Here is a 140,487-nt window from a genome sequence, read left to right as displayed (position 1 = left end):
CTCCGCTCTGCCTCCTCTGAGGTAATAATCTGAAGAAGGGGGTAAGATTTGGTCATGAAGGTTCAGGAAAGCTAGCCCCAACTAGACCTTGACCTGGTCCCTGGGAAGAGAACAGTGAGCAGGAGTGATGTAGAGGTTCCCTTTCTCCATCACCCACCCTTTCTCCAGCCACGATGGCAGGAGCTGCCTTGTTTGCAATGGTGGGGGAGAGGCGGCTGCAAGGTACAGTTTGTGAAAGGAAGTAAGGACCTCCACTTTCTGTTCTCAGTGAGATGTCCCAGAGCCTCATGTATACTTGGGGCAGAGTAAGATGGGACAGAGACACAGACATACCCAGAACAGGCAAGAAAGTGAGAGCCAGGGTGCAAGGAAGAGACAAGGAGAAACTGACTGACCCAGGGCAGGACAGCAAGAGACACAGCACAAGGCAACAACAAGGGAGTGAGACTAGTGCAGGCCATGCAGATGGCAAGGACATAGAAGACATAGGAAAGAAAGAGGCCCTGGACAATGAGGACAAGGGCTTGACTGAATGGAAAGGAGACTCAGACAAGAGAGCTAGAGGCAGAATCAAAACAGAGAATCTTAGTTTGAAAGATCCAGGTTAGAGAAGACCAAGGCCCACAGAGAAAATCCTGGGCCAAGATCCTCAAATCCTGAGAACCAGAAAGAGGCTGAGAATAAAACCTAACAATAAAATGATAGATAAACGGTAGAGTAAGAGTAGAGAACATGAGAGGAGAGCAAACTAGAGCTGAGAGAAGGCTCTAACACAGTGGTGCTAACATCTGAGGCTGGAAATAGAAGGCACTTCCCACATTTCCTCCCCACTGCCCCCATCCTAGTAAACATGAAGCTGCTTCACCATCTCGGGTCTGCTGTTCATGCTTCCCAAATGCTGTTGATGTGGTTTTTTTTCTTAACTTTACCCTCACTTGACAGTCCTCTCCTTGGGCCCCATATACTGTACTGCCATCTCCTCAGCCCAGAAACTCCTGGGTTTCTTCCATATGCCTGCTCTTTACAGACAAGTGCCCCAAACAGAGCACACCCCCAGCAGATACATGCTAACTACTATTTTTCCTTCTGTTCTATGGCCCCAAAAACCATCTGCCCAAGAGGCAGTCTAGGTAGTTCCAATATTCATACCTGTCATCTTCCTCAAAGACACTGGACATAGACCTTCCTAGCACCTTATGAGCTTGGTGACCATGTTCTTCTGTTTCAAATCTACCCTCCTCTAGGCATGCCTTCTCTGTTCTCTAGCAAGGAAAGCTATATTAGTGTCCTGTGTCTTCTGTTATCACATTCTTTCCAGACCACACTTAATACCACCCCCTACTCTAACTCATTTCTGAAGGACCTGGCCTCCCCATCTGCAATTTTTTCTCCATTCACTCAGGTCCTTTGGTTTGGTAGTATAGACAAACTCGGGACCTTGCACACATTCTACCCATGCAATATATGCCCTCAGCATACTGGGTTATTTTTCCACTGGAGACTAAGATCCTGCTTATAAAGGCCAGTCTGATAGTTCAGGAAGAAACCAGGCCTACCCCTGGCCCTCATGGACCACAGAGGCAACAAAGATAAAATCTGATACCCATATTATACTACATACCCATACACATAGCTCAGGAAAATGGTGTTCAGGGAAACGTCACTGGGGAAATTAAGAAATATGGCCTAGGGCTGCAGCAATGGTAAAAAGTGCTTAGTGCTTTATCAGGACCATATCATATCAGGCTGCTCGCAAATACCTATAACTTGTTCACACACAGACATGTTCACACACAACCTTTAACCTGAGTACTCAGGAGGCAGAGGCAAGAGGATCCTTGAGTCTGAGACCAGGCTGGTGCCTGGTCTACATAGTGAGTTCCATACGTAGTAACTGCCAGGGCAACACAAGGAGATTCTGTCTCCAAAACACAACCTAACCCAAATACCTATAACTCAAGCTCAAGGGATCCAATAACCCCTTCTTTTCTGGACTACAAGAGCACCTACACACATATGCACTTGAGAGCACATACACACAAGTAAGGTAAAATAAGTAAAAAAAAATTCATCCTGTAAAGCAGGCCCCAGGTCATAATAGGGGATCACCACCAGTCATGTAAAGCAATGTATGCTGAGGTAGGCCTCTTATCTCCCTGAGAACCATATGACCACTTAGAGCCCCTCAGAAGCCAGCCAGTCACTAGTTCCCCAGCAGACTGGCTCTTCACTGAGCCACCTTCAAACCAGAATGAATGTACACGTCCTCCCCCACTCTATCTTTTGGTCTGTTCTGTCCCTACTTGCTCCTCCAGTCTCACAAGGATGAGTCACAGCCTCCAGGCTTAACCTGCTCTCCGTGTCTCTCACCTGTGATGTCCCATCCCTATTTCTATTCTACTCTCTTGTAGCTCTGCAGACTGTCAAGGAAACGAGACAGTCTAGGAGTTGGGCAGTTTAAAAGGGCTGTTGAGGGGACTGGAGAAGTGGCTCAGCGGTTAAGAGCCCTGGTTGGTCTTTCAGAGATCCCGAGTTCGATTCCCACCAACCACATGTTGGCTCACAACCATCTGTAATGGAATCTAATGGCTTCCTCTGGTGTGCACAAAGACAGGGCACTCATGTATATTAAATCATTTTTTTTTTCTTTTTTAAAGGCTGTTGAGGCTGGAGAGATGGTTCATTGGCTAAGAGCACTTGCTGTTCTTCCAGAGGACCTAGTTTTGGTTCCCAGCACACACATGGGAGATGCAGAACTGTTAACTCCAGTCCAAAGATCTGTGGCCTCTCCTAGTGCATACACATATATGCAGATAAAATACTCATACACTTAAAAAGTCTGTTGATGTGAATGAGACTAGGAAACTGAGTTGGCTACTCAGCCCCTCCTGTACCTGCTTTTATGGGGGTCGGGGGTGGGGAGAAGCCAGCAGGCCTGCCACAGCACTGGGTTTAAAATAACAGGCATTTCACTTTACTAGCTTTGTAACTTGGACCACTTCTTACATGACACCTCTCTGGGCCTCAAGACAAAAGAGGATATGTGTGAAATGTTTTGGGTTGGCTTTGCAATAAGTACCATTATCTTGTTGAAATCTGAGGCTCACCCCTTTTTTCTGTGTGCCCCCCCCCCAAAAAAAAACTGGTAATGAAATGCTGTCACTTATCAGTTAAAACTCACCTCCATTCCAGAGAGGATAAAAATATATACGGAATGCATGTTTCAGTATTCTCTAGTGTTTTCTGCCTGGCAAAGCTAGAAATAATGTGGAAACAAACCAAAAAAAAGTCCAGAAGAACAGAACTATTGATATAAACTGTCAGTGGCCCCAAAGACTGGCAACCAAGACTGGGAATGATACTCTGAATTACACAGCACCTTGCCTGTTAAGATGTGGCTCAGCGGAGGAGTACTGCCTAGCATAAAGGAGGCCCTGTGTTCTATCCTCACGTGGGGAGAGGGGTAAATTCATAACAAAGCACCTTAGGAGCATCTAGACAGTGCCACATAATTAAGTATAAACACTAACCCCAAGTACAAAGACAATGTATCAGGTCAGGTTATCCAAAACAAAAAATAGTTCAGCAGTGGTGGTACACATCTTTATTCCCAGCACTGGAGAGGCAAAAGTAGGTGGATCTCTGAATTCAAGGCCAACCTGGTCTACACAGAGAAACCTTGTCTCAGAAAACAAAAAACCTTTCACTTTTTTAGCATTTTGGATTGTCTAAGTTTTAGACTAAAATACTAACACAAATATCATTGACGGGCTGCTTCCAAGTTCTTCACAGGAACAACCATGAGAGACAAAATGATTGCTGCTGAGTGGTAGGGATGGGATGCAACCTTGGTACTGTACTTACTGCCTTTCAGAGGCCACATGGAAAGATGAGGTTAGCTCTGGAAGAGTTTGGGGACACACACCATCAGAAGGATCCATAGGTCTTAGGGGTACTAGATAAGGCCTAAGAAGGTCACGGCAAGACAGAAGTCAAGAAATAACACGGAGAGAATGGATGGGAATGGGAAAGAAGAGGTGAGTAGACTCCTGGAAACTCTGGTATGTCCAGAGTGGAGGAGCAAGGACACAAAACCCAGGGGCTTTTCCTTTACCTTGGTCAATACAATTATTCTGACTTGCTTCTTGCTTGGGATGACCTTTGTGAATATGAGATCCTAGAGGGTCTGGATACCTCCCCTTTCAGACTGTCAGGGGTCTCAGACATTTTCTTCTAGAAAGATGTCTACATAACAGACTGTCCATTCTGGGGTGAAGATACCTCTGAAAGTATGGAGAGCTCATGCTTCTTCCAGCTCACTGGGCCACTATGGGATGTAGACATCTCTTACTGTAGGTGCTCAGGATCCCTCTACTTCCTGCTAGAAACCCTTTGAATAGCAACACCTACCTAACGAACTACCTGGCTTTCCGGCATGTGGATTTTCTTTAGCAGACAATCTGGGGGTATGGCCAGACTGTTCTACCTTGAGACCATCTCTTTCCTGCTAGGATCTGACCCTTTATTCTAGTTTTGTAAGAGTAGAAGCCTCTCTTAGTCATCAGTCACTGATATAGATGGACATCCTCAGATGTATCCTCGGGTCAGTACTTAACACCCAGGAGGGACCTATGGAAATACACGAACAATGTCATTATGACAAAACACACATTTAGGCAGTAAAGGTCCAGGGATGCTAAGACTCTATATATAAAAGAACTATATATAAAAGTCTCTATATATAAAAGAACTGCCCAATCCTAAATGCCCACAGTGTCTTACCTTACAATGTGGTACTTTCTGCTGCATATACCTGCTAGTTGCTCATCCAGACCCCTCCCCTCTTTATACCTAGTCACAAACTTAAAGCACATGCGTACGTATACATATACACATACACACATACACACATACACACACACACACCTCCCTGGCACTGAAGTGACTCACTTCCAGCTAGTAAATAGTAGCCACAAGTTGCCTGACTCATTAGCACCCTCCTTCAGTCCCCTACTACAAAATGCTGGCTGAGGTTGTGATGGTGACCAGAAGGCCGTAAGGTAGACAAAAGGCACAAGGGGAGGCGGTGTAAAAATAGGGGCCTGAGTCACTATGTTAACAGGATATCCATTGAAACACCCACATAAGAGCGTTCACAAACCAAGTAAACCAACTCCTAGACCAGGTATGGTGGCACATGCTTGTAATTCCAGCACTCAGGAGGGGCGAGAGCAGGAGGCCTGTGAGCTCAAAGCCAACCTGGGCTGCCTTAGAGCAATGCAGGCTAACTCTTAACATGTTAAGCCATAAAGATCTGGGGATTATTGATTACAAAAGCTAGCCTGCATCAATGTATCACTTTCGGCCTTTCTTGGAGTAACCTGAAAGTCAGTTCTTAGCTTTCCTAATGCTGTGACCCTTTAACACAGTTCATATTGTAATGACCCCTCCCCCCAAACCAAATAATTATTTTCTTTGCTACTGTTACAAATCAGAATGTGAATATCTATTTTCCAATGGTTTTAGGCAAACACTATGAAAGGGTTATTCTATCCCCAAGGGAGTTGTGACCCACAAGTTTAGCCTAGGGGATATTGCTCAACCTCTATCCAAGACAAGCCTACATGCTCCTTTAGATTCACAGTTTGTGATGCAATGACCCTTATCACAAACTTGCCTTTCTAGGTTCTGCAACCTTATGCCCAGACCACATACTTTGTAAAAATGCTCCCTGGAACTCAGTTCCCACTTTGCTATACACCCTTATGAGACCAGCTGAGATCAGAAGTATTTCAGTATTCTTTTTAACTATGCCCCTAAAACACTCAGACCAACACCCTAAGCTTTTCTTACAGGAAAGCAGTAGTTTTAGGGTATAGGGTTAGGGTCACACATACTACAAACAGGGAGTGGGAAAGCTGCACACACACCCAGACCCATCTCCTCACCTCTCCCACATACTCCATAACAAAGCTATTTTTGCGGATCTTTTCCAGCGTTCGGACGCCCCAGCCTCGGCCATCATCAGTGCGGAAGATGCAGAGGTCGTAGCGGATGCCTTTCTGGACTACGCGGTTTGGGCAGTCATAGCCACAGCAACAGCGGGAGTTGCACTCGTAGATGGGCTGCCCAGCTTTCAGTCGCACCTGGCCTTGGTCGTTGTAGGCAAACTTGTGCAGGGATGCTCCAGGGCAACAGCCTCCAGTGGGGGCCAACAGACAGTCCTGGCACTCACAGCCAACAGCTACCTGGTTGAGGGTGATGCCCTCACCAACTCGATACTCATTGATATAGACAAAGGACCTTGGAGGGCCATCCAGGTCTACCTCATTCTCCACGGTGATCCGCCCCAGGTGGCTGCGCTTGGCATTGAGCTCTTGTTCCCAACGCTGTAGTGCCCGCCTCTGCTTGGCCTTCTGCACCAGGTAATTGGCTAGGTTTGGGTCCAGATGCCTGGGTGGCTTTGACCGGCGGTGTCGCCGGACAAGCTCTCTTTCTAAGTCCTTGTGAAATTGCTTAAGAATGCGAACACATTTGAGATTCTGCCGTGGCTCCCAAGTGTTTTCTGAGTCGGGATACCCACGCCATTTAACCAGGTAATACTCCTGCTCCTGTTAGGCAGACAGGGACACGAGGGTACCATAAATACTGAGACCGTCTACAGCAAGGATTACTAAGTTCAATTTCTACCCTCCCCTTACTATTTGTTAAAATTTCTACTTTTCATTTCAATTCCCCGGTCTACTTCCTGCTCTATCTTCCAATTATCTGTTCCTTCTTTTTAGCTGCTCAGGCCCAAACTCCTGTAGTTATTCTTGGTTCCTCTTCTGCTCACACTACCCACTAAATGCCATTCATATCATAACACTGCCGACCAGCACAGGCCTCTGGTAGGTGCCTCTCCACTGGTCCCCTGCTTCCTCCCTCATTCATGCAGTATTTTGCATAGTGCCAGGGGGAGCTTTAATTGCTGGGAGTCAGTCTTAAGACATTTTAAAATGTCACTCTGTAGCTCCCTGGCTGTTGCTTTAGGAAAGCTATGAAACTATTCAAGTAAGACAAGTAAGGAGAAGGGAACATATCTATAATCCCATCACACAGTAAACTGAGGCAGGATTCTGAGTTTGGGGCAACTTTCCCAACATAGCAAAACCCTGCCTAAAACTAAAACTAAAGATGAAAAGAAAGGGAAAACAGCTAACATTTTTTTGTAGCATTCACTATGCAGCAGGTATTGTCCTAAGCAGCTGACACACCCTAGAACTAATTCTCACAACTCCAGAAAAAATGAAGGCTACATTTCAACTAAGCATGCTGCCTTCAGTGGGCTCCTCTATCCTCCTACTACTTCTGGTGGCCATACTACCTGTTACCATCTTTTATTTCCACTAGTTTAGAAATAGACATGCATTTGAGGATTCATTCTGCCTCCTGTTCTCTGAGAAAGTAACTTAATTTCCCTCCCTGTAAAAATGGAAATAAGAGGGTCAATTCATTCCATTTTCCCCCAGAAGAATCAGAGAAAAATCTTCTTTGCAAACAGAAGTGGGGGTTGGGTGGAGAAGAGGGTCCCCTGCCAATGTAGTATCTCTCTGTCCCTCTCATTCACTCACACACACACACACACACACACACACACACACACACCCCAGACTTACACGGATCTTCTTATAATCACACAGGTATTCAACTTCAAAGTCATACAGATTCTTCTTAGAAACACCAAGTGCAGGACAAGAAAGCTTGGCTAGTCGGCACAGATCCTGCAGCTGATTCCAGGAAGATTTACAGCACACACTGCAACCTGAAATGAGAAGGCCAAAGACTAACAAAAAATGTAATCCACAGGCCTTACCCCAAAGCTAAGATCCTCTGCAACAAGAAGTACCAATTCCTTGAACCCTAATGCTCAATTCTCAGTGCAACACATGGAAAGAAGCCTACACACCAGGAAGAGTCACCCAACCTGTCTTTCCCTGTGCATGGAAGAGTTCAGTTCTCCTATCAGAGGATTTATGCCCTCTTCTGGGGGAATCTTCTACTCCAAACCCCAGCCTCCTAACTCTGGAATAGCAAGGATAAAGTGGAGCTTGTAGTAATGGGCCAGTGCATCAAGGGACCCGCTCCTAGAACATCCAAGGCCTTAAGCTGCCTGAAAATTTACCTTAGGTCAGAGCCGTGTAATCAATGTTCTTTGCACTTTGCAAAAGAAAACACAACATCTTCCTAGCTCTGTGGGGTGCGCTGACTAAGGGAGGCAGGGTAGGAAGAAAATCTCTAGGGCACCAGAGGTGTTGCTGTGAAGTCTTCAATCACTTATCTGAAACTCCTAGGCCACTGGATTTTGGAATTCAAACATTTGGGAATTTTAGGTGAATTCCTGGCAGGGTCTAGGGCATTAAGCCATCTACAATCAAAACACATTTACAGCAAACACATCTAATGTTTTACACACATTACATATTCTCACTGAATAATCCCACTTTTAAAAATCTCTTGCCATGATTAGTAAAACATTTAAGAAAAAGACTATTTCAAGTTTTTTTTTTTTTTTAGATTTTGGAATTCTATTGTAGAAAGACATTACATTAAGCTGGGCATAGTGGCACATGCATTTAGAACCAGAAGAGGCAGGATCTCGGAGTTCCAAGACCAGCCTTGTCTACATACCGAGTTCCAGGACAACCAAAAAATCCTTGTCTAGGTGGTGGACAAGAAAGGGTACTACATTACTGGAAGCTTCTTTGACTTAGTCTAGACCACTTTATATACCCAAGGCCTATTTTTCCAGGCTGCTTTATCTATCACTTGCTGTCGCATCTCATGTTTCTGTGAAAAGTATAACTCAATCCAAAGGGATCTGCTCTCAATTCAGGAGCATGTAAATAATACATGTGGTAAGTCGCTGACACTGACTCTTGAGAGTCACCGAAATTGTTCAAGAGAAACGGATTTAAAGTATACATCTTTTTTGCTTCAGAGCACATCCCTTCAATGTAATTTTAGAAGCCATTTTTAAAAATCAAAATGTCACAGACCACTTGATGCTAGGTGCATGCTGTCAACAACCAATTCCATCTTTTGAGGATGTTTTTCTCTCCCATCATACGACATTATTTAAAAGAGTCATAAGATGTGCTACATGGTAACCTAAGACCATACAAACACTTCAAAAAAAAAACCATTGCGTAGGTATACATCCATCCTCTTACCCAAGGCCCAGTGGAGACTATTCCCTCTCCTCCAAGGCCTCTCCTTTCCCAAAGCCTCTAACCTGCGTTCGAAGCGCCTTTGAAGTGGCCGGAAAAGAACGTTTCCAGCATCTGGCTGCGCACTAACCGCAGCTGCACTCCTACGTATGGCTCCGGCTCACACTTGTGGAATCTATTCTCACAGCTTTACTCACGGCCGAGGAGCCCGCCCAACACGCACAGTCACCCCTCTTTTTCCCTACACATGGAGGAGCCCAGCCCTCCTCTCACCGAAGCCCCCAATCCCGCTTTCTGGGGAGAATCGTCCACCCCAAACCCTGCCCCCATCTCGCCGCGATCCCTTTCCCACCTAGAGTCGCCGGTTCCCCCATTTTGAGAAGGGGGTCCGTTCCACTTCTTCCTCCCCTTCCGGCGTCTCCCGTGGAAACCGAAAGGGTAACGGTCACTGAGAGCCGCTTTTCCCGCGCGTGGCCGCAACCTCCTCTTCAGGACTCTCTCACGCGCGTAGGCGCGCCGGCCAGCCGCGCGCGGCCGAGAAACCCCGCGCGCAGTCTGCGCAGCCCCGCGCCCCCCGCGGCCGAAGCACGCGCCCCCTCCCCTCAGCCCCGCCCTGCCCGCGCGCCGGGCCCGCGCTCTCGGGCCCCACGTTTTCCGCGCCGGCCTTCTAGCTCCAGGCTCCGTGGCTCCGTACGCCTGGCCTGGAGCCCTGAACACCTTCCCTCCATTCTACTCGGCCGGGCCAGTAGCTTGCGTCTCTACCACCACAGCTTCACCTTTTAAATTTTCCGCCATCTTTCTCCACAGCTAACGACATTCGGGCCTAACAGGCCTCGCGAGAAGAGAGCGCGCGCGGGCGTGGCCGGGGACGCGCAGTCTATTGGCCGTTCCTCACCGCCCGCAGCTCCCGCTCGGACCAACCGGGGAGCTGTGACTGGACTCCTCCCGTCACCAGGAGTGGCCCCGGGCGCCCGTGCTCGCTGCTTTTATTCAGAGTGCGCCTGCGCAGTAGCAGTGGTTGCCTTCGCTCCAGGCCCTGCCCCCTGTCAGTCATACTGCTAGCCAATCACGGCGTCGGCCAGTCATAAAGGGATTGTTTTGTCCGCCCCCCCGTTCTGCCCGTCATTATATTTTAACCTCGAGCAGGCATTCACTTCCAGGGTGGACCTCGAGTCATATATAGGTGTTCAGTCAGTCACCTGATTGAAATAAGTCAGTCGCCGCCATCAGATGTCCGTCAGTCAATAGTAGCATCCATCTGTGCCCTGCCGCCTTCTGAGTTCGCTGAAGCACAGCCCTTGTCCTGTCAGTCAGGCAGCCTGCTATTCCCTCAAACTGTCCCCATCACGTTGTTAGCCAGGCAGCCCTTTCCATCTACCTCTGAAGGAAACGTCTCATAAACTACACGGTCTATCCATGTCCTGAGGTGGACAAATCGTTGTCAGCTCCCAGTAGCTCTCCGGACAGTCACACTGCCACTTGGTTACTGTGGTTCACTTTAGTTACTCCCCATTCACACCATGATTTATCAGACGCAGCACCTAGCTAGGCCCTCACATTAGGGATGGGGGTGAGGAAACCTTGGGGTCAGCTTTCAATGGATCCTCGTTTTAAGGGGAAACTCCGCGTGTGAGAACTGGCTGCTAAAGGCAGAAAATGCAGAGAGACAAGAGAATTGGGCAAGGGGCTGTGGAGATGGCTCAGTAAAGTGTCCTGCTAGCATAAGGGCTTGAATTCAGATTCTCAGCACCCAGGTAAAAGCCACACCCAGCAACAAAGTGCTGGAGGGAGTGAGACAGGAGCCCCGAGCTTGCTCTTGTAGAAGGACAGAACCCATTCCCGTAAGCTGTTCTCTGTTCTCCACACCTTGGTAGGTGTGTACACACACATCCCAAATAAACATAACAAAAAAATTAAATACGATGAAATAAAAAAAAAGATGTTCTACATTGACCTCTGGCCTACATATGTGTATGTATATACACATACACACACCCAATAATAAAAATTAAAAATAAAATGGATCACAATCAAGGGAGATGCCTGTACATATGTGTATACATATGTACACAGCTCAGAGTAACATGTACATATACCAGAAGAGTAGAAAGATTCAGGATCTCACAAAGTGCAATTTATTACATATTTACAGACTTCATGTATCTCTAGTGTCAACAAGAGATACGATATGATACAATGTACACTGTATAGCAGCAGAAAGGGGTTTACGTGCTACACAAACTTCAATGTGGCCCACCAATTATTCTCTAAATCTATTTCATTAAATAACAGTTTAAACTAATTTGGGCATCCGTAGTTATCATGAAATGCTCCCTGACTCTTTTTTTTTTTTTAGATTTTCTTTAATTTTATTTTTTATTATTTTATTTAATTACATTTCAAATATCATCCCCTTTCCTGGTTTCCTCTCCTCAAATCCCCTCCCCTGCCCCCTCCTCCTGCTTCTATGAGAGTGCTCCCTCACCCACCCACTCCCACCTCACTGCCCTGGCACTCCCCTACACTGGGACATCAAGCCTTCACAGGACCAAGGGCCTCACCTCCCATTGATGCCCAACAAGGCCATTCTCTGCTACATATGCGGCAGGAGCCTGACTTACTTTAATGACTTTGTTTATCCTATTGGTTTGGAAAGTATGCTGAGACCCTGTGCCTTACCACCAATGAAGTTATGACAAAAATGGCTGTGTTCATGTCAAGCTGGTTTCCTCTAATGAGTCTTATCATTTCTCATTCCCACTATGGGTTAACCAGTCAATATCTACTGATGTGTTAGGTTCCTCGGAGAGACTTGGATTCTATCAGGATAGTCTGTAACCATATATGTATCTGAGGAGTCAGGGAGCTTCCCTGACAGAGCTGTTCATCAGCTGACCCTGGACTCATTCATTCTTTCTCTCACCTGTCAGATAACCAGGTAGTCAGTTTCAGTATCCCGCTGACCCTTCTACCTGTACGTGTTCAGTCAGAATGCTCAGTATCATATGATTCAGCGCAGGGAGACAACCAGCCACCAGAAATAGCTGCCTAGCTGGAAGCTCCATACTCTTTGAAGAGCCAGCCTGAAATCGCCAAGATTACGTCTGTTATTAGAGAACCCACACTCATTTACTCCTGACTAGAAAAAGCCAGGCTGGGAACAAAGAAAAAAAAAAGATCTATTTGGAAAGTCAGCAAACAAAAGATAGGATACTATCACAAACGGAGACCCATATTGTTTAGAGTCTGCAGGTATAAGGCAACTAAGGGATCTGAGGCAAGTTATCTTTCTAGTTTGAGGAGGGCTGGGATGGTCATAAATTCCACAGTGACCTGTTTTTCTGACATGTAAACTGTTATTGTCTAAGGGTTCTCTGGAGTCTGTAAATCGCAAGAAAAGTTACTGATTAGCAAGTTTTCTGACTCATTTCTTTATGTCAGGAAGTTACTTAACCTTGTGATTTAAGATTCCAAATAGGGCAGGCAACAGGGGGCACAAAGCACCTTTGCCAGACAACAATTTAAGAGATAGGGCAGCCCCACGCAGAGACGCTATCTACAGCAAAGCTGGTGGGAGACTAAATTGTTTGCCCTAGAGACCTCCAAAATTGGGAGGAAGCTAGGGAGTTTCTTTCAGTGTTTCCTTGGCTCTACTTTCACAGACCTACTGTCACATCCAGACATTCACTCAGGCCAGATGTGGTTCTTAGAAGCCAGAATGGTTCTTTAGCCATTCACAGCATCTGGTAGCCTGGTCAGCAGCGGTGCCATGGATCGTCAGTGAATCAGCCTGTAAAGCTATCAAGCCCGACCGGTGCTGCCATAGAAGAAAGCCTGCTTTCTCTCTCTTTATTGCCTGCTTGCTTCTGCTCTAGTGGCAAGTCCATTCCTTCATTGGTCTCAAAGGCTACTTCTTCAGGATTCTGCCACTGTTGAGCTATGAGTACCACAGCCTGTAAACCATTCCAATAAATCCCATATATAAAAATAAATACACGCACACACATATATAATTAAATGTGAATTCTGCTTATCAAGTGGTTCTAGAGAAATAGAAGTATAAGGATGATTTCTTTTTTCTTTCTTTGTTTGTTTTTTGTTTGGTTGGTTGGTTGGTTTAGTTTGGTTTTTCCAAACAGGATTTCTCTGTGTAGCTCTGGCTGTCCTGGAACTCTCTCTGTAAACCAGGCTGGCTTCAAACTCACAGAAATCTGCCTGCTTCCCAAATGTTGGGGTTAAAGGTATGTACCACCACTGTCCTGCAAGGATTAATTATTTAAATGTCTGAAATAGGCTTTCCAGTTTGCCAACACCTACAGTAACCAAGGCCCCTCCAGTTACTCTGTATGTGACACTTGACAATTCGTGGAAAGATAAGGAGAATGATGATGCCGGATGGTTGCTCCTATCATCTCTGGATAAACAGACAAAGGAAAGGAATATGCGGCTTCATGATAAAAATTAACCAACTAGCATTTTAGCATCTCTGGATTCGGTGAAGGACAACAATGAACTCAGTGATAAAAACCGACCTGGGCCAGATGCTCACAAACTGTCTAAGGTTTCTGAGTGTGTGCTGGAACAGGGTCTTCTCTCCAGCAGCCACAGAGCTCATGTTGTGGGAAGTCAAACTGAAGTCCTCAGTAGAAGGCTGACTGAATCACAGTGAAACTTCGAGTCCCAACCGTGGAGGGTGGCGGCAGTTGACGGAAGGGAGTTCATTGGTAGAGAATGGGAGCCTGTACCTTGGGACGGGAATGCGTGACGGGAGGACCCCAGTGAAGCTGAGAACCTTGAACTCCCAGATGCTCGGAAGTTCATCTCACCTGAGGAAGTAGTCTCTCCACGCTCAGCAGATGTACCCCAACCCACACCCACAAAGCCTTTTCAGCCTTGATTGAGGAAATTAACCCTTCGTTGTCCACTAAATCAGCAATGACTTCCTCCGAAGGAGACGCCAGGCAAGACAATACTGCTGTCCCACAGTGCCCGCCAATGGTTGCCTCTAGACCTATTATAACCAGGCTAAAGGTGAAGCAGGTTCCTGGAGGGGAAGTGAAAAGTGCAGTCCATGAGGAACTAGGCTATACTACTAAAGAGTTAATGGTTTACTCATTCATTCAAGCAGAAGTCTGGGAGATATGTATGGGAATAGATTTTAATGGTGTGGGATAAATGTGGAGGGAATATAAAATTAGATTAGGCTGAGTTTATTGAGGCCACTAAGTGAAGATTTTAGGTCTAATATGGAAGCTCCCACATTTTTTTTTAAAAAAGGTGTCAACAGACAGTGGTGGTGTATGCTTTTTATCCCAGCACCCCAGAGACTGAAGCAGGCAGATCTCTGTGAGTTCAAGGCTAGCCTGGTCTATAAAAGTGAGTGCCAGGACAGCTAAGACTACACAGAAAAACCTTCCTCAAATAAATAGATAGATAGATAGATAGATAGATAGATAGATAGATAGATAGATAAATGTCGCCAGGTATGGTGGCACTCAAGAGACAGAGGCAGACAGAACTCTGTGAGTTCAAGCCCAGTTGATCTATACAGCAAGTTCCAGGACAACTAGAACCACATAGACTGTCCCAACAATAACAAAATAAAACAAAACAAACAAAATAACCAAGAAAACATCTTACAAAATAAAGAGTAATTGAGGAATCTATCTGTCCTACATAGGATTTCTCTTGCTGCAATAAAATACATGATGAAAGAGCAAGTTGGGAAGGAAAGGGTTTATTCAGCTTACACTTCCACATCGCTGTTCATCCTTGAAGGAAGTCAGGACAGGAACTCAAACAGGGCAGAAATCTGGAGGCAGGAGCTGATGCAGAGGCCACGGAGGGATGCTGCTTAGGATTGCTCCTCATGGCTTACTCAACCTGCTTTCTTATAGAACCCAGGACCACCAACCCAGGGATGGCACCACCCACAATGGACTAGGCACTCCCCCACTGAGCATTCATTGAGAAAATTATCTTACAGCTAGATCTCACGGAGGCAGGTCTTCAACTGAGGCCCCTGCCCTTCTGATGACTCTAGCTTGTATCAAAATTGATGCAAAACTAGCCAGTACAATATTCAACACCACCTTTGGCCTATAAATATATCACACACACATGCGCCACACATACTTTCTCTATGTTACACACACACACACACACACACACACACACACACACACCAAAAAGAAAGAAACAAAATATAGGCTAAAGCCAGATGTGGTGGCACATGTCTGGAGCTCCAGCTCTTAGAAAGCTGAAGCAGGAGGGTTACATGAGACCAAGAGTTTGAGGAAAAACCTAGGAAACACGTCCTTAGCCCCTTTCCCCAAAATCATAACAAAATTTTAAAGCTTCTTTAAAAGGGGGTGGGGTTGTGGGAGGAGAGGAAAAGGAAATAACTACAGGCTAAGTGGCTGAAAGCTTAAAGGAATAAATGAACATACTCGTGAAAGGCCCAAGAAACAACAAATGGAGATCAAAGTCAAGAAGGGACTGTGAGGGAAAAAAGCCCCAAGCACTCATTTAGGACGTGAACAAACACACCCTCAGACACGAAGACTCATTTTTGTCCTGTTTAATCCCTGAGTGATGAGAAGTGAAAGTTGATGCCATGTTGAGTTTACAGCGTCTGAGGTTCCACCACAGATGAGTTTGGAAGCTGACAGCAGAGAGCAATCTAGATGGCCGAGTGAGCATGGAGAGGAACTGGTCTGCAGGAAGGAAGGTGAGTTTAGTCGTCCCATTCATCATCCTCTTCATCCTCACCGGTCTGATCCTCCCCTTCATCTGGAGGGGAAAAAGATTCAGAGTATTACTCAGGACAGGAAGGGAGGTTCAAAGGTCATGAGAAAGTTCCTATAGCCTAGGAGGTAAAGATTTGGCCCAGGGTGGGCACGGAGAGACTAAAGTTTTCTGCTAAAGGCACACCTTGGGCAAAATAGGGATTACATTGAAGCAGTGGGTGTTATAGCTGGAGTTCAAGTCCATGCAGTATTGAAACAAAAATGGTCAGGCCAGGTTTGGTGGCATATGCCTTTAATGCCAGCATTCTGGAGGTAGAGGCAAGTGGATCTAGCCTGGTCTACTCAAAGAGTTCCAGGACAGTCAGAGCTACGTAATAGTGAGACCCTGTCTTGGAACAACAACATGTTAGTGGATCTGCACACACTGGTATAACTTCAGCACTCAGAAAGTTGAGGCAAGAGGATCATGAGTTTGAGACCAGGCTAGCTTATGCATAATAAGTTCCAGGCCAGCCTGGGCTATATAGTCAAACACTGTCTTAAAAAGAAAGAAAGAGCCGGGCGGTGGTGGCGCACACCTTTAATCCCAGCACTTGGGAGGCAGAGGCAGGCAGATTTCTGAGTTCGAGGCCAGCCTGGTCTACAGAGTGAGTTCCAGGATAGCTGGGACTACACAGAGAAACCCTGTCTCGAAAAACCAAATAAAAAAAAAAGTACACATGGTTAGTATCTCAGCCCTGGGGAGATCAGAAGTTCAATATCATATAGTTTGTGCTGCAGGAGACCTTGCCTCAAGCAACAACCACATGTTCTTAGTCTGGATATTCATGCTAACCCCTTTGTTACTTAATATGGCAGGTTAAAACATTAGCAAAAGTGTGGTACTTTTTTTTTTATTATTGTTTCTTGGTGCATTAATGCTACCTGTTGCTGGTTCAGAATGAAGCTAATGAGAATATTGTCAAATGACATTTGTTAAAATATCACATAATGAATTCACATTAGTCTTCTGGACAAAAAGGTTAATATTAATATAATTGTGAAGTCCAAGTTAATGACATTATTTGGAACCTGCTCCCAATCTATTGGAACTAGGCCAAGATTAGTATCCCCCACATCCTGGGTTATTAACAATATAATTGGCACATTCAGTTCTTAATGTTGTAGAAAGGCTAGGCTAACGTCTGACAGCACACACAAAGCATATGTTATGATGCGGAGAGGATTAGCATGGCCCCTGTACAATGATGACGTGGAGATTCATGACACATCACTCCATATTTTTGCCCAAAATAGCTTGTTATATTAGCACACCATGATTTGATGTGATTCTGTGAATTATTGGATTTAATGGTAATATGATTGCCAAAGACGGAGGTTTCTCTTTTTTAACTTATGCCATTATTTATTTGTGTGGGGGCCCATATGCAAGTGCGGAAGTCAGAGAATAACTTGCAGGAACTGGTTCTCTACTACCACCATATCAATGCTGGATGTCACTCAAACTCAGGTCAGCAGGCTTGGCAGCTGGTGCCTTTTAGCCATCCCTTAAACCTCTTGTTTTTGTTTTGAGACAGGGTCTAGCCTAGAACTCTATGTAGATGAAGCTGGCCTTAAACTCAAGTGAGACGTCACCTGTTTCTGCCTCCCAAGTGCTGGGGCTAAAGGCATGTACCACCGCACTAGCTCAGCAAAGATGGACTTCTTATTTTTTTTTAAAGTTTATTATTTTATGCATGAGTGTTTGCCTGTATGTACATTTATGTCTCAAGTATGTGCCTAGTGGCTGCGGGGGCCAGAAGATACTGCCAGGTCCCTTGGGTTTACAGATAGTTTTGAGCTGCCATCTGGGCTGTGGGAATTGAACCCATGTCCTCTGAGAACAGCAGCCAGTGCTCTTAACCAAAGATGGAGTTTCACATGGTGAAACAGCATTTTCACATGGTGAGCTAATATTGTCTAACAGTTTCCTTTGAGATGAAGATTGAAGTATTCCATCTGTTTAAGCCCCAAGGTAAACAACTCAAGATAGCTTCAGCAAGTCCCTGAAACTGACCAGATTCACCAGGCCCCTTCCTCTCAGAATAAGCAATAAAGACTACCGTTGAGTCACTCTCAAGATATGCCAACCACAAAGAAGACTTAGAGCAGACCAGCTGCCTGGAAGAGGTTTAGACCAGAGTCACTTGGGAAAAGACACTTCCCAGCCTGTTATCAGCCTGCAGGCTCCAGGCTCCCAGCTTTTACGAGCTGACCCCCATGCTGTGGTGGGCTTTGGTGACACAGCTGTCTTGAATCCTTTCTGCTCCTGTAAGTAACCCCTCACCCATGTTCTTGTAAGTAACCCCAATAAAAGTCATTGATTCACCATGGTGGACTTCGGTGGTATCTACTTGAGTCTGTCCTGGGCTCCCTATCTAGGGTGAGAAAAGTACTGTCACACAGCTAATGTTAGTATCACTGAACATATGTGGTTAATGTTCATACTGTGGGCATACCCTGGCAAATGTTAATATTATTGCCAAAGATCCACTTAATTATATTACTGCTGCTTGACAACTTGAAGCTAACACACTGAGGATGGCAACAGCCCCACGCTGGCCTTCAAAAGGCAAATTCATGTTTATACTGTTATCCCGAGACGGTGACTGTCAGTTTTTGTGTTCATTGCTGGGGATGAACATGAGCGTGCTAGGCCTAAGGCCCTGAGCATGCTGGGTTCTACACTTAGTTATAACTTCAACCTCTGTCCACTGTTATCTTTTCTCATTCAGGCTGGCTTTGAATTCAAGATCCTCCTTAACTTTTCCAGCACTGGGATTAATATATACATATGCATATGTATATTATACATTATATATACCACATACATGGCCATCTAGTGTCACCAGTAAGAACGACACCTGGAGCTGTTTTCAAGCCAGTTCTAGCTAGCCCTGGGAGTCATGTCACAATTCTGACAAAGTGGGCTCACCTGAGGAATGGATGACTCTACTCCTCTTCTGCATGACATGCATCAGGGCACCCACTAGGCCTTCTGACTGCTGAGCGGGTGGCTGCTGTACTGAGTTCTCTATGACTCCAGGGGTCTGCAGAGAGAGATTGGAGCACAGAGGAGGACTCAGGACTATGAGAAGAGCATTTCTCCTGCCCTTTCTTCATTTCTTCTCTCACACACTCCAGACTCTTTCAAGGGGCCACACCAACTTCTATTTTATCACTGGCTCCCCCAAAGCCAGGCATCTCAACCATGGCCCACAATGTTCTGACTTACGTAGACCCCCACCCCCACCCCCACCCCCGTTATCTATCCTGCCCATCTTTTTACCTTGTTCAGCTGAATTCCCTGACGAATTTGATCCAAAAGTGCACCCCGGCCCCCACCAGGTGCTGGGCCCACCCCAGACACCGGAGTAGGAGGAAGCGGGGAAGAAGCAGGCCCACTCCCAGGGCAGGGTGGAGGTGGTGGTGGTGGTGGTGGTGGTGGCGGTGCTGGTGGTCCCCCAGCTGCAGGGAGTGGAGGAGGTGGTGGTCCAGATCTTCCAGTGGCTGGAGGGGGTGGTGGTGGAGGACCCCCTCGGCCCGGGGGTGGGGGCCCTCGGGGTGTTGGTGGGGGCGGAGCACCCCCCATAGGTACAGGGGGCAGTGGACCACAGCGACCCTTATTACTCCCCACAGCAGAGGGTCTCAGGGGCTGGCTTCCTCCTCCTCCCCCTCCTCCTCCTCCTCGGCATGGCGGTGGAGGCGGTGGGAGTGGCTCTGCAGTGGGGTATAATAACAGGTACGTGTGATAAGTTTTGAGCTTCATTTTTTTTCTTATATACTTCTGGGATAACAACCCTCAGGACCAGAGAAAAGGGAGCTTACCCTGGCGCTTCATCTCCTGCCGGACAGCTTCTAGACCACCCTGGTCCTCAATAAAGTCATAGATGAGCTTGGAAGTCTCTGCGTCAGTGAGTTGGGCCTCACTGATTCCTGCCCTGGAGAACAAGCTCCGCAGAGCCGGGTCGAGGTTGTTCACCTGCTCCAGCGGGGAAAAAAAGGGCCCAGCAGGGTTAAAAGCAGAAAGTGAGTTAGGAAGGGGCACAGATTATCACCATATCCATCACAACGAAGTATCCAAGAGGGCTGTGGGAAGGGCTGGGCCTGGGCGTGAGGTCTGAGCCTTGGTCAATGGGAGAGTATGTGGAACTTGGGTGGAGTCCAGGGGGGTCTTTGAAGCTACTCACATCAAATCCATTCTGGGGATCCCAGCCCACGTGGCTGACATGTCTAGGGAAGGGAAGGGGATATCAATCAAGCCCCAGGGTCTTCTTTACCTCTTGCCCTCTCCTTCCCAGAGGGGCTCCAAAGGGCCAGAACAAGGGAGCAAATACTTTGGTTAACATTCATTCCTCAGACCATTGGCTTGGCCATGCCTCTGTCCCTCCTCCCATTGCCCACACACATCTGTTTACAAGTTTGCCCACCAATCTCTCTTCTCATCTTTGTCTACTTGTCTACCCATCCACTCCTATATTTACCATTTCTTCCTTCCTCCCTGCTGCTCTTTCCTCCTCCTCTTCCTCCTTCTCTTGCCCTCCCCCACTTTCTTGTCTGTAGGTTTGTTGTTTTCCTTAATCTATTTTTTTAAAGATTTATTTAGTTTATGTATGAGTGCTCTATCCAAAAGTACACCTGCATGCCAGAAGAAGGCATCAGATCCCGTTATAGATGGTTGTAAGCCACCATGAACCCTTGGCCCTAATGCTTCTATCTCAAAAGTGTCAGGATTACAGGCATGCCCCACCACACTTGGCGATCCATTTGCACTTTTACATGGTCTCTCCGCATGTGTGTTCAGTCATCATATGCTATCTATTCATCCACTTGACTGTCTCGTTATCTGGCCCCATCCGATTTGTCTCTGAACCAATCAACTTGTGTTCACCCTCATCCACTCACCCATCCATCTACCTGCCTACTCCTACCAATCCCTTTCCCATTCATTCTTCCACCCATTAATTAATTTTACCCATTCACCCATCGGCTCAGCCTTCCCTCTGCCCAGCTATCCACCTGCTTCCCCACCCACCGGGATCCTACAGTAGGAAGAAGTTCTCTCACTTGAATCCACTTGGTGCACCAATATCAGCTTTTTTGATCTTCTTTTTCCCTGAGCGTTTCTTATCAGTTGGGCCAGGGCCAGGTGCAGGGAGCCCACGGTATCGGGAACTTGTGATATCAGGGTTCTGAATGTCGACTGTCACAAGTCCTAGAGATAGTGGACCACCTGATGGGCCTGTGGAAAAACAGAGATTGAACTCACTTACTAGCCAAAGCACAGGGGCAAGAAACAGAAAGACTATTGGAGAAGTCTGTGGATATGTTTAATGGTTGTGGAGGAAGTGGACGAGGGAGGTCTAAGCAAGGCCTATGGAGCAGTAGATAGATCCCTAAAACACTGAAAGAGTCACCGGATCATGTATCTTTTTTTTGTTAAAGATTTATTTATTTTTATTTATATGAGTACACTGTAGCTGTCTTCAGACACACCACTGAACCATCTCTCCAGCCCCAAATCATGTGTCTTTATCATTCAAGTACTGACTCATTCATTCTCTGGCTGGTTGGCTACAAGGCTTATTGAGTTATTCATTCATTCACTTAATCATTTCATCTTCCCTGGGCAGAAATGATCTCATCTCATTTTTGTGATTTAATTCTTTAAATATATTATTGTATGTGGGTATATTGTGTGTGTGTGTGTGTGTGCCCGTGCGCGTGTGTGTGCCCGTGCGTGTGTGCGCGTGTGTGCATACAAAACACATGTGTGGAGGTCAGAGGACAACTTTGTGGAAATGTCCCTGTCCTATCTTTATGTGGATTCTGCAGCTAGAACTCTGGCCTCTAGGCTTGGTGGCAATCGCTGCATCATCTCACCAGCCCTTTTCATTATTCATCTGTTTGCATGCCCATTCATGGATTCTCTGAACCACCTATTCATTACTTAAATACAAGTAAACATTCATCCATTTACCCAAATACTCACCTATTTATCTATAAGCCATCATCAGTTCATCTCCCAATTTAGTCATGTCTGCCGCCAGTCCATCACTGTGCTCGTCTAGCCACCCATCCACCTAGCCACCCATCCGCCTCTTTATGCATTTACAGACACATCCCAGTACTCATTCATCTACTAACCACCCCCCAGCATCTCTCCAGAGATGTGAGAATCGCCACTCACTGCCATGATCTCCACCTGGATGTGGAGGCACAGGTGGGAGCCCTCCTCTTCTCTCTGGGAAAATGGAATGACTTCAGATCTGTCCCAATCTTGCCCCAGGTTTCTGGGTTAGTTCTCCATAACCTCTACTTGAACTAGAGGACTCACCCTCATTGGTTGGTGCTGGTGGCAGTGGTAGCTGGCGTTTTTCTGTGGTTAAACAGGGTGGACTGAGAGCCAAAACCATGAGAGGGGCTTTTCCAATCTCACACCCGCGCACTCACCTCTGTCTAACCTAGCTCCCCCCTCTAATTCCCACCAAGGCCTCCTCCTTACCTCCACTTTGCTTAGGATTTCTTTTTTGTTTTTGTATCTTCTCCTGCACCAAGTCCCGGAAGGCCTGGGCTTCACTCTCATCGGAAAAGTTCAGTCCTATTTGACAATCCTATACATGCCTTGGGGTCAGCGAGCTTCTAGCACTCCTCACCACCCCCACCCCGGACTTTCTCATTTCCTCCCCATACCCCGACTGCAGTGCAAGGATGTACAGGCTGCTCACTTACATCTCCAGCAAAGGTGTGGAAGAACGGGGTGGGAGTGAGGTAAACCATCTGTGAGTACAGCTCCTGTTCCCAGAGTAGCCGGCCAGCCTGGAGAGGAGCAGGGTAGGAGACATGCTGGCATGTAGGCATTCTGGGTGGCAGACCTCTGTTTTCTTGGTTTTTTTTTTTTTTTTTTTTTTTTGGTTTTCGAGACAGGGTTTCTCTGTGTAGCCTTGGCTGTCCTGGAACTCACTCTGTAGACCAGGCTGGCCTCAAACTCAGAAATCCACCTGCCTCTGCCTCCCAAGTGCTGGGATTAAAGGCGTGCGCCACCACTGCCCGGCAGACCTCTGTTTTCTGACCAGGGAGCATGGTGTCCAGATTTGCAGTCCCAGGGTCTTATTTAGTACTCTTCAGCTCAATATCAGAGTTTGCGGTCTAGGTGTCTGCTATGGAGGATTGGGGTACAGTCTGAAAATCAGACACCGATGTGAGAGATTTAGGTTTGGGATTCAAGGCCTATATATGTAGGAATTGAGGACTCCAAATTGTGAACGTAAGAACCCAGCCCTAAGAGTATTCAACATGTTGGAGTTAGAACAGATCTGAGGCTGAGGCTCCGGTATTTGTGGAGCATCAGAGTCTTGATAGAAGACTCTTCTTAGACTCAGAATGAGAAAAACAAACTTGGGATCTGGTCTTTGGTTCTGGAGCTTGGAGGGTCACTAATATGAACAAGGGCTTGGAGCTGTGGACAGAAACTGGTTTTGCAAGTTGGGAACTAGCTTTCCTCTCCAGTGGGGCATGGGGGTCACCTGTAGGCCATAGAGGCGAATGAAGTAGGACTTCTGAGGGTTATCCTTCACGAAGCACACAGCCCCGCAGTGTTCCATGGTCCAGTGCTCAGCTCCAGGGGGCAGCGCCAGGTACAGCTGCGCAACTGCAGTAGCCAGTGTCTAGGAGGGGAGAACAGGGGTCAGTGGAGTCTGTTCCTGAGTAACCAGGCCTGGTCCTTGCTTGCCTGTGGCTGTCATGAGCTTGAGGAAAGAGCTATACCCAGGAGGAAGGTGAATAGGCATCAAGAAAATGGGGAGTGAATTCAGGGAGAGGAGATGGGGCGAAGGGGAAAAAGAAGGGTGATGGGAAGAAGAAGAAGCAGGGAAATACGGGTAAGAGGAGGAAGCAGAAGGGGGAAGAAGAGGTAGAGAGGAAAAGGAGGAAAGGGAGGGAGACTTGGGAGGACCAGAAGATTTCCCAACTCACCCAGCATTTTCGGCCGAGAAGCTCAAAGAGTCTCTGGTTCTCATGGTCCTGGAGGAGGTTGGAAGGGATGTTCTGCTGAACTGCTGGTCCCCCTCGGCCCCCAGGCCTGCCTCCTACAGGGCCACTACTCATGGTGCCTTCTGCCTTAGTCCTCTCCAGCTAAGCTCTGGGTGTAGGGTAAGAAGAGGAACTTCCGCAGTGAGCAAGGGAACAGGAAGTACAATAAACCACAAGGGAAATAAGTCCTCCAGGGCCCCCCGAGGGCCTGTCCTCCTCTTTAGGAGGGCTTGGGCCCTCCTCCATTTGCCTGGCTTGATCCATGTTTGTAACAAGCTCTGAGGTTCTTCCTTTCTTCTTTCTTCCCAACCTCCTCTCCCTTTCTGTGTGGGGCCATTTCCTTCTGACAGGCTTCAGATCACTGAGAGAGAGCTAAACCATCTGCAGCACTTCTGCTGCAGGGTAGCTACACAGAGAGAAGTCACAAGTCTGTGTTGCCTCCTTCCGTCTTCCAAAAGCACAGACAGAGTTGGCCTGGGGTTGAGTCTAACGCTCCAGGTGCTAAAGGATCATTGCATTACAGCTTTTCCTTTTAAAGGCATATTGAACCAACCTCTAGCTTTTGGATGTTGCCAATCTAGAAGGCCACGACTCACTTCCCCATCTTTTACTCCTGCCTCCTGTAGCTCTCTAATTACTTTCTGTTTTACAATTTATTTTTACTTTATGTGCCTTGGTGTTTTGCCTGCATGTTTGTCTGTGTGAGGGTGTCAGATCTTGGAGATCAGACAGTCATGAGCTGCCATGTGGGTGCTAAGATTTGAACCCAGGTCCTCTGGAAGAGCAATCAGTGCTCTAAACCACTGAGTAATCTCTCCAGCCCAAACTCAGACCCCCACCCTTTTTTGTTTGTTTGTTTTATTTAATTTGGTTTTTGTTTTGTTTTGCTTTGTGTTTTGAGACAGGGTTTCTCTGTGTAGAGCCCTGGCTGTCCTAGAACTCACTCTATAGACCAGGCTGGCCTTGAACTCACAGAGATCCACCTGCCTCTGCCTTCCAAGTGCTGGGATTAAATGCATGTGCCACCATGCCTGGCCTTAATTACTTACTTTTCAACCTCATTCTGGAAGGAAGGACTTCACAATATAACTAAATACTAAGACATCTTGATTGATTTTTTTATTCTGTTGGGACTTTTTGAAAGTATGTAACCTTTGAAGGTTTAGTTTTCTCCACTTTTAGTGATGATTGGCTACAGGGCCTTGACCATGTAAAGGACATGTTGTAACACCGAGCAGTACCCTTATGCCTTCTCATTCCATTGCCCAGGGATAGGGCCCGCCAGTTGGGGAAGGGGATCTCAGATGTAGGGACAGCATTTTGTCTTGCTGAAGCAGGTTTCAGATGTGGGTAAAAACCTTTGAATTGGATGTCCTCAGGGCTCCCTGGAACTTGACTCTCTATGCAGGCACAAGGTCTTAGATCCTGAATTCAGGCTCCAAAAGCCTCTTGAGATGATTCCTCCAACATCCTCTAGCCTCTCCCTAGTCTTCAAATAGTTTATGGAACCCACAGTACACAGAGCTACTGACATCTCCAGTTCTGAAACACCTCACAACCTGATTCTTATGTTCTTTCGTTTGGGGGGAGGGAGTGGAACCTATGGAGTATCACTTAGTCCAGGATGACCTTGAACTTGTGTAACTGTGGGTGATATTAAACTTCTGACCATCCTGGGAATTGAATTCAGGACCTCTGGAAAAGCAGTTAGTGCTCTTAACCATCTTTACCTCCTCCCATATGCTGGGATTACAGATGCCATCATCCCTGGCTTTTCCAAGTACATATTTGGCTTTTAAAAGCCATTGTAGGATGCTGGGTATGGTGGCACACACTTTTAACTCCAAAATTTGGGAGGCAGAGGCAGGTAAATCACTTTGAATTTGAGGCCAGCCTGGTCTACATATAGTGAATTTTAGAAGATCCAGAGCCACACAGTGAGACCCTTTCTCAAAAAGAAAGAAAGAAAGAAAGAAAGAAAGAAAGAAAGAAAGAAAGAAAGGAGAAGAAAAGAAAAGAAAAGAAAGGCACTTGAGAGGCAGAGGCAGGTGGATTTCTGAGTTTGAGGCCAGCCTGGTCTACAGAATGAGTTCCAGGATAGCCAGGGCTACACAGAGAAACCCTGTCTCGATAAACAAAACAACAACAACAAAAAAGAACGTAAGAAGGAAAGAAAGAAAGAAAGAAAGAAAGAAAGGAAGAAAGAAAGAAAGAAAGAAAGAAAGAAAGAAAGAGAGAGAGACATTCCAGGCAGTGCATGGCCCAGTGTGTTAGAGGCTGTGTGGTTTACATTTCCTGTAGTGTGTGTGTGTGTGTGTGTGTGTGTGTGTGTGTGTGTGTGCATTTCAACGTAAACATCTCAATTAATTAAACTATTTCTATAAGAAATGTTTTACAGACTGACTTCTGACTTTCCATGTAGCTGAAGGTGGCCTTGAGCTTCTGATCCTGAAGCCCCAACTTCCCAAGTACTGAGATTACAAGCATGAACCACCATGATTTATAGGAAGCTGAGACTCAAATTCAGGGCCTCCTGTGCCAAGCAACTGTTCGACTGGCCAAAGTTCTCTCATCTTAATAGTACACACTGAATGTTGTCTACTAAGGATTTCTAGGAACTAGCCCAAACTAAACACTCAAGAAGTATGTTTGTTGGGTATGGTGGCACATACATGCAATCCAAAAATTTGGAAAAGAGAGGTAAGAGGATTAGGCATTCATGGTCAATCACACTACATAGTGAATTAGAGTCTGGTCTGGGCTACTACATGAGACCCCGTCTCAAAAAAGAAAATGTGTTGGAAGCCGGGCAGTGGTGGCACATGCCTTTAATCCCAGCACTTGGGAGGCAGAGGAAGGAAGATTTCTGAGTTCCAGGCCAGCCAGGTCTTCAGAGTGAGTTCCAGGACAGCCGGGGCTACACAGAGAAACCCTGTCTCGAAAAAACAAACAAAAAAAGAAGAAAGAAAGAAAGAAAGAAAGAAAGAAAGAAAGAAAGAGTGTTGAAGGGATAAATGGGAGGATTAATAATCTTTAATTTGATGCTGTGTGTCCTCAAAGAAACTTGTCCCAGGTTTTTTTGTTTTTGTTTGTTTGGGTTTTTTTTTTTTTTTTTTTTTGTCTTGCTTTGTTTTTATGGAACCTTTTAAAGGGGTTGGAGAGATGGCTCAGCGGTTAAGAGCACTGACTTCTCTTCCAGAGGTCCTGAGTTCAATTCCCAGCTACCACATGGTGGCTCACAACCATCTGTAATGGAATCCACCAATGCTCTCTTCTGGTGTGTCTAAAGACAGCTACAGTGTGTTCATATACATAAAATAAAGAAAGAAATCTTTTTAAAACGTAAATAAAAATAAACAAGGAAAAAGTACCGCGTGTTAGCTCACTCAGTATTCACAGGTAACCCTGGGAAAGACACAATTGTTATGCACCCTCTTCTGGCCTCCATGGACACCAGGGACACACATAGTGCATAGGCATACATGCAGGCAGAACACTTACGTGGTTTTTGTGTGTGTGTTCTTCATCTTCTTACTGCTTCTATAATAGGAAGCCCAATAGCTGCCCCCTTTACTCTACAGCACATGACATTAAACCTCCATGCTTCTGCTAGTTGGTATTTTTTAAAATTAACATTTGATAGTTGTGATTTTTGCCCGTGTTTGTTGGCACAAGCCTTTAATTGGGAGGCAGAGGCAGAAAGATCTCTATGAGTTCAAGGCTGGGCTGGTCAACGTAGTAAATTTCAGACCAGTTTAAGGCTATTTGGTGAAACCCTGTCTCAAACAAAAACAACAACAAAAAAAAACAACAAAAACAAAACAACAAAAAAAAAAAAAACCCAGAAAATTAACTATGGCTGTGTTTCTGTTTTTATTTTTAATTTTTAAAAAGATTCTTTATTTTATGCATGTGAGTTCACTGTAGCTGTCTTCAGACACAGCAGAAGAGGGCATCAGATCCCATTACAGATGGTTGTGAGCCACCATGTGGTTGCTAGGAATTGAACTTGGGACCTCTGGAAGAGCAGTGCTCTTAAGAGCTGAGTCATCTCTCCAGCCCCTCTGGTTTTATTTATAAGTTGCAGACAGAATTTAAATGTATACTTTTCCAAAAAAAAAAAAAAAAAAAAAAAAAAAAAAAAAACCAAACCAAACCACCACCACCAACAACAACAAAAGAAAAAAACCTAAATCATATATTTGTTTAAGATTTGTTTATTTTATGTATGTGAGTAGACTGTCACTGTCTTCAAACACACCAGAAGAGGGCATTGGATCTCATTACGTGTGTGTGTGTGTGTGTGTGTGTGTGTGTGTGTGTGTGTGTGTGTTATCCTCAAGAACTAGATAAACAACCAGAGGCTCCATGATCACTCTTCCTCCCAGCCCCAGGGCCTTCAGGGGGAGAACTGCTTTCAGTTTTCATTTTGCATTTTGCTAGTTTGTTTCCCAATCCCACCTCCCTCGTGACAGGGTTTCTTTTGTGTAGCTCGGGCTATCCTGGAACTTTGTACACCTTGAATTCACAAACATCTGCCTGCCTCTACCCCTTAAGTGCTGGGATCAAAGGCATGCTCCGGGCAGCCTAGCAGGATTTTGTTGTTGTTGCTTTGTCTTTTGTTTTTTGTTTTGTAAAATATCTGAGCTATAGCTCCAGTAGGCCTCAAACTCAGGATTCTCAGCTTCCCACTCACTGGGATCACAGATGTGTGTTACCATGCCCAGTTTGTCTCCTGTTTATAATGATAGCTAGTACTTACTTTGCTTTATGATTGCCCTTCCATGTCTGTGACGCTAATCAATAAAAGATTTAAAATATGTGAAAGATAAATAAATAAATAAATGAAAAAACCCACCTTGCTTCTGTATTAAATATGGTCTGAATATTCGAGAATTCCTAGAAAGAAGCTGTGAATCCAGAGTCTGCTTAACTGGAGAAAACTGCACAGATGAGAAAAGATTGGATATTACCTTATCCTTGGGCTGGTTTTAGCTCCTGGGGCAGCCAGCCATTTCTTGCCCACCTTCGCGTCAGAACTAACATCTTGTTAGTAAAAGATAAAAACCTTTGGGAATCTATTGAAGTAGCAGACTGCTTGTTTCTACCATTACAGAAAAGCTACGAGTGCCATCAGATAGCACCTTGGGCCAATAGAAAAGCTTCTGCCATCTAGGGAGGTACCCACCAGTGTGTTTTAAACTTGTCTTGATTTATGACTGTATTTGTTCTGTAAAACTACAAAATTGGATGGAACGTGGCATTTGGGGCCAACTAAATCTGTGTTCTCAAGCATGGTCACTCAGAATGTCTCCAGAATAAACTATCTCCTATTCCCTTTAAGATGTGTGTGTGGTAATAATGGGCAGATATTTTACTGACATTGCTCCAAAAGAAAAACAAGACTAGGCGCTGGGGGGGATGACTCAGTGGTTGAGAGCGCTTCCTGCTCTCTTCCAGAGGTCCTGAGTTCAAGTCCCAGCACCCACATGGTGGTTCACAACTATCTATAAAAGGTCTGGTGCCTCCTTCTGGCATGCCGGTGTGCATGCAGCAGAGCACTCATACAAAAAGTAAATAAATTTTAAAAATTAAAAAAAGAAAAAGAAAAACAAGACTGTAGTAACTATTTACAAAGCATTACATTGTGGGATTTGAGGTATAGTGCTGAATATGGGAAGGGTATATGTAAGTGCTATACCATTTTATACAAAAGAGATAACTGGCCGGGTGGTGGTGGTGCATGCCTTTAATCCCAGCACTTGGGAGGCAGAGGCAGGCGGATCTCTGAGTTCAAGGCCAGCCTGGTCTACAGAGTGAGTTCCAGGACAGCCAGGGCTACACAGAGAAACCCTGTCTAGAAAAAAAAAAAAGAGAGAGAGATAACCATTGGGGGAATGGGATATCTGCAGGAGCGTGAAACTAAACCACTCATAACAAGGGGGAAGTCAAGTATACTGGCATGCCCATGTAACCTAGCATTCAGGATGCTAAGGCAGGAGATTTCCAAGAGTTTGAGGCCATCCTGGTCTATGTAGTGTGTTTTAGACTAGCCAAAGCTACATAGACTGTGTCAAAAGAAAAAAAAGTTGGGCCTGGAGAGATGGTTCAGGGGTTAAGAGTACTAACTGCTCTTCCAGAGGTCCTGAGTTCAATTCCCAACAACCACATGGTGGCTCCAACCATCTATAATGGGATTTGATGCCCCCTCTTCTGGTGTGTCTGAAGACAGCGACAATATATATATTCGTTCGTAAAAAAAGAAAAAAATCAAACAAAGAACGGTTATATTTTGTAAAGATGTTGCCTTAAAAGATCCGGATTGCATACTTGAAGTCCTGAGCAGGTAGTAATAAGATGTGGGCTATCTTCACACTGTGGCTCCCAGCACACCACTGAGTTCATATCGGAGACTTACTTACACATGGGGAGGGCCAACTACTGTTTTCTTAAGAACTAGCTGAGACTGAGATAGCACATTTTACTCCTGGGATGTTTCCTGAGGTCAGGAGCAAGCGGGTGGTTTAGGAGCCCCAAGTCCTGGTATGGTGAGAGAGGAACCGGGTGTGCAGAGAGAACATCTGTGGAGATAAAAATCACTTGTCCTGTGCTGTCTTGTGTTTCAGAGGCTTTAAAGTCCATCTTGAGCAACACTCTGTGTGTGTGTGTGCGCGCGTGCGCACACGTACAGACACGCACACTTTGGAGCTATCCAGCCTAGGCTCTGGCTCTTGTCCTCTTGTTATCCGTGTCTTTTCCTGTGATCTCTGAGTACCTCGGTTCCCTCTTCCACAGGAAAAAAAAAATAATAATAGTTAAGGTCACTGAGATGACTAAGACCATTGGAGTAATATGATGAAGATGCGGGCGAAATCTGGCAGGTTATAATTATTTTTTAAAATAATTATGTTATTATAATTATACATCATCATCATTATTATTTGAGGCAGTCTTATGTAGCCCAGACTGGCTATGTAGTTGAGGGTGGGTACCATCTCCTGAGTGCTGGGATCACAGTGTGTGTCAGTCAACAAGTCCGGGTGGGTTATTATTGTTATTTTTATAAAATATCAGAGTAATGTTCAGTACTCCCCCAAGTCCCTCCCCACCCTCCTCGGCCCCTCCTATAATCTCAGTGCTCGAGCTAGCAAGGCCCAAACCACTGCGTGTGGCCCGAGGGGCGCCCACGCCTCAGCCCTGCAGTCCGGCACATGCGCAGTCGCCCGGACTGAACCATAAGGGTGTCGGGCATAGGGGGGGGGGAATCAGGAGCGGAGCCGCCGCCGGGGCTCGCGCCACTGCGGAGGGCGGCCATCTTGGAACGTTCCACTTGTTGAAGGGGGAGGCGTGAGGAAGCAGAGCCTGGCCCCAAACGGCCACCAGTCCGCTCGCCCCAGGACCCCGTCCTGGCCTGCCTTCTGTCTTTTGACTCTGGTAGACGGCAGGATCGAGTCAGCGGAAGGCCTCTGTCCCACCCGACATGTTCACACGTTTTCCACTCACCCCCTAATCCTTCCGTTTGGAACCTGCTCCCAAGGCACTCGCGCAGGCCATTGGTTCGGGTGCTGCCAGGTGAGCTCTGATTGGTCGCTGATCGGATGGAGGCGGGTCTTTTCCTTTCTGAGGCTGCGGCTCTAGGAATAACTTGGCTCCGCCTCCTCCTTTGCACCAAGTTCCCGCTGACTGTTTTGGTGCATGCGCAGTGGTTGTAGCCAGTGACTCGGCATCCGGTCAAAGCCCGGGTTTCGCTTTAGGGATCTTGGGTTGAGAGTTCAAATACCACATCAGTCTGTAAAATTAATCGTGGGTAAAAGGCTAACGGAGGGTACTTGTTTACTGTGGAAGGTTAGTGAGATCGCACTACAGGGCTTAGAGCTGAATAGAGGTGAATACTTTAGAAGCCAGCCTGGGTCATATAAGTCAATTTTTAAAAAGTGTTGTTTGTTGTTTGGTTCTTTTGAGAACAAGGCTCCGTGTATATTTTGTTCTTTAAACTGTAATCTTTCAGTGATCCCTGATCATGTGTACCAGAAGCCGAGCTTTGGTGGCACAGGCAAGTGGATCTCTGAGTTTGAAGACATCTTGGTCTACAGAGCAAGTTCCAGGGTTTCAGGACAGTCAGGGCTACACAAAGAAACTGTCTCAAAAAAAAAAAAAAACAAACAAAAAACAAACAAACAAACAAAAAATACATGCCACAGGAGAGTGGAATATAATGGTAAGAGTAAAAGCTTCTTCCTTTTAGCACCAAAGAGCAATTCTGCTGCTCCTGCAAAGAAACTGGGCCAGAAGATACCAAAGAGAGACTCCAGGCTCTCCCAGCCTCAGTCATGATCTGTCTAGTTCCACAGACCCAGCTTGGTGTTCAGAACACCTGTATCAAAACAGTCAACACACATCTGCTCCTCAAGGATTGGGAGCCCAAGAAAGAAACATTTCCCCATACTAAAAATTCTGCTTAGTCAGGATGAATTTGCAAAGAATTGAAATACAGACTTCAGAAATGTCTTTTCTTTAGACTTTTTGACAACACAAAACATTTTTCAGTACTTTTACTTGTAGATTTTCTTTGATTTTTGACTGAAAAATATTGTTCTCTTTTTTTTTTCTTTGATTTCTCTAAGTACGCATAATGAAGCCAGAACCTTCTGCATGCCAGGAAAGTGCCTTACCACTAAGATACATCCTGGGTCCTATTTTTGCCTTTTTTTTTTTTTTTACTCGTTCAGACAGAGTTTCTCTATGTTGCCCTGGCTGAAACTTGTAGCCTAGGCTGGCCTTGAACTCAGAGATCTGCCTCTGCCTCTGGACTTCTGGGGATAAAGGCCACAGGGATGAGCTGTAAATTGTTTTTTAATTTTTTTTGAGACAGAGTTGCTCTGTGTCACCGTGGCTGTCCCCTGAGTGCTGGGATTAAAGGTGCAGGAGAAAAAAATAAAAATAAAAATAAATAAAGGTGCAGGAGATCATCACCTGATATGAAGGATGCGGGTATAGCTCAATAGTAGACTGAATTTACAATGCCCTGCTTTGGTCCCTAACCCCAGAAAAAAAAATAGTAAAAAGAAATACAAACTTTCACCTGTCACCAGAGGAGTATCTACAGGGCATACTAATAATGGACAAGATAGGTATAATTTGGTATTTAGTTTAAATACATAATTGTTGGTCTGAACAGCCAAATGGAAGGTGCTGCCTAATTTTAAAAGTACAAACAGCATCCTTCATAGTGAAAGGAAGAAAACAACTTTTAAAATTGCGTATGTGGAGCTGGTGAGAAGGCTTAGCACTTGCCATGTAAATGTGATGGCCTGGATTCAATTCCTGGATCCTGAGAGGGAAGGAGAGAACATCACACACAGTCGCTCACCTTCATACCTGTGTCATACTGCATGCATCTCTCTGCAATATACAGAATTAGTACAATTTACATTTATTGATTAAAATATTCCTAAAAATTGCCCATTCTAGGGGCTGTCAAGACGATATACTGACTGCTCTTGCAAAGGACCCGGGTTCAATTCCCCTCACCCACATGGCGCTTCACAACCACCTGTAACTGCAGTTCTAGGGTATCAGACACCCTCTAATGGAGACTGCAGGCAACAGATATGCACACAGACATACATGTAGATAAAATATAAAAGAAAATTTAAAACATTTTTATTGCCTATTTTAGTATATTTGTCCATTCTATTATAAAAGTCTTTCCACTTACAAAGAATGGTCAAGATTTTTAGTTGGTTTCACAACCAAACTGCTAATATTAAAATTAGGTCTAGCAGCCAGGTACCCATGGTGCACACCTTTAATCCCAGCACTCTGGGTAGAGGCAAGTGGAGCTCCTTGAGTTTGAGGCCAGCCTGGGAGCTCTGTAGAGCAGGTTTCCAACAGCCAAGGATACACAGAAAAACTCTGTCTTAAAAAAACAAGAAAGAAAGAAAAAGAAAGAGAGTGAGAGAGAGAGAGAGAGAGAGAGAGAGAGAGAGAGAGAGAGGAAGAAGGAAGGAAGGAAGGTAAGGAAGATGAGGTCCAGCAATATAGCTATGGCAGTGAAAATACTTTTTTGTCTAGCTTGATGACACAACTTAAATCTCTGAAACCCACATGATGGAAGGAACTGACTCCTTCAAGTTGTTCTTTCCCCTAGACACGTTCGTGTGCACACACATGCATGCATGCACGCATGCACACGCTCACACCTCAGCACCTTGTTGATACTCAGTAGCCAGGGCAGCTCTCCTTTTACAAAGCTTACCTTTCTTTTTGGTTTTTGTGGTTTTGTGAGATTGAACTCAAGTGGCCAGGCCTGGCAGCAGGCAAATTTTACCCCCTGACCCTGGCAGCTCAAGTTTTGTTAATTTTGAAGGAGTGAGGAATACGGCTTACTCTTACAGAGACATAGACACAGAAAATCCCACAACTATGGACTTTGTCCTCGACCCCACCCCCATAGCCCCAGAGCGCTAGATAACAGTGTTATCTTTGGGGTTGTCAGCAGTAACAGCTTGACTTGGTTTTAGGTACAGGTAAGCTTTGGTCCAATTGGACTTTTAGCACACGAAACACCAAATCTGTCCTCTTTGTACAGCTCAGACCTGGTAGCAGACGCAGGAACAGATAACTGAACAGCCCAAAGCACCCTCAGCCGTCCATTTCCCAGGCCTTGTGTAGAGAAGCCTACTTGAGTTCTTAAATGCACAATTCGAAACTTTCAGTGTCATTCGGGCCCACTCTGTAGGACTATATAGATGGTCATGAGGACATCATGTCCTCGTTACACTGGGTGACAAGACGATAAAGGTAGACATTTTGGTGGCAGGGCATAAGGACAACAGTTATGGCAAATATAACAAGTTTGTCTGGATTAAAGGTGTGTCTTCTCACTTTAGTGGCTGCTTACCTTGCATGTGTAAGGCCCTGGGAATTCTCTGCAATACCCCCTTCAAGAAAGACACACACACACACACACACACATACACACACACACACACACACACACAGAGCGAGCGAGACAGACAGACACAGAGACACACAGAGAAAGAAGCTTGAGAGCTATATTCCCAGGAAATTTATTTTTTAAAAAACCCAAAGGGAGGCTGGGTATGGTGGCACATACCATTCAACCAAGCACTCAGGAGGGAGATGTAGGCGGATCCCTGTGAGTTCTGTGGCAGCCAGGGCTACATAGTGAGACCCTGTCTCACTGATGGGCCCCATGAGGGTTTGTACTTATTTGAGTGCACCTGTGCCAGCATAGTGGCCTTCAGACTTCAGCAGCGTCACAGTCCCTTGCTAGGGAAGACAGTGTATCCATCTATATATTGTCTATTTAGAAGGTAGGAGCTATAGTCCAGGAAACTGTTAGTAAAACTTCCCCAATAATACAGACGTAGCCTTTGAAGACCAACGTTGAGGAGCCCTGGCTTATTGCCAGGTGTCATCAAATATTAAAAGTTAGAAGGCATGGAGGCCCTGGACCATGTGGCTCAATGGTCAGTGATAGCTTCTTGCAGGCCTTGAGGTTCCAGTATTTTCGGGCTTCTGCACTGAGGCAGCCTGCTTAGCCTAACCACCTGATCATGGAGATGGTGGGCGCTCTCACAAAGGGCAATGCAATTCTACAAAAGACATCCTCCTCGGAGGGTCTGCAGCTTGGATCTGTAATGATTTCCAATTTAAAGGAACAAAGCTGCTACTCACAGGGGCTGCCCCCTTAGTGGCAGGCAGCCTGTCTCCCATCCCCTCACCCCAGCCTGCTTGCTTCCCTAGCATTTTTTTCAGACCCAAAGGGTGGGAAGAGAGAACGTCAATTTGGGGAGTGGGTGAAGAATTACAAAGCTTTTCTGGTTTCTAGAGCAACACTGCCACCAAGAGTAAGCTGCAAGGCATCTCAAGCAATGAAGTCAAAGAAGAAGCAGCCAAACCAGCCTCGAAACGCTGTCAAGCCATTTCCAGAGAGGAGTAAGAAACAATGAACAGGGATGCAGAAGACACAGGTGTGTGTGTGTGTGTGTGTGTGTGTGTGTGTGTGTGTGTGTGTGAATCAAGCTGGAGCAGTGGCTGGTGCCTGTAATCTCAGCCATTTAAGAGACTGTTGTTACCGGAGACTTGACTGTGCCCAGGGGTCAGAAGGAATACATGGTGTGATCTTTTCTTTAAAAGGGGGGGAAATGAAGAGAAGAAAAGGAAGGAAGGGGAAGGAAGAAAAGAAGGGAAAGCCGCGCGGTGGTGGTGCAGGCCTTTAATCCCAGCACTTGGGAGGCAGAGGCAGGTGGATTTCTGAGTTCAAGGCCAGCCTGGTCTACAGAGTGAGTTCCAGGACAGCCAGGGCTACACAGAGAAACCCTGTCTCGGAAAAAAAAAAAGAAAGAAAGAAAGAAAAGAAAAGAAAAGAAAAGAAAAGAAGGGAAAAGGTAAGAAGACAGGCTCATAAGTCAATTTGAAGATTCAAAATGGGACAGAGGGACCAGCCGGATGGTTCAATGCTTGCCATCTTGCTTGAGTTCAAATACCCAGAACTCGCTTGGTGAAAAGAGAGAATAGATGCCTGAAAGTTGTCGTTTGACCTCCACATGTGTGTTGTGGCACACAGACACACAGACACACACACACACAGACACACACACACACGCAGAGTATATATGTATACATATACACACATGCACAAGCGCCCGTGCGCACGTGCACACATACATACAAACAAACATTTAAATTAAATGTTAATTTAAATTTAAATAGAGCCTTGTGTGTGCCTCATGTCTGTAATCTCAGCACCCATAAAGTTGATGCAGGAGGATTAAGTTCGAAGGCAACCTGGGCTACAAGGTAAGAACTGGTTTTAAAAACAAAACAAAACACCCCCCCCAAAAAAAACCCAAAACAACCCCCCCCAAAAAAAAACCAACCAACCAAACCAAAACCAAGAAAAACAAACAGGTACAATTTGATTGGTATGGACTCAAGTAGGTTCCAAGTTACAGTTCTGTCATTTATTCACTGTGTGACCTCAGGCAAATTCTTAAAGCTTTCTATATATGAGGGTTCTTCATCTATGAAAATAGAGATAACATTAGGTCACTTTCTGGGTGCTCTTGAAGATTAAAGAACATGTGGGAAATATCCAGAACATCTGCTTGCATCTTGCTGTAGAGACGCCCATTGGCCTTGAAATGACGTGAAGCTCGGAATGCAGAGATATTCTTGAAAGAGTTCATGAGAGGGCATAGTGCTCTCGTGCATTTCTTTGATAAAATTTTGCATAGATAGTTTAACTGAGCCAGAAAAAGAAGCCCTGAGCATACTTTCCTGTGTACTCTGAGTCAGGCTTTTGTGGTCTTTATCTACAAAGGGACATATTCTGAGTCACTGGTGGTCATTATCTCCTGGCAGCCCTGTGGACGATGTGTGCTTGGAGTGATGTGACTCTCAATATATTAAAAGTACAAGAGACCCACAGAGGCAGGATCTATATTTTTCCGATATAAACATTACAAGAAGGAACAGTACTGCTACATGCGTGTGGGAAGGTATATAAGGTTAGCTAGGAAATATAGCACTTGGGGACTGAGCATGGTGGCACATGGCTATAATTACAGATACTTGGGACTTAAGGCTATAGGATCACATGAGCAGAGAAGTTTGAAACCAGCCTGGTCAATGCAGTAACGCTCTGTTCCAAAACCAACCAACCCACAAATATATACAATGGACCTGTAATGCCAACACTGAGAATGTTGAGGTAAGAGGATCATAAATTTGAGGCCACCCATCTTTAGCTACATAGCAAATTTTTTTGTTTGTTTGCTTTTCTTTATCTTTTTCAAGACAGGTTTTCTCTGTGTAGCCCTGGATGTCCTGGAACTCACTCTGTAGACCAGGCTGGTCTCGAACTTAAACAGATCCTCCTGCTTCTGCCTCCTGAGTGCTGGAATTAGGGTGTGTACCACCCCACCTGGCTACTATATAACACTCTTGCTTTAGTAGAGGAAACTTGATGGCTAGAGAGATGGCTCAGTGGTTAAGAACACTGGCTCCTATTGAAGAGGTTCAATTCCCAGCACCCGCATGGCACTTCACACCTGGTTAGAACTCCAGTTCCAGGACTTCTGACAACCCTCACACAGACTTTAGTTCAGGAAAAACACCAATGAACATCGAATAAATGTTAAAACAAACAAACAAACAAACTTGTATTAATAAAAAAAATGGGTTGAATTGGGTTGGTGGGAAGGAGGGAGGGAAGGGATTAAATTATGTAATTATATTTTAATTAAAATATATTCGAATAATAATATGGCTGCCATTCCTAGCTGAGGATCAGTTGCTGTCAGTTAATGGCTTCTTTTTTTTTGTTTTGTTTTGTTTTGTTTTTGTTTTGTTTTGTTTTTCGAGACAGGGTTTCTCTGTGTAGTCCTGGCTGTCCTGGAACTCACTCTGTAGACCAGGCTGGCCTTGAACTCAGAAATCCGCCTGCCTCTGCTTCCCAAGTGCTGGGATTAAAGGCGTGCGCCACCACCGCCCGGCATGGCTTCTTAGGGAGGGAAAATCCATTTTCTTTTTTTTTCTTCTTTTATTGGATATTTTCTTTATTTACATTTCAGATGTTATCCCCTTTCCAGACTTCTTCTCCAGAACCCCTCATCCCATCTCCCCCTGCCTCTCCTCCACCCACCCACCCACTCCCACCTTCTGGCCCTGGCGTTCCCCTACACTGGGGCATAGAACACCCTCAGGACCAAGGGCCTCTCCTCCCATTGATGTTCAACAAGGCCATCCTCTGCTACATATGCAGCTGGAGCCATGAGTCCCTCCGTGTGTACTCTTTGGTTGGTGGTCCAGCTCTGGGGGAAAATCCATGTTCTTTAAGGATGTGCATCTGGTACCTTGACTATGCTACAGTGGGTAGCCCCATATCAATGAGTTTATGGGTAGCATGTGAACTTGGTAAACTATTTTTTAAAAAAAAAGGAAAGAGGGGGCTAAAGAAATGGCTCAGTTTAGAACCCTCCTCCAGAGGACCCAAGTTATTTTGCCAGGTAGCTCACGACTTCCTGGAATTCCAGTTCCAGGGGAATCCATTGCCCTCTTCTGGCCTCTGTGGGTAACTGCAGACACATACACCTGAAACCACAGACACATAGAAGACACATAGATACTTAAAAAAAATAATAATAATAATATAGCAATGATAATAGGATTTGGAGTTAGAATTGGATGTAGGGTTGGATCTGGAGGAGGTTAGGAACAAGAGTGGAGGGTCACAATAATCAAAATGCATTGGATGCACATCCAAAATTCTCAAATAATTAATATATTAAAATGAAAAAATAATAAATGATGATATGGAAATGATTTTTTCATTTGAGCAGGAAAGATAGAGTGTGAAGCCTACAGATTTTTCAGGCACAGTGAATGGACAGTAAGCAAATATGCAGGTATCTCGTCTCTACAGCTTGCTCTAAATTGTCCTTAGTAAATTACAGAATTTCATATTGACCCATGATCCTGTAGGGAGTTTTTTTGTTCAGCAGTTAAAAGTGCAAACTGCTCTTGGAGAAGTCTCAGGCTCAGTTTTCAGCACCCACATCAGGTGGGTCACAACTGCCTGTAGCACCACTAACAAGACATCAAATGTCTTATTGTGGCCTTTGTGGACAGACAGGCACACACACACACACACACACACACACACACACACACAAATAATAAAATGGTCCTTGATTGTGGTGGTTTGAAAAACAATGGCCCCTATAGGCTCATATATTTGAATGCTTAGTCATTAGGGAGTGGAAGTATTTGAAAGGATTAGAAGGATTGGGAGGTGTGGGCTTGTTGGAGGAAGTATGTCACTGGGGATGGGCTTTGAGGGTTCAAAACCTGATGCTATGTCCAGAGTCTGCCTGTCTCTGTCTCTCTTTCTGTTTCTCTTTGTCTCCCTTTCTCTCCCTCTCCTTCTCCCTCTTCCTCTCTCTTTCACTCTCCCTTTCCCTCTCCCCACCCCTCCATGGCTCAGCATGTAGAACTCCCAGCTCCTTCTCCAGCATCATGTGAGCTTGATGCCACCATGTCTCCTGCCATGAGGACAACAGACTAAATGGCTGAACCTGTAAGCCAGCCCCAATTAAATGTTTTCTCTTCTAACAGTTGCCTTGGTCATGGTGTCTCTTCACAGTAATATCATAGTGACTAAGACACTGGTGAACCCATCTCTTGGTATCTTTGATCTTGTTTAATCTCCTTCCCAAGTGTGGTCTGGATTTAGTGACTTACTTCTAACAAATAAAATACAGCAGACATGGTGACATATTGTGGGGATCCATCTTGCCTGATGGCAGCCATCTGTACATATGGCCACCGTGGCTGGCCCAGAATATTCCTGGGAGTTTCTCCCACGCAGTTTTCCAACATAATATAAGTAAGCAAAGCTGTTAGAGTCTTCTATGTATTTTTGTGACTGGGCTTTGGTAGCGTCAAGACTAGGACATGAACTCAAGATAAAGCAGATACCGTCCAGCTTGGATAAAGCTACTGTTGTTTGAATCAATGTACTTGTACCTGCTTCCTTCTCACATAGCAGAGATTTACTGGTTTTGGTCTTGCTGTTTCCCGGGATGACACTTCTGTCATTCTGTCCTTAAGGCCCCACTTAATTGTACCATGTGCAGTCCTAGATTTGCCCACCTCTTTCTTCAGTTACACAGCACTTTACAGCCAGCAAGAATTCTCCGAGGCTATGTTGTTCTAGAATAGATATCACCTGCGAGATTAGTTTATATGAAGACTGCAGAGTCTGGACATGGTGGTGCAAAACTATAACCCCAGTCCCTGGGAGACAGAGGCATGAAGGTTGTGAATTTGAGGTCACCCTGGTCTAGATGGTGAGACCTTGTGTTTTTTTAAAAAAAAGACAACTATGGCTTCCACTACAAGAGTGCTTTCTCTCCAGTTCTTTTTCCTCTGCTTCCTTATAGCTCTAGGTTAGGGTTTCTGTTGCTGTGATAAAATACTATGGCCATAATAAACTTAGGAAGGAAAGTTTTTATTTTGCCTCGCAGCTTTTGAGTCTATCACCCAAAGAAACCAAGACCGGAACCTAGAGGCCACTGAGGGATGCTACTTACTGTCTTACTCTTCATGGCTTGCACAGCCTTCGTTCTTATCGCAAATGGGATGGTACCACCTACATTGAGCTAGGTCTTCCCAAATCAATCATCAATCAAGAAAATGCTCCACAGATCAATCTAGTGGGGTCAATTTTTTTTCAATTGAGGTTCCTTCTTCCAAAATGACTCTAGTTTGTGTCCTGTTGATGTGCATGAAACCAAGCCATCATGTAAAGACGTTCATGGTTTGGGGTGAAACACCTGCTCCATATGCATCAAAAATCTCAATTGAACCCCCAGCTCCTATGTAAATGATGGGCAGGTATGGTGCCTGGCCTGTAATCTTAGCACTGCATGGGTGGGGTGGGAAAGGGGGAGGCAGAGGGGGGGGCATTCCTTTGGGCAAGTTAGCTAGCTCTTGGAATTGAACTCTGAGTTCAAGGAGAGATTGTGCCTCAATATATTAAGAGGAAAATGAAGGGACTCTAAGCCAGCCAGGGCAGCACAGCTCAGTCAGGTCTTCCCCCCTCCCCTATTCCTTCTGCCTTGCTAAAAACCATTAGATCACATTCCAGAAGCTAGCCCCCCAAGGTCTATTCCCTTATTTATCCAGTCCTCCTCCTGAGGCTGACTATCAAGGTCCAGCTACCAAAGTGTTGAAATCCAGCAATCAAAGGCTCATCTAATTAACATGCCAAATTAAAATGAGGCACTTCATCCAAACATGTGGTTTCCCATTTTACCTTTATAAACTGCCATTTGCCTATGGGCTTGTGGGTTTCTTCTCTATCCAGGGGCAGTCTTTTGTCCTCTGGAACAAATACTCCTCCTCCTTCCCCCTTGTTGCCTTGCCCCTTCCCCCTTTCCCCTGTCCTCTACCTCCTGTCTTTGTCTCTTAGTCCTTGTCCTTTGTCTCTCTGGGGCACATAAATCTCCTTTGTGCTAAGAACTTGGGGTGTTTTGTGCCTATACCAGCTCCTTTAAGATTTATTCATTTATTTTATGTATGAGTGCTCTATCTGTATGTATGTCTGTATGACCGAAGAGGACATCAGATCCCATCACAGGTGGTCGTGAGCCACCGTGTGGTTGCTGGGAATTGAACTCAGGACCTCTGGAAGAGTAGCCAGTGCTCTTAACTGCCGAGCCACCTCTCTAGCCCCTCTGGTTTTTTGTTTGTTTGTTTGCTTGCTTTGTTCTGTTCTTGTTTTTAGTTATTCTATCCCATTGGTCTATGTCATCTGCTTGGGTCAGTACCATACTAGTTTTTTGTTTTGTTTTGTTTTTACCATTTTTTTGTAGTATAGCTTGAAATCAGGTATTGATACCTTTGACATTAGTCTTTCTGCACAGGTTTGTGTCAGCTGTTTTGGAGCCTTTTGTACCTACATATGAACTTTTTACATTTATTGATTTACTTTTGTCTATGTATTTGGATGTACACGTGCCACAGTCTCTGTCTCTGTCTCTGTCTCTCTCTCTCTGTGTGTGTGTGTGTGTGTGTGTGTGTGTGTGTGATTCAAAGAACAACTTGCAGAAATTGGTTCTCTTCTTCCATGTGGGTCTCAAGAATCAAACTCAAGTAGTCAGGGTGGCAAGTGCCTTTACCCATTGAGCCATCTCATTGGCCCACATATAAATTTTAAGATTATTTTTGGGGGCTGGAGAGACAGCTCAGTGGTTAAGAGCACTGACTGCTCTTCCAGAGGTCCTGAGTTCAATTCCCAGCAACCACATGGTGGCTCACGACCGTCTGTAATGGGATCTGGTGCCCTCTTCTGGCATGCCGGTGTACATGCAGGCAGAACACTCATGAATAAAATAAATAAATAAAATGGACCCCAAAGAACTGCAGTTAGAGCACAAAGATTATGGGATATTGTGAGATGAAGTGGGGGTCCTCTCCTGAGCCAAGGAAGAAATTTTCTGGTGGCTCAAGATGCACATAACCCAAAAGCATTAGAGGTGTCCATGGTTGACAGTGGTGATCTTCTTGCTGGACTTGCGGTTCTTGGACCCAAATGTACCCCATGGCTTCCACAGTGCTCATGCCTTCTTCTTTAATCTCCCTAAAGAGCACGTGTTTGCCATCTAACCACTCACTCTTCACAGTGAAGAAGAAAATCTGGAAGTCATTTGTGCACACAAGAGTGCAGGTGTGCCCTCAGAGACCAGAAGAGGGTATCGAACTTCCTGGAATTACAAATGGCTGTGCGTCACCATGTGGGTACTAAGAATCAAACCTGGGTCTCCTTGGAAGACCACCCAATGCTCTTACCCACTGAGCTGGCTCTCCAGCCTCAGTCACTGATTGTATTTATCAGTAAACATTTGATTCTTCAGCTTCAACAGATACAGGACTTTTGGATCTGGCAAAAGAATTAGCTTTTGGAGGTGTCGGGCTGCCTTGAGTTTTCGTGTTTCCTGTGTTAGTACATGTATCCATTTTATTTGGGGAACCTCCTTAGAGACTCTTTTCTTTTTTGTTTGCTTTTTTGTTTGTTTTTTTTTTGAGAGCCTACTTTTAAAAATTCATCTTAAAATTTCTATTCTTTTTTTTTCTCTTAGAGACAGGGTGTCTTTAGATAGCCCTGGCTGTCCTGGGACTCCCTCTGTAGACCAGGCTGGCCTCAAGCTCCCAGAGATCTGTCTGCCTCTGCCTCCCAAGTGCTGGGATTAAAGGTGAGCACTACCATGCTCAGTCCCTTTTCTTTTAAAAATGTTTTTATAATTAGTGTGTGTGTGTGTGTACACGTACAGCGCAGCTGTGGAGACCAGAGGGCAATTTTCAAGAAATGTTCCTTTTTACTATGGATTCCAGACAGTGAACTCAAATAGCCGGGCTTGCATGACAAAGCGCTCTTACTCTTTGCAGTCTTTTCTTGAGGATTTAATCCAAAATATTACTCAGAAAGGAGAAAATTACTAGAATAGCAACAGCAAACCAGAGAAGATATGGAAATACAATCAAAACTGCATAAAGCTGAGTGCTAAACCACCAGCAACCACTGAACAGAAATGACATAATGCAGACTATGCTATGACATTAAAAAAAATTACTTGGGGTGGGATGGAGAGATGGCTCGGCAGCTAAGAGCGCTGGCTGCTCTTCCAGAGGTCCTGAGTTCAATTCCCAGCAACCACATGGTGGCTCACAACCATCTGTCATGGGATCCGCCAATGCCCTCTTCTGCTGTGTCTGAAGACGGCGACAGTGTCTGAAGACAGCGACAGTGATCTCACATATATAAAATGAATAAAAATAAATCTTTAAAATTACTTGGGGTAAAAGGGAAAGTAGTAAGTGAATGGAATAAAACAAGGAGGCAGCAAAAGTGGGGAGGACAAAGGGGAAGCAAGGTTAAATAAAAAAGAATAATATAATGAATACAGAGAGAAAAGAGGACGCCATTAAAGATTATGACAGCAGGCAGACCTGGCAGCACAGGCCCGAAACCCCAGCTCTTTCAGTCTTAGGTACTCTGAAGCAGGAAAGAGGCTGCTGAAATCAAGTGCTCTGCAGGAAGGTTACAAGTTCAAAGCCTTGACAGATAGTTGAGCCTGAGCAACCCCCTGTCTCAAAAGAAAAACTAAGAACTGTCTGGGGCCAGGTGGTTGTGCATGCCTTTAATCCCAGCACTCAGGAGGCAGAATCAGGTGGATTTCTGTGAGTTCGAGGCCAGCCTGGTCTACAGAGTCAGTTCCGGGGCAGCTAACTGTACACAGAGAAACCCTGTCTCAAAAAAGGGAGAGGGTAGAGCTGGTGGTTAAGAGCAAAGGTCTTAAATTCAATTCCCAGCAAGCACTTACGGCTCACGACCATCTAGAAGGGGATCTGATGCCCTCTTGTGGTATGTAGGTATACATGCAGATAGAGTACTCCTACATTAAAAAATACATAAATAAATACATTTTAAAAATTGGGGGCGGGGGTGCTGGGTATATAGCTTAGTAATGGAGTGCTGACCAGTGTGTGAGAATCTCTGGATTCAGTCTTCAGTGCTAAAAAGAGTTTGCATGGCAAGGGGAAATACATAAACAAATTAGGTGAATGGAAGAAGATGAATACAAATTAAAACATCAAAGACTAAGACATGAGGGGCTGGAGAGATGGCTCAGAGGTTAAGAGCACTGACTGCTCTTCCAGAGGTCCTGCATTCAATTTCCAGGAACCACATGGTGGCTCACAACCATCTGTAATGGGATCTGATGCCATCTTCTGGTGTGTCTGAAGACAGCTACAGTGTACTCATATATATAAAATAAATAAATCTTAAAAGACGTGAAATTAAAGTAATATGAAAATCACGAAAAAAGCAAAATATTGGGAGCTGGGCGGTGGTGGCGCACGCCTTTAATCCCAGCACTTGGGAGGCAGAGGCAGGTGGATTTCTGAGTTCGAGGCCAGCCTGGTCTACAGAGTGAGTTCCAGGACAGCCAGGGCTACACAGAGAAACCCTGTCTCGGAAAAAAAAAAAAAAAAAAAAAAAAAAAAAGAGCAAAAATGGGAGGGGATAAAAGACGAGAGAACACGGGAGTAGCCTCTTTCTGGGTCCTCTAATAGTGGGGTCTGCAGGTGAGTCACGGTGGGTAGTGATCCCTTTGATATGTCTTGTGTTTCCTGTCATTTAGGCTGGCACCAAGTCTATACTGGTCAAGTATCAGATATCTGATAGCTCTTTAGAAACTTCCCTTTTGTATACAGCAGGAGCCTCTGGTGGGTACACTTAGCTTTGCAACCTGTAGACTGGACAGGTCCTCTCATAGTCCAGCTTGTACAGCATTAGGAAGGGCTAATGCTCTAGGCAGGAGGGAGCTGCATTGTGAACCGGGGAAACAAACATGGCCTTGAGACCTGAACACTTTCAGTGGGCAATATCAGTCAGCCAGCCTTAAGTGTTTTGAGGAAGGAGGCTGCAGAAGGCAGATGCTCAGCTGGAGTTTCCGAGCTTTCAGTTCTACTAGCAGTGAGAGCTGTGTGGCAGGTAGATGGGCCCAAAAGTTGGGCCATGTGCTGACCCTTTGAGACTATCTGTTTCTTAGCTATCCTAAGGTCTGCCCCCCCAATTACAGAGAGTCGGGCTGCTGACCAATGTACCCTTCACTGACTGCACCAAGCCTCTTGATGGCCACATTTTAAAGAAATTTTACTGGGGTTGGGGATTTAGCTCAGTGGTAGAGCACTTGCTTAGCAAGTGCAAGGCCCTGGGTTCAGTCCTTAGCTATAAAAAAAAAAGATTTATTATTTTAAGAGGGTTGTGTGTGTGTGTGTGTGTACATGCACAGGTGTGCACATGAATACTTGTGACCTTGGAAGGCAGAGATGTGAGATCCCCTGGGAACAGAGGTTATAGGCAGTAGGTGCTTATGTAAATGCTGGGAACCCAACGTGGTTCCTCTGACAGAGCAAGCGTGCACTCTTAATTACCGAGCCATCTCTCCGGCCTTACCATCATAACTTTTGAGTTAGGTGTGAGTCAGGTCTCTCCTCTCTCCATGATGGAATGTTACAGCTGTCTCCAACCCAAGGGCTGTGGCAGGTGGGTTATCTCCCAGGCTTCCTGTCTTGTCATTGTCCCTTGTTATCTGGACCCCAAAGTAGCTCAGTCTTAAACAATAGGCTCCCTCTGAAGAAGGCACCTGGACAAATAGTAGACTACAAATAGTAGCCTTATCGACTGGACCTCCTCTCAAATCCTGTGTATCATATCGTACAGGAAGAGTCACTATCTCACCAAAGCCTCCAACTGGAAGTATTCAAGATTGCGAACTCATCTTCTGGGTAGGACTACCAAGCAGCCTCATTTTCACCTCAGCCCACTTGGCTTATCCCTTGGCTTTTGCTTGTTTCCCATTCCAGTGTCAGGAACTACAGCTGGGGTTGTACAGTGCTGCCCACTCCTTTCCACACTGCCTTGCTTTGTAGCTGTCCCAGTACCACATTTCTGCCTGCCACAGCATTAGTCTTTGGAAGAGTCTATTCATCATCACTCTGATTCCTTATATTCACTGCATCACAGGGAAGCAACTTTTTTTTTTTGGAGACAGCATCAGTCTATGTTGTTCTGGCTGACCTGGAACTCACTCTGTAGACCAAGCTGGCCTTGAACTCTGAGATCTGCCTGCTTCTGCCTCCCGAGTGCTAGAGTACTAGGATTAAAGGCATGAGCCACCACCATGCCACTAGCAAGCAACGAAATTTGTCACCTTCTATACTTTTTATTTCTATATTTGAATTCATATCAGAATGCTACTACCACTTGGATATTTTCCATAAGCTCAGTTTGAAATATTACCATATTTAAAGTCAGAAAACAAGACACAGATGATGGAGTAGTTAACATATCCCAGGATCAGTGCTCTACAACAGGAGGGTAGCATTTCCAAAGATGAGGCAACAGGGTCTCAAAATAGGAAGCCAACTTGGGCAGTGAGACCCATCTGGGGATATGGGTTCGGTTTGTCGAATGCTTGCCCGGAATGCATGAAACCCTGGGTTCCATCCCCAGTGTTACATGAACTGAATGTGTTGGCACATGCCTGTAATCTCAGCACTTGGGAGGTAGAAGGAGAATCAGAAGGTTAGAGTCATCCTTAGCTACATAGTGATTTCTAGGTCAGCCTGGGGTATATGAGAGGGGCCTGTTTCAAAAAGGAAAAGAAAATCAAGCCAAATCAAAGCACCACAACAAAACCCAATACAAGGGTGAACTGAGTGGTCAATTCCTTACTTAAGGCCAGCACAGGAGGCTCTTGATTTTTTGTTTAGACAGGGGGTCTTAACAAGGCAAAAGGCAATATTGTACCAGTGGGGGTGAGGGAACCAACAGGGGAAAAATGAACAGAGAACATGGTTCTAGATCAGAGGAGAAGGCAGTTAATCAAAGAGTTATTAACAGACCACACAAACACTGATAATGGAATAAAAGACTCAAATTTCAGGTCCGATGACCAGGCTGGCCTTGAATTCAGAGAGCTCTGCTTGCCTCTACTTCCCAAGTGCTAGGATCAAATACATGTATCAATCATTATGCCCAGCAGAGACAGGATTTTTTATTAGTTAACAACTGTTCTGTTTGAATAACTAGATGGGGTGCAGGTGCTGATATTAGACTAGTTGGTACATCTTTGCATACAAACTTAGTTGGGGCTTCCATTGCTGTGAGCAGACACCATGACCATGGTAACTCTTATAAAGGACAACATTTAATTGGGGCTGGGTTACACTGTAGAAGTTTAGTCCATTATCATCATGGCAGGAAGCATGGCAGTGTGCAGGCAGACATGGTGCTGGAGAAGGAGCTGAGAGTTCTACATCTTGATCTGAAGGCAGCAGAAGGGGACTATTGCCACATTGGGCATAGATTGAGCATAGAAGATCTCAAAACCTGCCCCCACAGTGACACACTTCCTTGAACAAGGACACACTTCTCAAACAAGGCCACACCTCCTAATAGTGCCACGCCTCATGGGCCATGAATAGTATTCCAGCTGTTCATGGAAGAGTAGTTAGCAGAGACCCCAAGTAGTAGTTTGGGGTCAGAGCACGGAAGGGGGTGGGGATGATAGGATAAATATTTTGGTATACAGAGGTTAAACAAGTGGCGAGTAGATTCTAGAGCAGGAAACAAAGCCTGGAGTTTGAATTCAGACTACAGGGGCATTGGTTTGAGAATTGAGAATAGTGTGCCAGGCATGGTGGCTCACATCTGTAATCCCAGCACTCAGAAGGTGGAAGTAGAAGGCCCACCATAAGTTCAAGGCCAACCTGGCCTTGTTTTTCTTTTTCTTTTCTTTTCTTTTCTTTCTTTTTTTTTTTTTTTTTTTTTTTTTTGGTTTTTCCAGACAGGGTTTCTCTGTATAGTCCTGGCTGCCTCCCAAGTGCTGGGATTAAAGGTGTGTGCCACCACTGCCCGGGCTGGCCTTGTTTTTCATTTTTGATTTTATTAATTTTATGTGTATGGAGTTTTGTCTGCATGTGTCTGTGTACCATGTACATGCACTGTACCCAGAGATGCCAGAAGAGAGGGTCAGATTACTTGGAACTAGAGTTACAGGCAGTTGTGAGCTGTGTCTTGTGGGTGCTGGGACTTGAACCTGGGTCCTCTGGAAGAACAGCCAATGCTTCTAACCACTGAGACATCTCTCCACCCTCCTGTTTTGAGGAGGTGAGGGGAGATGTTTGGTTGGGAACAAATTCTCACCATATAATTCTGGCTGGCCTGGAATTCACTGTGTAGACAAGGGTGGCCTCAAATTCACAGATGTCCATCTACCCACCAGTCTCTGCCACTCAAGTCCTGGGATTATAGGTATGTGCCACTCACCCAGCAAGGTAGTGTACCAAGATCAAACAACTAAAGAATGGCCATGATTCAGAGAAACCTGAAGGTTGAATAGTTCAATAGTGGTGGGTGCCTGCTAGTACATAGGATGGGAAGTCATGAAGGCCAGTAGTTCAAGACCAGCCTCAGCTACATAGTATTTGAGGCCAACCTTATTTACATGAGACTCTACATATAAAATCAATGGAAGTGGGGATCGGGTAGCGGATGTGCGAGTTAAGAGTTCAGCCTGATCAACATAAGGAGTTCTATGCCATCTGGACTAGCTAGTAACACCCTGTCTCAAAAGCAAAAACACCAAAAAAGAGATCTGGGTTTGATCTAAGACCAGAAGAGGCTTTTTAACTGTTGGGAGCACACGGGGAAACCAGGAACGTTAAATATGTAAGGTTGTCTGGTTTCTGCCTAGAAGGTTGGGAATGGTGGTGTCTCATAGCCTAGGTAATCCTTGTGCTGTCTGGAGGGCCAGGCCATACCAAGCTCTCACAAGCAGGACCAGGGGGCTGCTAATAAGTCTAGCTGACCGTCACATTGTCTGTACAGCCAGGAGCTCCCGAAAGCTCCCTGAACCAGAACTGGAGATATATAATAGTCAAGATGACCTCTGTGCTATCTGGATGGACAGGGGCTCCACCAAGTTCCTCCAACCAGGACCAGAGGTGACTAATAGCCCAGATGACCTCTATGCTATCTGTAGGAGTGAGACCACAATGGAGCCTCCCTTAGGCCCTAATGATAACACATGTATATCTTATCTCTAGAAGCCATCCTCATGGAAGAAGTAAGGTGGACTTTGAGAGGAGTTTCAATGTAATTATGCCTCTTTGTACACAGGAGATTGTGCGTTATACCAGGAAACCTTTTGTTACAAATTGTACTGTTCTTAAATAGGCTCACAATAAACTGCCCAGTATCAGACTCTAGAAGTTTGAACCAACACAAGATATGGAGTTGAACTGTGTTTTCTTCTTTTTAAAGTATCATTTATTTTGCCTGCATGCACGTCTGTGTGAGAATGTTAGATTCCCTGCAACTGGAGTTACAGACAGCTGTGAACTGCCATGTGGGTACAGGGAATTGAACCAAAGTCCTCTGGAAGAACTACAGTCAGGGCTCTTAACACTAAGCCACCTCTCCAGCCTCAGATTTCCTTCCTGCCTCACAAGTATCATCACTCTGCCAACTCTGGTGTTTGCAAAGATACCCACATTAAACTAGAGTTAATGAAAGCCTGAGTTCAAGGCTACATCAGAGAAGCACCAATGGTATAGTTAACAAGACCCTCTACTTTAAGGGCTCTGCGGTTAAAAGCACTTGTTGCTTTTGCAAAGAACCCAGGTTCAAGTCTCAGAACCGACATGGTGGTTCACAACCTTGTGTAACTTCAGAAGGAGTTCAGGGGATCTGATGCTCTCCTGTAATCTCCATAGGCACCAAGTACCCATGTACAGGCAAAACATTCATATACATAAAAATTTAAAATCTAAACAAAGGAACTGGAGAGATGGCTCAGAGGTTAAGAACACTGACTGCTCTTCCAAAGGTCCTGAGTTCAATTCCCAGCAATCACATGGTGGCTCACGACCATCTGTAATGGCGTCTGAAGAGAGTGACAGTGCATTCACATACATACAAGTAAATAAGTAAATAAACAAACAAACCTGTAAATAGATACATATAGATACAGACTGATTGGTAGTATTATTTTTAAAATCTAAACAAAAATGTAAAGATTTCTATAGATTTTATGAGCCAGGTATAGTGGTGCTTGCCTTTAATCGTAGCACTTGGGAGGCAGAGGCAGAGGCATGTTGATCTCTGAATTAGAGAGCAGTTTGGCCCACAGAGTGAATTCCAGAACAGTCAGGGCTACATAGAGAAACTCTGTCTCAAAAAGTAAAACCCAAACCAAACAAAATAAGATTTTACTTAAATATATATGTGTATGTCTATGTGTGCGTATGCCACGTCTGTGTGAGTGACTGCAGTAGCTAGGACTAAAATCCATTGGTGTTGGAGTTATGGGTAGGTATGAGCCAACTGATGTGGGTGTTGGGAACCAAATGTGGGTTGTCTGAAAAAGCAGCCAGGGCTTTTAACCTTGAGCCATCAATCCAGCCTCTAAACGTGATTTTGATGGAGTCTGATTCAAAGGTCAGCCCAGAGATGTCTTGATAGTGCTAGAGTTCACAAAGGCCTAGCTGGAACAGAGGGCCAGCGGTGGAGGGATATTAACCAAAGACCTAGATTCAAGGTTGAGCCAAAGAATTTCAATACTGAATGAGACCAAAAAGGCATTAGTGGTGAAATGGGTTGGAGTTCAGGATTAGAACAAAATAAAAATGGTCATGCAATAGTTAGCAGACACAAGGGTGTGAAGCATGCCCAGAAGAACCGATGTTCCCTAAGGTCAAGATCAGAATAGTTCGAGAGGAGTAGAAAATAGAGGCCAGGGTCCAGTGGGGAGGGAAAAAATAGAGGCCAGGGTCTGAGGGAAGATCTGAAAACTATCCACAGGGACTACTTTCCTAAGGACTCAAGAGCACTGAGTGTGAAGAAACTATCAGAGGCCCAACTTTTCAGGTTTCAGACCAGAGGAGCATTGCTCATGTATTAGCCTAGGTCTTAGTTTGCAGGTCTTGAAAAGTCTCAAGTTGGAGTATAGGATGCCATGACCCTGATGGAAGGGTTAAAGAAACTGAAGCTAACAGAGCAGGGAGAGGTCTTGATGGTGGAGGTGTTAATGGAGGTCCGGGTTTCAGGGAAGGCCATATGGATACCAACAGTAGTAGAATTTAAAATATCTGGTAGCTCAAGAGATGGTTCAGTGGCTAAGAGTACTGGTTGTTCTTTCAGAGGGTCCAGGTTTGGTTCCTAGCACCCACATTGTGGCCCACAAATGTGTCTGTAATTCCAGTTCCAGGGGATCTGACACTGTCTTCTGCCCTCTGTGGGTACCACAGATACTAGTAGCACACACACACACACACACACACACACACACACACACACATATATATATATATATGTGCAAAATACCCATACACATAAAATAAAAATTATTTGAAATTGAAACAAAAATAACTGAAGGCAACTGGCTTGACTTAGTGGCGCATGCCTGTAATCTAGCACTTGGAAGGGTCAAGTAGGAAGATAGCCATCACATCAGCTAGAGGCTAGTCTGGGCTACATAGAGACTGTTTAAAAACATTTTTTTGAGTTTGAGGTCACCCTAGATAGACATTGGTGAAGGAAACAGTAAGAAAGTCTCAGGTACGAGTGCGTGGTTCAGTGGTACAACTTTTGCTTAGCATTTAGATCTAGGCTCCATCCCTAGAAACAAACCAAACAAATGTGCAGATTTGAGGCCATACCTAAGAGACAGTAATGGTAGAATAGTTGACAGAGGCCTGGCCGCAAGTTTCAATCACATGAACATTTACTGCATACTCTATGCTATACTATATGTATATATATATAGTATATACATATAGTATATACATACTTATATATATATATGTATATATATATAAGTATATATATATACTTATATATATATACTTATATATATATACATATATATATGTATATACATATAGTATATACATATAGTATATACATACATACACATTTATACTCTATACATTACATATATAACATATATATCTACACGTATATGTATATTCTATACAATACAATACATAGATGTTACTCTATACTAAACATAGTGTATAGTATAGAGGTTGGAAATGATCCTATTAAGGAAACCAATGGTCAAATAACAGAATTCCTGATATAAGGTTAAGATTGAGAATCATCAGAGCAAAATTAACCAAGTCCACAATCAAGTTCAAAGTCTGATCAGGAGACAATTGTTGGTGGGAGCTCAGGTTTTGAATTTTGCTGGTAAGTGGCACATAGTGTTGGGGAAATAATAAACGCTCAGCTTTCAGGCTCAGTCTTGAGTTGCTTTCAGTAGTGTAGCAGTTAGCAAGCATCCAAGTCAAAATCAGATAAAGGGCATGGACCAAGTCTGGATTCAAGAGCAAAGTAAAGGAGCCTGGATGATGGAATGATGGACAGAATTCTGATGTCAAGCCAGAGGCACAGCGATGACAGACAAATGAACAGAGGCCCAAGTTTGACCAATAACATTATTTTTTATTTTTTCTTGTTTGCTCAAAGTGTTTATTTTTCCTTCAGGTTGTGAGACAAAAGTGTCACCAAAATAATTTAAAGTAGAATGTCAACTCTGCCACCTCAAAAATTGCACAAGAAGAACCCCCCCCCGCCCCAAATCATGCAAACAATATTCATCACCAATCATCCTGAAACCAGACTCATTAAAGAAAATGGAGAGTGTGAAGAAAAGAAGAAAGTTAGAGAAAACTGTTATTTACTCAAATTCTCTTGCTACCTACCTACAGACCTTGGTTGAATAAGTGCATCCATTTGGTACAGGAAAAGAGTCAACACACAGGTCTGAACTGCTAACCTTGGCAGGTTCTTTTTAAAAGATTAGCACTTAATTGCTGTCTGGCACCCTTTGCTGTACCTTTCAGCTGTATTAAGTTACAGTCCTCATAGAAAAATCACCGCCCCTGAAGCTGGAGTAGGGATGTTGGCACACATGTATGACTTTGACTACAATCACCAGTCCAGCTCACTGACATCCAATCTAATAACCATTTGCCTAAGATCGGGCTGATGGAGTCAGAAAAGTTTTTGGCTGGAAGTGACCATACTCTTAAACCAGAGATGAAACAAATAGGAAATTATCCTTTTCCCTCAAAGAGCTGCTGTTAGTTCCATAGCTAACCAGGTTGGAGACTCTGAGGTCCCAAGATGTTAGCCAAAGTTCCAACTGCAAATGTAGCAGCACATGGGAGCTCTAAGGGCCCCTGGCGAATCAAATATCATCATGACCTAACCACTGAGAGTGATTTGGGAATTTATTTCCTTGCCAATACCCAATAATAAACATTAGTATTTGGTCTCTGAACAGGTCCAGGACTGAAATAAGGGTCCTGAATGGACATGGGAGGAGATAGGGGTGAGCTTGGAGATTTTCTATTTCTTCCACCCCATAGCAGGAGCATGGCTCAGCCCCAGAGTCCATGGCTGTCTGCATGCTAATCGGGTACTCCTCCAAGAACTCAGCACTTCTGCTCAATGCACAGAGAAGTGTGGGGTCCACCCAAACAAAAACTGCCAATGTTGGGGAGTTTCACAACCTAGTCTGGTGAAAGCCCTGGGGTTGAACTCAACATTCTGCACCTAATTTCCCTACTGCTGTCTGAGCCCACCTCACCTTCCTCACTCAGGAAAGAAGGAAAGCTTCCTTGCTCACTATGGCCCAAGACACCCCGAAGACCTGTCTCACGTCATCTTGCACATTCCACCCAGTCACTCTGACCTACTCCAGGCTCAGCGCCTCAGCACTAATCTTTCTTCCTAACCCTACACTATGACTTCCTCATTTCATTCAGATCTTTAAAATGTCATCCTGTTGGGGGAACACTTTCCTGATGACATTGCCCCCAAGAAGCTACTGTTCCTGCAACCTCATCTCCCCCCGCCTTTGCTTTTCTTCATAGCACTCATCTTTAATAACCTATTATATACACATGTGTCTTCATCAAACGGGGTTAGACCCCAACAAACCTGTCTTGAACTATCTTATGTTGAAAATGCATAAATATACCTAACCTACCAAACACCCTAGCTTAGTGTCACCTACCTTAAATGTGCCCAGAACAGTGACATTACTCTACAGGTAGGCAAACTTACCTAATGCAAAGTCTATTTTATAACAAAGTGTTGACTAGCTCACAAATTTACTGAACACCATACTGAAAGTAGAAAAACAGAACTGGGTATATGCACGTGGTTTGCTACCACTGGAAGGTCAAAAAGTCATAGAGTTGAAAAATTATAAAGCAAATTCTACACCCAGGAATGGCTGTATTTTTGTCTCCTGTGGGCTTGCCTCTATTGTGATGCAAGCCCACAGGGGTAGGAACTTCTGTCAGTTGAGGCCACAGCTGTATCCCTACTTCTCAGAACAGCTCCTGACAACACAGTTGGTGCCCTCCATCCTGTCTACTGATTGCATGCCTACGTGATCCATCACAGCAGACACTCAGCAAGTGCTAGTTGAATGGATGAGCGCATCACTGCACAATTGAGGAACTGGTCCCCATTCCACTGGAGGCCTGAGTGCTCCCTACTGCCTCCTTGTGGGAGAACTGGGAGTTGCCCTTCAACACAACCTCAGAAATTTAATTTATAACGTAAGACTGGAGTGAAGGAGGAAGGATCAGCGGGCAGCACAGGGTGGCAGAACCCTACTTTTGCTCTCGTCTCCAGACGATGACCATGCCACTGGCATCACTGGAGGCCAGCAGACTCTCGTCGCAGTTGAAGCTGACATCAAGCACGGGTGCGCTGTGGCCCTGCAGCTTGTTGACAGCAGCCTTGGCTGCCCGCTCCACATCAAAGAAGTGAACGCACATATCTTCACTGCCTGTCACTGTCCGGATGAGAGGGAGAGGCTATCAGGGGGCTATGGTGGCACCCCCACTATGAAGTCCTTGAGTTTATGTGAGGTGTGAGGGCCTCAGATTGCTTGGGATAGTCTACAAGGTACCACCCCTATCCCTAGATGGGAGCACATCTTGAAGTTTTAGGATACTGTGAGCTTTGTATCTCAGGTGTGAAGTTCCCAAGTTGTTTGCGTGTTTGCGGCTCCATGTTTTTTTTTTGTTTTTTTTTTTGTTTTTTTGGTTTTTCGAGACAGGGTTTCTCTGTGTAGCCCTGGCTGTCCTGGAACTGACTCTGTAGACCAGGCTGCCCTCGAACTCAGAAATCCGCCTGCCTCTGCCTCGTGGCTCCATGTTTAAACATTTAGGCATGACATTGTTAGAGCATAAGAGATCTCAAGGCCCAGGAAATCATGGGTGTCATGATGTTGGAACCAGGCTGGCTGCACTACTGGTCTCTGCCTTTTTCCAGTTTCCCTGCTCCTAAGTACTCACCCACACAGGCCCCCTGGCGGAAGGACATGAGGGGGCAGAAGATACTGCGTACAGGGTGGGAACTCTGCTCAATGGGGAAGCTTCTCTTCAGCTGTAGTGCCCCTTCATTGTCCACCACTCTGAAGAGAAAGCAAAAGAGAAGGTCAGGGCACAGAATAAGTCTCAGGAGATGATGAGTTGTGGGCCAATATATGCTCAGAATCCTGTATCTCAGATATTTACAATGTTTATAAAATTCAGAATTTTTTTAAATTTGGAGATGGAGTCTTACTATGTTGTACAAGTTGAGTCTGAGCTCATGCACTCAAGTGATCCTTCTGCATCAGGCCTTAGAGCGCTGGCATCATAGGTGTCTTATCACACTAACTTTTCTTCATAATTACATATATTCAGTTTATGTGCATGGGTGTTTTGTCAGCATGTATGTCTGTGTGCCGCATGTGTATAGTATTAAGGAGGCCAGAAGACGAGCTCAGTTCCTGGAACTGAAAGCACAGACAGGCGTAAGCTGTCATGATTGCTGAGAACTCAGTCCTCTGGAAGAGCAACACGTGTTCTTAACTGCTGCTGAGCCATCTCTCCAGCCCCTTAGGTTTTGTTTGCTTGCTTGTTTGTTCTAAGACAGGGTCTTACTGTGTGTTCAGGCTAACCTGAAACTTGCTATGTAGATCAGGCTCATCCTGAATTCGTAGAGATCAGCCTTCCTCCACCTCCCAAGTACTGTGATCTAGGGCATGAGCCCAGCATGAAAAAAACACACCTGCCGGGCGGTGGTGGTGCACGCCTTTAATCCCAGCGCTTGGGAGGCAGAGGCAGGCAGATTTCTGAGTTCGAGGCCAGCCTGGTCTACAGAGTGAGTTCCAGGATGGCCAGGGCTACACAGAAACACCCTGTCTCGAAAAACCAAAAAAAAAAAAAAAAAAAAAAAAAGAAAGAAAGAAAGAAAGAAAGAAAAAAGAAAAAAAAAAAAGAATTGTAACGTGAAGGAAGTGAGTGGGAAGAATGAATTCTGTCCCCAAATCAAAAGAACAAAATAATGTAGGCTGTGGGTATTCTCAGTGGTGGAGTGTGTTACTAGCATGTACAAGGTTCTGGGTTCAATTCCCAGCACCAAAGAAAGGAAAAGAAAGAAAGGGAACTTGAGAGACATGTAAAGACACATGCTGCTAGGCCTGACAACTTGACTTTGATCCCTAGAACCTACATGAAGGACAGAACAAACCGCCACAAGTTGTCCTCTGACCTTTGTATATGTTCCATGGTGCGCACATGCGCGCACACACACAGAGACACACACACCAAAGAAAAAGGGCTGGTGGTTTTTTTTCTATAATTATAATGTTGGGAGTGGGATCCACAGCCTCATACATGCTAGGCAAGTGCTCTCCCACTGAATGTGAGGATAAATAAGGTGATATATACAAAGTGCTTTGAAGAGGACCTGGCCATAGCAATGTTCATGTCGGTTCTTTTTTTTTTTTTAATTTGTTTGTTTTATTTGGTTTGAGACAGGGTTTCTCTGTGTAGCCCTGGCTGTCCTGGAACTCACTCTGTAGACCAGGCTGGCCTCGAACTCAGAAATCTGCCTGCCTCTGCCTCCTAAGTGCTGGGATTAAAGGCGTGCGCCACCACCGCCTGGCTCATGTCGGTTCTTATTACTGCTATTCCTATTTATGTTGCTATTGATATTTTGATATTACCATTATTGCATAGTATTCCTATTGTAGGCCAGATATCACTATAGTACATACTGTGTGTGTGTGTGTGTGTGTGTGTGTGTGTGTGTGTGGTGTTTCTGGGGATGGAACCCAGAGCTCTGCACCAGTTAGACCAGCACTCTGCCCTAAGCTACATCCCCAACCGTATCCTCATCATGCTATGAGGTCCTCTGACCTAGGTTAAATGAATGTGATAGAGACAGGTTCTTGTTCCACTCTGAGGGAAGGAAGGGACAGGCTATCCCTGTCAAGATGGCCCAGGGGGAGGAACCCACCTGTAGAGCAGCAGTTTGTTGAGGCAGGCATTGATGAGCAGTGATGGGTCCCGGGCTTCACGGCTGACCCAGGACCGGGCAGTGATGCTGGTTACAGGGCTGCCCTCATGGACTACTAGTCGCTTGGCTTTGGTCAGCTTTCCTGAAATCAGTGGAGGCAAAGGTGAAGACAAGGACTGAATCCTGGGAGAAAAACGGAGGGTACTGAAACCGAGGCCTGTGGTCTGCCTACCTGTGGCCATGTCAAAGAGAAAGGAGAAGACACTGCCGCGGTCATCACCCGCCCAGAGCAACCGGCCAGGGGCATCAAAGGACAGGGCGAGGACGCGGCCTGTCAGCTTGCTGGAGCCACCCTTCACTTTCTTGCCTGTGGAGATGTTCATGACATGCACATTGTGCTTGGCATTCCCCACCTGTGGGTGAAATACACACACCATCATTCTGACCCATCTAGTCCTTTGCGTTAGTGGGACTGTGGCAGGTATGCCAGAAAGGTGACTCAGGCATAATTCCTACTCCTTAGCTCAAAATGCTCACAATAGACCAGATGGGTTCATGCGACCAAAGCAGTCCCAGAGTCTGAAAACCTCGGCTTGGAATGCCCTTACATCTTTCCCTTGCACCCTGGACTGCCCCCTCCTGAAGCCATGAACTGCTACCATTACAAAGAGACAGAGCCCCAAGTGCTAGCTCACTCATGGCCTGTTGTTCCCCTATGTTTCAATTCCCTACCCCCCCCCCAGGCCATGCCAGACTTTCCATGTCCTTCCTCTGCCCCTTGACCAGTCTGTCCTGGAGTCTGACAACAGTGGGGCTGCCACTGATAGACTACATGAGCTTTCAGCCTCATCATCTTGCTCCCTAGCAGCAGCCCCTGTAAACAGAAAACTGTGAGACTGTGGTTGACAGGACCAGAGGAATCCCAGGGCCATGAGCCACCCCCTCCACCCCAGCCCAGGAGTCTACACACAAGTCTACACAGCAAGGCCATTCCGGACCACAAACTGTCCTTTTTGTTGGTCTCTTTCCCTTTGAGTCTGACCACAGGACTGCTGTGATAGGACTTGCGGGCATTAAGCCTTATACTCTACTGCCCCATGACAGCCCCCCAGACCCAGCATGCCCGCCCTTCGTGAGCAGGTGTCCTGGAGCCTGACCACAGTGAGGTTGTTGTTGACGGGCTGGAAGGTGCAGCACAGCAACTCGGCGCCATCAGGGTCAGGGATCTCACGGATGCAGCGGCCGTCCTCAGAGGCCCAGATGCGCATGGTGGCATCGAGGGAGGTGGACACGAGAATGTCATTGGAGAGGGACCAAGCGAAGTCCGAGACGCCACGCGTGTGGCCCCGTAGCACATGGAGCACAGTGGGTGGGGCGGGCACCAGCTGGCACAGGGAGATGCTGCCGTCCAGTGAGCAGCAGGCCAGGCGGTGCCGGTCGTCATTGGCGAAGCGCACCCTTGGGACTGCAAATGCCAAGGAGCCATTTGTGGGAGTCAACACATTCACTGAGCACAAGGAATGATAGCCTCAATAAAGGACTTTCCTTGGCTGACAAAGGCAGTTGTAATCTTAGAAGGCCTACTCCCAAAATGCTCTCTAACTTTTAGCAAGCACTTTGAGGACAGCAAAAGCCTCTTACAATGTAAAAAAAAAAAACAAAAAAAACAAAAAAAAAAAACTGTACTGTCTTATCAAGTACTTTACAATAGTCAAGCTCTCAGGAGTTTGCAAAAACAGCCACACATTGTGACCCACTATGCCCTCTGCAAAGGAGTTACCATCAGCAAAGGTCTTGAACTCTTCCAACAAACTCAAGAACTCAGGTAACCTGCCACAAACGGCTCTCTTGGGTTTCTGTGGCTCTTTATAGTACCTAAAGTACCAAAAACTTTGCAGACCACTTTGCAGAGGGCTTTTGTATTTGCTAACGGTTTTATCAGTGGTAATTTTGCCTTCTGAGGTGTGGTGCCAGAGGCCTTGCATTCTGGAAAAGGATGCCTTGGGTAGTTGTTTGAACAAATGTTTGGTGATGGGCCCTGCCACCCGGTAGCTCACCTGCCTCATCCACGTGTTGGTCAAAAACATGGTACATGCCTGCAAAGGCATAGTTTTCACTCAGCGATGTGTCCCCGGCCATGGCCCGACTTGCCTCTGCCACCGATGTGGGTACCACACTGCCAGGAGGCCTGAGCCCCAACAGGAAGTAGGGGGTAATAGGAGGTAGGTGTGGGTGTTCAGACTGCCATGCCCCAGGGCCCCTCTCCTCCTGGCGAATCTCCACCCCCTGCCTGCCTCTAGTGTGTACCTGTCCTCATAGACTGCACGGTTCATTTGTGCCTGAAGCTGGTAGGAGCCTCGGCTGACAGATCGGCGGTGTCCACGAGCCCCCAGGGCTCGGGGATCATCTTCAAAGTCCTGCAAACAAGAGAGGGTTGGGGATGGTGCATGCCTCTAATTCCAGCACTTGGGAAACTGAGGCAGGAAGATCACTGAGCTCAAGGCCTGCCTTGGCTACATAATGAATTTGAGCCTAGACTGGGCTACATGGTGAGATCCTGTCTCAAAAATAAAAGAAATTAGTCTCTGAGAAGAGCTGAAGTCTGGGGCCTAATCTCTTCTCACCGTACGTGGCACCAGCCACCAGCATCACTGCTCACTTGCACGGTCTCAACAGTTTCTCCACTAGTGCCCCTGTTTCTGTCCTTGCCTGTTCAATACATCCTCAGCACATGCATGTTTTCCTCACAAGGAGTGGCTACTTTCTCTCCAGAAAACCACTCAAATCAGTCTCTCACTTCTGTCAGGCTACCTCCCCAGAGAAGTCTTCCCCTATTAAACATAGCTCCCCCCTTTAACTCAAAGCAGTGACTTTTCATTCTTCTTGGCCATGTTGGGAATAGAACCATCAGCCTCACGCATACTAGGCAATCACGCTACTCACAGAACTATATCCTTGCACCAAATTCTTGTTCCTTTTTGTCTCTTAAGTCTGTTGTACATTAGTATCTTTGCATTACTTAAGACACCATGGTAAATTATCAACTTATCAATCTGACTTGCTCTAATTCACTATCTGCTTATCTATGTTCATTGACTTTGCTTCTATATTACTACCTTTTAGTCCTCTACTGACCCTGGAACAGTACTTTGCACATCCCTGATGTTTGACCAAAGGCTGTGGTGACTACGGAGGCAGGGGAGATACATGGCAGGTGGTACAGCCAGGAGCTCACCTCCATTCGATCAAGAGTAGTGCGGCTGCTGCGGACAATGCTGTTGCTATACGCACGAGCACTGCCCGGCTCAGAGAGTGGCCCGTAGCGCTGGCCCAATAGCTGGCCCCGTAGCCTCAGGTACTGCCGACGCAGTGCTGGGGGGTGCCCAGCCTTGGCATTCTCCCGCAGCAGCTGGCTGCGCCGACGAATATACTGGGTTCGAAACTGTGGAAACGTTGGTGTACGGTAGGCGTTGTACCTGTGGGGTCCAGGAGGCAGGGCAGGCAGCAGGCACAGGACAGAGGGAATAGATCAGCTCGAGGCATAGGGTGGTGTAATGTTTGGCAGTGTCTGGGATGGGAAGAGTGATCAAGAGCAGCAAAAGGAGGATTTCTCTTGGGATTGTGATGGTGTAATTACACAATAATTAGTGGTTATGATGAAAAGATCAGTCTGGCGATAATATAGTCAATTTGCAGCTCTGCTGGGGTCAGTCTGGGCAAACTGTAGTAACAGTCTAGCGTGATGACATACGTCAGATTGGTAATGTACATCAGTGGAGGTTAGGGTAAGGTAATGGTAGAGGTTAGTATGGGGTAGCAATTGTGTAATAATGGTAGGGTAGTGATATCAAGAAAAGTTGGGGAAAAGGATAGGCAATGAGGGACTAGATAGGAAGTCACTAGCCTGACTTCCACTACCCACCCAAAGACAGTCTGCGCATGTCCATTTCAAACCGCATTTCCCCAGCATGCTCTTTAGAACCTGCTCCAGCCCCGGCCACTTCACCGCAGGACTATCCCACACCAAGCTACTACGCATGCTCACGCAGCCGCATCAGCCAACTTCTCCGCCCAGCTTCACTTATCGCCATTGCTCATGCACCACAGTAAGTTCCGCTCCCATGGGCTCCAACCCCACGCCTCACCTCGCGTCCACTGCTAAGACTTGCTGCCACACCGCGGCCATTCCCTGGCTTCCTTCTTTGGTGCGTCTGCCTGCGGGAGCCTGCAGGGCAAGGGCTTGGAATGTCAGCCTCCCGGGCCGAGGAAATCCTAGTTCTGCCCCTTCCACCTGGTGACAGTTGCCATAGATACGAAGTCCCTCCACACAGGTGATGTCGCGAAATCCCACTGGGTCGTTAGTGTGGTTTTCACCCCAGCCCTGCCTTTCCTGGGCAGCACTCCGGTGACTCACAGCGGCAATTCAGACATGACCCCGCCCTCTCCAGTTGCCTTAGCAACGCCCCTCCCCCCCATAGCAAGTCTTATTTGACATTCCCCACCCATCAAGCCTTCTGCCCTCCTCCTTCCCTTTTCTTGTCCTAGAGCATTGCCCAGGACCCAGGAGCACCTCCGGAGCTACCCCTAGCTCTTGAGGTGCCCCCCCGGCGGCTCTGAGCCCAGTGTCACCCGTTCCTTCTCTCTCTTCTCCCTGTCTCAAGCTCCAGGCAAGATGGCTGCCTGCAACCAGAAAGAGCTGCGGAGCACAGAGCAAATCGATAGGAACCTTTCCCGGGGCGTGGGAGCCTCGCAGGCGCATTAAAGGACTGTAGTTTCCCGTACAAGGACCGAGGCTCCACCCCTTGAGTTCTATTCATTTTTCCCCTTGACACCTTTTGTATAGACAGGGATAACATACAGGGATCAGAAAGACAGGGGTGTGTATGCCAACCACTAGCTAAAAATCAGAAATAAGACTTTCTCACGAAAGTGGTTTAGGCTGCTTAGCAGCACACATTTGGCCAGGCAAATAAAATATATGCAGAGACTGACTCCTAGAACATTCTCTAGTTCCTAAAGTAGTGATGAATCTCTAAACACCTATGTGATGAGAAGAATCCATGTGTTTGTTCACTGGGATTAACTGGATTTGGATGGTTGCTGCTAGGAAACTTGAGTATTGTAATGACAAGATGCAATTAGGAAAAACAAGCTTTGGGATTTTGACCTAAGGAAAGTATCCAATCGTCTGTTATGTACACCTTAAACTAGAATCTGTATCTCAAGTATTCCTCTCAGTGTCATAAACAGAATTTCCAAGGCTGAAATTCAAGATGTTAAGTCTAGCATAATAGTAATCCTATAAGAGGGTGATGTAGGGGATAGATAGAGGGTGGCAGGAGGAACATGAGTTCGAATCCAGTCTGGCCTACATAGTCAATTCCAGGCCACCCTGGACTACATAGTGAGAACCTACTTCAAAAAGTAAGCAAGCAGGACGGAGATGGCTCACTGGGTATCATTGTTGCACAAACCTTTGTTGTTAAATTGCTAAGGGAAGTCAGGGCTGAAAAGCAAGCCAGGAGCTGAAGCAGAGACCATAGAGGAACACTGCTTACTGGCTTGCTCCTCAAGGCTTGCTGTAGCCTGCTTTTTCAACCTAGACTCACCTGCCCACACCAGTTATTAGCCAAGAAAATGCCCCTACAAAATATCCCTATAGGCCAGTCTGATGGAGGCATTTCCTCAGTTGAGGGTTCTTCTTTTCCAGCGACCATAATTTGTGTCAAGCTAACAAAAAACTAACCAACAAAGTAATGGTTTTTTTAGGTTAAGTGAGGAATAAAAAATTGGTAAGTGAATCCTATTGATATTCCTTTGTGACTGTATCAGTGTTTTAAAATATCCCCTGCAATATAACTTCGGGGAAAGTGCTGGCCAATGTTTAAGTAACTTACATGCATTAATCTAATTTCTTATGGTACAGAGGATAGGACCCAGGGCCTCAGACATGTTAGGTAAGTACCTTTTGTTTTAAAAAACAGGGTGTCATGTAACCCAGGCTGTCATTATGTTACAGAGGATAACTGAGCTGGTCCTTCTGTCTCTACTTCCCAAGGATTGGATCACCACAAGTGTCCTTTATTGGTTTTTGTTTGAGAAAAGAGTCTTAAGTAGTCAGGCAAGCCTTCAACTGGATGTAGTTGAGAGTGGCCTTGAATTTCTGATCCTCCCATTTTTATGTCCCCAGTGCTGGGATTAAAAACTTGTGCCACCATGTTCCAGATCTTTTTTTTTTTTTGTTTTTCTTTCTTCTTCTTGTTTTTTTTTTTTTTAAAGACTTGGCCTTGCTAAATTTCCCAGACTGGCCTGGACCTTGTGATTCTCTGGTCTTAACCTTCCAAGTAGCCAGGATTACACTATTCATCACCACGTCCAGCCAATTAAATCTTAATAGGAATGTTGTGGATCCTGTTCCAATCTCTCATTTATAGACGAGAGAATCCAGAGCACCAGATTAACTGCCCTTCATCTGTGATCCACACTGTATTTTTATATTTTTTAATCATAAAAACACTGTGGTCGATGTGTTTTTCAAATGTATTTTGGAGAGAGGACACACATACCAGTTCATGTATGAAGGCCACTGGATAGCAGACATCTGGGTACCAGGAGCTTATGTCCTCACCCTTGGCAGCTTTACCCACTGAGCTATCCCGTTGGTCCTTTTCCTGAGCTAGTGTCCAGATTGGATACCACAATATGACAGGGCTAAGTGTGAACTAGTCATCAATGCAAAGGGTTTGTTCTAGCTTTTGTGTATTTGCTATTGTTTCAAGAAGCAGATAATTTTTCAAAAGGCAATAGAACTTGGCCACTAGGAGAGGCTCTGCTGATCTCAGGCAAATCCTATAACCTGTTTGTGAATCAGTCTCACCTGAAAAAACCTGTCCCACAGGTATTGAGGGCTGGATGAGTCAATACTCAGAAAGCTTTGGCGAGCATCTGAAATCTACCAAATTCCAACTATCATGTTTTCATGGTTAGGCTAATTTAAATTTTTTATTTCTCAAATTAGCATACAATGTATTATGTTTTATTATAACATCTTCAAATATTTTTTGAGGGCTGGGAAGATGGCTTAATGGTTAAAGAGCACTTGCTGCTCTTGTAGAGGACCCGAGTTCAGATCCCAGCACCCAAATCATGTGGCTCAGAAGTGCTTATAACTCGTTGCAGAGATTTACTGCCCACTTCTGGTCTCCAAGGGCACCTGTACATACATGACACACTTATACACAAAATGAAAGTCAAAATATTTGCCGGGCAGTGGTGGCGAATGCCTTTAATCCAAGCATTTGGGAGGCAGTGGCAGGCGGATTTCTGAGTTTGAGGCCAGCCTGGTCTACAGAGTGAGTTTTAGGACACCCAGGGCTACACAGAAAAACCTTGTCTTGAAGAAAAAAAAGTCAAATACTTGGACTATCTTCCTTTTAGCTTCTTGCCAACTCCCTGCTTCCACTTGTACCCTTCCTTCCTCAACAGCTTCCTTTCCTTGACATCTCCCCTGCCCCCCCTCAAGATTAGTCCCCTTTTTATTTCATGACCTACATTCACTTACTGTTAAACTTAAGGGTCTGTCAGTGTATAGTATTTCAGATACAGACATACTACTTTTCCAGAGGACCCAAGTTCAGTTCCTAGGATACCTGGCAGCTCACAACTGCCTGAAATCCAGCTCCAGGGCATCTGATGCCCTCTTCTGGCTTCTGAGGGCACACACACACAGAGACTTCCATTTTTATTCTGTTTTTCTTTTAATTTTTAAAAAAGATTTATTTATGTTATTTATATGAGTACACTGTAGTTGTCTTCAGACACACCAGAAGAGGGCATCAGGTCCCATTACAGAGGGCTGTGAGCCACCATGTGGTTGCTGGGAATTGAACTCAGGACCTCTGGAAGAGCAGTCAGTGCTCTTAACCCCTGAGCCATCTCTCCAGCCAAAAATGGGTTTGCCTCTGCTTCTCAACTTCTGAGAGTAAGGATGCTTATTTTGAGACCAGGCCTACTACTATGTAGTTCTGGCTATCCTGGAACTCACTGTGTAGATCAGGCCTGCAGAGATCTACCCCAGGGCTGCATTAAAGGCATGCATTACAGCAGCCAGCTTTTCAAATTTTAAGTCATTACATGCTCACTAGATGAAATGCTAGTTTAAACAAGCTGATGAGATGGCAGTCAGCTGGTAGCTAAGAGGCAGATGTCAGTGGCCAGTGAGTGCTTGAGGGCAAGTCTCAATGCTGAATGAATTCGTGAGCAGTTTCTGGAGGTTATAACTTTGGTTACAATGATTTTAAAAAGAACCTTAGTCGGGCGGTGGTGGCGCAAGCCTTTAATCCCAGCGCTTGGGAGGCAGAGGCAGGCGGATTTCTGAGTTTGAGGCCAGCCTGGTCTACAGAGTGAGTTCCAGGACAGCCAGGGCTACACAGAGAAACCCTGTCTGGAAAACTAAAAAAAGGAGCAAACCCATGGGGGCTTTTAAGTCCCACTGCCTTTAACAGGATCCAGGACAGATGCTGCACTTACTGTGCTCCACTGTGGAGGTTAAACCTGAGGGGTTCACTCTGCATAGCCAGATACAAAACAATGAAGTAGTATTCAGAAACAGAAGTCAAACTAGATGCAACCATATTCTGGACTACAAATCACTAATCTCTGGCATTCAGCTAATGCTGTTGACAAGAGTGTTATCTGTCTTCTAATTCTGCATGTCCCTGATATATTAAGTCCCCAGTCCATTTGTAAATCTTTGGTCTCAGAAATCCATTCTTTAGAGTATGTCCACTCCTAAGTCTGGAATGGGCTTCCCACCTCTGGGATAAATCAGTATCTTAAGCATCTTCACTCACTGCTTACTGGTCTTATTCCTTCCATCCTGGTCTCCTGTCCCATTATTTGAATACACACTGCCTTATTTCCCTTCTGAAGGCTTCCTACTCCTTAATGTTACATTATGCAGTCTCCTGTATCCGCCTCCAACTCAGAAATCCACCTCCCTCCCGAGTGTGGCCATTCCTAAGATTATGTGCCTGGACATCTGAGTGCAGAGGCACCAGATGAGTTACAGGTGGTGTGCACCACATAACTTGAGTGTTTGATTGTGGAGCCACCTTTTCAGGCGTAATGCAACACTTCAGTTTTTATACATCTTATTCATGAATCCTGAAGCAAACAGATATCGTTTGTCTTACCCCAGCATACAGACTAGTAAAGTACCCATCTCATATCAACTACAGGACAATGTCCTAGTGTCTTCCCACGTCTCACTGAGCTACATTTACTAACTTACAGGTGAGACAGGTTTCTAAATTGCCAGTAGGTTTTAGGGGATGGTAGGACTTGTTTTTCAAGACAATTTGAGTAGTCCTGGCACTTGCTCTGTAGACCAGGATAGTCTCCAACTCAGAATCCCATCTGCCTTTGACTACTGAATACTAGGATTAAAGGTTTCATTAGCACGTTGGGCAAGAATATGTATGATCCTTTTGCCTGAAGAATCCAGACAGAAAGCCAGGCTATGGAGTTTGTGTATGCATAACCTGTGTGCATACATGCACAATTGTACAAGCTCATTTTCAGCCAGAAGTTGACACCTAGTAGATTCCTCAATCATACACCATCTTTTAAAAACACTTATTTTAAAATTAAAATATATCATTGCCCTCTTGGCAAGCCTGCTCAACCTATGTTACTGGCATGTATACATTCTAGGATTGACTACACAACTCCTGTACTTGGGCTTATGTTTTTGAGAGGTTCCCTAATTGAATCTGGGTGCTTACTCGTTTAGCAAGAGCCACAGGAAAGCCCTATCTCCTCAGTGCTAAGATTAGAGTCCGTGCCTCCCATGTGATCCAGACTCAGATTTTATGGTTGCACAGTCAAGTCACTTTACAGACTGAGCTGTCTTCACAAAGGGGACAAACATGAACAAGACTGGCAAAATGACCAGATATCCAAGGTACCACATTCCAGTGTGGTAGATGATTTAATGATACCTTGAGTACTTTTTACATTTTTTAAAGATAGCTTTAGCTTCTTGGTTTTTAAACTATGTTGGCCCAGGCTGGTTTGTGTATGCCCCCCTTCCCCCCCCCCAGTGATATGGAAATTATTCCAAGCTTGTACATAAAAAAGAAAACCCAAGCACCATAGAAACAAAATAAGGCTTCAAACCCAAGCACCATAGAAACAAAATAAGGGAAACTGCCTAATGTTTTCCTTGAGGTTTAAAGTGCACTAATGGTTCCATGGAGAAAGGCATGACTTGACTTGTTTTTGATCCTATGGACCCACATGGTGCAAAGGAGAGAAATGATTCCTAAGTTCCTCTGACCTCCACATATATATTCTGGTATGGGTGCTACATCCTCATGTAACAAAAAATGTCAATTTAAGGACCAGTGAGATGGCCAAACAGCAGAAACTTAATGCCTGCCAGGCCTTGTACCTGGGTTCAATTTCTGAGGCCTACCCACTCCTGCAAGTTGTTCCCTCACCTTTAAAAACAAAACAACCCCCCCCCCCAACCCCACAATTTCATGTGAATAAATCTAATTTGCATCAAGAACTTTTCAGTGAGAACCTAAGAATGCCAAGCATTGCTGGAGAGATGACTGATAGCATTGACTGCTCTTAATTCCCATCAACCACATGGCTCACAACCATCTGTTATGGTATGTGATGCCCTCTTCTGGTGTCTGAGAGTGATAGTGAACTCACATAATAAACCACACACACACAATGCAGTTAAAGAATGAATACAAGTAGCCGGGCAGTGGTGGTGCACGCCTTTAATCCCAGCACTTGGGAGGCAGAGGCAGGCGGATTTCTGAGTTCAAGGCCAGCCTGGTCTACAGAGTGAGTTCCAGGATATACAGAGAAACTCTGTCTCAAAAAACAAAAACAAAAAAAGAATAAACACAAGTATTGTTACTGTTCTTGGTTGGCCACAAACAATTGCTGAAAATACTGGGGCATGGAGGGATCTAGATGGTACTGACTAGAAGCTTCTTTATCCCTGCTGACTAGCTTTCAGTCTTTAATAGTCCTATGCAGGCTGCTAGGTAAGAATCAAATAGACTGGAACAGTGATGAAAAATACCCATAGGCACTGAGAGTTGTATGCTGCTGCCATTTGGGTGCTGGAAGTTGAACTTTGGAAAAGATTTTAAGGACTGGACCCAGGTTCTTCTGGACATAATAGGACTACATTTTCTGCAACTGTGGTTACCTCCATTAGTTCAAGGTACTTAACAATCCTGCGTGGTGTAATAGAAAAGGGCTCAACAATTGCCATCCTTAGCTGAAGAGGCAAACAATCATTTGTAAGGGTGTACTAAGCAGGATTCCTCTATTGCCTCTCCACCAGTTCCTACCCAGACTTTAGTCGACTAAACAAAGTAAAGCCTTATCCCTCTCAAAGGTATTTATGGTCATGGCCTTGCATCACTATTATAATAGAAGCCCTAAAACAGGGGGCTGGAGAGATGGCTCAGTGGTTAAGAGCACTGACTGCTCTTCCAGAGGTCCTGAGTTCAATTCCCAGCAACCACATAGTGGCTCACAACCATCTGTAATGGGATCCGATGCCCTCTTCTGCTGTGTCAATGACACAGTACAATGATAGTGCACTAACATATGTAAAATAAAATATGAAAAAAAAAGCCCTATTATTCTTTATAGAGCCTTTGTTGTAGTCTTTAGGCTAGAGCCTAGCATTTGGCTATCTATAGTGGTGGCCCCAAAACAGATTGTACTAGCTATGCTACTTAGGTTTTTTTTTTTTTTTTTTTGCCTTCTTGAGACAGTGTTTCTCTGTGTAGACCTAGCTGCCCTGGAACTCCACTACCCTCTGCCTCCAGAGGGCTGGGACTAATGTCACTACTGCCTGTCCTGGTGTTTAGTTTTAAAGGACTTTCTATGCTTATACACCTTGAAATCACCAAACATATCTGACTTATTTCCTTTAAGTGACATATAGCTATAGCATATTTGGTTATATAACTAGCAAAACTAAAGATAAAATTTCAAGAGTGCAGGTGCATAGCCTAACACATGTGGCCTGTTTATTTTGAAATATGGAGATAGTAGTCAGACCAAGGGGATGGAGAGGTGATTAAGACACTTAGGGCTCCAACCCTAGCACCCACATGGCAGTTTATAACCCCAGTTTCAGGGGATTTAACATCCTAAGAAAGTAAAAAGTCAGGTCAGGCCTATGAACTAGATCCACACACCCATGGACCCATCTTACCAGCCCTCACAAGCTGAGGTCAACCAGGGTTCCAAGAAAACCCAAACAAATTGCAAGGAGAGGTCTGGAAAGAAGACCCAGCACCCTTATTAGTCCATGTAGCTCTTGGAGATGACTTGAGTTTAGCTGCTAGTGCCACTGGATGCCTTTAGTTCCAGGCCAAACTGAGACCCTTAACATTCAGGAGAGTAGACACACACAGACCAAAATCCCAACAATGCTTTTGGGGGGCTGGAGAGATGGCTTTGTGGTTGCTCTTCCAGAAGAGCCATATGGAAGCGCCCCACTCTGTCTCCAGTTCTAGGGAAATTGACACCCTCACACAGACATACATGCAATACACATGACAATTTTTAATTAAAATTATTTTAATACAATTATTTTGAAAAATACATATAAAAAGGTTTCCATTTGTTTATAAAATTACATAAGCCAAGATTTGGACCCAATACAAGTGTAGTAAATAAAGGATAATATCCAACCTTAAAGTTAGAAATAGCTCAAGGATATCGCACTCACCTTATATTTGATTTGAAGTCCTGTTTTCATCCTGAAGACAGCATCACCATAATACTATAGCATACACTTAAAATACGTAGATAAATTCTTTTCAGATACCAAAAGCAGATCGTATGAATGCAATAAAGTGGCAAAATTATCCTCAACGTGTTACCAAACCATGTCCTATGCTTTAAATGTACACTGTCACTGTCTTGGGAATAAACTAAAATGCCTACAGGGACAATAAGGATTCAAGCTTCTGAAAAGGGAGTGTGCCTCACAGCACTTGGAGAGGAAGCCAGTCTGGGTTACAGAAGGTCCCATTTCAAATTATCCAAGTTTTGGGTATTAAGTTGGTGGACTGCTTGCTTCCTTGTAAGTCGCTTGCTATGATAACTAGTGAAGCAGAAAACACTACTTTGCTAAAACAGGTTTCAGAAATGTCACCTTAACACCTTATGTACCTGTCAAATCAAAACTGAGTCTGCTGAATGGTAAAGTCAAATTGTTTTAACTGCTCATTGTCTAAGGTGTCATCTGCTCCCTTCTCCAGTGGGTTAAACTACAAACCATTATCCTTTTGGCTAGAAATCATCTGCTTTTGGACATCATTCTAAACCAAAGCAACTGTGTCCCACAGACTTTACATTTCAATGCACAAGGGTATTGTATTCTTTACAAATGCTTTCTCATGGGCCATGCTAATTTCTGTTGAAATAACAAAAACTTACACTGACTTTTCATGTATAGTACAAGAAAGTTAATTTGCTTCACATACATCAAGGGCTTGCCTAGAATTCAAAAAAATATTCCTCAAATAAAATATAGCAGCATATCAAAAAAGGTTTATTTGGAATGCCAAATTTCAACAAGCTAAAAAGGTCTCTTAGATCTATAGAATCTAAGGCAGTTCCTCAAAAAGATAACATTAAAAGCCTTACCATAATGCTAATTAATTAGGTAATGGTTATAAAATCATCATTAGGTCTCATCAGAATTTTTCTTGCCATCAAACCTGGAAGTAGGAATTTTTTTAGAGCTTGTGTCCCACAGAGGAAAGCCTCAAGGAAGGGTGGAAGGGGAGAGGACTGCAGCTGAGAACTAGGAAGCTTGCAAAACCAGGATACTGGTTTTCACATGCCCTAATTAACCATAAAGCTTACTTTGGAAAGATAGAATGATAATGCACACACTCTATGCTTCTCAATGTGGCCCAAGGGTGTGACATTATTTAGGGACTTGGTCCATCGTAAACATTTTTTTTTTTCTGTTTAAAACCCTAAAATCTACTGAAAAAGCACTTTCCATTTTAAATGCTATAATATTGAGGAAGCCTGGAAGCAGGGCCTCAAGACAGATTTTGAGGCTAGAGGTAGAATGCTGCTGGCCTAGCATGCAGCAAGCCTATGGGCTCAGTTCCCAGGATGGCATCACACTTCTCTAAGTCTAACATTAAGATGCTTTGACTGTGGTATTTGCTATTGTGACTCTAGGTTTAATCTTAAACTGGGAGTTTGGGGAGCTTTGGACATTACATTTGAGTTTGACTAGTCTGCATTCATAAAGCTTTGAAGAGGACTGCCTGTGCCCTTTCCCTCACTACAGTTAGCACTAAGACACAACACCGGCTTTCCATAGATGATTATTACAATACAGCTCCAGTTATCTATCTGGAAAGTAGAACAATTGTTACAGAAAGGTGAGGGCATTTTCGTTCTTTGTTGCTGTTACTTACATACATACATACAAACAACTTGTCATTTTGTGGTTGATGATGAAATACCACCTCAAGTGACATTGGCTTTATTTCCTTCCCACCCTTTAAGGCAGCCAAGTGGTTCTGCCAGTTCCCACCACCTTACTTCCCCAAAGGCCCAGCATAGAATGCTTCCTCTGACCAAGTACCCACCTGGTAGATTTAGCCATATTGCCCCAAAACCTGGGCCTGGCTCATTGGTTGAGACAGTATTCTGGGAAGTTCCTGAGTCTTCATCCACCTGTCAAAGCAAATTCATGACCATTTGGGTGGGAGAAAGGAGTATCCTTGGGGTCTGTTCCTGCTAGTTGGGAGACTCCATGCCGAGCCTCCATGCCCCAAGGATGAAGCAAACTGTTGAGAGTAATAGATGTTCTGGAGTCTGCAGCCTGATGGTATATGGTCAGTATTGACCAGGTGAAAACCATGGACAACTCATTTTCCCATTCTAACTGGAACTAATGAACGAACACACATGGGATCCAAAGATACAGACTAGAACCCTCACTAAAACTAAAGCAGAACTGAGCTAATGATAGTCCCCCGCCTCCAATTTTAAAGGCTGATCACGTTTATGACAGAAAGTTTATCAATTGTTCTCAGTGGCTTTATATACTTATGACTCTCCTCCCCAGATGTGGAACACCATGCTAAGGAAAACAGAAGTTAAATGATTCATTTAAGAGCAGGGAGAAGTAGTGCCCACATTTGAATTCAGGAATCTGAATCTAGCCTGAACTTTGAATCCCTATTTTTAGTCAGGTTTCCTTATGTCTGGCATATGGTATAAGCCCCCATCCCCATTAATAAAAGTGTACTCATCATTTTGTGTATGGTAGAGTTTACTGTTCTCAGAACAATCTTACAAGGAGGGTATCCATCTACCTTGTGCTCAGAAAGGCAAACTTAGGAAACAGTTATGAAAAGAACCAAGAAACAACTTCAGAAAAGCCAATTCTAGTCCTAAGGGAATTGACTTTCACCTGTATCCATGACATTTTCCGTCTCACCACACACCCAAAGCAACCCAAACTTACTAACTTCAATTTCAAGCCTCAACCCTTTTGGCAGTTCTGCCCATCCCAGTACACTTTCCAAGCTTCATCTTCCTGACTTGCCTCTAGATCTAAATCATAAACTGGGTTGAATAAGGAAAAAGCATTATCAGTATTGATTTGTCTTCAGGTTTCATCTTTTAATTAGCTCCATAAAGGACATCCTAAACACATCAGACACAACAGAATACTTTTTCTTCCAGTATTTAAAAAATGACATTCACAAACATTTTAAAGAAGCTCTTCTATATAATCAGGATGGTGATCTTTAATAAAAACATCTCTAAGTAATAATAATCTTGACTCATTGATCATAGGTACATTCAGAAATCACTTTCTGGCCATGATAAACATTGTTTACAAGTTTTTTTAATGTCCCTAAATACACATTAGTTTTAAAAACTGATTAGCCTGGCCACTTTTTTTCTCTTGGCCAGAAACAAATAATCCTAAGTGCCTAAACAAAAATTCTGATAAAAGGAAAAAATATTGGGACTGTAACAAATGTCTTAAAATTTGCCTTTAAAAGGAAAAAAAAAATTTTAAAGAACTCATGGAGCTTTCTAAAAGTTCTTTAACAAACTACCTTGGGAGCTCAATTCAAAAATAGAACTTGATGTACTAAAACAGACGTTTCAACGCAGCTCCAAAAATCTTTATAAATACAGCAATTTGCAAGGACGATCCTGGGTCAGAAGTGTTATTCCTTGTGTATCTGAGAATAGTAAGAAGGGGTAGAATTTTGATGTCAGGAAGAATCAGGCTGATTAAGATAACATGCTCACCTCCCAGAGCTGATAAAGATGCAACACACCACCTCTTTTATTTCTACCATGGCCCATAGATCACTTTCAGAACTTCCCTCCGCCCCCGAAACTAGCTCTGGCATGCACGGACCGGCAAGAGCAGTCAAATAGCGCTGACAGACTGGCTGGATAAGGCATCAAGGCGGCAGAGATAAAGGGCAGTGAGGCAAGAAGAAAAGCAAAAGGGAGAAGAGAGGGTCTGATGAACACAGGTTGTTGCAGTGCCAATATTCAGGTCTCACCTACATTTTGTGTACATGCCCCATCTCAGTTGTCATAATTGTCTCTGTAATTTCCTCCTGAGTAGCGATCATAACCACCCTGGCTTCTGGGAAAAAGCGATATTGTTTAAGAATGTATTCTACATTGTAGATGTTAAACGTTAAAAACTTACTACATGTAAAACTTCATAATAGTGGATTCACAATATACACTTTAGCTAGTTTTTATGATGATGGAGATTATATCCATGAGGTTGGCACGTGATGGGCATGGGCAATTGACCGTTGATATATACATACCCAAGTCACCCAACACAATTCTTTCAAAATTGTATAAACATGAAATATGAGCACTATGTAAAATTCCCATTTCCAGCATAAACTAGGAATTGAGTATTAGGCAACTGAATTCTTAAGAACACTGGTACCTGAATATCCCCAACCTCTCAGTACCCACCTGCCACTGTAGTCTCTAGACCGCCCATACCCATATCCGTATCCTCCAGGTCGACTGTCATATCTTCCACTTCCATATCCCTGGTCTCCACCACCTACAGAAAAATAAATATTTTTATTTAAGTAGCAGCTGTTCAGACATATGCTCTTAAACTAAATAGTTCTACCTCATAGTCAAAATCATGAGGGTACTTACCTCTAGAGTAGCTGCGACCACGTCCATGGGCCCCAAAGGCACCTCCTCTGGTTCCCCTGGCAGACTTGCCTGCATGGTCAACACGGATTTGGCGCCCATCCAGGGACTAGGTATGGGAAGGAGACAGACACAAGGAAGTGTTGTCAGTCAGTCAGAGTAGTGATGAGGGAAGAATGGGCACAGGCAGGTAGGCAAGAGCCCAGAAATTCCTGCTGGGCACCAAAATCTGGGTGCCATGTCCAAGACAAGCTCCTCTGACCAGAATGGCTTCACCAGGAGCTGCAGAATCCCACAAAAGGACCTGAATCCACCGTGCTCCCCTGCTACTACTTACATCTTGACTGAACTCAGGCTGAGTCCTCCCCACTCCTCTAAGCTGCCCGACTATTAGGGCTAGACACCTCTCTTGGTTTGAGGCTTCAGAGTCCATCCCAGCAGACTCCCGAGGTCCTCTCCGGGCCAGGCCCACAGGTCTGCAGACTCTACTACCTAAGCCCAGAGCAGGTCAACCATCCACAGGTGGCTTCTCGGCCTCATGCAGGACCAGTCGTCGCCTCCCAGGCAGCCCGGCTCTGTCTGCCGCTGCCCTCCACCCCCTAGAACAGAAGGCAGTCATGCTCCTGTGAGTGGACACTGCGGGGCTTCTTGGCCACGCTGCCCCTGGCAGACAGAGGGAAAACAGAAAGAACGAAGAAAGTGGCAGACAGGGAGAAGGCCCCTCTGCAGGCAGGAGGCCTCACCTCTCCATTCATGGCTCTCATGGCATCTGAGGCATGCTCTGGGTTTGTGAAGGTGATGAAGCCAAAACCCCGGGATCTTTGAGTCTCCCGGTCCTTGACAACAACCACTGGGGGGGAAAGAGACAGAAATACAGATGTTAGAACCCTAACACATAAGTGGAAACAGCCTGTAAAAGCAAACACAGCCACAGTGGCACACATCAAATAGCACTTGGAAAAATTGGGACCCCACCAACTCCTCCCCCATTAAAAAACAAAACAAACAAACAAAAAAAAAAAAAAAAAAAAAAAAATGTATCCCATTGTCTTGGCCTAACCGTACCTTACAGACTTAGAAGTTAAGACAAATTTTGGGTTCTAGTTCTAGACTATCTCTTATCCACCAACCCTCAAGGGGTGGGGGGGGCTGGTCCATGGCTCACCCTCAGAGATAGGCCCAAAGCTGCTGAAGTGGTCTTCAAGTGCCTGCTCATCGGTGTTGAAGTTGAGCCCTCCCACGAAGAGCTTCCCTTCTTCAGAAGACATGGCAGAATGCTAGTCCTATACGGAAGAGTGTACAAAGTATTGGGGAGTGAATGTGGCCAAGTGGTTGAGGTGTAAAACACCGGGAGACAGAGAACTACGGGGAACACAGAAAATGGGTTAAAAGAAATAATTCAAATGGCAAGGGGCTCCGGGGCAGAAATGGCGGGAATCAGCAAGGCTGGGTGAGCCCATCCGCCATTTGATGAGCACTACCGCGCATGCCCACAACATCCCAGGCTGCCACGCCCGTCATTTTGTAAGGTCGCGCAGGCCTAAAGCAGCGTTGCATTTCCTCTTTTCCCGCAGAACAAGATGGCGGCGGTCACGTGGGAAGAGAAGGCCGGTCTAGGTTGGCGCGTGGTGCTTGCCGCCGCCGACCCAGACCGTGCCTTCCGGCTTTCCTCCCGTTCGGATGCAATACGCCAGCCTCACAACTTAAAGAGATTTTTGCCTTCGAGCCTGGGACTAACCCTCCTCGGAGAAGCTCAAGCCTACATGTCAGCGGCCACTACTTCCTACTCTCGTGTCTCGCCCCTGGAGGGCAAGGAAGTGAGGTGGGGGACGACCACTGGACAAAACAAACGCGCTTACCTGGAAATTAAAAGTCAGAAGGTGTCAGAGACGACGAGCTCTAAGGAAGTGGGAGAACAGAGAGCCTGCGGCGCGGGAAGACGCCTGATAAAGCGTCCGTAGCAGAGACGTCACAGAACGTCCCTCAGCGCGCCCTGGCGTGCGTGCTCATTGGTTGAGGCCAGCGGGGGGCGGGGAGTGGGAAGAGGGCGAGGAAGGCGGAGGCAGCAATTCCCCTTGCCGCTTCCGGGACTAGAGAGGAACTTTATGAGTTCAATGCGTTCTCGGAGACGCATCTCTTTTCTCTCTTCTGGCTGAGAATCTTTCCATATCCAAACGGCTGGAGCCACACAGCCTTTCCTCTCTGACGTCATTTTCAGTGTCTTTGACGTCATTTCTCCCTTTCGATCAGAAGTCCTAAGTGACAGTAGATCGGTGTCAACGAACTGCCGTTCTCAAAATTTTCTTTTTAGAGCTTTAATTGCATATCCCTTAAGGTCCGAAGACCTTCAGAGTTCTTCATGTCAAATCTTACATTTCCGAATGCTTAGCCCCTACTCCTAACATCTAGCTATGCGTTATGGAACTCCTACCCTTAGTGTCGTCCTCTTAGTTAAGTTCCTATCCTTATCTGACCGTCTCTTCACACCTGATATGTGTTCAGCAAGACAGGTATCCTAGCTTCAAAGGGTGCAAATCCCAATCCACAAAATGAATTTGCTCTCTCTTCAGGATACTGGCTCTTGATCCAAAGGATGAACTTTTGCAATACACAATGAAACCCAAAGCAAGTAGTGTCTAAGTACATTGCTTGACAATTAGATCTTTCCCAGCCTTCAGTGTCTACTAATAACTTCTTTGCCTCCAGGGACTCTACATTTTTCACTCCTACAATGGATTTGTTCAACATTGTAAAGGCCTTTCCTCCACTCTTCCACCAACCCCACCACAAATAGCTTTCCTAACCTTCAGATGCTATTCATCTACAATTCCTGTTAAGCTTATTCCCATATGTCTCGCTGTTTTTCATGTTATTAAATTTACAGGTAGCTATCTTTAGTTGAATAAATGTATTTTTGTTCTAATTTTTTCTCACCCTATGGTCTATCCTCACTATATGCTCAGGCTACCCTGGAACTCATAAACCTTTTGCCTCAGTCTCTTCAGTGCTGGGATCACCACAACCACCTTGTCTGTATTTTTAAAAAAAATCTCCCCCCCCCAAGTCCCAAAAATACTGTTCTACAACTTATTCTGTTAGCTGTATAGTTTTCCCTTAGTTTAAGGCCCTCAATCCTTGTATAAGGGTTCAGCTTGGTGGTAGAGTACCTTCCTAGTATGTGCAAGTCCCTTGGCTTATATCCCAACAAAGAGGAGAGCTGTGTCTAGTTTTACTGTACCATTGAACCAGATGTCTCATCACCATGTATCAGGAAACTGAGGGGGAATTTTTGGGGGGTGGGCATAGCTGCCTTCCAAGATCTGGCACCTTAGCTGGGTATGATAACTTAGACAAGTAATCCTAGTACTTGGGGAGGCTGAAGCAGTAGGATCTTGCATTCAAGGCTAGCCTGGACTACCTCATTAGTTACACCCCACCTGCCAAACTCCCAAGAAAATGCCAGACAAAAGAATTTGAGCCTAATTCTCTTGTCTCTTGAGTATGGACTGAACTTAGGGGAGTAAGTAATTGTAATGTACAAACTAAGCAAAGCACAAGTCTGAGTGTCATGACTGGTTTTTTGTTCTCTCATGCAGATTGAGCATTCTGTGACATGTTTGCTGGTTTGTCAAAATAGTCCTATAGAGGGGACTAAAGTGGCATGGAACTATGATATCCTGCCAAGGGGTATAGGAACAGGCCTTCCTAGAAGTGGATCCACACCGACACTACTGTGGAGGCTGACACCTGGACAGATGGTATGTGAATACTATGAATCAGAGTTGCCTAACTAAGCCACTCCCAGAACCCTGACCCTCTAAAACCAGAGATGTCTGTTTTGTCTCGAGACAAGGTCTCACTGTGTAGCTCAGTTTGTGAATTGGTGCTTGGTCCTCTTGGCTCTTGAGCCCTACAAAGGCTAGAACTACATGCATGCAGCATCATGCCGATGTAGTTATTAAGGTCTGTGGTAATTTGGTATTAATAGATACGTAATAAATCACCAAAATCTGCTGGGCAGTGGTGGTGCATGCCTTTAATCCCAGCACTTGGGAGGCAGAGGCAGGCAGATTTCTGAGTTCGAGACCAGCCTGGTCTACAGAGTGAGTTCCAGGACAGCCAAGGATACACAGAGAAACCCTGTATCAAAAAACCAAAAAAAAAAAAACACCAAAATCTTTCCAGCAAAGATCATGAAATCTTTCTTTTATTTACAACACACACACACACACACACACACACACACACACACACGTAGGTAGAGGAGGGAGGAAGCTAGGGTCTCTATCTAGACAGGATCTCTATGTATTCTAGGTCAGCCTGGAACTCACTACATAGGCCGGGATGGCTGCACACTCTCAATCCTCCTACGTAGTACTACAGATGGGCATCACCATGACTAACTTTATTTATTTGAAAATGGGATCTTGCTAAGTTTCCTAAGAGTGTCTCAAACTCTTGGGCTCAAGTCATCCTCCTGCTCCAGCTTCTGGAGAGGTGGGACTAGAGGTAACTATGGACTTTTAATTTTGGTTTTGTTTGTTTATCTGTGTTTATAGATAGGGTGTTACTATAAAGCCTGGCTAGCTAGGAATTTGCTATATAGACCAGGCTGGCCTCAAACTTAACAGAGATCTACCTGTCTTTACCTCCCAAGTGTTAAGGTTAAAGCTATGTGCTACCATACCCATCGAGGCAAATGTGGTAACACTTAGCTACGCCCACAGCTTTTAATATTGATACTCTTGAGTTTACCAAGGCCTTCTTTGTGCCCTAACAGTATATAGTTTTGTAACTGTTAATATAAAAGGCATTTTTCTCATTTAAGGTTAGATAGATACTGTGTTGGCTGTTCTTTTGTCAGCCTGACATGCTAGTCATCTGTGCAAAGAGAACCCCACGTGAGAAAATGCTTCCTTAGGCAAGCCTGTGGGGCATTTTCTTGAAGAAACAAAAAGATTGACATAGGAAGACACAACCCACTGTGGGCAGTGCCATTCATGGGCAGAAGGTCCTGGGTTGTATAAGAAAGCAAGCTGAACAAGCAGCTGTGACAGTTATTTATTTTTTGACAATTTGACCACATCTGGAATTAATTAAAATCCAAAAATAGAGGGCACAGCAGTGGGAAATTTTTTTTCTTAATTTGAAGTAGGAAGATCCACTTCTAATCTAGCTCTTGAGACCGTAAGACACAGGGCTTTAACCTGGGTCTTGAGGGGGGAAGACACACTAATAATCTGGCCATACCTTGTGCTAGAAGCCTATATAAGGACAAGGAAGGAGACTCTTGGCCTGCTTGCTCTCACCTTGCTAGCAAGTCCATTCCTTCACTGGCCTTAGAGCCTGCTTCTTCAGGATTCCAGCACATACTGAATACCGCTAAGACAACTACTGGCACCAGGCGGTGGTGGCACATGCCTTTAATCCCAGCACTTGGGAGGCAGAGGCAGGTGGATTTCTGAGTTCGAGGCCAGCCTGGTCTACAGAGTGAGTTCTAGGACAGCCAGGGCTACACAGAGAAGCCTTTTATCGAAAAAAAAAAAAAAAAAAAAAAAACAAAAAAAGACAACTACTGGCTTCTTGAACTTTCTGTTTACAGCCATTGTCCAGCTATTATTGGATTATCTGGACTGCAGCCTGTAAATCATTCTAATATCCCCCTTCTCCATATATATATATATTCACATTCATTCATTCATTCTACAAGTTTTGTTACTCCAGACAACCCTGCCTGATACAGCAGCATTCCTCCACGGAAGCTCTGCTTCCACTCCTGCCTCCAGGTTCCTGCTCTGACTTTCCTTCATGTTGAAAGGTATAAAGTGAAATAAACCCTTTCCTCCCCAAACTGCTTTTGGCCATGGTCTTTATCAATACTAATGGAATGCACAAATTAAGAAAGAAATGATCTCTCTCTCTCTCTCTCTCTCTCTCTCTCTCTCTCTCTCTCTCTCTCTCTCGCTTAAATGTGTTTGGCAGACATCCCTTTCTTTCCAGACTATATGAATCTTCTCTCTCCTTTGTGATCTTTTGTGTGTATGTGTGAGAAGATGTACATGTTGAGATCAGAGGACAACTTTCAGGAAGTCTGTTCTCTTGTACCATGTGGATAAATGCCTTTATCCACTAAACCATATCACCACCCCATCTCCTACCGATGCACCACTTTTTTAGACAGGACCTGCTTATCTTGCTCAAGCTGTCTTCAACCCTGAGACACTTCTGTCTCAACCTCCTAAGTGCTAGGATTAAAAGTGTATGCTGCTGTGCATAGCTTAGACTTTAAAAAACTGCAGTTATGGTCATTTGTTTTTTTTTTAAGAGTATGAGTGTTGTGCCTATCTGTACATCTGTGCACAATATGCCTGGTATCCCTGGAAACCAGAAGAGGGGGTCAGATCCCCTGGGACTGCAGTTATAGATGGTTGTGAGCTGCCATGTGGGTCCTGGAGATTGAACCAAGGCTCTCTGGAAGAGCAGCCAGTGTTTTAAACCACTAAGTTACCTCTCCAGCTAACTATTATATCAGGACTTAGTCCTAGTATTTCATTTTAATTTTCATTTTCTGTGCTTATGTAACTCAGTTAGTGCAATGTCTGCATATCATGCATAAAATCCTGCATCCATTTCCTAGCACTGCAAATTCTGGTGGTCCAGACCTGTAATCCCAGCAGCTTGCTAGCTACATAATAAGGTGAAGGCTGTGTGTGTGTGTGTGCACTGTAATTTCTGTCTTGTAATTTGTATCCTGGTCATAATCTCATCTGCATGTTTAAGTCTCATGTTGTGAGCAACCCCACCAAAAGGGTCATGACAGTATAGCCCTATGAATGGGCCATGATGGAAGGGAAGCCATTAGTTGACAACTCAATTGAAACCTCAGGAACAACCCTGCAACAAAGCCACCCAACTATGCTTCCTGATTCCTGACCCTTGGAAACTATAAGACAAATCCTTGTTTTGAGCTGCTAAGTTTGAAAGTAACTTGTTATAGTCATAAATAGCCAACACTTCCGGTCTACTTTTCTCTGCCAATAGTTTCACTATGTATATTCTAGTCATGAGTTCAAATTACTGAAGTTACTACTTTAGCTGCCAAAATGCATTGAGGAAGGCTGGGGCCAAACTCCCACCAGTTCACTTCCCTGGACTTTGAAGGGTGAAGAGAAGTGTGAGGGATGAGCCAGACTATGTGGCCCCTAGCACTACAGAAGTAGTTATTACTCATGCCCGCTCTCATAACGCCTGCAAATGTTCTAGTACGGAGTCATCATCAAACCCTTGGGGGAGAAGCTCTTTAAAAGTCTCCCTCAGAGTACTCAGCAGTCTTGGAATCTGGACAACTGATGGCTCCTGGCTGCCCATTTCTTCTTCTAGGATAGTTGCTCTTTCACACTAGCTGTCTGGACACCTGTGCCTGAGATTTAGATGTTTTCTTCAGTAAGAGAGCAGGCAAAGATTCCTTCCAAGGTATGGTAGAGAAAAGAGAAGTGCCATACTAATTTGCATTTCTGTTTCTCTAGCCTAGACTGTATTTGCTGCCTCCAGCCATCTGTCTCTCAAAACATACCAGTTCTAGACTGCCTTCTGTGGGCTGCAGAGATGGCTCAGTGGTTAAAAGTACTGGCCACACAGGTTGCTTTCCCAAAGAACCTAGGTTCAATTCCCACCACCTACATGGCAGGTTGCAGCTGTTTGTAAGTCCAGTTCTAGGGAATACAACATACATGCAGGCAAAACCCCAATGCACTAAAAGCAAATAAAAACTTTTAAAAATGAATAAAGGAGAAAAAAGACCACTTTTTTTTTTAAAGGACTACTTTCTATGATCTCATGGATCTCAGAGCTGTGCTACAATTTCTGGAACCTATGTTTTCTTTTAAAAATTTAGATAGATAGACCGACCGACAGACAGGTTTGTCTGTATAGTTCTGGATGTCTTGGAACTCATTATGTATGTAGACCAGGCTAGCTTCTAACTCAGATCTGCTTTCCTCTGCTTCCTGAGTGCTGAGATTAAAGGCATATGCCATCATGCCTGGCTCTAAACAATTTTTAAACTTACATTTCCTTATTAATTTTGTGTGTGTTGGGGGGGCAGGGAGTCCATGTAGAGGTCAAAGGACAACTTACTGACATGAGTCAGTTCTCTCTTTCCATGTGCGTCCTGGGGAATAACGTCAGCTTATCAGGCTTGGTGGCAACTGCCCTTAACTAAGTAAGCCCTCTTGTCAGTTCTGGAACCTGTGTTTTCCTCTGTAGTTTCTCTAGTGATTTCAGCAACTTGCCATCTTGGAATGGACCAGAAGGTCCAGGTATCCTACAGAATAGAAGTTTCTACCTTTCAGAGCCCATGCCTCCTGTTCAAAGAATGGATTTGTTGGCATTCTAAAGTCCCAAGCTGCCATGCACAGAATTGATTTGTATGACCCTTTAAATACCAGATGGCTTGTTGTTTTAAGAGTAGTGGCCGCTGGGCAGTGGTGGCACACACTACTACTCCAAGTACTCATGAGGCAGGTGGATCTCTGTGAGTTTGAGGGCAGCCTGGTCTACAGAGTGAGTTCCAGGAAAGCCAAGGCTACACAAAGAAACCGCATCTCAAAAAACAAAACCGAACAAAACAACAACAAAAAAGAATACTGGCTGTTCTTCCAGAGGACCTGGGTTTGGTTGCCAGCACTCAAATGGGAGCTCACAACCATCTGTAACTCCAGTTCCATAGGATCTGGCACTATTTCCTGGCCTCTATGGGCAACAGGGATACCAGTGGTGCATAGACATAGATGTAGGCAAAACACCCATACACATAAAATTGACATTAAAGCCTATCATGGTGCCACACTTTTAATCCCAGCACTCAGGAGGTAGAGGCAGGAGGATCTCTGAGTTTGAGGCCAGCCAGGCTGCATAGCAACTTCTAGACTAGCCAGAGCTACAGAGAGACTGTCTCAAAACAAAATTCCCATGTTTAAAAGAATAATTAAACCAGAATTCGTTAATAGTAGAACTATCCCCATAGAGTGTCAGCTAGTTGCTGGAAACCCAAAAGGAACCCATAAGGTCCCCAGAAAGCCCTATACCCTTGTATTATGGATGGATGGCTTCCATGGGATCCAAGTCCTTCATAGTATACACTTGGTAGACCCATAGTATCTGAATATGCTGGATACCTATATAACAGTTTGCTTCTGCTCCTCAAGTGACTAACCTTCTACTACTAAGATAAGAACCTTTTAAGGGCTATCCTCAGCTTCACGTGTTAATCTGGGGGCAGGTAAGAAGATACTTTCCCTGATGCTCCTTCATCTCTGGCAGAAATCTTCTGGTCAGACCTGGCACAACAAGGTCATTCCTTGGGGACCTGTTAACACATCCACTATCCATCATATCCTTAGTACAGGACTGTTTCCTTGTGAGAAAACTCCACATTCTGATTGGGGGAGAAGGGTTGCTTTTGAGACATTTTTCACTCTAGCCCAGGCTAGACTTAAACTTGTGATTCTTCTTTATTCTCTCAATTACCTGAGAATATATGTGCATACCACTGCAGCCTGGTCAAGGACTTGTTTGCTATTTGTTTGTTTTTAGATTTACTTTTCATACCATATAGATGCTTGGTGGCCATAGACTGGAGTTATGGATGGTTGTGAGCTACCATGTAGGTGCTGGGAACTGAGTGCAGGCCCTCTGCAAGAGTAATGAGTATTTATTATTTTATGTGCATTGTGTTTTGGCTGCATATGTCTGTGTGAAGGTGTTGGATTTCAGAGTAACAGAGAGTTATGAGCTGCCATGTGGGTGCTAGGAACTGAACCCAGATCCTCTGAAAGAGCAGTCAGTACTCTTAACCACTCATAGTGAGTATCCTTGGTTTTTTGTTTTGTTTTGTTTTTCAAGACAGACTTTCTGGCTGTCCTAAAACTTGCTCTGTGGACCAGGCTGGCCTTGTTTTGTTTTGTTTGTTTGTTTTTCAAGACAGGGTTTCTCTATAGCCCTGGCTGTCCTGGAACTCACTCTGTAGACCAGGCTGGCCTCGAACTCAGAAATCCGCCTGCCTCTGCCTCCCAAATGCTGGGATTAAAGGCATGCGCCACCACTACCTGGCTCAGGCTGGCATTGAAACCAGAGATCCACCTGCATCTGCCTCTGGAGTACTGGGATCAAAGGCATATGCCACCACTGCTGCCACTATCACCACCACCAGGCTGTAATGAATATTTTTAACCCCTGAGCTGTCATCCAGCCCCAAGGACCTGATATGTCACTATCTTGCAAATACTTAGGCTAACTCTTGTAGGGCTCAAGTTTTCTCGGTGCTTCATTCTTTGTTTTTTTAAAGCCAGATTAGTGATGTGGAACAGGCAAATATGCTGAAATGGTTAAGGCAAGGTGGAAACCTAGCTTAGGGCTCTAACCATGGCATGTCATATAGTCCCACAAGCTGGCTCCAAAGCACATGGAACACTAAAGCAGTCCCCCGGCTGGGCTATCAATAACTGATTTTCAACAACTATTCTCCTTGTGGCAGAGAAAGCAGGAACCACCCTACATCAACTGAAGTATTACAGTCACATCAACTAAAGAGCCCCCAGTAACTTTTATAACATCCAAGAAATAGAGAAATACACATACCACAGTGACCTTTGTGTATGGAAAGTATGCTTTAGAAACAACAAAACCAGAAAGAGGTTGTGGCCTCTGTGGGGCAGTGACAACGCTGAGCCACACATACTCAAACCCGGGGAGAGAGGGCCCCAGGTTCCAAGATGTCTGGGGATGGCAGGCAGGGAATAAGGTCTCATGTGTAGGCCCTCATGGCAAAGAATGGAGTACCATTGGGGTTGGAAGGCTGGAGGGAGTATAATCAAGATGGAGCTGTGGCCTCAGCCCCCTCCTCAGAGTCCCACACTTCAGACTGTAGGTAATCAGCAAAGAGAGCTTTAGCCCTGCGCAAGACACGCCCCAGATGGTGTTTGCGCACCAGGCGGTCAAAATGCATGGCTAGCTCATTGTAATCCAGCCCATTGCGCATGATGTGGTCACGGTGCTCCAGCAGGATAGCCAGGCAGAGGAAGAGCATGAATGGGTTCCCTCGGCCAAACTCCTGGGGTGGAGGAAGGCCCATTGGAGGTGGAGGTGGTACGGACTTCCCAGGGTCTCTGGGAGAACCTACCTCTTGCATCAAGGGGGATCCTACAGCTATGTCACCAGAAGGAGAAGCCTCCTGGGTAGATGGAGGAGATGACGAAGATGGGGAATCAGGCCGAGAAGAAGAAGAGAGGAGTGGATCTGGGGAATTCAGCAAGGGCTCGGAGAGGGACTTAGAGCTAATGAGGGTAGCTGGGTGGGATAGTTGGACCAGAAGGTCCTTCCTGGGGCCCATGTTATCCCTGAGTTGTTGGAGACCATCCAGGCTGGCTTGTCTTAGGAGCCGTCCCCCACCACTAGGTCCCCGGCTAGATGTAGCTAAGTGGACAACGGCATCTTCAAAAGCACTGCCTCCTCCACCAGCAGGCCTCAGCATGTGCCTCTGACGGACTGGCCGCCCCCTGTGGCTACCAAAGCCAGTGTCTGCTACTTGGCTGGGAGGTCCTACGAGCTCCACTTCATGTTCTGGAGGGTCAGGGGGCAGCGAACTCCAGGTGACTTCTAGCATTCTGAGAGCGTCATCAAAGGCGAACTCCCGCTTCAGCTCCAGTAGCAACCAGCGGTAACAGAAGAAGAGGTCATCGGCACCTGCTTCTTGCAGGTACTGGTAGAAGTCTGGGTCAGCATGTCTCAAGAGCAGCTTGAGGTGGGCAAACTTGGTGGCCATGGCACGGCCATCAGGGTGGAAGTTGGCAGCTAGGCGTTTCATGATGCCACAGAAGCATACAAAGGCATGGCCTTCATGGTCCATGACAGCAAGAATTGGTGAGGCCAGGTCACTCATACCCTGGCAGTATGATACCTGTGGATGGGTAACGGCATAGGTGGTGAGCAAGTCATGTAGGGCCCGTAGGTGTGGGCCATCCTCAGGCCCTGCGTAGTAGGGATGGGCTCGGTCTGTGCGAAGCACATCCTTGAGGACTGTGCTGCGGATGAATTCCAGGTCCTCAGGGCTCACTCGCTGGGCCCACTCGCTTTTGAGCTGTTCGTACTCACGGCTCTTACGTTTCATGTAGTCCATCCGCTCACGGCCTGTCAGCCCATCTGGGTACACATTCAGGAGGTACCGCCATACCACCTGGCCAGAGACAGAAGACATGGGGCTGAGTTTCCACTAGTAAGCTGCCATACCCATGTATGTCAGCTAGTCACCACCCGTCTCTTGTGACCACTGTCCTTGTGCTAGGTCTGCCTTCCTGCCACTAAGACCTACCGAACACAGACCCTCCCTCCTTGGAATTTCTCTACCCTACCTATGACAGTGTGTTCTACTGACTGTACTGATAGAGTGATGGGTTCGGTGATTGACTGAGGGCTCACTTTTCGAAGTGAAGGCTCCACACCGCCATGGTAGATCCTCAAGCGCAACTCTTCAGGCCGGGAAAGCTGCCCCTCGTGATTCAGGTATGTGTGGAACTCAGCATCACTCAGAGGTGGCTTGAAAGGCTTGACATCTTCCCCATAAGACCAACTCAGCACCTGCTGGACCTTAGACAGTGTACGACCCACCTGGGAAGGAAGGAGGAAGAGAAGCTACAGGTTACCTGTACAGGATAGGGCAGGTGCCAGCCAGTGAGCTCTGGAATGGCAATACCACATAAGCCCTTCCCTCCAACCATAGCTGGAGCGCCCCAGTCTCCTGAAATCACCTGAGAGAGGATGGATTGTGTAAAAGGCAAGGCAGCTGTCGTCAGTGAGGATCGCTTCTCGGCCAGTAGCACATCAGATCCAATGACATCTTTGGGGCTAATTATGTCCCAGTCTTCCAACAATGGGCCTAAGCACACAGAGTGAAGCACTATAAGAACAGGGATGTGAACCCAGATCATAGGGCTGGGTTCCTTTCTAAAGCTTAGGTATGTGCAAGGCAACAAACAGCACCTATTTCTTCTTCCTTGTTTCATCCAAACAATAATAATAACAATAATAATGATATCAGCCATGATCGGTCTTACATGGGAACTATTTCACAAAATGGCTGGGAAGCCTTTAGTATTTTAATGATGTAAGGAACATTTATTGAGTTCTTCCTAAGTGAAAGGCACTGGGACAAGAATATCTTATCTATTGAGCCTGGCAGTTATTCTGGAAACTGAGGTGGGAAGATCAGGCATTGTCAGTGCCTGGGCTAGGTAATGAGATTCTCTATCTCATCAAAAAACACTCAGGGCCTGGTAGTACATGCCTTTAATCCTAGCACTAGGGAGTCGGAGGCAGACAGATCTCTGAATTTCAAGACAGCCTGGCCTGGCAGTGGTGGCACACGCCTTTAATCCCAGCACTTGGGAGGCAGAGGCAGGCGGATTTCTGAGTTCGAGGCCAGCCTGGTCTACAGAGTGAGTTCCAGGACAGCCAGAGCTACACAGAGAAACCCTGTCTTGAAAAAAACCAAAAAAAAAAAAAAAAAAAAAAGACAGCCTGGTCTACAAAGTGAGTTCCAGGATAACCAGAGCTACATAGTGAGATCTTGTCTCAAAACAAACAAACAAACAAACAAACAAACAAATCTTGAGGACCAGTGAGGTGGCTCAGTGAGTAAAGGCACTTGCCACCAAGCCTGATGACCTAGTTTAATCTCTGGAGCCCTCATGGTAGAAGTTGCCTGTGATAATAAAAATAAAATAAAGGAGTTTTTTATACTCAGTCCTATGGAAGTACTAGCTAGTATTCTTTTTTTTTTTTTTTTTTTGAGACAGGGTTTCTCTGTGTAGCCCTGGCTGTCCTGGAACTCACTCTGTAGACCAGGCTGGCCTCAAACTCAGAAATCCACCTGCCTCTGCCTCCCAAATGCTGGGATTAAAGGCGTGCACCACCACCGCCCGGCGCTAGTATTCTTTTTTAAATATGTATTTTTTGTGCCTGGAGGAAATCGTCCTGGGGTCACATGTGCTAGCCAAGCTCTACTGCTGAGCTCCATCAGGAACCTACAAGACAACGTTTTTGAGACAGAGTTTCATTAAGTTACCCAGACTGGCTCTGAACTTATTCTAGTCCTGACAGGCTTTGACCCTCTTGATGCCTCAGCCTCATGAGTAGCAGGAATGAAAGAACTACAGACGTGTGCCACCTCACTTGGCTTGCTCAGTATCTCTGATGAGGAAACAGGTCTATAGATACTTACTTGCTCAAGGCTTCATACCTAGTGAATGAAAGAAGTGGAATGTAAAGCCCAAAGTTGCGAGCCAACACTCCTCATCTTACATTCATGATAGCGTTCCCCATAGGAAATGCTACTACCATTCTTCTTTGGCAGAAAAGGACCAAAGAGGTTTGGAATAACTAGTTAGTGAGCAAGATTCTACAGCTGGGAAATGGTAGATTCCCATTTCTCGAATCCCAGCCCCATTTACCTTACCCCAGAATCCAGTCAGAGCCTAGAAAAGGTGTTAGTGGAGAGGTGTGCTGCATGTGTTAGACAAAGGATTATGCTATGCTTGCTCTTAGCTGCTCCTGGCCGATGAAACACCAGCAGATGCTTCTTCTTCCTCTATCATCATTCCCCTCATCCTTTTCCTTTTTGAATTAAGTATTTTAAGTTAGCATACAAAGTATTGGGCTTCATTATGAGGTCTCCATAAACATGTACCAAAACTCTTTGTTCTTATTCATCCTCAGCCCGTTTGTTGCCCTCCCCCATTCTCTTTGCCTCCTCTTGCTGGTCCCCTTCTGTTTTAAGTCACTTGCATTCCATTTGCTTATCGATCCCCCTTCCCTTAAGATGTTGTCCTCAAGCTAGAGAGATGGCTCAGCGGTTAAGAGCACTGACTGCTCTTCCAGAGGTCCTGAGTTCAATTCCCAGCAACCACATGGTGGCTCACAACCATCTGTAATGGGATCCGATGCCCTCTTCTGGTGTGTCTGAAGACAGTGACAGTGTACTCACATTTATAAAATAAATAAATCTTTAAAAAAGATTATGTGTATGGCTTTTGCCTACATGTATGTCTGTGTACCATATGCATGCCTAGTGCCCAGGGAAGCCAGAAGAGAGGGCATTAGATCTCTCGGGACTGAGCAGTCATGTGGGTGTTGGGAACTGAACCTGGGTCTTCTGGAAGAGCAGCTAGTGCTTTCTTTTTTTTTTTGGTTTTTCGAGACAGGGTTTCTCTGTGTAGCCCTGGCTGACCTGGAACTCACTCTGTAGACCAGGCTGGCCTTGAACTCAGAAATCCACCTGCCTCTGCCTCCCAAGTGCTGGGATTAAAGGCGTGCGCCACCACTGCCTGGCTGGCAGCTAGTGCTCTTAACTGATGAGTCATGGCTCTAGCCCAGGAAGATTTTCCTTTCTTTCCTTTTATTTTGAATAATGTGTGAGTATGTCTTTATGGAGATGTATGTACACAAGTGTGGGTGCCTGCAGAATCCTACAGATGCCTTGGATTTCTGGGGAATTGTGGAGGTTGTGAGCCACTATATGTGGATACTGGGAATTGAACTCAGGTCCCTGAAAGAGTAGCAAGCACTCTTTATTCAATTTTGAATAATATATGGATGTGCTTGTATTGGGGTATGTGCATGTGAAACAGACATGCCCATGGAATTCAGAAGAGGATGTCATATCTCCTGGAACTGGACTTATCAGCAGTTGTGAGCCCCCTGACAAGGGTGCTGAGAACTAATCCTTGGTCCTCTGGAAGAGCAGTATGCTGCTGTTAACCACTTAGCTATCTCTCCAGTCCCATTTTTTAAAAGATTTATTTATTTAATGTATATGAATACAATCCAGACACACCAGAAGAGGGTGTCAGATCCCATCACAGATGGTTGTAAACCACCATGTGGTTGCTGGGAATTGAACTCAGGATCTCTGAAAGAGCAGTCAGTGCTCTTAACCACTGAGCCATCTCTCCAGCCCCTCCAGCCCCTCCAGCCCCATTTTTTAAATTAAAAAATTACATTTGCTGTCAGACAAGATGGTGCATGCCTTTAATCCCAGCACTCAGGAGGTAGAGGCAGGAAATTTTTTTAATTCAAGGGCAGCCTGGCTTACAAGAGCAAGTTCCAGGTCAGCCAGGACTACACAGATAAAGCCTGTCTCAACAACAACAACAACAAAAAAACCAAGTTATTCATTTACTATGTAGGTGCATGCATGTGCTGTGGTGCATGTGTGGAGGTTACAGGACAACCCATGGGAGTCACCTTGCTCACTCTGCCATGTGGATCTTGGAAACGTAACTCAGGGTTGTCAGGCTTAGTGGCAAGTGCCTTTACCTTACTGGCTAAGCCATCTCACCCCAATAGGCACTCTTAACTGCTGAACCATCTCCGCTACCATGAGTCCTGTGTGTGTGCATGTGTGTGTGTGGTAGGAATAGAAACTAAGGCCCCATGTATGTGAAAGGCACTCCATCAACCTAACTTTAAGTTTGAAAATTTTTTTTTTGAGAAAAGGTCTCATCTAACCCAGGCTGACTTGGAACTTAATTCTGTAGCTCAGGCTGGCCTTGAACTCAGTGATTCTTATACTTCAGTTTCTTGAATTCTAGGATTACAGGCATGCGCTTCTAAATTCAAGAATCTTAATAGATGGCGACTGACATTTACAGTGTTGCAAAAGCTAACAACATCCAATACCAATTCCATTATATGGATAATTATATGAAACAAATAGTTACATGAAACAAAGCAACTTCCATTTAAGTCACTGTCATCAGCAGGCCAATGGTACCCCTCCACAGCATTTTCATGGACTCAGCCCTTTCTTACACAGAGCTGCAGGAGAAGCAAGGCCATGTCTAGATGCCACTGTCTCTCCGTGTAAATCTCTGAGTGTACCCCAAAACAAAGGGTCACAAAGGAGAGGTAGAAATCCACTCCCAGCACAGCTATTCCTCTTTTACTTCATCTGTTCAACTGTCAAAACTTGATACCCCCCATCCTCTCAGTCCCCAAGTCTAAATCACTGCCAAGCTCCTGTGGCGTATCTATATAAATCCGTATTAGCCTATCTATTATAATACACCTAGTTTTTTATCCACCTTGTGAATCCATCTGAATCACCACCCCAGAGACCTTAGACTGCTGCTTTCTAACCAGTCCCTGCCACTAACAGCTGCCAGTGTGATCTTGCTAAGACATTAATCAGAGCATTAAAACACTTTGCAGGTGAGGAGATTGCACCACTTACCAAATTAAGAAGCTACTGTAAGACAAAGAGTTAAGGTTACATGATGCCAGTGAAAAAGTCAAAAAGCCCTTGAGGCTAAGCTTGGGAAACCCAATATGCACAGAGCAAAACCTGAAGAGACTAAAAAGATCAGATGAAGATCTTAGAATTAAATAGGTTTAGAATTACTAGATGGACATTTTTCTAATGTAAAGAAATGGCTGGAGAGACAGTTCCTCCATTAAGAGCATTAGCTGTACTTTCAGAGGACTCAGGTTCAAATCTCAGCACCCACAAGACACAGCTCACAGCTGCCTGTAATTCTAGTTCCAAGTAATCTGACCTCCTCATCTAGCCTCTGTGGGTACAGCGCATGTACATGGTACATAGACACATGCAGACAAAACTCCATACACATAAATAAATAAAACCAAGAATGAAAACCAAACAACTTTAAGACCATGTTAGGCCAGGTGTGGCGGCACATCCCTTTAATCCCAGCACTGTGGAGGCAGAGACAGGGAAATGCCTGAGTTTGTGGCCAGCCTGGTCTAGCAAATTCCAAGACATTCAGGGCTAAACAGAGAAACCCTGTCTCAAAGGGGGGGGAGAGAAAGAGAGGGGAGAGGGATGGAAGGAGAGAGGGAAGGAGAGAGGAGAGGAGAGGAGAGGAGAGGAGAGGAGAGGAGGAAAAAAAACAAGTGGTTCAGCTTAAAAATGCAAAGCCCAGAGTTCAACTCTTTAAAAAAAGTTATACCTAAAACTAACCAAGAAGGCTGAAGGTGTCGGAGAGATGGCTCAATGGTTAGGACTTACTAATCTTGCAGAGGACCTGGGTTCATTTCTCAGCACTCATACCGGTTGGCTCATAACCACCTGTAATTCATTCCAGGGTCATCTTCCAGCTATCCCAGGCACCTGCATGCACATGGTGTACACATACACACTCAGGCACATATACATTCACATAAAAGAATAAATACTTAGGTTTGGGGAACTTTTTTTTTTTGAGACAGGGTTTCTCTGTGTAGCCCTAGCTGTCTTGGAACTTGCCTCAAACTCACAGAGATCTGCAGAGGCCTCTTGAGTGCTGGAATTAAAAGTGTGTGCTGCCACTGCCTGACCTGTAAAATCATAAATATATATTTGAAAATAAAAGGCTCAAAATGAAGCTGGGTGTAGTGGCTCATGCTTGTGATTCTGGTATTTGGCAGGATGAAGTATGTAGCCTATCACAAGTTTACAGTCAGCATGGGCTACACAGTGAATCCAAAGCTGCTATAGGATTTATAGTGACAGCCTGCCTCAAAAAGCAGGGGTGGGGTGGGATGGGGGCGTGGGGGTGAACATTAAAGAAACTTTAAGATAAACCTGGCAAACATAAGCAGAAAGCTCCAGCAACAATATGAATGTCACAAAGAGGGTCAGCCAGCCAAGTGTAGTATAGTAGCCCATACCTATGCTGGTACCTGGGGGGGTAGAGACCAGAGACGGGGCAGAGAGGACAGAAAGAAGGCCCGAGAGAAGGGAGAGAGAGAGAGAAAGGAGGCAGGGAGGAAGAAGAGAACAAATATACTATCAAAGGCTAAAAGGAGTTAACAGGAAAAGAGAAACATTCTATTAAATATTGATAAACAATAGGAAAATTGAAAACACGTTTATAAATAGGCAAAGGATTTCTGCAAACACAAACCTGTCTAGTGGCAAAAGCTAACATGGACCAACAGGAGGCTATAAATAGTCTTTACATAACCCACTATGGGTGGGTGAATGTGCACACATTTACTGTAGACACATCCAAGCATTTCATTATGGGCTTCTGGCCCAGACCCTATTTGTGGTATAACATGATATATATGATACATACTACATCTTCATCATAAAGTTGTCAAACCTGCCAAACCTTAAACTAATATAGAAATCCAGAATTCTAATGTTTTCCCCCTGAACCTGCATGATATTATTTTAAGGTTCACAAGAACGAATTCATGTTTAAGAATAGCTAAGAAAACAAACATCAGGAGGATGACAAAGGCTTTTTTAAAAATTAAAAGTGACCACAAAATCACTGCCATTAAATACAATAGTGTTAGCCCTGTGTAGTAGCACATGCCTTAAATCCCAGCACCTGGGAAGAAGAGGCTGATGAACCTCTGTTTCAGGCCAGCCAAGACTACATAGTGAGACCCCATCTAACAAAGATGTTGTATGTGTGTGTGTGTATTTATATATATAGTTACATATATATACATATATACACACATATATATGTATGTATATATATGTGTGTATATGTAGTATATATGTGTGTATATATATGTATATATGTGTGTGTATATACACACATACATACATACAACACACACACACACACACACACACACACACACACACACACGGCTAGAGAGATGGCTCAGAGATTAAGAACACTAGCTTCTTCCAGAGATCCTGGGTTCTATTTCTAGTGCCTATATAGTGGCTCACAATCACCTGTAATTCCAGTTCTAAGGAGTCCAATGCCCTCTTCTGGCCTCCAAGGACACTAGGCATGTACCTGGTACACACACTCTCTTTCCTAAGGGCGCCATAAGAAGGTATCAAACCCTTTGGAGCTAGAGTTCCAGGAAGTTGAGCTGCTGGACTGTTGGTACTGGGAACCCAACACGGTTCCTCTAAAAGAGCAGTATGAGTTCTTAACTGCTGAGCCATCTTTCTAGCCCACACCTTTTCTTTCTTTCTAGAATATATTTATTTATTTCTATGTGTATGCCTGGTTTCATCTGCATGCATGCTTTGTGCATGCCTGGTGCCTGTGGAGGCTAGAAGGCAGCACTAGAATTCTACTTGAGTTAAAGACAGTTTTTAAGCTATCATCTGGTTGTTGGGCAGGGAACCCAGGTCTCTACATTAGCAGCAAGTTCTCTTACTGAGCCATGACCCAGCCCCAGCCCTAGAGTATTTTTTTGAGACAGGGCCTCACTAAGCTGCCTAGGCTGACCATGAACCAACTGCACAGACAGGTCTTAAACTTGTAATCTCTGCCTCAACCTCTCAAGTAGCTAACACTACAGCTAACTATCGGAATTGTTTTTTCTGTGTCCGGGGAGAAGGAGGGAGAAAGTTTCTGGCTGACTTTGTAGCCTAGGCTGGCTTTGAACTCACAGTAATCCTTCTGTCTCAGCCTGATTGCAGGGACTTACAATAATCTTTCTGTCTCTGCTACATGATTGCTAGGATCACAGACATGTGGTCCTACACCCAGCTGTTTTGGTGAGCAATGTAGAGGATAATTCTCAGGGACTTATGTATACTACTACTGCACAAGCATTCTTATACTATTAAGTTATTCCCCAGCCCCAGAATTTTTTTTCTTTTTCTTTTTTGGTTTTTCAAGGGTTTCTCTGTGTAGGCCAGGCTGGCCTCAGAAGGCAGAGGCAGATAGTTTGAGGCCAGCCTGGCCTACAGAATGAGTTCCAAGACAGCCAGGGCTACACAGAAAAACCCTGGCTCAAAACAAAACAAAACAAAACAAAAAAAACAGATAGATAGACAGACAGATAGACAGACAAGGAAACTATTAGTAGCAATAATAATACAAAGAAAATTATCACAAATGTCCAAATTGGTTCAAGGTCCTTGCTTGATAATGTACCACGTGTACAGGTGGTGAAATGGGCTTCTCAGAGAGACTTGACCTTCCACTTAGTCACAACATGCTTGATGCTTTCAGAGCCATGAAAATGATCTCAGGGGGCTGGAGAGATGGCTCAGCTGTTATGATTCCTATGTTTGATTCCTAGCACCCACATTGTAGCCCACAGCCATGTATAACTGCAGTCCCAAGAGCTCTAATGCTCTTCTGTCCTCCCTGGGCACCAGGCAGGCACATGATGCACATATTTACATGCAGGCAAACCACCTATATACAGACCATAAAGAAGAAAAGCAATATGATCTCAAGAATGGCATTAACAATATTATACAAGGTCCATACACTAGATACTTATTGAGAGTATATCAGGGTGGCTGGAAAGAGATGGCTCAGCAGTTAAGAGCACTGGCTGTTCTTCCAAAGGACTTGGGTTCAATTCCCTACAACCATGTGGCAGCTCACAACTGTCTGTAATTCCAGTTCCAGGGGATCTGACACCCTCACACAGACATACACGCAAGCAGAACACCACTGTACATAAAATAATACTTTCATGCCCCAATATATGAATAAATTTGTTTGTAAATAGTAAAGGACCTGTAAGGTTATATAGCAAACTGATCACTAAAGCAGAAGGCATGTGTATGTGTGTGTGATGTGTATAAAATTAAGCATAGTGTTCCCTAGAGTCTGTAGGATTTTTGTGTTCTTTTGTTTTTGAGATAGGGTTCTCTGTGAGTAGACCTGGGTGTCATGGAGCTCACTTTGTAGACCAGAGAGGCCTTGAACTTAAGAGGTCTACTTCCTCTACCTCCAGAGTGTTGGGGTTACAGGCGTGTGCACCACAGCCCTAGCTAGAGTCTCTAGCATGGTTTAAAAATATTTTCAGGGGGCTGGAGAGATGGCTCCGTGGTTAAGAGTACTGACTGCTCTTCCAGAGGTCCTGAGTTCAATTCCCAGCAACCACATGGCGGCTCACAACCATCTGTCATGAGAGAACCGATGCCCTCTTCTGGTGTGTCTGAAGACAGCTACAGTGTACTCATAAGTAAAATAAATACATCTTAAAAAAATTTTCATTTATGTTTATTTTTTGTGATACTGAGCATCAAACCCACAGCCTCCAGCACACTAGGCAACTACTGTATGTATGTATGTATGTATGTATGTTATCTATCTATCTATCTATCTATCTAACACTAAGCTTTATCGCTGGCCTTCATGGTCAGTTCTGATTATTTCAGTACTAAGCACTGAATTCAGGGCCTAGCAAATGTAGGCAAATGCTCAAGCACTGAGCTACCCTTCCCCCTTACACACACACACACACACACACCACACACACACACACACACACACACACACACACACACACATACACACACACATGTACATTTTACTTACATAGAATGGCCTTGAACTCATAACGCACAGGACCCTCTGATCTTGCAAACCTTCAGCCTCCTGGGCCTCATTTTTTATTTTTAACAAGGTGAATGCGTTTAGTAGGTTACTACTAAACAGTTTCCTCCAAAAATTCCTTTTTCCAAGGTCCGGCATTTAGACAGAAGCCAGAATTCCCTCAGGGCCTTGAAGCATTATTTCATCCTTGCTAAGAGTATTTATTTTCTCCTTACCTCTGACAAAAGACCTGGGCTCCCATTAACATAAGACTGTGTTGCCTATTAGCACATCAAGGTCTGTGCTAGCCTCTAGGCCTCCTTCTAGGCAGGTATCCATTCCCTTTTAACCAAAGGGCATTCCCCCCAACCCCTACCTCAGTCACTTCTCTCTGCTCTACTGAGAGACAGCCTAGGCAGTTTGGAAAATACTCTTGGAGCAGCAGTTTCCTTACTGCACCCCATTAATTTCTCTCTTACATTTTAAAAACTTTTCAGTTGAGTGTCTGTGTATGAGGTGCCAATGCTCACTGAGGCCAGAGACTTCACCTGATGTGAGTGTTGGGAACCGACCTTGGGTCCTCTGCTAGAGATGTACATTCTCTGAGTCACTAAAATATTTCTGTAGCCCGTAAATTTTGTTCTTTGCTGGGGCACATGCCTTTAGTTCCAGCACTCAGGAGGCAGGGGCAGGCAGATATCTGAGTTTGAGGCCAGTCTGGAGTACAGAGTGAGTTCCAGGACACCCAGGGCTACACAGAGAAACCAAAATAGAGAAAAATTTAATTCCAAGGTTGGACATGGTGTTGCATGCCTTTAATCTCAGCACTTGGGAAGGAGAGCCAGGCAGGCAGATCTCTGTGATTTTTCAGGCCAGCCAGGGCTACATCGAAAGACTGTGTCAATATTACCCCCCAAAACGTAACTCCAATAAAATTTCCATCAGTACCTATTTTTCTTTTTTTGATCCAGGGTCTCTCTACATAATCCTGGCTGTCCTTAGTGCTGGGATTAAAGGCATGATCCACCATGCCCCGCAGGGTTATTTTTTAAACAAGGCCTCACTGTGTAGCCCTAGTTGGTGTAGAACTAGTATGTAGACCAAGGCTAGCTTCCAACTCAGAGATCCTACCTCTGCCTCCCCAAGGCTGGAGTAAAGGCATGTGCTACCACGCCTAGTCCTCGCCTTAGCATTTTAATGCTATGACAAATTGATTCAGTTAAAGAAGAATAGGGGCTGGGAAGTTTGGCTCAATTGGAGATGTGCTTGCTGTACAAGCATAAGAGTTTGTATTTCTGCTACTGGCATAAAGGCCAGGGGTGGGCTAGGGAGATGGCTCCACAAGTCCGGTAACCTGAGTTCTATCCTCAAAAAGCCAGATGTTGTGGTGCACATCTGTAATCCAGCACTCCTACGGCGAGTTTGGTAATAGAATAAAGAATTTGCCTGGGAGATCATGGGCCAGCTAGCCCGGAGTATACAGTACAGCAAGAGAAAGAGACCCTGCCTTAACAAGGTGAAAGGAGACACTGACTCTTGAAAAACTGTCCCCTGACTTCCACATGTGTTTCACGGTACACACAGATTCACACATGCAAACAGATGACAGGTGCAAGCCTGTAATCAAGCCGGTAGCACTGGAGAAACAAAAGCAGAAGTTTCCCCAGGGCTTCCAGCCAGACCCTGTCTGAAAAGTTACATGAAGAAGTGATGGAGGAAGACGAGCAACACTGACCCCTGGCCTCCAAACACATGCACATGTGCATGCACATACTCACACAGATGCACACATATGAACACATATGCAAACAAGAGTACATTTATAAGATTTTCATGAAAAATTTTTAGAGTTGGGGAGATAGCTCAGTAGAAAAGTGCCTGTCTACCATGTGCAAGGCCCTGGCTTCCATTCCCAGCACTGAAAAACATTCCAGAAAAATAACATTTTTATGAAAGAAAACACTAAAACTATAGTAACCTGAATGTGATGGTTTATACCTGTGATCTTAGCACCTAGAAGGCCATGGCAGCCTGAGAAGTTAGAACCTGTCAAGAAACAAAGGAAAGGAATACACACAAGGACCCACATAGAGCCAGTGAGATGGACCAATAGGCAAAGGAACCTGTTACCAAGTCTGGTGACCTGGTTCAACCTGCAGAACCCACATGGTGGAAGGACAGAGTCCCTCAAGTTGTCCTCTGTGCACCATGCATGCCATGGCATGCAGGTACATGTGTGTCCATGCAATATGGCTCAGGAGGTTGATGAACTAAATTCAATCCATCCATGATAGAAGGAAGAACTGACTCTGAAAGTTGTCCTCTGACTGACACATGCATTCTTTGGTATGTCTGTGGACACACACATACATATATACACATATACAAAATAGCTAAAGTATAATACACATTTAATACACATTATTTTGGGTCCTCTCATGGCTTCAGGGAGTTGTTCCTTTCTCAATCAACTCTGCTTGCTAGTCCTATTAAAGATGTTTGTAAATGAAGGGATTAGAGTAAAAAAATTAAAAATTCAGAAACAGACCATGCATACCCTGGAACCTGGCATCTAAGCACTTTTGGAAATAGTGGGAAAAGAACTAATTCATCAATAACTGTAGAGTTAATTTTAAAAAATTATTTTATGAGAGGTTTATCTGCACACATTCTTACAATGCTTGTGGAGGTAGAAGACAGTGTCAGGATCTCCTGGGACAAGAGTTACAGACTGTTTTGAGTTGCCGTGTGGATGCTGAGAACTGAACCCAGGTTCTATGGAAGAGTAGCCAGTACTCCCAAGCTCTGAGGCATCTGTCTAACCTATGGAAAACCGTTTTTATAGATATATCTATGGTCAGGAAGATGTCTCAGTGGCTGCTATATAAGCATGAGAGCCTGGGCATTGATCCCTAGTAATCCCCAGAACCCACATAAAATGAGAGGCATATAGTATACCCATATAATCCCAGCTCTTGGGGAGTCGGGTAAGACGATCTGTGGGCTTGCTGACCAGCCAATCTAGCCAAATGGTGAGTTCTGGGTTCAGTGAAAAAACTGCCTCAAAAAATAAGAGGCATAGTGGTTTGTGCTTTTAATCCTAACACTTGGGAGGCAAGTGGATCTCTGTGAGTTCTAAGCCAGCCTGATCTACAGAGCAAGTTCCAGGACAGCCAAGGCTGCACAAAGAAACCCTGTCTTGAAAAACCAAACCAGGGCTGGAGAGATGGCTCAGAGGTTAAGAGCACTGACTGTTCTTCCAGAGATCCTGAGTTCAATTCCCAACAACCACATGGTGGCCCTCTGTAATGGGATCTGATGCCCTCTTCTGGTGTGTCTGAAGACGTAAGATATAAATAAATCTTAAAAAAAAAAAAAGAAAAAGAAAAAAGAAAAACCAAACCAACCAACCAAAGAACCAAACAAACAAAACAAAAAATAAGGTAGAGAGTGACTGAGAAACTCAGCGTTAACCTCTGTCTCCTTATGGGCACACACATGCACCCCCATACAGGCACCCATAAACACATAGAAAAGAAGTTTTCAAATGTGTTTCTGTAAAGAGACAGGTATCATTGACTCTATGCTCCACTGGCATCCTCTCAGCTCTGACTCAGGTGGGTTTGCCCAGCTTGCTCAGCCAGGAAGACTTTGTGTTTAAATAACACTACTGTTTCCACTTTAGAGGTGAAGAAACTATTTATGTTTACCATGGTATCAGTACAATGCCCCGGTCATCCCAAATGGTACAAAGGTTCTCTAAGGCTAGGAACTGTATGGCTCTGGCATATTTTATTACAAAATGAAACAAAAAACTTGCTGAGTTGGCAAGATGTTTCAGCGGTTCTTTAAGGTACTTGCTGCCAAGCCTGAGTGTGATCCCTGGGATTTACATAACAGGAGAGAACTGACTCCCGAAGGCTGTTCTCTGACCTCTACGTATGTGTCATGTTCATGTGTGCTCATGCATGCATACAAACACACACACACACACACACACACACACACACACACACAGAGAGAGAGAATAAAATAAACAAAATTAATTTTAAAAACTTGCTAGGTGTTGAGTATTGCTGGGTGTATCGTATTCCCAGTTATTCATACAGCTGAGGTGGAAGAACTGTTACGTTTTAGGTCAGCCCAGACAATGTAGCAAGACCTATCTTAAAATAAAAAGGTTCAGTGGTACATATAACACTTGCCTAGCAAACATATGGCCTTGTATTCAATTCTTAGAACCAAACCAAAACCAACCAATAACAGCCAAGCATGGTGAGCTATGTTATCCTAGCACTTGTGAGGCACAGACAGAAGGTATCATTGCAAATTTGATGCCAGCCAGCTTTACATGACAAGTTCCCCAGTACCCAGACCTATATACCACAACTATTTTAAAAAAAAAATGCCAAAACCAAAACCAAATTCAAACCTATAAAATGTTAAAAACAGAATACAGTGTGTGGTGCTAGAAAGATGGCTCAAAGAAACTGGCTGCTCTTCAAGAGGACCAGGGTTTCATTCCCAGCACCCAGAAGGTGGCTCACAGCCATCTGTAATTCCAGTTCAGGAGAGGCTATGTCCTCTTGTGGCCTCCTTGGGTACCAAGCATGCATGGAGTACATAGACATACATGCAATGGAAACCACCTTTATGTTATAAAACACAACAAAACCAACCAACCAAAAAAAAAAAAAAAAAAAAAAAAACCATCACCACCAACTAAAAACTACCAGAATGCACACTGGAGGTGGCTGTATAGCTCCGTAGCACAGTGATTACCTGATGCCAGTGAGCAAGTCCTGGCTTTCTGTCTTGCATTGCGAAAGAGAGAAGAGCGAACACCCTGCGCCTGTAGCCCTCATCCAGAAGACATTAGCTGTTCTACCACATGTGTTTTATTGTATTCCTTCTGCATGTAAACACATTTTTGTAAAGTCCCTCGGAACACTATGCACTCTACCACTTCACATGTAAATGGCTTTTCCCCAAGAGCACAGACATGTTCCTCCAGTAACCCTGAAACCATTACCATATTGCTATGCTTTCAAATTAACTGCCAATGTGATAATATAGGCTGCATATTCCTAATAGGAAATTTGAAAACCCCAAACCTGAATTATTTTGTAGTTTTGTTTTGAGACAGGGCTGCTTTTATAGCTCAGGTTAGCCTTGACGTTGAGTTTAAAGCATACAAGTACCATTACTATAACAAAACTTTTGGGGTCAGTACTGATGATTGAACCCAGGTCTTCTGACATAATTAAAAAAAAAAAATGTGTCCCTGTGGCCTACCCAGAGTGTAAGGTGTAGAATTATCACCCTATGGGAAAAGCTGGATCTCCAAGCTGTTCCCTTAAGGCACTGGGTACTCACTGTCCTCTGAGGGCCGAATGTCTACACGCAACTGCAGGTAAGGTTTGGAGGCAGTGGCGAAGGCTGTGCTGAGGTCCCAATCAGAAATGAGGGAGAGGAAAGTTTCCTGTCCTAGCCGGTCTCGAGCCAGGTAGCTGATGCCAAAGTTCTTCTTCCTGGACAAAGGACATAAGGGAGCTCTTGGGATCTTGGGGATCTTGCAGTTCCCCAGCAGCTTTCAAGACCAGTTTTACAAAACAAGGAAGGCAACATGAAAGGTACTGAAAACAACTTCCTTCTATCTGCTGGGAACTATGCTAAGGAGTTCGGGTATCCTGAGGTTAGGTCATTTATATCCACTTTGTTACACAAACACAGAAACAGATACACACCTGCTTATATCTGGAGGGCACACTGAAAACTGGTAGACTGTTGGTCCCCTCTGGGGATGGTAACAGTGTAGTTGAGGGACAGAAGTGGAAGAAAGCAGCCTTCTTACTACATAAAAAAAAAGCAGTCTGTATGGTTGTTATTATTTTTTTTTACAACAAGATGTAAACGCACAAATGTTTAACCAGAACTACGAATTTATCCAGATACACTTGTGCAAATATGTAAAGAGATATTTTGTTTGATGATCTCTGTAAACCAAGGATTCTCCTAAATATCCATCAATTTCATACTGTATTCCTCCAGAGCAGCCTCCCTCCCCCAAGAAAATAACCAACACATCTGCCCCTAAGGGCTATCGACTCTCTAAGACCCACAAATTTTGCAATGTCTTATACTAACCATTGTCTGGGAGGACAGGAAAAAAAGCAACTGATTTTATTGTTTCCTTTTTTTCTTTTGTGGCAGTTTCATTACGTAGCCTAGACTGACCTTGATCCTCCCATCTCAGCCTCCAGAGACTGTTTGGTGAAACAAATGTTTTCTTTTATCTTGTTTTTTGTGTTTTTTTTTTTTTGAGAGGTCTCTCTGTATAACCCTGGCTGTCTTGGAACTCACTATGTAGACCAGGCTGGCCTTGAACTGTCAGAGATTTGCAGGCTGTCTCTGCCTCCAGAGTACTTGGACTAAAGGTGTGAATCACCATATCCAGAAAAACATTTCCTGTGCTGCTGCTGAAGCTGTATTGGTAACACCTGTCTGGAGAATCATTTTGAAAACATTCCTTGAATAGTTTTTGTTTGTTTGTTTGTTTGTTTTTGAGACAAGGTCTCTCTGTGTAGCCTTCACTGTCCTAAAGCTCCCTCTGTAGATCAGGCTGGCCTCAAACTCACAGAGATCCACCTACCTCTGCCTCCTGAGTGCTCGGATCAAAGGTGTGCGCTACCATCACCCAGCTATTCCTTTTAAGATTTTAAGTACACACCTTGTAACCCAGAAATACGACTGCTACTTTTTCTTATGACTTTTCCCATGGATTCCAAGCAAGATACACATATCCACTGTGGGATTATTTGAAAAAAAAAAAAAACAAACAAACAAAACCAAAGAACCAAACAACAAAACTAAACCACAGAAGCCTGACAGTGGCTTTTAAGATGACCGGCCTGCTTCATCTTCCCACTCACCCATTCAAGTCAAAGGCTCGGATGAGGATATGCTGCAACACGTCCAGGGAGGTGATCTGAGGATCTACAGCAAAAGAGCGGAACTCGGGGGACAAGAAGCTCTCACATTTCTGGGGAAAGAGGACAGCGGGAGGTCATGAGGGGGTACATCACCATGTGGCAAGAGTGAGTGAGGTAAAAGAGTGGTAGAAGGCAGGAGTCGAAGAGGGGACAGGGACCAAGTTTAGGTGAGATGTTCTTGGTTTTTGTTCTGGGTGAGGGGAAGTCACAGAAAGTTTCTGGGCAGAGAAAGGATGAATGTGTCCTTAGAATTTTACAGGGTCCATGTTTGCTCTGCAAAAGCAGACTGGCCAGGAACAAAGTCTACTGCAGTAGTCCAAGTGTCCAGTCCTTCTAGATCCCCTTAAATATGGTTGCCAGAATCACCATGTCAAGCCTGACCCCAATAAAATCAGCCCCCTATACTGCAATCAGTGTAAGCAAAGCTTTCTTTCAACTGCAAACCTAGGGTCCTGAGCTAGCCCTTCCTCCACTCAGATTTATTCTGGAGTTTATGCTTTACTAGTATCAAACTGTTGAGAGTTACTTTGAGTACATCCTTTCTCCAGACTTTTGTGTGTGCTGATGACCTCTCTTGCATCCTTCTGAACATCCTTCCCACTTCATCTGGCTCACTAAACCTTTCCCTTAGAGCACTAACACACCAAAGTGATCTACGGCGCTCCAGTCTGAGCCACTGGTCACTGCTTGCTGGTATCACAACAGGTTCCTTCCTCAGAGTGAGTATGTATGTATGTATGTATGTATCACAAGCTGTCCTACCTGCCCTTCTTCCTCCTGAGTGGCTATCACTTTTGCCCCCAGACTTCCTTTTCCAACAGTATGGGAACCTATAGAACATACCAAGCTCATCTAGGTGTTCCCTCTACCTAGAACTCTTCTCCCATCCTAAATGCACATACTAGTCGTGCGGTGGTGGCGCACGCCTTTAATCCCAGCACTTGGGAGGCAGAGGCAGGCGGATTTCTGAGCTCGAGGCCAGCCTGGTCTACAGAGTGAGTTCCAGGACAGCCAGGGATACACAGAGAAACCCTGTCTCAAAAACAAACAAACAAACAAACAAACAAACAAACTAAATGCACATACTAACACTGTGTTGTTATTATTACTCTGGGGGTTTTGTGATTTGAATCCTCTTTTATATTCTCCTATACAGCTTTGGGTAAAGTAACTCCCTAGATCCTAACCTTTCCAATTACTTTCTCGTGATATTCACCACTGTTCAAAACATCTCACTTCATTGTTTTTGTCCCCCTCTCACAAGCACGTGGGCTCAGGGGTGGGACGTGGACGTAAGCGAACTCTCAACTGGCTATTTGTTGACTGACTTTAGGACTATTCCTCTGGACTCCAGAGGCCCCTCCTGTAACCCTACAACCTACCCCTCTATCCGTAGGCTCCTCCCATCCACTCCATTGGCCCCTTCCCCTCTCACCAGTTCCACACCCAACAACATGTCCCCAAGACCCACGCCTTCATTCTCCTATCAATTCCGTTCTTCAGCCCCGTCCCCAGTTTCCAAGTCACGCCCCAAATCTCAGATCTGATGCTCTAGCCTATGACAGCTACGGTCTCTTCGTCCACTGGGTGCCCAGGCAGGCTGGCCGACCAGTCACTGGCCTCACCTTGACTCGGACCCGTACCACCTCACGCTCCTCCTCCTCAACCGCCGCGGCCGCCTGGGCACCTCCGGCGGGCGGGGGCGCTGCCGAGCACGTCAAGTCTGAGGCCGCGGGGGTTGTTGCCATCCCGCCGCTGTCGTCTCTGTCCAGGTGACAACTGTAGTGGCCCCTACCCTAGCGCACACCCTACAGTGCGGGCGCCCGCGGCCCCACCTTGCACCAGAGCGCAGGCGCAGAGCTTTCTGTACGACCCTGCCCCTCCCACCTGGCTTGGGCTGGAGGTCGCCTCTGAGCATGCGCTTAGACTGCTCTTGCCTGGAACCCCGCCTCCCAGAGTGGAGAATTTTGCTTTTTACTGCCTGTGTACCAGTGCCTGTCTAGGTTCCGCCTGTCCTGGTCCCGTGTCGCGGTTGTTTTGGCAGTCTACTTCCGGATTCATGAACCAGCCGCGTTAAACAGACGAGCGGGAGAAAGACAAGAGGGCGGCGAGGAGGCCACAGCGTGCTGACATCAATGTTCCAGAACCCTCTCTGAGTTGCCACGTGCCTCTGGTGACATCCGATGATGTCATCGGTTTCAAATACTTCCCTTCGAATTAATACCCTGAAGGGGTAAAAATCTTTCTCCAAAGATTTTTGTATTTTGCTTTTTTTTAACCTCAGACTTCCAAGAATTTACAGGTGTGTACCACCTTCCCCGTGCCCATCTCCCAGTCTTTTAATAATTTACACTTATATTCAAGGAACTGTACATAAAGTTGTACACACTTCTGAACTCTTGTTTATACTTCATTAAGTAATTTACCAAAAAAAAAAAAAAAAAAAAAAAAAAACCCCAAACATTGTATGCCCTTTTTTTGGAGGGGGTCCTACTTTTCTCCACAAGTTTTTTTCTAGGTTTTATTTTATTTTTGAGACATTTTTATGTAGTTCATGCTGTCCTCATCCTTCAGAATCTGTCTTAAAAGTGCTGGCCCTACATTGTCTTTGTTTTATTTAATCCTCACAATTTGTTGAGGTCAGCCCTATTATAAGCTCTGTCTGGGTTTACCTCATTGATAGATAGTCTAGTGTACAGGAGGCCTACAGCACTTCAAGTACAACAAAAAGTATGTGTTTGTTAAATATGGGTTAGATGGTTGAACATATCTTAGGCTTTTTGTTTATTTGTTTGTTTGTTTTCAAGACAGGGTTTCTCTATGTATCATTGGCTGTCCTGGAACTCACTCTGAAGACCAAGTTGGCCTTGAACTCACAGAGATCCTACTGTCTCTGTCTTCTGAGTGCTGGGATTAAAGGTGTGCAGCCACCACAGCCCAGTATCTTAGGCTCTTTTGAGGAAAAAAAATGAAGTATGTTTTCACTGTGTAGCCCTGACTGACCTGTGACTCTCCATGGAGACCAACCTGGCGTGGAATTCACAGAGATCCACCTGTTTCTACCTCCATAGTGCCAAGATTAAAGGTATACATCACCACAGCCAGCAGGGAAGTTAAAAAAAATTTATTACATTTTATTGTATGTGTGCATTTGCCACAGCATGCATGTGACAGACAGTCAGAGAACAACTTTCAGAGGTCAGTTCTCTCCTTTCTCCAGGTCGGTACTGTGAATCCAACTTAGGTTACCAGGCAAGGCAGCAAACTTTGTACCTGTGGAGCCATCTTATAACCCCTATCTATCTATCTACCTACCTATGTACGTATATATGTATGTATGTATCTATAATCTATGTATGTATGTATGTATGTATGTATGTATCTATCTATCTATCTATCTATCTATCTATCTATCTAAGATGGTCGCAGGTAGCCCACGCTGGCCTTGAACTTGCTATATAGCTGGAGAAAACCCTGAGCTTCTGGTCCCAAGTGGCAGGATTATAGGTTGTGCCACTGTACGTGTTTTCATGAGTTTGCTGGTACTGGAGAGTAGAGCACGGCTTTTGGCAGGCTAGCAGTCAGTCTCTCAGTGACTCTGATTTATAGCCCCAGTAGCTTTTCTCGACAAGTTGGCAGTATCAGTCTGGAGTATTTTAAAGTAATTTTTTTTTTTTTTTGCCTGAGCATTATACGTTAAAAAAAAAATTACACTTTTTGGAAGCTATAAATAACAGGGACTTTTCTTTGAAAGCGAGCTAGGGTTATTAGTATGTCTTTCCTGTTCTACATGCACTACTTGATGTTTTCTGCTGGGAAAGAGTTGGACAGTCTGCTTCTCATTTCAGTTATATTGAGTGCAATAACCAACCCATTAGCACTAAAGGCATTGGTGCACCCTTTGGACAGGGTAAGATGTCCCTGTCTTGGGCAGAGACAGAAAGATACTGGAAGCAAGGAAATAAAAAAGGAGAGCCTTACTGTTATTCTGCAGAGAACGTTTCTGTTGCAACCGGCTCCCCTCTACCTGGCTTGAGACAAAAGACTTAACAAGCCTGAATAGTTACTATGTTGTGGCCTGCTCCGCTCTGCCTGGCTTCAAACTGCCACTCCGGTCTTCAGGTCAGGGTCTAGAGGGAGAGAGAGTGAGGATGAGGAGAAAAGATGCAAGGAATGGAGACAAGACAGCTGTTCTGATCAAGTCTCTTTATTTGAAGGGAAATCTAGGATATTTATACACTTTTGCCACGCTCCCTGTAGGTGCATGGATATGACGTAGGCCTTGGAGGTGTGGCTAGCATGTGGATAAGTGCTTTCTAGCCGCTTTCTGCTAAAGGTCGGCTCCCAACATGTTTCCTTTCATTTGTCTATTCATTCTTCTACTTAGCAAATATAAAGTATACGTGCTAGACAGACTTCATCTATCAATTCATTTTGTCTGCATTCAAAAGTCAATGAGGTGGACATTATTGATAGTACTACTGTACCTCTCTGCTGAGAAGTAGGTCAGTATTAAAGGCTGTGGAGAGAGAAGTTCAAGGTCAGAGGGTAAAGTAGCACAGAGTCGGTAGAACAATGGACAGAGACTGAGGCTGTGCCTAGTGTGTGAGGCCATGCAAAGTCGGCTTGTCTTTAAACAGGCCAAGGGATTGAGAAATAGCATATGAAATGAATTGATCCCAGTGAAGTGATGCTGGACTTTAGTCTTAACATTTGGCCAGACATTTCATGACTGCCAGTGGTATTGTTGCTGCCACGCCTGCCGCCTTTTGGAACGTGTGTATTAAAACTGTTTTCCTTGCTTTAAACACAAAAGACATTTCTCCAACCCTACACAGAAAGCCGGGATGAAGCCAGGATTTGAACTGAAGTCCAGCTTTACACAGACGGGGCATAAGGAAGCTCTGTGGGGGCAGTGATGAGGCCTGTTAGATGTGATCAAGAGACAGTGATGAGGGCTTGTTGGGTAGCAGTGGGTAAGTTGACTGGTGGAGAGTCTTTGCAGTAAATAATGGACATTGAGTTGTAAGGGAAAGGTTAATGATGGAGCCCATGGGACAGATAATGAGTCTGTAGGGGGGCTGTAGTTGTCTTTTAGGGTGAGTGGTAAGGGATCTATAAGTTACTGATGCGATGCTGTAGAGTGACAGGGGTCTGCAAGGTTGGTGCTGGGGTATTGTGTTGTGAGAGATTGGGGAATCGTGGCATAGTGGAGTGAGTTATGATAGAGTGTCTGTGGGGTGAATGGCAAGGCCCGTGGAGTGAGAGGTCTGAGGGTTCCCGATGCATGAGTCTGTAGAATGACTGATTGGGGGCCAGGAAGCTAAGTGATGGAGGAAAGCTCTGTCAGGTGAATGGTGGGTAGTCTGTGGAGTGATATGAATTACATAGTTAGTAATGGGGCCCATGCAGGATGTAATGAGGTCTACGAGTGAAGTGGTGTCTGTAGGACTAGAGACTGGGGACCTGTAGGCTATGTGGTGGGGACTTTTACAGTGAGTAGTGGGTGTTTCTGTGGCTCTGTGTAGTACTGCTGCGAGATATATGGGATGAGTAATCAGGATAATGCTGCTTTAAAAAAATTTCATGCAGAAGTTCTAATTTCCAGTAACTTACAGTGTGGGTATCTTTGGAGGTAGGGCCTCTAAAGAGATGATTAAGGGAGAATGAGGCAGACAGGTTGAGCTCTGATGAAACTCTGCCTGGTACCCTGAGAAGCAATTAGGATCTGGGCATGTACAAAGGAGGGAGACCTTAGGAAGACACAGTGAGATATAGCCACCAGCAAGCCAAGGAGAGGTGACTCACAACAAAGCAAACCTGAACGTGAACTTTCAGCCTCCAGAGCTAAGACTACAAATGGCTCCTGTTTGTTGTCCTGTGGGTTAAACAGGGGACATTGTACAAGCTAGCCACGTACTCTACCATGAATCTGTGTCCCCAGCTCCTTTTTAAAATTTTTTTTTGCAATTGTTTTTGTGAGACAGAGTTCCTCCATGTAGCCTTGGCTGTCCTGGAACTCACTCTGTAGACCAGGCTAGCCTCAAAACTCACAGAGGCCGGGTGGTGGTGGCGCACGCCTTTAATCCCAGCACTTGGGAGGCAGAGGCAGGTGGATTTCTGAGTTCAAGGCCAGCCTGGTCTACAGAGTGAGTTCCAGGACAGCCAGGGCTACACAGAGAAACCCTGTCTCGAAAAACCAAAAAAAAAAAAAACCTCACTAGGACATGTCTGGTCATCCTTTTACTTTTTGAGACAGGGTTTCACCAGGTTGTCATGGCTGGCCTGGGAACTTGGATTCTCTTACCTTGGCCTATCAAGTCGCTTACACCACCAGACCCAGGAAATTCTGTTGTCTTAACCACTTGACAGGCAGACAAAACACCTGTAACCCCAGTCAGTATTTGAGATCTGGAGTTCAAGGTCAGCCTCTGATATATGAGCAACTGCCTACCTACACCATCATCCCACTGCCTCTTGATCTATGGCATATTGTTAGTACAGACTTACTATTAAGTAGGATGGATGCTACTAACAGAGACATTTAAAGATGTGGAGGCAGTTTTATAACTGGGTAGAGGAAGAGGTTTGGGGGGGGGTTACATGCTTTTAAAAGCCTTGATTTTGTATAGTCTCAACATTGTCACCCATTCCTATGTTGAAACCTAATTTTCAGTGTGACAATATTAGGAGGTAGATATAGGGTTTAGAGTTCTAAACTTTCAACTATGTAAGGACACAGTAAAAAAGTGGCCCTCACTAGATACCCAGTTGGTTAGTACTAGCTTCTGGAACTGTGAAAGAAGTTTTTGTTGTTTATAAGACATCCAGCTTATAGTATTTTGTTACAGGAGCCCAAGAAGACTAAGACAACAGCTGTATGTATGTTTGTATGGGGGTGGAGAGGTGGCTCAGCCATCGAGAACAATGGCTGCCCTTTCAAATCCAGGTTCCATTCCCAAGCACACATATGGCAGCTCACAACTGTCTCTAACTGTAGTTCCAAGGAATTCAGTGCCCTCTTCTGACCTCAATGTCCCTGCATGCATGTGGTGCACAAACATACATGCAAGCAAAATACCCTCACATATACAATAAAATAAAATGAAAAAAATTTAAGAAGAAAAAAATTTAAAAATAAAGACAGTAAAACTATGGACATTACAGGTGCTTCTGTTGAGATCTGACATGGAAATAAGGACACACGGAAACTGGAAGGAATGCAAAGAACTTGACTGAATTTATTCCAATAAAGGTAGAACTTGTGAGTGATAAACTTGGATTTTTAGATGAGATTCCTAAGAAATGCACTGAAGAATGTTACAGACGGCGGCTCATGCCTGTTATCCCACCACACAAGAGGCTGAGACAAGAGGAAGGCCATGAAGTTTAGGCAATTCTGGCTACATAATTAATTCCAGACCAGCCTGGACTACAGCATGAGAACCTATCTGGAAAACAAAGGGAAAGAAGCACACAAAAAGAAAAGGAAAAGTATTGAAACCTGGTTTCTCCTTGTTGCAACAGAAAAATATGAACAGGAACAGAGCAATTGAAAAAGAAGTGTTTTGGAGCAGGGTGCAGTGGCACACACCTTCAATCCTAGCATTTGTTAAGTTCGAGGTCACCGTGATCTACAGAGTTCCAGGACAGCCAAGAATACAGAGTACACAGAGAAACCCTGCCTCAAAAATTCTTTTTAAAGGGGGGCTGGGGGGAATGACGATAAGATTTAGAACAATTTTTGCCTAACCCATAATGCAAAAACCACGAATGTGTTCTAGAGGAAAGACCAAGGGTGTGGCTAGATAATCCATAAACATCATTGCTGTATATATTTCACTGATCTAAGCAGCTCTCTTCTCAGAATCCAGAAGCAGAGGTGGAATAACACCAGCACAGACCGCCAGCCAACTGAGACAGGGAGACAAGGAAGGACAAAATAAAGGAAGGCCCTCCCCCTTCTGCAATTCTATAGGATAGAACAGTAGGGGTTTCAGGCTGTGTGAGATGGGTGATTCCCGTGGTAGAACTGGCTGTACCTCAGTTTTGAAAGGCACGCAGTTCCTTGGTTTTAGTGGAACAAGCTGCCACTGAGGGTAACATTTTGGCTCCAGTAGGTTCAGAGGCAGAGGAAGACAGCATCAAGTCAAGATTTAACACTAAGTGGACATTTAACTTACTTGGAACTTGTGACCCCTTTCTTCTTTCAAGTTCTCCATTGTGGAATGGGATTTCCTACCTCCTCCACTGCTCCCCACCCCCCCCTCACCAACCCAGACAGGGTCTCACTATGTAGCTCTGACTGGCCTGGAATTCACAAGACATTTGTCCCCCACTGCCTCTTGAGTGCTGGGATTAAGTGTGCCCTACTTCTGGCTTTGCCATTGCATTTTGTAAACAGAACACTCACCTTGTTTCACACGTTCACAGCTGTTAAGTTTCAAACCGGAGACAAAAGGCTGAGGTGCCTATTTAACATATCAAAGGAGACCTAGCAGCTCGCTTCTCCCAGCATGCCCTAGTCCCTACCAGTTACAGGGTGTGGCAGGCATACCCCACCCTTTCCAGCCCAGGGGCTGGGCTGTTCTTCTCAAGAGCCTCTTCCCTAATAAGATTCAGCCATTTTGGTTACCTGTCCCTTTTGTACCTTTGTCCTCCTGGCTGCTGCATCTGGTCCCTCTCCTCTGCCTTCTTATCCCCGTCTCTCCATATGGCCCAGCTCAGTCTGGTCATATCCACTCTGGACTCTCCCAGATGCCTCTGGCTCTGCTCTCCCGCATCTCTACAATGAACTTTCTCCTCCACCATACCTGGAAGCCGTATGTCCTTCCCTTTTAATTCCCTTTCCCCATTCAACAGTAAAATAGGAGTTCTTGCCTCTGGATGATTCATTCCCCGTCTTATTCAGGTGAATAACGTATTGGGGTTAAAAATCCATGCCAGGGGAGAGAGGGATCAGGGGTTAGGAGCACTGGCTACTCTCCTAGCACTTATAAGGTGGCTCACAACCATCCAGTCCCAGGGGATCTGATACCTTCTTCTGGCTTCTACACATGCTACACACACGTGTTGCACAGAAAACAGCCATATACATTAAGATAAAGGTATACTTAAGAAAATCCATGCAAGGAACTAGGCATGCTAGCACAAGCATGATCTCCCCACTGGAGACACTGAGCTAGAAGGATCAGGAAGATCACCAGTTCAACTTCAGCCTGAGTTTCATGGAAAGATCAGCCGGGAATACATACCTTGTCTCCAAATGAATGAATGAATGAATCAACCAGTCAAAAGCTAGACTTAGTGGCACACACTTCTAATCCTAGCATTGAGGGGCTGCTACCCTGGACAACATAATGAGTCCCAGTGTAGCTTAGGTTATATAATGAGACCATGACTCAAAAAAAAAAAAAAAAAAAAAAAAAAGAAACCAAAAATTAAAAAGGTCATTCATGATTGATGGACATGGCTCAGGGAAATAAAGCCCTTGTCTAAGGCCCTGGATTCTCTGTGATCAAAAGGTGATTCTAGGATGAGCGAAGGAGTTGAGGATGAGGGATGGGATAAACAAAGTCTGCATGCAAGGACATGAATTTAGGGAGTCCAGGGGGCAGGGATGTATGGACTGAAGTGTGTCCTCTTCGGTTTCATATACTGAAGTCCTTATTCCCAGAATCTGAGAGGGTGGCGAGTCTTTTAAAAGATGTGATTAAGTTAAAAGTGAGGCTAGCTCAATAGACTCTAATCCAATCTGAATGGTGTCCTAAGAGGAAAGCTGTGCACATACAAACAGCAGAAGCCGGGGACACAGGGAGATGTGAGAACATCTGGGAACACAGAATGCAGTGCTAAGGAAAGAGACTTCAGAAAATAAAAATATAAAGCCAAACCTTCCGACACCTTGACTGACTGGCTCCAGTCCTGAGAACATCCATGTCTGTTGCTTAAAGCGTTCAATCCATATCATTTTGTTACAGCAGCTCAAGCTAATATGAGGGGACTAGGAGGTTACTGGCGGGATTGATGGGGTAAGTGATGGGGTGACCTGGAAGGGAGGTCTATGGAGTAAGTTCTAGGTTCTACAGGGTAAATTATCACCGTGCATGGAGTCAGTCAGTGTTAGGGGTTTGTAAGGGCAGACAAGGTATACCTACGTGATGATGGAAACCTACGGATGGTGAAGTAATGGGAGACGTCTGTGGGGCTAGTTATATGACATTTCTGTGATTAGTAATTAAATATCTCTCAGTGTTATAGTTAAAGACATTTTATTTCCTGGTTTTGGACATTGCCACCATCACGGACTTCCCACCTTCTCTTCCATCTTTTCCCTATGGTGCCTGGCACAAGCTCCGCACATTCCCTACCTTTTCTGACTCTGGCCCTTTGCGTGCTCACTCATCGGGTCTGAGTGTGACAAATCCGATAGTTCTGACCCTCCAACCTGTGTGAGGAGGAGGAGGAAGAGGAGGAGGAGGGTTCGAGTCTTCTGGTAAGTTGGGAGAGCGCCTCATCAGCAGGGTCCCAGCCCACTCTCCAGCTCTTTAGTTATGCTTGCTCTTAATTTTCATGACTTTGCTGTCCAGCATGCTCTGGGCATTAGCGAGATGCTTTATGGCATCAAACACAAGAATGCCTGGTACCACCAACCATATGGCATTCATGACAACAAAGTAGAACCAGAAATAAATAGGGTGACCTAGCTCCCCATGTTGGAATCCATCTCGTAGCTCTGTCAGGAAGTACAGCACATCCCCGTATATCTGGCCTGTGGGAGGCAAGAGAAGGAAAAGTCCTTGTGAGGACAAGGAAGCTAAGCCAGGCTTGACTCCATGGCATCCCCTAAGGCAATTCTTCAAATAACTCAACCCACATTCTGAAACCAAAGCTGGAAATCTGACATAACAAGGTACAGTTTCCAGAAATCAGAGTTTGGGGGATTTTTTTCCTTTCTTGCCTTCTTCCTAACCCTCCCTCTGTACCCCACCCTGTGTGTGTGTGTGTGTGTGTGTGTGTGTGTGTATGAGAGAGAGACACAGACAGACACATACACACACACACACACACACACACAGAGAGAGAGAGAGAGAGAGACAGAGAGACAGAGAGACAGAGAGAGAGAGAGACAGTCTTGCTATGTAGCCTAGGTTGACCTCAAACTCACAATCCTGCCTCAGCCTTCTATTAGCTAGGATTATAAGCATGTACCCATGTGCCACCATACCCAGCAGGAGCATGGAGACTTCAACTCAGGGCAGCTCATCCTAGAACTGAAGGCAAGCTTAAAATCCTAGAATGTATGACAACTTGGGATTTCAGAACTAAAGAGAGCTCATATAAGCAAATAAAAGAAAGCTAACACTCCAGGTCCTGGCTCTGGACCCAGGAGCTTCGTGTAGCATCAAATACATCATGTAACCTTAGTAGGAAACTCTGATGGAGAAAGAAGAGAAATATACATTCCTTCTGGAGAGCCAAGCACAGAGAGGGATTTTGGTGTTTCAAGGCACCAAGGAGCTTATAATTGAGCATGTCTTATCCCTGAATGGACACTTAGGAGATCTCACCCACGGGGATGGGCCTGTGTCTATGGATTCCCCCAGTAACCCTTGAAGTGCCAGGTATAGACTTTCTCACCCACAGAGACCACAAGCTGTAGGACAAATCGGAAGGGTTGATGGCGGAGAAAGGCAATCACTACCCATAGGCTGAGTGGTCCCCAGAGACAAGCTGTGACAGTCTCCATACAGACAATGAAGCCGTCACTACTGCAAGAGAAAAGATGGACACTGGCATCATTATGCTCTCATTAATGTCCCCAACTCACCATTGTCACAAACCAATGCAGGTTTCCACTAACAGAGGCAAAATACTTACAGGATATATCGGCTATCTCCCTTGGAATACTCTTTCCCTGAGGGAGACAAAGATACATGAAGAATCAAGTCAGGAAATGGAACTCATATCTATGATAATCACAAGAAATGTTATAATACCCTGTACAATGGAGGTAGTAGTTTTGCTTCTAAGGTGTGTGTTTATATAATTTGTGTAAAGACTGATATAGAACAATGTTGCGATGGTTACAAGGTATTATAAAAGGAGGTATAAATGATCATGTGGCTCAGGTGTGATGGCGCATGCTTGTAATCTTAGCACTGGGGAGGTAGAGGCAGGAGGACAAGAACTTCAAGTTCATCCTTTAACTACATAGATACTTAGAAGCCAGCAAGGACTACATGAGACTCCTTCTGGAAACAAATAAAAGACGGAGAGTGAAAGGTGGGGGTGGGACCGAGCAAGTATATGCACACACATATGTGAACAGATAGGTGCATGAAAGAGTGAGCAGATAATCGGAAGATCCAAGGGTGTAGCTCAGTGATAGAGCATGTCTGAGGCCCTGTGTTGTATTCCCAACACCTCTCCCAAACCATAACCCCAATACAGGCAAGGGTCTTAAATGGGTTCTTCCTAAAGGATTATTTCCGAATGGCCAATTAACATATGGAAGGTGCTCAAAGCATCATTAGTCCTCAAGGAAAAGCAAATTAAAACCACAGTGAATCATTACATCTACTAGAGGGTCTAAACTTTAGGAAATATCTGATGATACTAAGTGGATGTGGAAGAACCAGGACTCCGCTGTTCCGCTGATGGGACTGTAACCTTACAATCATTTCTGCAAACAGTTTGGTAGGGTTCTCTCCCAACCCACACAAAACCCAGGGCCTTGAATGTGAGTGCCAAGTAAGCACTATAGTGCTGAGCTACACCCCTAAAATTGTAGCCCCTAAAATTGTAACCATAGTTACTATAAGATCCAGCCACTCACCTGTATCTAGTTATCTAACATAAATGGAAACAATTGTGTGTATGTATGAGTATGGATGTGTGGACATGTGTGTGTGTGTGTGTGTGTGTGTATGTTTTTTTTTTGTTTTTTTTTTTTTTTGGTTTTTTGAGACAGGGTTTCTCTGTATAGCCTTGGCTGTCCTGGAACTCACTCTGTAGACCAGGCTGGCCTCTAACTCAGAAATCTGCCTGCCTCTGCCTCCCAAGTGCTGGGATTAAAGGCGTGCGCCACCACTGCCCGGCGTGTGTGTATATGTAAAGTAAAATGCCCATAGCATCTTTATTCATGGGGCCAAAAAGACATTGTCAAGAATATAGAAGTCTGCTGGGCGGTGGTGGCACATGCCTTTAATTCCAGCACTTGGGAGGCAGAGGCAGGTGGATTTCTGAGTTTGAGGCCAGCCTGGTCTACAGAGTGAGTTCCAGGACAGCCAGGGATACACAGAAAAACCCTGTCTCGAAGAAAACCAAAAAAAAAAATAAATAAATAAATAAAAATAAAAAATAAATAAATAATATAGAAGTCTCGGGGGAAATATACCACAGTACTGTACAAGCCAAATAATTTTATAATGTTTATGCTTTGAAAGTGCTTTATGAAAGGAGGAGTGACCCCATTTTTAAAAGCAACATTTGGAAGTGCATGTATACCATGCTACTATTTATATAATGACTCATGCGGATATATGTGCAATCAAACAGTTAACAGGCTGGGTGTGGTGGCAGAAGCCTTTAATGCCAGCATCTGGAAGGCAGAGGCAGGAGAATTTCTGAGTTCAAGACTAGCCTTGTCTACATAGAGTTCCAGGCCAGCCAAAGCTATACAGTGAGGTCTTGTCTCAAAACCAACCAACCAACCAAGCAAACAACCAAACAAACAAACAAACAAGTCTGGAGGTGTGGATAGCTCAGAGATAAAGTACTTGCTGCTCTTGCGAAGGATCTGGGTTCAGTCCCCACGAGGGGACTCAAAACTGTCCCTAACTAGATGGGGTATGGTAGTATACCCTTTAATCCAAGTACTTGGGGGGCAGAACCAATCGATCTGTGTGAATTCAAGGCCAGCTTGATCTACACACAGCAAATTCCAGTCAGGTTTATGTAAAGCCCTGTCTCCAAAAATACATATATGTAAAATAAATTTTAAAAACATTTTTTTTGGGGGGGCATGGGGATAGGGGATGCCATCTGAAGTGTAAATAAAATATCTAATAAAAAAAAACAATTTTTTTTTTTTGTTTTTCGAGACAGGGTTTCTCTGTGTAGCCCTGGCTGTCCTGGAACTCACTCTGTAGACCAGGCTGGCCTCGAACTCAGAAATCCGCCTGCCTCTGCCTCCCAAGTGCTGGGATCAAAGGTGTGAGCCACCACCGTAAAAACAATTTAAAAGGCCTATGATGAGCAGTGCATTGTAGAGAGGTGGTTATGTGGTTAAAATCACTGCTTTTCAGGAGGTCAGGGCATGCACATTTTGACTCAATCCTTTTTAACTCCAGTCCTAGAGGTCTCAATTGCCTCTTTTGATCTGCAGGTATTGCATGCATGAATTATACAGATATCCATGTAGGGAAAACACTCATGCACATCAAATTAAAATAAAAAATATTAATTAAAAAATTGGGGCTGGAGAGATGGCTCCGTGGTTAAGAGCACTGACTGCTCTTCCAGAGGTCCTGAGTTCAATTCCCAGCAACCACATGGTGGCTCACAACCATCTGTAATGGGATCTGATGCCCTCTTCTGGTGTGTCTGAAGACAGCGACAGTGAGATATATATTACATTACAAGGATTAAAAAGAAAAGCCCAGCCATCCTTAATTTCAGTTTCAGGGGATGTGGTGTCTGCCTCCACGGGCATGTACAAGGCATAAAAACACTTGTGTGCAGACAGCACACTCATAAATACAAAATAAAAATTAATAAATTTTAAAAATAAAAACAAAGAATCCCAGCACAGAAAACAACTGCTCAGGCTTTAAAAAAAAAAAAAAAAAAAAAAAATAACAGAATTAGAAAAAAGGAGAAAGCATTGGTGAGTGGGTAACTATCAAAGTGAATCTCTACCCAGAAAGTTCCCTCCCACAATAGAAGAACCCAGGACTCACAGAGTTGGGATAAGAAGGCTTGGTCTTCGAGAAGGATGTCATGGTAGAAAGAGAACCAACCCTCGATCACAAGGTGAATGAATGTACACACAGCAAACCAGCACAGGGCCAGTCGACGCCCAGTTCCAAGTGGGACAACGGAAGCTCGGCTAGACAACAGCCACGTGATCACAATTAGGCCCCCAGAGATGGAGAATAGGCCAACCAGGATATGCCAAGTCTGGAGGTCATTAGGCACGAAGTTGTCCAGCTTCAGGTGCCTGGGCCAGTACGGGTGCAAGGGGACCATATTGGTGGTCATGGTTCTATGAACCGCTGGTAGCTTTGTATATAAACAGAGAAAAAAGGAACAGAAAAACCTGGGCAAACAGAAAGCACATGGTGAGATAAAGCACATCCAAATACTTTTCAACAAAAGTAAGTGAAGTATACCTATTATTTGACAAAATGACTTGTAAGACTGGATTTTATTTTATTTATTTATTTATTTATTCATTTATTTATTGTTTTTTTTTTTTTTTTTCAAGACAGGGTTTCTTTGTGTAGCCCTGGCTGTCCTGGAACTCACTCTGAAGACCAGGCTGGCCTCGAACTCAGAAATCCGCCTGCCTCTGCCTCCCAAGTGCCAGGATTAAAGGCGTGCGCCACCACCGCCTGGCAAGACTGGATTTTAAAAGGACCAAGTTTAGCTGAACCTGGTGTCACAGGCACTTATGCAATGAGGCCCAGCCCTTGAAGGCAGGTGGATCTCTGTAAGTTTGAGGCCAGCCTGGTGTACATAGTGAGTGCCAGGTTAGCCAGGGCTACAAAGTGATAAATACCCTGTCTCAGAATGAGAGGTGGGGAAGGAGGGGGGGAAGGAGGGAGAGAATCTAATTTTGTGGCATTTCAAGAATATAACTGGGGATGTATCAGTGATTTAGAGCACTTGCTCTCACGCCCACACGGTGGCTCACTGGCTCACGACCATCTCTAACTCCAGTTCCAGCAGATCCAACACCTTCTGGCTTCTGTGGGCACATACATACATACATACATACATACATGCATTTACAATACTCATACCTATAAAATAAATCTTAAAAAGGGAATATAGCTCAGATTTGAAACTTCATAAAGAATAAAGGCTTGTCTGAGGCCTCTGGCAGATATAGCAACAAGAAATGGGCCTGGCTTGTTACTAGAGGGCTAGTTAGAAAATGGAGTAGCCATGACAAGGGAAAAGGTCCTCCTTACTCTCTAGATAATAATGTCAGAGATTTGGACATATTTGACATGGTCCCCTGTAAAAGAACTATAAACCCTTCTGGGAAACAGCACAAACCTGTCAAAGCTGGCTAACAGATTCATATGTATAAAGATTCCTTTGATCAACATGTTTTCTCTACCGTCTTCGCCTGCAAGTCTGTACTGAAATCTGATCTTCAAGGACAGTGGATTTATTTAAAAAAGCAAAACAAAACAAAATAAAAACAACAACAACAACAACAACAACAAAAAAAACCAAGCACACACTTTCCTTAGTACCTCAACTTAGTTATAACACTGCGTGGTAGCACACACCTGAAATCCCAACATTCTGGGGTCTGAAGCTAGCCTGGTCTACATAGAAAGTTCAGAGAAGCCAGAGCTACATAGCAAGATACTATATTGAAACAAACAAATTTAGAGATTAAGTCGCTTCTAAGACCTCTGAGTCAGATAAATCGCTTCTGCGGGGCACCTAGATGCATTCCTTTTTAACACTCCTTTGTCAAGTGTAGCTCCCCGTTCTGCTTAATAAACTAACTTTGCTTCATTGTGATACATCCTAGCATTGTCTTGCACAGCAGGTTTCAAGGCCTCCCGGTGCACCTAGGCAGAGGCTCCTGAGGCTCTGAAGAGGAATCATCGGGCCGAGGAATCGTTGCACTGCCAGCAACATCGAGTTGTAGCTCTTGTTGCTAGTCACAAAGTATGGTCACAGACTGGTGGGAGAGTCACTGTCACCTAGACAGGTCCTAGCACTTTGGGGCTCAGTTTTGTTTTGTTTTTTTTTTTTTTTTTTGGAAAGACACAGGAATATAGCCTACGTGCACTGCACGGTCCAGTGGCTGGGATTTAACTGAACGCTACTCCCACCCGCGGGATTGCAGACATGACTAATCAGAGCTGTGGCCTCAAGCACTGCGTTTCAAAAGCAAGACTCCAGGCAATTAGTCAACAAACCAGGAGTAGCAAAGGCAGGGGTCTCACGGGCGGCGCTAAGCAAGAAAAAGGGGAACCAAGCCCAGAGACCACCAATCACAACCAGAACCTTCCACTGTAGCTGCCCAACGAGAGGGCGAGTCTTCCGTCGTCTGGACAACCGGTTTAGGGCCCGGGTCCCGCGCAGGCGCAGGGTAGGGCAGGGCTAGCAGGCAAACCGCTGTCGTGGAGGGTCTGGGCACGTGGAGGGACTTGGGCAAGCTGGCTGGCGGAGGGCACTCACCCCAGGCGGCGCGATCGCGGGGCGACTTCCTAACACAGGCTTGCGACTTTCCAGGAAGACCTGCAGGCTCCCTAATAGCCCCAGTTCCGCTCAGCTCTCGCGCTTCCCCGCCCGATGGAGCGGACCAATAGTGAAGTGGAGAAGGTGGCTTCTGCCAATAGGAGTCCTCCGTATGTCGCAGGCCCTGTCCTCGCCTATGGTGTCATCTTCCCTGTTGGCTGAGACCAAGTCAGGAGTGGGGTGGAGACCTGCAAGGTCAGTGGGCGCTTTCTGCTGATAGCAAATCTATGCTTTTCTGAACTTCAATTTCCCTGCCCCTTTATCAATCGCACAAGATAAGGCTAATGAAATGGTAAATCCTCAACATTTGCTAGTGAGCCGGAGTTGTGGAGTTACGTGGTCCTCTATCTCTAAGTTTTCTAGGCAACCAATCAGTTCCAGGACCCATTCTTAGTCCGAATGCAAAGAACATACGGCAGGTGGATTACTTTCAGCACAAACCTAGAGCCCACCAGAGCTCAGAACTCTCTAGTCCTAACATCAGACACCCTCAAATCCTCATTCCTGCTGACCAATTGATGTGGAGACTCTCAACTGTGTCAGTTTTTTTTTTTTCTTTTCTTTTTAAAAAAAATTTTAAAGGTTTTTCGAGACAGGGTTTCTCTGTGTAGCCCTGGCTGTCCTGGAACTCACTCTGTAGACCAGGCTGGCCTCGAACTCAGAAATCTGCCTGCCTCTGCCTCCCAAGTGCAGGGATTAAAGGCGTGTGCCACCACTGCCCGGCCAACCGTGCCAGTTCCTCCCCCCCCCCCCCGCTCTCCTCCCCCCCCAGACAGGGTTTCAGGGTTTCTCTGTGTAGTCCTGGCTGTCCCGGAAACTCACTCTGCAGACCAGGCTATCCTCGAACTCAGAAATCAACCTGCCTCTGCCTCCCAAGTGCTGGGATTAAAGGCATGCGCCACCACAGCCTGGCTACTACAGAATCTTTTTTTTGGGGGGGGGGGGTTTGGAGACAAGGTTTCTCTGTGTAGCCCTGGCTGTCCTGGAACTCACTCTTTTTTTTTTTTTTTTTTTTTCAATTTTTTTTCGAGACAGGGTTTCTCTGGATAGCCCTGGCTGTCCTGCCTGGAACTCTCTGTAGACCAGGCTGGCTTTGAACTCAGAAATCCCCCGGCCTCTGCCTCCCAAGTGCCAAGATTAAAGGCTTGCACCATCACTGCCCGGCACCGTGCCAGTTCTTAAGAGCCAAACAGAAGGCATGACTGCTAAACAAGTTGGGAAACAGACATCGTCAGCATTCAGTCAGAAATCAGATCCATCTCAAACTGTCAGTTTAATTATAACCTATAACCCTTAGCCCTAAGGACCAGTAAGCATCAACCCTTCATCTGTCTTGCCTCCCACACCCTCTGTCCTAATCTGAGGAACCAATCAGAATAGGGATCCCTCAATTCTCCATTAAGGATTAAGCTTTCTCCACAAAATCTGTTCCTGCTCTACACAAGCAGGCCCAGGACCCCGCCATTGTGGACTCATTAGCCAATCACAGACCCTCTTGAATTCATCGTGAATAGATCACAACGTGCTCTCTCTCCATGATTTTGTTTCCAAACCCTTATATATGGTGGAATTTCTTTGCTTTCTTCTCTTCCCCTCTGATCAGTGAAGAACGAACCTGTTGTGTAATTTCTACTTTTATTTGACAATAACAAACTGCATATAAAAAAGGGAGAAGGCAGGCGCGGAGGCCCTAGATCTGCTCTTCACTGCTTCCCCAAGTATCCACTGTTCCTAGGCCCCAACGAGGACCACCCCCTTCCTGCCTGGTGGTTGGGTGAGGATTGACAGGCATGGAAAGGCTGTGTGTGTTTGTATGTTGTGTGGAGGGGTGTTGGGGGCTCAAGAATGGAGGGGGGGTCACGGAGTAGAGAAAGGGCTTTCCCTCATCCCCCATCAGAGTTGGCACCCTAAGGAGGGGGACTGAAGGGGATTGAAGGTCATATGCCTCAGCCTATGAGACGGTAGAAGATCCAGCATCCAAAAGTGACCCAGTGACTGGCCCAACTGAGCTCTGACCACTTGTGGACAGTGTATGCCATGCCGTAGCCCTGTGGGAGAGAAACAAGTCATGATTTTGAAATTCAACAAGGACAGGGAGTCTCAGGAAAATCCATCTTTTGCCCAGGGATCTTTTGGTACTTCATATACCTGAGTAACAGAAGGGTCTAGGTACTTATCAAGGGTGACCAGATATAGTTTGGTTTCATCTTCTTTAAAGATCATTTTAAGGGGCCAAGTATACAGCTTGATGGGAGGGAGGTTTTGATTTCTAGCACACCAAAAAGAGTCATTTTAAAAACAAGACAATGTGCTGGATGTGGTGGGTCATTGAAGTCATTTGTATATGAAACCACTGGAAATCTGAGTGTCTACAAATAAGGGACAAAGTAAACCATGTCAAATTCTTGCAATGACAAAAAAAGAAGGAATACTATGTACTTAAAAAATTGGGGGTGGGGGAAGAAGCCAGAAGTGGTGATGAACACCTTTAGTCCCAGTACTTAGTACAAGGGAGGCAGAGGCAAACGGATCTCTGAGTTCGAGGCCAGCCTGGTCTACAAAGTGAGTTCCAGGACAGCCAGGGCTATCTGTCATCTCAAGGGGAAAAAAACTAGGGGAAAGAAATTAAAATATAATGTGTATATATTTGATATGCTTTGAGGAAGAGTTAATGAATGTGTGGACATTTGTAGCAAGTCTCTCCAATACTTACTTTTTGGTTTGTTTTAGGGTGCGTGGCAGACAAGGGCTCTACCACTGAGCTATATTCCCAGCCTAAAGTTTTGTTTTTCAAGGCAGGGTTTCTCTGTGTAGTCCTGGCTGGCCTGAAACTTACTATGTAGACCAGGCTGGCCTCAAACTCACAGAAATCCACCTACCTCTGCCTCCTGGGTGCTAGGACTAAAATCATGTATCACCACACCTAGCACTGAAATATTTTAAGATGTTAAAGCCTGACATGGTGGTATGTGCCTGTAATATCATCGATTTGGAAGGCTGAAGCAAGGAAACCCTCCTTGCTTTTCTCTAAAAAGAAACCAAAGTGGGCATGATGGCTGACATATATAATCTACTTTCTCAAGGACATAGTTTTCGTATGTGGCTCTGGCTGTCCAGTAACTTGATCTGTAGACCAGGCCGGCCTTGAACTCAGAGATCCACCTGCCTCTGCCTCCTGAGTACTGGGATCAAAGACATGTACCACCATGCCCAGAGACACAAGTAATCTTCACACTAGGGAGACTGATTAGACAAACACCAAGTTTCAAGGCAGCCTGAACTGAAATCATTACAATAACAACAAAACAGGAAAAAAACCCACCCACTTTTACTTACTTACTTTTTTAAGGAGACAGGGTTTCTCTGTGTAACCCTGGCTGTCCTGGAACTCAGGACAGCCTATAGAACTTGTTCCATGTACTACACTGGCCTCAAGCTCAGAGACAAGGCCTGCCTCTGCCTCCTGAGTGCTGGGGATATACCTCATCATGCCTAGCTGCAAACCCAGATTTTCTACACTCGGTTTGAATGAAAGGTTTTTTTTTTTTTTAATGTTTTTAATTAAGAAAATAACATGAAATTTTATTTTCAATTAAGAATTTAGAAATCGGGGAGCAATAGCTCAGCAGTTAAGAATGTTGGCTGCTCTTCCAGAGGTTCAGTGTAGTGGGAGAGTTCAATTTCCAGCACCTACATGGTGGCTAACAGCCATCTGTAACTGTAGTCCCGTTCACTGTGATGCTTTCCTCTAGTGTACATACATGTAGACAAAATACCCATATATATAAAATATAGAAGTAAATTTTTTTTAAAGAATTAAAAAAGTACTTCAAGGCTAGCCTGGTCTACATTGTGAGTTCCAGGATAGCCAGGACTACACTAAGAAACCTTGTCTCGAAAACAACAAAATTAAACAATTTAACTACTGGAGAGGCTAAGACAGAAGATATGGAATTTGGAACTTAGAACAATGACATCCTATCTCAAAAGAAAAAAAAAAAAAAAAACAAAAGAAAAAGACTTAATAAAAAAAAGGGCAAATTTTAGATTCTTCCAAAGCCATATGAACTAATTTTCAAATTAAGAATTTTTTAGAAAGTAAGGTCTCAACTATGTTGCACAGGTGGCAAGACTCCTGGGCTCACATGACATCCCTGCTTCAGCATCCCAAGTAGCTGGCACCTGTCTGTGTGCATCACCACCACAAGGATTTTAAAGCAGAATCCAGGGCTATCAAAATAGCTCAATTGGTTGAGTGATTACTTAGCACACAGGAAGCCCTAGACTTCATCCCCAGCACAGCAGAAACTGGGCCTAGAGGTCTATCACATATATCATATAGGAGAATGATTAGAAGTTCAAGGTTGTCTTTGGCTCCATAATAAACTTGATACCAGTCTGGGCTACATGAGTCTCTCTCTCTCTCTCTCTCTCTCTCTCTCTCTCTCTCTCTCTCACACACACACACACACACACAAACATACACACACACACAGCTGGGATGTGTAATATAATAGACTGCAGGGAGGGGAAATGGGGAAAGGGGATGGCATCTTAAATATAAATAAAATATTAAATAAAAATTTTAAAAAACATAATAGACTGCTTACATGTCTTGCATCTCTTGGTTTGATCTCTAGAGGCCCACAAAACTGGGTGTGGTGGCGCATGCCTGTAATCCCAGCCCATTGGGAAGTGCAGGCAAGAGGATCACCTTGGCTAAATACTGAGTTCGAGGCCAGCCTGGAATACCTGGGACTCCTGTCTCAATCAAAGCTACAAACAAAAGTAAAACCTGGGGCTAGGGGGTATAGCAAATGGTTTTTTTAACATGAAGGAGGGCCTAGGTTCAGATCCTAGTAGTTAAAAAAAGAAAAAAAAAAAAAGAGAAAAGCCTGGATTTTGTACTCTATTGTAATAGAATGAATTTTAGAGGTTAAGTACGTAACTACTGCAGTTTACTCATAGGAGAGAGCCAGCAGTAGGACTACAATTGAGAGACAGTGGGAAGATAAAGGAAGGCATTTGTACAAGCTAAGACACATGACCCTGGCTTGTTCTCATTACCTTGTTCTTCAAGGTTCCCCTAAACAGTAACTGCCATCCCTGGTTCACCTCCCAGCCCAGGGCCCCCCTCACCTGCTCCTCTGTGGTGTCATCCACATCGACATCAAACAGGGAGCCCAGGTAGGCCAGGTGGAAGATAGCCAGGGCCCCAAAGAGCAAGTTTAAGGCTCGTACCCCCAGGCCCTGTGGGGGGACAGATGAATATATTTGGCAGCTGGACTTGTTCACTGTCCCCCACCACCACCTGTGCAGGGAAGCCTGGAAGGGGGGGGGACACAAGGCAATATGGGTCCCAGGATGCCCATGGTATCCCAAGATAGGAAAACGGTTCAAGGAGTCTTTTATGGGGAGCTCAGAAGTATCCAAGGAGGAGCGTGTTGGTAACCAGGAGGGTGTCCAGGTTGGGGGAGATTTGAGCATTCAGGCAGAGCAAGAATGTGGGGCTTTGAGTCAGGGATTATGGTGATGAGGATAGTTGCAGGGTGGGAGACAAATGTGAGGTTGGTTGTCTGCATATTTTTATGGCAAACAGAATAAAAACAACAACAACAAAACAAATCCCGCCCTGACCTAGAAGGCCCATCTTTCCCTTCCCCCTCAACTGTCTGCTCAAGCAGCACTGGCCTCCTTCCTCAATGTTGCTCGAAGAGGCCCATGTTGGGGGTGGGGATTTTTATACTGGGTACTCCCTTTTCCCTCTCTTACCTTCTTTACCTAGAAGAACTTACAAGTTTCCTCACCCATGGAGGCTTTCCTTACCTTCCCAGTGAAAAGGGAAACCACTGCCTCTGAACTTCCCCTTCCCTTTCCCTTCTGCTTAGTGTGACTCACAAACTACTCTTAGGCTTGACTGACTTTCCTGTCTCCCCAATTAAAATCTTTGTCCCACAGGGCCAGGATTTTGGCTTGCCACTTTGTTCACCACTTTGTCTCCAGCACCTAGAACCAGCAGGTGCTCAATAAATGTTCAGTGCGGGGGGCGGGGGGGGATGAGTGCCAGGTGTGTATACAGCAGGTGCTCAATAAATGCCTGTTAGAGAAACAGATGCCAGTGAATAGAGGCGAGGTTTTAGGGATGGCTCAGGTACCAGAAGAGGAGGCTGGGCACCCGGAGACAGATACAAGATGGAGACAGAAGTGACCTTTTTGAAGGGCGGTGTTGGGTACAGGGTTACCCATGATGAACCCTCACCAAGCGATGCCGATGTGAACAGTCTGGCAGACAACGCTTTGACAAGATGCAGGCGCTGAGGAGCTGAGCCAGGCGCTTCCTAAGGACTAGACAGTATGGAAAGGTAAGCCTTAGGGAAGGAGCGCTGGCTCCGGCCTCCCATGAACCTTCCACCTGGACTGTGCCCGGTTGTCTGCACTTACCATGTTCCACATATGTGATAAACGCCAAGGATAACAGCACAGCTGCCAAGTGGAAACTGAAGCCCTAGAGACCCAGACAAGGGGACAAGGAGAGTGAAGAGAAGGCTCTAAATCCCCCACCCAGCATCCCTTGATACAGGTCTGTCTTGCTTACATGCAGGAGGGCACTGGCTGCATAGGTGACCAGCACAGCAGAGAAGGTCCCCAGTCGGAGGGCATTTTTGAAAACATCTGCAGGTGAGAGAGACACGGGTCAAGATTTCTGGAACTTGCACCAGTTTTTCCAGAGAGGCACGGGTAGGATAACCATCATCTGTAGGGACCCTCAGGATAACATCTTTACGATGCCCTCAACTGTCACAAGCCTGAAAATGAACTCCCAGTCTTCCAGTCTTTAGCCAGTCTGCTTTAGTCGGCTCTAGCCAGACTTCCCAAGGTCAGTCAATGTCAACCAGGTCTAGGTCCTCAGGGCCAAAATCTACCTTCCCACACAGCCACACTCTTAGCAAATCTAACCAGCTCTTGCTTCAGAAGCCCACTTCTCACGGAGGGCTGTTGTCACCACTACTACTAATCCTCGGTCAGCTACAGTGGGCCCTCACTGCCCCCATCCTCCTCCGTCTTCCCTCCACCTTCCTCCATCGAGCCAAAACAAAACAAAAAAAGCCAAAGGGAACCAGTTATGATCCATATATCCAAATGACTCTCCTCTGATCCCAGCCTTGTCCAGAGTGACTTGTCTCTCAAAGGAAAACCCAAAGGCTTCTCAGTGGTCCAGGAGCCTCTTGAGGATCTCTCTGAACTCATACCCCTCCCTGAGCCTGCCCAAAGACCTTAATTCGAGTTCTGGGGATGCAACTCAGAAGCTTACAATGACCCACCATGGAGCCACATTCCCATTCCCCCAATGACTGTCTTGCTGTCTCTCATACACACCAGGCAAACTCCCACCTCAGGACCTTTGCACCTGCTGTTCTTACCGTCTGTCCCATTCTTCCCCCATATTCCCTGCTCCTTTACTTTCCTCAGTGAAACATTCTCTGGATAAATAATTTATACTTTCCAGACCACTCCCTAGTCCCTCTTTCCCATTTTAACATCATTCTGATTTTTTTCTGTGACATTTACCACTACCTGAGTTAACTGCATAATTTCTCGTATTTATTATCCACCCTCCAAACTGACAGTTCTACCAGGTTAGCAAATGTTGTGTGGTTCTGTTGTTGTCCCTAATATATCTTATTTTTGAGACAGGATCTCATATATCCAAGGCTGACTTCAAACAGCTCTGTGTAGTTGAGGATAACCTTGGACTTCTGACCCTCCAGTCTCCACCTCTACAGAGCTGGGACTATAGGCAGGTACACACCCAGTTTTTGTGTGGTGCTAGGGATCAAATCTTGGGCTTCGTGAATGCTAGGTAGGCACTCTACAAACGGACATACACTAACAGCCGGTGATGCATCTTGAGTGCCCATCACACAATAGTTGCTCAGTAAATGTACAAATGTATGAAAGGCCCTGGGTCACCAACTATTCTGGAATGCTGACTTGATGACTCACAATTATTTAACCAATAAGACATGGGCAGGTTCCAGCTTGTGACAACTTCCACCATGGACCGGGGTAGCTCCACATTCAACGGTCTAGAGACTGTCAGGTCCCTGTGGGCAAAAATAGACATGCTATTACAGTCAGAATCTCAAGCTATCTGGCTGCTATGTTTTTTTTTTCCTTGACTGGTCCCTTCCCAGGAGCACCTCCCACCACCCTACAGTTCCTCCAGGCAACACCCTATGGGAGAAGGGGCCCCAAAGCCCTCCCCACCATTCCAAGTGGTCCTTCTCCTCCGTGAAGCCAGCCCCGGCCAATGTGGCTGTGGCCTCAGACAGAAAGCCCACAAAATAGTTGCTGAAGTGGAAGGAGACAGCACTCTCGTAGGCTCGTAGCCACCTGTGAAGGGCCAGGAAGAGAGGCATTACATTTGGGCCCCAACACGATGCCCCCCATGTTTCATGGCATCCCGGCCTTATGGACTCACCTTACCATGGTGCCCCTAGGGCCCCAAGGGGTCAGGAATGCAGCAGAGAAGAGAGAAAAGAGAGTCAGAGAGGGCCTGGAAGTTGGCCTGAGTTCTTCATAGATAAGACAGAAACATGGTAGCAAAAGAGGCAGACTACGATGGTCACACACATACATTGTGAGGTGATTGGCTCCAGGCGGCTCAAATGAATGGGCGAGCTGGCATAGGACATGGCCCTACACACTAAATGGCCACACAGCCAGACAAAAAGGTTCTCAGCCTCTCGGCTCTCTAACCAGATTTTGTCACCTTCTGAGACAATAAAATAAAATCGTAGTGAGATACAGAGACAGTTAAACCCGTACTGTGCACACATACACTGTCAATTTCACAGACAGTGTCAAAAGCAGAGGGCATCCTGCACATAGGTTCTTCAATTAGGCCTGGGCTTTGTGCCCAGCTGTTTAACTCAGGGACACTGGTCAAGTGATTCCAATTTTTGGAATCTGTCCCTCCCCTCCCACCTCTCTCTCTTTGGATTTTGTTTTGGTTTTTTATTGTTGTTGTTGTTGTTGTTGAGATAGGGTTTCTCTGTGTAGCCCTGGCTGTCCCAGAACTCCCTTTGTAGACCAGGCTGGCCTTGTACTCAGAGATCTGCCTGCTGTTGCCTCCTGAACACTGAGATTAAGGATGTGTGCCACCAAGGCCCGGCTACTTTTGGAGTCTCGTTCAGTATCAGACATAACCGGGAGCCAGTGACTAAGGGGAGGGAGTCACACAATCAAACCACTAGCAAACAGCTAGATACAGTCCTGGGCAATCGCAGGCACAGGCTCATAGCTTGTCATGTCCTTTACTCAGTAGCAGCAAGCAGTCTGAGAAGGGAGACAAACTAGCAGAGTCAATCATAAGCGGGCACACTGCATGCTGTACAGGCAAACCAAAGTTACAGATAAAGCCACAATCATGGACCGAGGTTTACCCTAGCCAGTGACAGCCACACAAGTCCACCACTGACAATGCACAGCCCAGCCAGTCAGGATTCTCAGTCCCATACTCAGGGAGTCAGTGGCCACAGGCAAACAATTCAACTCTGTTATCTGGAGTCACCAACTAATACACACTTGCCTCTTTCCCATCACAGTCACATAACTTGTTTCTAGCGGTACAACAAAAGGACATCCAGACACAATAGTGTTGGAGTGTCAGTCACACATGGAGTCACAGAGCCAAATCTTGGTCAAACAGACATCCACAGACAGACACACTTGGTCTCTGTGCGGTAAATGGGGTAGATGGTCAGTCAGATTCAGATGTCTGGAAGCAATTGGTCCAAGGCTCTGGCCCAGCCCTAGTCAGCCCACTTGCCCTCAGCGCCTGCCCTCATTTACCTGGCTTTGCGTTTCTTGCTGTAGTAACAGAAGACAGACAGAAGCATTAAGAGACAGGCTCAGAATTGGGAAGACCCAGCCTTCTACCCAACCCCCTCACTGCTACACAGGGGCCTTGAAGGCTGTGCTCACTTGCGAAGGAGTCGGTCACCGTCGAGGGGGATGAAGTAGGGGAAGAGGTAGGGGCCCACACAAGTGGACAGTACAAGGCACAGCAGGGCCAGCGCCAGGCTCCGGGCCACCTTCTTCAGCCATCGGCGGCTCTGTGGGATCAAGGATCCATGAGCACTGCCCCATGGCGGCTCCCACAGTCCCTGCCCACCTGGCCACCCAGGAGCTCACCAGTGGGCGGCCTTGGACAGCCTGTAGGTAGCTGTGGAAGGATATCCAGGGCCCAAAGACGATGGTGCCCACAAAGTAGAGGTAGCCCATGAACTCCACAGGTGAGGGCACTGCACCCACCTCGCCCCGGTCCAGGTCGAAGCCCAGAGACACCGCCTTCATGGCCACGATCATCTGGGCCCCTATGTGTGGGGCCCACGGTCAAGTGTATGGATAAGAAAGCATGTCACCATGAAAGATAGGGTGCACCACGTGTGAGGTGAGAGGAAAAGGGAGACACAGTGATAGGTAGAAAGAAACAGAGACACAGATGTCAGGGGAAAGGGAAGCCTGCACTGGATGGTGGTTGGTTTATGAAGGGGAAAAGTCCAGGAGGGCTCTTAGGAGATGAGGAGGGCAAATGGGAGGGCAGAGCTACCCACCTCGCATCTTGTGCCATGTCACGGTGTCCACCATATGCATCTCACTGAGGAAAAAAGGTGATGGTCTTGGCCCTATGCCTCCTAGGTCTTTGGACACTACAGGGGGCACCGAGGTATTGAAGGGGTTCTGGCTTCCTAATCCACATAACACATTAAGAAAAAAATCCCCAGGACCCCCTCCTCCAGGGGAAGCCCATGATCAACCTATCCTGTACAGTCTCATGGAAGGACATGTGTTCCAGGTCTCCTTCAGGAACAATTGTCACACTCTCTGGTATCAACTCCTTGCAGAATGATGGTCCCTGACTCCTCTCTTTCCTTAGAATCTCATGGCATCCTATCTTGGACCACTTCATTAAGGTCTTGGGGACCCCGCCTGCCTTCTGCCAACAGGAGATAGGGTGAGGATTCACACCCATACCCCATGAGCAGGTAGATGAGGATGGTGACGGAGAGGAAGACGCCTCGGTGGGAGGAATGTCGGCAGAGGAACAGCACGAGGTAGCACAGGAGACTCAGCAGCACGACCCAAACCATGTGCAGCTGGAAGAAGTGGTAGAGGCTGAAGAAGCCACCTGCCACGGTGCTTGCATGCTTCAGGTAAGACGGTAACCCTTAGGGTGAGAGGGAGAGAGAGAGACAGAGACAGGGAGGGAAAACAAGAAGCGGGAGGTTGGTAGGCTGGCAAGAGAGGAAAGACTTGGGCAATAGGGCCCAGTCTGGGCAAAAGTCTAGAACATGCTGGAGTCTAAGGGGACCCAAAGGTGGTACTGGAGAGCTGGCATGTGTGGCAAGGCCTGGATTAAAAAAGCAACATCTACTAAGACCTTCAGGGACCCTGAAAGGAAAATTATCAATTGATGTTGGACAGGATTGCATCCAGATTAGAATTTCACAGGAGTGGGTAAGATGGATGAGGCTATGGCTCTGTATGGGGCGAGGGGGTGTTCTCAGGGACCATATACTGAAGGACTTGGGGTGAAGGGTCATGATACTATCAGGTTATTGAAATGATTCAGAAAGAGGTGGGCAGGATAGACAGGCAGGAAGATAGAGCAATCTATTGTGGCCAACTGTGAACCTAGGGCTATTGATTTCTCTAGGTAAATGTATATTAGTATTCTTCCAGCTTTTCAGTAGCTTTGATATGTACCAAAATAACAAACCTGGGGGGGGGGAGAGAAAACACCCACTTAAGATGAAAAGGAAAAAGCCAGCGGTGGCGCAGCGGCTAGGGTAGCCGCCTGCAGAGGGTGAGCCTGTGCCCTCTGCTCTCTCTCTCTCCCCCGGTTCGAATCCCACTTTCCCCGTGTGACTCTGCCTGAGTTTAATGGGGAAAAAAAAAAAGATGAAAAGGAAAGAGCTGATTAAAAAACCTTTGGTTTTCAGAAATGCCTGTATCCTAGAGGAATCCTGGGGATTTCTCATTTGGACACTGACTTTGCTATGCTTGTAGAAACATTATAGAATCCAAGAGTCCTAAAATTTCACCATGTCCTGATTATAGACATTCATAATGTCAAAATTTTGTAAGTCCAGCATGTGAAGATTTCAACTGGGCAGACTCTTCATACCTAGTAACTAGGACACTTTAGGATAGGCTACTTGTAACACAGGCATTCCAGGATCTGATTGATAACCTTGGAACTTAGTTCAGGATCCCACCATCCCAGAGTGCAGGCACGCTGAAGGGCATGTCTTGGTTTAACGGGATGTGGCTTGCCATAGTGTGGCTTGAGGTGGCTCTATGTTAAGGATGTGCTGTGGTGGAATGGGGCTGGCCCTGTAGGGGCCTGGTTTGCCATTGCAGGATGTGGCATGATAGGATGTGGTAGGGTAAAGTATAGCTTGATATCCATGAATGTGACAAATATGATAAAATCTGATGTGGTGGAACATAGTCTGGTAAGCACTTACCCAGCCTCCAAAGGAGGCGGCAGGCGAAGCAGATTGTAAGAAGCAGCCAGATCTGGTCAAGGCCCTGTTGGACAGTAGGCAGGAGACAGCCCTGCAGTAGCTGCTGGAAAAATTCCTGGCGGCTGAAGGTGGCCATTGTGGACCCACACAGATGGATGGACAGATGGATCTGCCAAAGGGAGGACACAGAGGGAGTAAGATGTCCATGGGGCTGCCCATGATCAAGGTTTACATTTGAGCACTCAGGATTTCAGTTTGGGGTTGCCAACCCCCCAGGGTGCTACTGGAAGGCTTTGGGGAGGATATGAATATCAGGTACATCGGCTGAGCCACCAACTGTGATATCAGTGGGTGTTCTGGATGCACTGTGACCCGCAGGGAATGAAGGACCTTGTGTATCTTGAATGCTGTGAACAGTCTGGTTCAAAGATGACAAAATGATATGCATTCTAGACCTATATATCAAATGGGGCGGAAGAGGTGGGCTCCTTGGTTTCCAAGGTAGTCACTCAATGTGGAGTGCAGAAAGGGGGAGTCTGTGACACTTAGGGGCCGTGTGCATCTCTCTATGTATGGATGTATCCTCCAAGAGCTTCATCTCACCCTACCCAGCAAAAAGCCGCTAACAAAGCCTTGCCCTGGTCGAGAGACTGCAGGAAAGTGGATGCGCTGGCAGGGGACATAGCAGGGAGGGAGTCCTATAGGTGATGCGGACGAGGTCCCAGGACAAGGGGTATAGATCCGCGCCCTGGAGGCCAGCTTAAGGATGGGAACGTGGGAGCCGCGCGCACACTACTGGAGACCTACCTGGCAGAAAGGAAGCCGTGGTCCTGGGGGCCGGGGACGCGCACTGCTGCCACTGTCGCCACCTCCTCCGGGCAGCCTCCCCCGCAGGCCGCAAGGCCGGGACCAGCAGTGGCTCCCAGGGCGGCGCGGCCGAGCGGGCCCTTTAAATCCCGGGGCGGGCTAGCAGCTGAGTTCCTCCAATCGGAAAGCGGGAGCGGGGCGGGGACCAGGAGGAGTGAGCCCGAGCATCGCGAGGAGGAGCAGCAGGGTTGAGGGGCGCGGGGCGCTGGAGCACGTCGGCGCACAGGAGGTTCACCGGTGCCCTTTTCAGGCCACATGCCATTCCAGCTCAGGAACGTTCAGGGCGCAAGAATTTCCCAACTTCCAAGAAAACACTTCCTAATGATTATTTTATAATCCTTGAGAACCAAAATGGAAAAGATAAGGGGAGGGAGGAGGCTAGCCCCCTTTCTGCCAAATGCTCGCCCCTGTGGCCCCTCTTGTATAGATACTGGTGTGACCCTAGTCACAGCTGGAAAAATAAGCCGCTGTTCCCTTTCCTATCTCTTGAGCAATCTGAAGGAATTTCCAGTCTTCCTTAGCCCCAGGGAACAGATCGAAGCTTTTGTCGGTAATGACTCTGTCACCTAGGAACACTCACTAGGTGTCTTATCGACCCCCTAAGGGTTAGCAGTAGGCATTTGGTTTATCATTAACTGGTTTTGCTTGCTTAATTCCCCAATAGAATGGGCCCTGTAAAGAAGGTGACCTTAGCTGATATTAAGTGTTCCCATAAACTCGAAGGGGGCTAAGACGGGGTGGGGGGGGGAATCTGATAAAGATCTGTATTGATTTCTGTGTATCCACAAAGGGTTTATGCAGATCGGTTCTCTACTGAATGTGCGACGCAGTCGTGAGCATTCAGTTCTATTCTTAGGCTGATGAAACCTTCAACTCCGGAGAAGAGCCCATTTCCCCTAAGGCGCACTTATAGGGCATTAAGGGGCTTAGCTCCAAATGTGAATGTGAACTGAGAAACACACCCAGGTCAATCTTGACCTCCTCCTGACCCCAGGAGCTAAGGAAAACAGGTTCTAATAAGATTAATGCCTGGCTGTATGGAGTTAAGGAAGTTGTGCCCATTCACTCTGGGCGGTGTCCCTTTCTGTTAAACAAAAGGGCGGGATTAGCAATTCTTGATTTGGAGAAACTGCCTGTCTCTGTCCCTGCTGTCTGAGGATGCAACCTATGGCCTTGTGCTTTCTAGGTAGATGCTCAGCCGCTGAGTTTTTGTTTGTTTTTTTTTTAACTTGTCTTCAAATGGAGTAAATTCATAGTTACGTTTACAAATGAAAAAAAAAAATTAAGCCGGGCAATGGTGGTGCACGCCTTTAATCCCAGCACTTGGGAGGCAGAGGCAGGTGGATTTCTGAGTTTGAGGCCTGGTCTACAGAGTGAGTTCCAGGACAGCCAGGGCTACACAGAGAAACCCTGTCTCGAAAAACCAAATAATAATAACAATAATCTAAATAAATCTAATGGTATGGCTGCACATGCCTTTAATCTCATTACTAAGAAGGTAGAGGCAAACTCTGTGAGTTTGAGGCCAACCTGGTTCACATACTGAGTTTCAGGTTAGCCTGGTCTGCATAATGAGTTCCAGGCTTTTCAGGGCTACATAGTGAGACCCTGTCTCAAAAAAGAAAGAATTAATATCTACATTTTGGGCCATATGTAGAATATGTACAAATCAATAAGAAAAGAAAAACTAATAAGCATGAGACAACAATGTATAGTGGAAGCAAACAGGCAATTAATGTCTGAAATGGCAAGCATATAATATATATACATATATACATATATATACATATATGCATATATATATGTGTGTGTATATATATATACATATATATGTGTGTGTGTGTATATCCTGTACTTCAAAAGCATGCCATTTGTGGGAAGATGGGGTCAGAGTCTCACTAGCAGGGATTCACCTGCTCCTGCCTCCTGAATTCTGGGGTTTAAAGGCACCACCACACCTGGCCCTTTTTATTCAATTATTTGTTTTGAGGCAGGGTATCATATTTAACTCGGGCTGTTCTACCTGTGTAGAGCAAGGTGGCTCTGAATTCACAGAGATCTGCTTGCCTCTGCCAGGGATTAAAGCTATGCCCCACTGTGCCCAGCTCCATTTTATGAAATTTTATTTATTTGTAAATAAACATATTTATTACCTTTTATGTGTATGGGTGGTTTGCCTTCATATGTGTCTGTGTGTCACAGGTGTGCCTAGTGCCCAAGCAGATCAGGTCAGCAGAATGCTTTGGGTCCTCTGGGACTGAAGTTACAGTCAGCTGTGAGCCACCATGTGGTTGCTGGGAATTTAACCCAGGTCCTCTGGAAGAGCAGCCAGTGCTCTTAACCACTGACGTAGTCTCCAACATACCTTAATTTATTAAAAATTTTATTGAGGGGGAGGATGAATCCACACATGCCATGACAAATGTACGGAGGTCAGAAGCCAGCTTGGCCACCAGTGCCTTTATCCTCTGAGCCATCTTGACAGCATCCCAGACAGCATTCCCGATACCCCTCCCCTCCTTTTTCTTAAAACAGGGTTTTATGTATCCCAGTCTGGATTCAATATATAGCTCTGAAGGTAAGCTTGAATTTATGATCCTTGCCTGCACCACCCAAGTGCTTGAATAAGAAAATGGGAAGCCTGGGTCATGAGCTGTGTTATACTATTAGTTTTATTTTGGCTTCGGTCTCCATTTTATTTTATTTCATTTTATTTTCAAGACAGGGTTTCTCTGTGTAGCCTTGGCTGTCCTTGCTGAGGTAGTCTCCCAAATGCTGGGATTAAAAGCATGGGCCACCACTGCCTGGCTAGCCTCAGTGTTTTCTTATCTTTTAGGATCTTGATGGGTTTTCCCATTTCTTTAGTTTTTGTTTGTCTGAATGTTTATGAAGGATGCAGGTAGCCAAAAAGAAGAAGAAGAAGGATGCAGGCCAGTTCATGGGAGGAATGTTTCACATTGTGAATTTATCTGATATGATAAGATTTACATTATGTATTTAGGGCAAGAATTCCACAAAGGTGATTTTGTGTGCTTAGCTATCAGGAGGCACAAAATACTGATTTGTCTCAATATTGTTGGTATTTGCTTTGGTCAGTTGATTAAAGCAGTATCGTCCAGGTTTCTTCATGTCACAAATACTTTTTCTTGTATCTAGTATCTTCCTGGAGACTTTTTTTTTTTTTTGAGACAGAACTTTCTTATCTTGCCTAGGCTATCTCCAACTATTAGGAGAGACTGTCGATTGTGTAATTGTTTCTCAACCTCAGAGTAGATGCTTAGATTTAGTATCCATTGGTGATTCTTGCCTGAGGCAATGTCTAATCTGATGGTGGCCATAAGATAAGAGGGCTTGTTTTTTCCAAGACAGTGTTTCTCTTTGTAGCTCTGGAACTCGTTCTGTAGCCTCAAACTCAGAGATGTGCTTGCCTCTACTTGCCTGGAGCTGGGACTGAAGGTGTGTGCCACCACCACCCAGTTTATGATAGCTTTCTTTTACATGGAATAGCTGGGATTTTATGGCCTTTCTGTATAGCACTCATAAACTTATTTTAATAGTCGGGTTAAAACTAGTATTTACGCCGGGCGGTGGTGGCGCACGCCTTTAATCCCAGCACTTGAGGCAGAGGCAGGCAGATTTCTGAGTTCGAGGCCAGCCTGGTCTACCGAGTGAGTTCCAGGACAGCCAAAGGCTATATAGAGAAACCCTGTCTCGAAACCCCCCCCCCCAAAAAAAAAAAAAACCCTAGTATTTACTTATTTTTAGAGATAAGATCTTGCTAGGTTGGCCCCAAATTCCTAGCTTCAAGGGCAGTGCCAGGAAAGGGTTAGTGATCCCCCCAAAATGACAGGAGCCAATCTGATGTAACTCACAGCAGAGTTTTTATTCTACTTGTGCTATCTGGGGGGTGTGGGGGGGGGGTGGGGGGAGAGCACCACCACCAGGACAGTTTTGGTGGTGGAGAGCCCTGAATATCTATGGGGCAAGGCTTTATAGAAATCTACAAGCAGAAGTGCAGTGCGTGTGTTTAAGCATCTAATTGGAGAGCTACCATGGCCTTTAACATAATTGGCTGGTGCTGGGAGTCATATCATAAACTTAATTTCTGGGGGATTTGTGGAGAGGTAACCTGGAAGTAGGATATCATTTGAGATGTAAACAAATGCAATGATTTTTAAAAAACTTAATTTCTATTTCCCTCTGCATGGTGGTCATTAGGCAGGGGATGGGCTTGTAACCTGGGGGTGCAGATCTGTTGGAGGAATAACCTGGAGATGCTAGTTGGGGGTGAGTCTAGAGACTGGAGCTAGGTTTGGGTTTTGTTGGTGGGAATAACTTGGAAATTAATTCTAGGTACTGGCTTGTCAGTTTACCTGAGTTCAAACTTAGGTCAGGTTCTCTAAAATGAAGTGTGAACTTAAAGCATTTGTCCTCTCACAAGTTATCTTCCTTCGCTGGCTTGCTTCCCGAGTAGCTGGGACCACAAAGATGTGCCACCATTGCCCAGCTTGCTTTTCCACATTAAAAG

General features: G+C 45.3%; 7 protein-coding genes and 1 non-coding gene across 19 annotated transcripts in view; 1 reads left to right on the top strand and 7 right to left on the bottom strand.

Moving 5' to 3' along the window:
• The window catches only part of Suv39h1 (SUV39H1 histone lysine methyltransferase), a 12,797-nt gene extending 2,631 nt beyond the window's left edge, over nt 1-10,166 (bottom strand). The window contains exons 1-4 of one of the 2 annotated variants that reach the window (XM_076919066.1): nt 9,986-10,166; nt 7,659-7,804; nt 5,949-6,611; nt 1-29 (exon numbers count right to left, since the gene is read on the bottom strand). The exon at nt 1-29 is cut by the window's left edge and continues 118 nt beyond it. In XM_076919066.1, coding sequence (XP_076775181.1) covers nt 1-29; nt 5,949-6,611; nt 7,659-7,804; nt 9,986-10,004 — 857 coding nt within the window. In that variant the 5' untranslated portion in view covers nt 10,005-10,166. Of the gene's footprint in view, nt 30-5,948; nt 6,612-7,658; nt 7,805-9,561; nt 9,776-9,985 lie in introns of those variants that run through there. The other variant, XM_034485573.2, reaches the window with a different exon arrangement.
• A 5,608-nt stretch (nt 10,167-15,774) lies between these two features.
• On the bottom strand, nt 15,775-24,433 carry Was (WASP actin nucleation promoting factor). Of its 2 annotated transcripts, none has more exons than XM_076918183.1 (12): nt 23,972-24,433; nt 23,524-23,664; nt 22,730-22,816; nt 22,503-22,611; nt 22,335-22,376; nt 22,203-22,241; nt 21,065-21,239; nt 20,188-20,230; nt 19,826-19,979; nt 19,287-19,717; nt 18,933-19,047; nt 15,775-16,001 (listed from the first exon to the last, which is right to left on the bottom strand). In XM_076918183.1, the coding sequence occupies exons 1-12, from the start codon at nt 24,101-24,103 to the stop codon at nt 15,946-15,948; spliced, it is 1,524 nt and encodes a 507-aa protein (XP_076774298.1). In that variant the 5' UTR covers nt 24,104-24,433; the 3' UTR covers nt 15,775-15,945. The 2 variants fall into 2 exon arrangements, with proteins under 2 accessions (XP_076774298.1, XP_034341681.1); XM_034485790.2 differs by having other exon boundaries at nt 22,188-22,241; nt 23,972-24,430.
• LOC117695564 (U6 spliceosomal RNA) lies at nt 17,141-17,243 on the top strand. The gene has a single exon (XR_004604623.1). It is a non-coding gene; the product is annotated as a U6 spliceosomal RNA (small nuclear RNA).
• A 29,185-nt stretch (nt 24,434-53,618) lies between the features above and the next one.
• On the bottom strand, nt 53,619-62,933 carry Wdr13 (WD repeat domain 13). 4 transcript variants are annotated; one of them, XM_034485247.2, is made up of 9 exons: nt 62,654-62,933; nt 61,744-62,242; nt 60,816-60,925; nt 60,566-60,696; nt 59,666-59,973; nt 58,741-58,921; nt 58,509-58,650; nt 56,516-56,634; nt 53,619-56,010 (listed from the first exon to the last, which is right to left on the bottom strand). In XM_034485247.2, exons 2-9 carry the CDS (start codon nt 61,747-61,749, stop codon nt 55,826-55,828), a joined length of 1,182 nt encoding a protein of 393 aa, XP_034341138.1. In that variant the 5' UTR covers nt 61,750-62,242; nt 62,654-62,933; the 3' UTR covers nt 53,619-55,825. The 4 variants fall into 4 exon arrangements, with proteins under 4 accessions (XP_034341138.1, XP_034341137.1, XP_076774720.1 ...); XM_034485246.2 differs by having other exon boundaries at nt 61,744-61,984; nt 62,654-62,930; XM_076918605.1 differs by having other exon boundaries at nt 55,679-56,010; nt 61,744-61,950; nt 62,654-62,866.
• Nucleotides 62,934-74,194: 11,261 nt separating this feature from the next.
• Nucleotides 74,195-77,767, bottom strand: Rbm3 (RNA binding motif protein 3). Of its 4 annotated transcripts, none has more exons than XM_034484887.2 (7): nt 77,615-77,767; nt 76,921-77,038; nt 76,499-76,605; nt 75,759-75,864; nt 75,564-75,657; nt 75,128-75,213; nt 74,195-74,794 (listed from the first exon to the last, which is right to left on the bottom strand). In XM_034484887.2, exons 2-6 carry the CDS (start codon nt 77,021-77,023, stop codon nt 75,153-75,155), a joined length of 471 nt encoding a protein of 156 aa, XP_034340778.1. In that variant the 5' UTR covers nt 77,024-77,038; nt 77,615-77,767; the 3' UTR covers nt 74,195-74,794; nt 75,128-75,152. The 4 variants fall into 4 exon arrangements, with proteins under 4 accessions (XP_034340778.1, XP_034340777.1, XP_034340780.1 ...); XM_034484886.2 differs by having other exon boundaries at nt 75,132-75,213; XM_034484889.2 differs by having other exon boundaries at nt 75,128-75,210.
• Nucleotides 77,768-86,403: 8,636 nt separating this feature from the next.
• On the bottom strand, nt 86,404-107,200 carry Tbc1d25 (TBC1 domain family member 25). Of its 2 annotated transcripts, XM_034484885.2 has the most exons (7): nt 106,689-106,707; nt 105,004-105,113; nt 103,819-103,924; nt 103,448-103,602; nt 88,559-88,686; nt 88,230-88,418; nt 86,404-87,987 (listed from the first exon to the last, which is right to left on the bottom strand). In XM_034484885.2, the coding sequence occupies exons 2-7, from the start codon at nt 105,005-105,007 to the stop codon at nt 86,626-86,628; spliced, it is 1,944 nt and encodes a 647-aa protein (XP_034340776.1). In that variant the 5' UTR covers nt 105,008-105,113; nt 106,689-106,707; the 3' UTR covers nt 86,404-86,625. The 2 variants fall into 2 exon arrangements, with proteins under 2 accessions (XP_034340776.1, XP_034340775.1); XM_034484884.2 differs by lacking the exon at nt 103,819-103,924 and having other exon boundaries at nt 106,689-107,200.
• An 8,117-nt stretch (nt 107,201-115,317) lies between these two features.
• Nucleotides 115,318-122,619, bottom strand: Ebp (EBP cholestenol delta-isomerase). The gene is made up of 5 exons (XM_034485218.2): nt 122,497-122,619; nt 120,027-120,385; nt 116,944-116,980; nt 116,704-116,834; nt 115,318-115,834 (listed from the first exon to the last, which is right to left on the bottom strand). The coding sequence occupies exons 2-5, from the start codon at nt 120,325-120,327 to the stop codon at nt 115,611-115,613; spliced, it is 693 nt and encodes a 230-aa protein (XP_034341109.1). The 5' UTR covers nt 120,328-120,385; nt 122,497-122,619; the 3' UTR covers nt 115,318-115,610.
• Nucleotides 122,620-124,172: 1,553 nt separating this feature from the next.
• Nucleotides 124,173-136,048, bottom strand: Porcn (porcupine O-acyltransferase). Of its 3 annotated transcripts, XM_034485216.2 has the most exons (15): nt 135,900-136,048; nt 135,093-135,261; nt 133,597-133,789; nt 133,176-133,219; nt 132,754-132,935; nt 132,544-132,674; nt 132,412-132,429; nt 131,039-131,053; nt 130,825-130,950; nt 130,561-130,661; nt 129,152-129,228; nt 128,998-129,061; nt 128,816-128,901; nt 127,696-127,806; nt 124,173-124,604 (listed from the first exon to the last, which is right to left on the bottom strand). In XM_034485216.2, exons 2-15 carry the CDS (start codon nt 135,226-135,228, stop codon nt 124,503-124,505), a joined length of 1,386 nt encoding a protein of 461 aa, XP_034341107.1. In that variant the 5' UTR covers nt 135,229-135,261; nt 135,900-136,048; the 3' UTR covers nt 124,173-124,502. The 3 variants fall into 3 exon arrangements, with proteins under 3 accessions (XP_034341107.1, XP_076774637.1, XP_034341108.1); XM_076918522.1 differs by lacking the exon at nt 131,039-131,053; XM_034485217.2 differs by lacking the exons at nt 131,039-131,053; nt 132,412-132,429.
• Nucleotides 136,049-140,487: the final 4,439 nt, after the last annotated feature.

This window comes from Arvicanthis niloticus, chromosome X (genome assembly GCF_011762505.2).
Source record: "Arvicanthis niloticus isolate mArvNil1 chromosome X, mArvNil1.pat.X, whole genome shotgun sequence".
NCBI lineage: Eukaryota > Metazoa > Chordata > Mammalia > Rodentia > Muridae > Arvicanthis > Arvicanthis niloticus.
The sequence above is the reverse complement of the archived record's forward strand: the minus strand, read 5'-3'. Positions and strand labels throughout refer to the sequence as shown.

Excerpts from the sequence above, each read along its gene's own strand:
- Tbc1d25 (XM_034484884.2), bottom strand. The coding sequence starts at position 106,811 with ATGGCAACAACCCCCGCGGCCTCAGACTTGACGTGCTCGGCAGCGCCC. Across the intron at positions 105,114-106,688 it reads TGGTACGGGTCCGAGTCAAG|AAATGTGAGAGCTTCTTGTC; the intron begins GTGAGGCCAGTG and ends CTCTTTCCCCAG. Across the intron at positions 88,687-103,447 it reads CATTCGGCCCTCAGAGGACA|GCCCATTGTTGGAAGACTGG; the intron begins GTGAGTACCCAG and ends CTGTGTGCTTAG.
- Was (XM_034485790.2), bottom strand. The coding sequence starts at position 24,103 with ATGAGTAGTGGCCCTGTAGGAGGCAGGCCTGGGGGCCGAGGGGGACCA. Across the intron at positions 22,817-23,523 it reads TTCGCCTCTATGGCCTACAG|GCTGGCCGGCTACTCTGGGA; the intron begins GTGACCCCCATG and ends GCTCCTCTCCAG. Across the intron at positions 16,002-18,932 it reads TAGAGTCATCCATTCCTCAG|ATGAAGGGGAGGATCAGACC; the intron begins GTGAGCCCACTT and ends TTTCCCCTCCAG.
- Wdr13 (XM_076918604.1), bottom strand. The coding sequence starts at position 62,547 with ATGCGTAGTAGCTTGGTGTGGGATAGTCCTGCGGTGAAGTGGCCGGGG. Across the intron at positions 61,951-62,430 it reads CATGCGCAGACTGTCTTTGG|TTTCGAACCCAGTATATTCG; the intron begins GTGGGTAGTGGA and ends ACGTTTCCACAG. Across the intron at positions 56,635-58,508 it reads AACAAACTGCTGCTCTACAG|AGTGGTGGACAATGAAGGGG; the intron begins GTGGGTTCCTCC and ends CTTTCTCTTCAG.
- Ebp (XM_034485218.2), bottom strand. The coding sequence starts at position 120,327 with ATGACCACCAATATGGTCCCCTTGCACCCGTACTGGCCCAGGCACCTG. Across the intron at positions 116,981-120,026 it reads AGCCTTCTTATCCCAACTCT|GGAAAGAGTATTCCAAGGGA; the intron begins GTGAGTCCTGGG and ends TGTCTCCCTCAG. Across the intron at positions 116,835-116,943 it reads GGAGATAGCCGATATATCCT|TAGTGACGGCTTCATTGTCT; the intron begins GTAAGTATTTTG and ends TTTCTCTTGCAG.
- Rbm3 (XM_034484887.2), bottom strand. The coding sequence starts at position 77,023 with ATGTCTTCTGAAGAAGGGAAGCTCTTCGTGGGAGGGCTCAACTTCAAC. Across the intron at positions 76,606-76,920 it reads CTTTGGGCCTATCTCTGAGG|TGGTTGTTGTCAAGGACCGG; the intron begins GTGAGCCATGGA and ends TTTCCCCCCCAG. Across the intron at positions 75,865-76,498 it reads TGAGAGCCATGAATGGAGAG|TCCCTGGATGGGCGCCAAAT; the intron begins GTGAGGCCTCCT and ends TCCCATACCTAG.
- Porcn (XM_034485216.2), bottom strand. The coding sequence starts at position 135,228 with ATGGCCACCTTCAGCCGCCAGGAATTTTTCCAGCAGCTACTGCAGGGC. Across the intron at positions 132,936-133,175 it reads GACATGGCACAAGATGCGAG|GGGCCCAGATGATCGTGGCC; the intron begins GTGGGTAGCTCT and ends CCCCACACATAG. Across the intron at positions 127,807-128,815 it reads GTTCACATCGGCATCGCTTG|GGCCTGGGGGTACGAGCCTT; the intron begins GTGAGGGTTCAT and ends GTCCCCCCACAG.